Consider the following 143,109-nt stretch of genomic DNA (forward strand, 5'->3'; position numbering starts at 1 on the left):
CCCAAGCACGGCCCGTGGGCATCAGCCAGCCCTCCGCTGTTGGCCGTTCTGCCTCCGCATAGAATCCCTGCTCGGTGAGCTTGCAATATTCCCCAAGGAAGTTGTTTTTTAAATGCACTTGCTGAGCTCCACGTAGCCTTCCCCGCCCCCCGCAAGGGTATTTCAGCCAATCCATCGGGCACGTCCCGATGGTGATTTCCCTTCTGGCGCCCGAAGCCGCAGATCCTCCTCTCCCACGAGGCTCCCGCTCTACTACACAAGCGCAGAAATGCAGCGGCCTCGTCCGGGCTCCAACCGTTGGGACCCAGCCTCGTCCCTCGAGGGTGGGCGACCGCTGCCTGGAACGCTCCCCCTCCCAGCTGCCTGACACCCTTCCACGGGGCTCCATCCCTCACAAGCCGCTCCCACGCACGGAGCCCGCGCGCCCCTCCTCCGCCCCGCGCGCCCCGCGCGCCCCGCCCTAGCAACCGCGCGCCCCGCCCTAGCAACCGCGAGTTGCGGCACCAGCGACAGAGAGCGCCCAGCCCACTCTACCGCAACCTGCCTCCCGCTTTACGGCATGTCGTAACCCCCGCCCCTGTGCCCGCTTCTCCCACTAGCTACGGACGCTCGCGGAGCCAGGAGACAGAGAGCCGTAAAGCGGAGGCGCCACCCGCGCCCGGGAAGCGGCGGCATTAGCAGCGCTGCCCGAGCGGGGGGAGGAGGCGGGGTCAGCGTGGCAGCCACGCCCCTCTCGCTGGGGGGAGAATTGACTGGGGGGGTGAATTGGTTCCTGAGGCCCCCCATCGGGGTTTCGGGGTGCTTCCTTTGGCCCAATTGGGAGTGGCTTTTCTTGTCTTTTGGGGAGGGGGTTATACGGCTCATTCCCCCCCTTTTAAGCACCCCTCTTTGTTCCCCTCCTCAGCGCGGCCCCTCCTGAGAAAGGGGTGCCCACGTCGACGCGGGTTACCATTGCCCGGGTGGGGGTGGCCCCTTTGTGTGATTTTGGGTGCACGGGGGTCCTTGCAGCCTTACTTGCGCCAGGAGGACTCTCCCATCCTGCCCCGCCCCACCGTATGCGTGTTCCGTATCTCGAGGTCCGTTTTCCAGGCTGGCTCTGGGGGTCATGGCACAGGTGGGGCACAGGGTAGATTACCTGGCAGGCTTCTGCTGCCCGGTGGGGGGGCTGGCAGCTGGGAAGCCCCGGGTGCTGTGCCACGAGAACCGGATCTACCTCTCCAATGGCACCGAGTATGTCTACATCTACGACCAAGAAGGGCGGCTGATGAAGGTAAGTGGTATGGGGCTGTTCCTTTGATCCTGCTGGCCCAGGCTGGTCCATCTTGTTTAAGGGGGTGGGTGGAGAGGGGAAGAGATGAGGAAGCCCTGGAAACCAGGTCAGACACTATGAGCCTGCTCTTGGGGAGCTTCACACTGGTATCCAGGGAAGAGGAGTCTGTCTGAAAGCCCTCTTAGTCTGATGCAGACTGTAACAGCAGGTACACAAGTTCGCACACTTGCAGACTGTGTTAATTGATCTTGAATTCCGTTTTCCCTCTCTTAAATTGCTAACCTAGTTTAAATTCACCCATCAGTTTGCAGAAAAAGCCACCATCGAAGCACCCAAATTGTGAGTGCAGTCGAATGCTTCTAAAGTATTAGGTTAAGGGATGACTCATTTACACGTGGAAAAGCTTACTGATTGTGAGGATGTGCCATTACTCTCCTGGTAGTTCAATTTCCCAGGAGTATCTGTATGGTAGGTTTTGTCCATCACCAGTGTGAAGGTTAGAACAGCTATTAGATGCTTTTATATATGTGTGTAGGAGCAAGCTGTGTGGATTCTATTTCTGCACTGATCCACCCATATTGTTAGAGTAATCCCAAATACTGTGTTTTATGTTATATCAACTAGAAAGAAAATGCAGACATGCACAAATTATTCTGTTTTTTTTTTTTAGTGGAATGTCAATCTTTCCCCCCCAAATGTGTTCAGGGGAAAGAAGAGGTGGGATGCCTTTGGTATGAAGGAGCAACAGGCTTTTATTGGAAAACTGGTAAAGATAAAGGCCAAGAGTCAAAACCCTGCAGTGCAGTGACTTTACTGTATAAAGGGTAATGGTCCTTAGATGTAGAGAATGCTTCTGCTCATAGAAGATAATGGGGCGTCTCTTGGGAGTGCAGTCTCTGTATACCCATTCAGCCACTAGATTGTAACCAGCAGTGTTACTTAGACACTGGATTGACCATCAAGGTTTCAAACCACATAGATGTGGTTCGCATGACCACCACAGCCCACTGTGGCTTATTGAAGCCATGGTGGATTGTGGCACATGCTGGATGGCTTTTGAATATTCAAGCTGTGACCACAGATTGTTGGGTCGTCAAACTTGACAGGGGTGGGTTATGCGAGGGTTAAACAACCCTTGCATATTTCTAAAATAAGTCATGGGTTATGTGAGGGTTGTGTGACCTTCACACAACCCACCCCCGCCGGGTTTGGATGACACAACAAGCTGCGGTTGCAGCTTGAATCTTCGAAATGCTGCCCGCATACACCGCACCCCACCATGACTTAAGCCATGATGGGCTGTTTGATCATGTGAACTAGCCCAGTGAGGTTATGCATAGGATTTGCATAGATCAGTCTTGTGTTTAGCCAATTCCATGCATGTTAGTTTGGGGCATTCCCACTAAGTGGGTGAGCAGGCTGGCCAAAGAGGAACAGAGCAATCTTGCCCTCCTTCACCAGTTCGCTCAGCTTCCATGCTGGTTGTGGAGGAAGGGAAGCCCCTTCATCCATGGCCAGCACAGAAAGGCAGTGGACTGGCGGAGGAGAAAGAGGGCTCTCCAGTCCTTCTTTGTCAGCCTGCTGCACTTCTAGCCTGCATTTTTTTTTACTATCCTGCTTTTTACTTATAAGAGTGGCCCCTCTTACAAATAACAGGCAGGCGAGTAAAAATGTTGCAAACTAATAACTTTGGGGGGCTTAGGATCAAGGCTGGTATACATGTTCAGAGCAAGAAGTAGAGTGAAATGGTTTCTGTGTGGTTACACACCTTGGTTTGGTGCTTTGTCATCTGCTTTCCCAGTTACAGGTACCATGATTGTAGCATGAGGCCATTATAATTCTTTCCCCTCTCCATCTTTTATTTCAGTGACAATCTTGCATAAATAATTTTGGGCTTGGTTCTGCAGAGGTGCTTGGAAGCCTCAGCTCAGCATAAAAACCTGTGACTTTCTGGTGTTTGTCTCACATACAATTACAGGCAGGGCTACGTGGTGTGGGGCCCTGAGTTTAGCCATCTCAGTCAGGTGTTCTGCTGACTTTTCAATTCATTCTCCCACCGTAGCAGCCTTTTGCAGCAGGTTGGTTGTCGGTGCTTCATAATCAGCTTATATGTAGCATCCAATTCTTGGCATCTGCCTGTAGTGGTTTGGAGGGTGTTTTTTTTAACATTTCACTTAGTTATAAATCTTCCTCTGCACTCTAGGGTAGTCCTCTTAAACTGGCTTTGGAATGGTAAAATCAGGGTGTCTTATGGATTGCATCGTTTTCCCTGTTTGCTGGATTCATGACAAATTGTAGCATTATGTTAAATGTATCCCTTTAATTTCTTCCCTTGATTTGTTTCCAAGGAACCTATTATGGTAATATCTGGCTCAGCCTCCTACACTTTTCTCTCACACAGAGGAAAGTAGGTCACAAACAGGTTAACCCTTTAAAAATTGTATTGCTTGTTCCCCAGATCACACATGGTGCTAAGGGTGGTTGCTCAGTTCTTAACCCTCTTCTGAATTGCTGATGCAGCTTTTACTGCAGACAGACATGTGGGCTATGCCTGTTCTCTCGCTCCTGAAATGCAGCCCCATCTTGGATAAAATATGTCACTTGTTCATCAGCACAGTGTGGCAGCAATGGCAACCGTTAGAGGCTTAAAATGAAGAATCACATGTAGGCTGTTAGGTAACATAAACTCCACTCATTGCAATGTGTGCTCTTCAGAGAGAATAGCAGAATCTGTACATCGTGAGCTAGAGAGAGGAAAAATAAGATCCACTGATTTATGAGAGGGAAGCTTGTTTTAAATCAAAGTGTGTGTAGACATAATGGCTTCTGACTACATGCCACTGGGTATACTAAATGATCCCCAGAGGATATTGTGTCTGGCCAGACGCAAGATGGGCAGGAGGTAACACATTTATTTTGTATTTATTTCTTTATTCAATTTATGACTCACCCTATAGCCAAAGTTCTCAGGATGACACACACACAATGAAAACAAATACAACAAAACCAATGGTAAACCAACATATTTTTAAAAAAGTTTTAAAAGTGACAACAATAATTTTAAATAATAATTTTAAATAATACTTTAAAAGTTTTAAATGCTCATTCAGAACTTGCTTCTTTTCTGACATGTGGCTACAGCATTTGAAAGAGAGAGAGAGATTCTCAGGATACTTCTTGCGGTAGTGTTTTATTTTTAATTTTTTTCCAATGGACTACATGACAGCTGTCTAAGCAGGGTTGCCAGCTTTTTACTGGCTTTGCCCCCTGTCTTTGACAGCAGCAGAACATGGATACATTAAGCTGAAATGTCTCCTATTTTACCTGCATGCCAGGAAAAGCTTCACCTGTTAAATTCCTCTGTGCCAGGCTGCTGTTAATAGCACAGAAGTAGGGCGAGTAAAAATGTGGTGATCGTATTGTGTAGGGGTCTAGCAAGGCGGTAGATGATCTGCCCTTTTCGCTTCTTTGGAGTGGGGACGCTTTGTTAGGAAAGATCCTTCCTTGTTCACTACAGGGTGTTGATGACCAGCTCTGGCAGGGTGTTCATCTGCTTGGCCTTCCTATGGATTTTGAAATGTGCTGGTTTAAACAAGGGGATGGGTTGTGAAGCTGACTCCCAGTGTCTTCCACGTGGAGATACTGAAGACCTTCTGATATCTCGCCCTTCGTGTTTCCTGTTTCTTCCTAGGCGGTTTACAGATTTCCTGATCAAGTGTGGCATGTGGAGCTCCTGCCCTTCCACAAGCAGTTATACATCCTGTGTGCTGGAGTTGGTATTTACTGTGTGTCCTTAGACCACCAGAGCAGGTGAGAGATGGGGCATTACATGGCACAGTAGGTATTTGAAACTCTGTTTCTGCCGGGCAAAGGTCCTGTCATGGGGTTGGATTAATACAGGGGTGTTGAACCTCAGGCCTGTGGTCCAAATCTGGCCCGCATGGGGTCCTAGTCTGGCCCTCTGGGCTTCCATAGAAGACCACACCCTTTCCCTCCAACCACTGAGAGTTTGGTGGTTTCCTGGCATTTACACAGTTTTTTCCCTGTTCTAAAAATTTGAACTGCCTCTCCCAAGAGTTAGTTACTAGCAGGAAGAGCTTTAAGCTAAAATACATGGGTTTTTGGCCCCACCCCTCTTGCCTTTGCCCCGCCCACCACTGGAAAGTGGCCCCTGAGAGCTTCTCGGAAATTAAATTTGACCCTTGTTCACCAACCCTGGATCAGTAGTTTGGGCTGGAAGGCCAAATGAGACCGTTGGCCCATCTAGTTCATGACTGTCTGCACTGTGACTGGCAGTGGCTCCCCAGAGTTGCAGATGGGGGTCTTTCCCAGGCCTACCCGCTGATGAACCTGGGACCTGGTGCATGCCAAGCATGTGTTTCCCCACTTTGTCAGTATGAGAGCCAGTGTGGCGTAGGACAGGGGAGACCCTGGCTTGGGTCCCCCACCCCACTGTTAACGCTTTCCGGATGACCTTGCCCAGTCACACTCTCAGCCTACCTCATAGGGCTGTCGTGAGGATAAAATCTGGGAGAGATGGAGAATCACATGTGCAGCCTTGAGCTCCTCAGAAGAAAGGTGGGATGCAAATGTAATAATAAAATAAATATGAAAGACTAATGCAGGCATATGTGGGTGGGCTGGCTAGTATTTTTTGTAGGCAATTAACTTTTATTTATTTTTATATTGACCCATCAGTGTTCAGGGTGCTTTTCCAAGGACAACCTCCTGCCCCAAGGAGCTTACAATTTAAAAGCCAGCACCAGGGAAACAACAGTGGAAGGGGGAGGAAATGGAGCCAGGGGAAAACAGGGAAACAATATGTGATTCTTTCAGTTGCGTATGCTTAGGGTTACGTACAGTGGTAGGACATGAGAGGGGTGTGTGCATGTGGGCGTGCATACAAAGGCTTAATGGGAAAAGTGAGTTTTTGAGGAGGGAATTAAGAGAGGTGGCCTCATACATGTATTCCGGAAAACAGTTCCAAGCATATGGGGCAGCAGGGGAGAAAAGGTGGAATCTTTTGAAGGCAGAAGATGGTAGAGCTGCAGTATTGAAGATCACAGGCAAGGCTGTGCTGGGATATCGGAGCGGAAGGTTTTTGAGGGCCTATTTGCAAAGGCTGAGCATTTGGCACTGATGTCTTCTTCTCCTGAAAGTCAGCAGGCTTTGTTCTCCAGGCAAATCTAGACAATTTCAGGGGCGGGCAACTTGTGGCCCTCCAGATGTTTTGGCCTACAGCTGCCATCAGCCCTACCCAGCATAGCCAACGGTGAGGTATCGTGGGAATTGCAGGCTGAAACATCTGGAGGGCCACAAGTTGCCCAGCCGTGCAGTACATGGAACATCTCTGAATAAGGAAGTCTGTGTTTTTTAAGTGTTAAGAGCAGCTGGACAGGGAGGTAGACCTGATTGGATCTCAGCACTGGGAATGGAGGGTTTATCCTTCCCTGATCTCATCATGCCATTTTCCTAATTAAAGTTGCCTACCCACCATGTGGCATAATACTTTACCCCATGGTGCAAATAGCAACTGTGTGTGTGATTTTAATCAGGAAAACTGTGCAGGGGGGGAAATGTTAAAGCCCCTCTCCCAGTACCACATTATGTCTAGGGGTGCTTCCAGATGAGGCCTTTATTGCATTATCTATGGGTGCTTTCAGATGAGACTGTTATTGTGCCATCGCCTGGCGTCATTTATAAATTTTTACGGGGGGTCCAGACATCGTCTTCCATTTGTAACCCTCCCATGTTTCCCCAGTGCTCCCAAGGAGAAAAAAATGGAATTGCTACACTAGGCCTCCGGCTTGGCAGCGATAGGGGCCCTCTGTCTGGAAGCACCCTAGGCTTGCCTTTAGCTGGTCTGGTTTCTCCGCCATTGCTATCCAGTTCCCGTGCTCTTTAAAATGAGGCTTGTCAATCTTTAGACCAGCAAAAGGGTTAAGTTGCTGGAACCTCCCTCCAGAGTGGTAGCTTTCCTTGGCTTGATCCAGCTTGCTGTTTCCTGAATTCAGGTCTGTGAAGTGGACACTAAACCTTCTGATTTTTCACCTTCATTTCTGAGCTTTACCCTGTGGCTACACTGTGAGCTTTTCCCTGGTTGCTTTGAAGGATAGCGAAGCGGACAGATAGTGAGGAAAATGACTGCTTCTCCAGCGTCCTCCCCATGGGCTCCGATGCCTGCACCTTCCCCGATGCCACGCTTTGCACCTTCACGCTACTCAACGACGTCCTTGTCACCCTCTCCCAAGTTCAGGGGAAGTGGTGCATGAATCTCCATGAGCTCCCAGGCCCTGAGGACCGGGAGAACTTGCCGCGCCAGCCAATCAGCCATGTGGACATCACCACCAGCACCAGCAACGATGGGGACTTGTCCCTGGCACACTTCCTCCCTGTCCTGTGCTGCGCATCTTCTCCTGGCACCAGTGACCACAAGGAGGGTCTTCGCCACTCCGGGGGGTTTGTGCTGGAGGAACCCCTCTTCAGCCTCCTCTTTGGCATAGATGCCGCCATGCTGGACTCTCCCATGATTCTCTGTGGTTTCCCAGATGGGCAGCTGTGCTCTGTGCCCCTGAAGGCCCTGAGTTCTCCCGACAGTCGCAGCTGTGACGATTCGCCCATCAAGATCCTTCATCATTTGGAGGAGCCGGTGGTCTTTGTTGGAGCCTTGCGGACAGAGCGGGGGTCCCCAGGTGCAGAGGAACTGCCAGTGTACGGTGGCGTGGGCTGTGACTGTGTAGTGGCTTTGGGTCACTATGGTAAAATGGTGGCCATCAAGGCAGCTCAGGGGGAGGAGGTCAAGGTCCCAGAGCTCCGAGAGTATTACCTGCAGGGACCTGTCCTGTGTGCCGCATGCAGTGGGGGCAGCTGCATGTACTACAGCACTCATTCTGACATCTATGCAGTTGACTTGGACAGCAGCACCCTGGAGGCTGAGAAGGTGGAGGATGCACCAGGGACCCTTCCTTCTGCTTTGTCTCCTGCCAGCTTGAGCATCTGCAGTGTGGTGGCACTTTCTTTGTCTTCCCGGGAGTCGGAAGGTACTAGAGTGGGTCAGGAAATTGCTCTGTGCGCTGAAATGGTAGAGATAACCTTGATGTGGGGTTGTGGCATGCATGTGGCCCATGAAAATAAGACTTTTGAGGAAAAATGGATGAGCTGTGAGGGAGGAGTGCTACTGCCTGGGTATAGCTTAGCTAGGGGTCATGAGTGCTGGTTCTAGTCTCATCCACTTCTTTTTTCAAGCCCAGACTGCTCTGTGACATCATTACACAGAGCCAGTGCAGACAGTGTTTGCTTCCAAAAGCAGGCTATTTTGAAACCATCATTTTGCTATAGATTGGGGGTGGGGAAGCCCAGGCCTGGGGGCCAAATCCAGCCTTCCTAGGGTCCCAGTCTGACGTTCCATGGTTCCCCAGATGATCCTGGCCCTGGCCCTGCTCCTCAGCAACCACCAATAGTTTGGTGGTTTCTCAGCTTTTGCATAGTTTCTCTCTCCCTCTCCTAAGGCTCAGCCACTGGCAGTAAGAACTTTAAAACAGGCTGGCATTTTGGCCCCCCTCCCGTTGCCTTTGACACCATCCCTTTTTGCCTTAAGCCCTGCCCGCCCCCAGAAGTTGGCCCCCGAGAACTTCTCTGACATTGAACGTAAGCCTCAAGCTGAAAGAGGTTCAACACCCCTGCTGTAGACTCTGCTCTTGCGCCAGATCTGGCCCAGAGAGAGAGGTTATCCATTTCCTCAGATGCCAGTTGAGGGGTAGAAAAGGGGCAGGGCTTGTCAGCAGGCTGCTTGGAGCAGGGAGTTTAGGGTCTTGGCCAGCCACCCTCCCCACTGCTTTCTCAAAGTGGCCCTCCAGCAATGTTAGCTGCTGATCAGGGCTGTAGATTTCTCCCCACCCCAGTTTTTGGCAGCACGTTCTACACCGGATGGGACGTGCTTCTGTGTCCTGGGATGGTGTGGGTGGGCCTACATTCAATACAGTCGCAAGTAATCCCTGGGAAGCAGGCTTCAGCCTGGGGAGGGGCTGCCTCTGATTGAGTCGCCTGTGATATTTGTGCGTGAGCTCAGGGCAATATTTTCAGGGTCTGGCCAAAGGTTCCCCTTTCCTACCATCCCCTGTTTCTCTTTTTAAGACCCACCCTTTCATTTTCTACAGTTCCTGGGAGTCATGTGTGTCAAGCCTGCCAAATAGGGCATATGAATGGGGTGGGATGTCGTTGTGGAGGGAGTTGTGCTCCACTTCATGTGGAGTGAAGGGGAGCAGCCACATGCCGCAGTCCGCAGGCTCCCTGCTTGTGTGTCCCTGGCCTCACCCCAGGCCCTGCTTTCCTTAGGAAGAGATGCTTGCTTTTGGCAGAGGCTGTGCCCATGGTGTGCTAGCTTTTGAGTGCCATGGCTCTGTCCTGATTCAGAATCCTGCACAGTGGGGAGTTTGGGGCCAGCTTGGATCAACCCCAGGCGCTGAAGAAAGGTGCGGGGCGGAGGGGAGAGAGAAAGAGTATTCTCTCCTCAGTTCAGGAGCTCTGCCCCTTTCCAGTGAAATGGCTCTGTAATGCTGAGATCTGGGTAGGGAGTAGCAGTTCAGCATCTCTTCTTTTCTTGTGCCGAGCAGCTGCATTGTGTTTGCTCACCATGCAAGAGGCATTAATATCCTGAGTACAGGAAGCAGCCTTCCTCCCCAGCAAGGATCTATGTAGGCTCAGCAACTCCCATTTCTCTCTGCCTTTAGAGCAGAGGAGGAGTGGGCTGCTCAAATTGCCAGGAGGGGATTAAGAAGCATGTGGTTCTTTGCATCCCCTCTTCCCATCAGCAGGACAGAGTTGCCTTGTTTGACAGATAAGGAGGGAGGGACTTGCCCAGGGTCACTCCTTCCAAAAGAACTACACTTGCAGTAACAGTGTACTTCAGCATCAGTATTTGGGTTTCTGCCAAACTGGAAATATCTTAGCATTGGCTAATGAAGGAATCAGCAGGGAAGGGTGCTGTGCTTGGGCAGGTGAACAGTAGTGCTAGTAGGGCAAGGACTTAAGCAGTGGGGAAGAGACCTAGAGCTCTGCAGGATGCAGAAGCCCTGCTCCCTGGGCCATTGTAAACTTTACCTATAGCGCTCCTTGGCTTCTGAGCCTTTAGCAGACACTTCTTCCTTTCAACCCTCTTTGTGCATTCATGAGAACTGGGAGCTTGATATATTTTTTTTTAATTGGATCCTGAGAATCTCAGGAAGCCAAATTCTATTTATTTATTTATTTATTTCATTTCTATACTGCCCAATAGCCGAAGCTCTCTATTCTCAATCACAAAAATGGTTCACAAAAATTAAAACCAAAAAGCACACAATGAAACAATATAAAATATATAGAACATTAAAACCACAATATAACAATACAACCACAATAAAACCTAGCAGCAGTGCAGGAGTTTAAAATACAGATTTAAAACAGCAAAGCTAAAAATTTAGAAAGCTAAAATGCTAAAATGCCTGGGAAAATAAAAAGGTCTTCACCTGGCGCCGAAAGGAATACAATGTAGGTGCCAGGCGAACCTCACTAGGGAGCTCATTCCATTTTCATTCAGCCCATACACCACCCTGCCTATGGGTTCTTCAGTTTCTGGATCCAGTGTCTGAATCGCAAGGACTTGCAGTCTGGGGTGAAATTGATCTCATTGAGGGAACAAAACAGAGGAATACAGCAAAGGACAAGAGAGCTGCTTGCAGGAAAAATGAAACTGTCCAGTAGAAGTGCCCAGCTAAGATAGGGTTCCACAGGGAGTACGTATGTCTTTGTTTGTATGTATTCTTCTGAGTGCTGCAGTACTCATCTTAAAAGTGGTTTCTCTGTTCCCAATTCACAGCCCACCCACTTTGGCTGCCCTTCACTTCATTTCAGCATCACTCCCAACTGCAATCTTCTATAAGGGAGAAGCAATATCCACTTTCCAGGCATTTGCCCCAGAAAGAGAATAGAGTGCGCCTGGCAACACATTGCTGGGAGCTCAGTTTGTAGTGAGGTGGTTGGTGTAGCAGCAGGCAGCCACCTTTTCTTTTGCTTCTTCTCTGTGGTCCCCAGGACCAACTTCTGTGCATCTGTGCATGCAGTCTCCTGGTTCAATTGATTTTATATGCACCACTGTATGATCTATGGGAAGAGTGGGCAGAAAGTAGATCTGGATCTACCGGTAGCTCTCTGAGTGATTTGCAGTAGATCAGCAAGGATTTCTGACTCCCTGAATTGCTGCAAGAGAGGTGTAGGCCCATAAGGCAGGGAAGGGCTTGTGGCCCTCCAGATCTTTTGGCCTACAACTCCCATCATGGCCAAAACATCTGGAGGCAGGGCCACAAGTTGCCCACACCTGTTCTAATGCCTCAGCTGGGAGTGGGGAGGGGGCACCCCAGATCCTCTTATAGACTATTTCTAGTCCCTCTCTCTGTCTCACGGGTGTATGTTGCTCTCTTCAGGTGAGTCTGAGCTTCTGGCTTTATCTGCTAAAGGCCGTCTCATGACCTGTGGCTTATGCAGCCCAGATGACACACAGCCTGTCAGGATGAACCCAGACAAAGCTGGACAGAGGATCAAAGAACTGTTGTCTGGAATAGGCCATGTCTCTGAAAGGTAAGACCTGTCCTCTTCCTTTGCCACGGGCACACCTGTGTGCGTGAGCCTGTGCACATGGGTGTTATCCATTTTCATACCTATATCTTGTGAAGCTTGGTTTTACCTAAAGCTGCCTGAGCAACTGGCATGAGAAGTGGGCTTTGGAAACCTGACTGCAGTGTTCGATGCCAGAGATCTGCCCATTAGCATCTTGGACCTGGTGGCAGTTCTGAAAAAAGGACACGCTTTAGGTCTGTGGATACGTCCACAGTGTTTTCTTTTTGTGTGTATCATTTTGTATCTTTCACATGTTTGGAATTAGCAGCAGCTAGAACTGTTTGGGAGCTACTCTTGAGAAAATACGCAGGTCATTTCTGGCTAGATTAGGGCACGTTGATTTGGACAGATCAGCTTGGACACTAGCGAAGTGCTCTAACCAAAAATGACTGCATATTTCTTCAAAAGTCGCTCCCAAATGGTTCCAGCTGCTGCTAATTCCTCAGCAACAATATTATTATTATTATTATTATTTATAATAATAATATTAATTATTTATATCCCACCTTTTTCCCAATACTGGGACTCAAGGCGGCTTTACAACATTAAAACTTGTACAATTAAAACCTATAAATAGAAATAGAAATACAAGTGTACAAAAATTAAAAATATAATTAAATCATCAATATTAAAATTGTAAAAATATCAAAACATTAAAAGACAACAAGAAAAATAGTATCCATCCGTCATATTTTCACAGGTCCAGACTAGTTCTCCCCAAAGGCCTGCTGGAACAAAAAGTTTTTACATGCCTACGAAAGCATATCAAGGAGGGTGCCACTCTCGCCTCCCCAGGAAGGGAGTTCCAGAGCCTTGGGGCAGTCACCAAGAAGGCCCTCTCCCGCGTTCCCACCAGTGGTGCCTGTGATGGTGCTGAGACAGTGAGAAGGGCCTCCCCTGAAGATCTCAGGGCACGAGTAGGCTCATAGGGGAGAGTATAGTCTTTCAGATAACCTGGACCTGAGCCGTATAGGGCTTTATAGGACATGACCAGCACTTTGAATTGTGCCCGGAAACAGATTGGGTGCCCGTGAAGCTGTTTTAACAGGGGAGTTGTATGCTCCCTGTAGCCAGCCTCAGTCAGCAATATTCCTTGATGTCCACATTTGAGGAAGGCTAGAGGTGGGGGATTGTGCAGGTGTTCTGGCATAGAAATTCTAAGGCTTATATGCCTTTGGCAGATGCATTACCCAGGCCATCTGTAATTTCTCTTCTCTTTGTGTATCTGTTCATGCCAGCCTTTGGCCTTTTTTAGCCGTAATTATTCATTAGGGCCTGCAGGCTTGAATAGCTCCAGAGTTGTTTTCCCTCCTGGTCCCTGCAGAGTGTCCTCCCTAAAAAAGGCTGTGGACCAGAAGAACCAAGCGTTGACATGCCTGAACCAGGTGATGAACGTGAGTGCGGCTTTGCTGTCGAGCCAGAATGGCCAAAAGCCCGTCACTTGCACCATCGCTGCCCACTGGAGCCACATCCTGGTTCAGGACACCTTGACGGTCTCCTGCGTCTTGGAGAATTCCAGCGAGTGCAGCTTGGAGCGAGGGTGGACCTTCTGTGTCCAGCTCTTTGCCAGCTCCTGCGACTGTGAAGAGGACTCCGCCGACTCGGCCATCACCACCTACACTTTCCCGATCGATCAGCTCCTTCCTGGGAACAAGACAGAGGTGACCCTCCCGCTGGGCTCTGCCGAAGGCTCTAAGCCGGAGCTGCCTTTCACAGTCTCCTGTTCCCTCTACTACAGCCTGCATGAGATCCTGGGCACTGTCTCGGAGTCCACAGAACTGCTGGATGACCTGTTCTCTGATGATTCCCCAGGCCTTTCCCCAGACAGAGAAGGCATCTGCCTGCCCTTGAGGGAAGTCACAATTGACCTCCTGCAGTGCCTTCGCTTGGATGGTGGTGGCAATGGCATGCCTGCAGCTGCCCCAGCTCTCCCTGGGGACCCACTTGAGACCTTCCTGAAATTGTCCCAGATGCAGTCTGACCTCGAGAGCATCGAAGGGAGCGATGAGCTTGTTCCGAGAGCACTGAGCGCTCTGGGGGAGAGTTACCTGGCTCCGTCGGTGGCTTCAATCAAGGTGTCCTCTGATCTGCTGAGAACGGCCCTGAAGGACTTCGGTGCAGGTGTGTGATGATAATGAGTGTAGGTACCCTGCTTGCCTTCTCTCCTTCCCCTCCCCAGTGAGAATTCAGTGTCTGTCAGCCTCCAGCAGCATTGGCTGTTCCCGGATGCAATTTGTACACACTGGGAAAGGCAGTTTTCTTTGTTTGCAAAGGATGTTGTTGCAGCATGTGGAGCCAGGTGGGGTGGAGCTCATTTGGCAATGGGCTCATCTGTCACATTCCTGGGCAGCCTTAATCCAAGCAGTATGGCCACCTGCCATTTTATTTTATTTCGTTTAATCACCGTTACGCCCCGCTCTTCCTCCAGAGAGCTCGGAGCAGCTTACATATGCTTCCCCAGGGTGTGCATGTCCCCACCCCAATCGAGGCAGCTTCGCAGACCAGACCTGCTGAACCTCTATATTAAAACAATGTTATGTGCCTTTAAGCTGTTCTCTTTGCCAATTCACCCCTCTTGTCGCAGATGAAAAGGCAAGCTGCCCAAGTCAGTTTTTGCACCTACGTTGTCTCCAGCCCACGATCCAAATGCAAGCAGCTTCAAAATGGCTTTACTACACTCATGATCACCCCCCCCCCCACCTTCATCTCATGGATGTTGCCACAAGACCCTGCTGGATCCAGGCAGCAATGGGTGATAGGTGGCCTGTGGCCACAGTTTTGCCTTTGTATGAATGTTTTGTTACTTTGAATTCCAGAGAAGTCAGTGGCATGGCATACTGTCTTATGCCAAGATGTTTGGAAATCTGTTTCCTTTGGTAAGCCCAGAACTAATATTGGAATTGGAGTCTTCTTCTGCTTGTGAGCTATTTGTCCTGCAAGAGTCAGAACTGCTGTTCTCAGCATCCTTTTCCTGCCTAAGTAGGAAGACAGCTAATGGATGGACCCAGGGTGTTCTGCAGCATTTTTAATGCTGGTGGCAAAATCCCTTCAGGGTCCATAGTATGTCAGACCAGGGGGCCTGGAGGCCAGCATCACCTGGGTCTTCCTAGCTTCACTGCTTTAATGTTGTTCGCCCTCATCTGAAAGTCTGGAAATGATTTCCAAATGCTATGGCAAGACCAGGGAAACTCTGCAGCCAAACCAATAACAGCACCTGGACAATCTGCCCATTAGCAATGAAAAGGAAAGCAAGTCATGCGCCATTCACACAGGCTGCTAAATAATAGGATGGGCCTCATCCTGATTTCCAATCTGCAAATCCTGAGCAACAAGCAAAGCTCTTCCCCTAGGAGCCTCAGATTCTGCATGTACACAATGAAGCTGAATATAAATGTGCATAATTGTCCTCACTGAGGTAAGGGTGATTTGGGGGGTAAGATTCAGAATATTTTGCTGGGAAGTGTGACAGTGATGGAGAGATTAGGACTTATGGGGACTCTCTTGGTGAATCTTGCTGGAACCATTGATCCAGCTCTTACCAACTCGGTAGGCTTTTGAATCAGTGCAGCTTTCAGCGCGGCCCTCCCTGTCGGAGTCTGCCCAAGGTCTCACTTCTGGCTGATAGAGCAGCCAATGACGAATATGGATCCCTTTGTGTGCACTGTTGATTCTTCTGGTGTTCATTGGGATTCTTCTATTTAAATCTTCTATTAAACCTTCATCTTAGATAGACTGTATGCTGTATGTAGCCACTCCTTGCACCCAGTCAGGTTGTCAAACTGGATCAAATGAGCCACTGTGGTCATTTTTGTGCAGCATCTTCCTACACATCAAGCATGCTTCATGCACTCTTAAGCAAGTTTGGAAGTCAGTGGCAGGGACTATCAAGCAGCCGAAATTCATGCACCCCACATAATGTTGTCTGCCCTTCTTCCGTTGTCATCTTTCAGACACATCCCTGTGCTGTGCTGTGCTGCGATGGTTGCTTGCAGAGAATGCCGAGGTGGAAGCCCTCCGGAGCCAAGATACAGCAGCACTGCAGGGGTTGGCCCCAGACGGAGGCCAAGTGCAGCTGGACATCCGAGAGGCAAGGCATGAGTAGCAGACCGGGGGGGAGAATCTTCTGATGGGCATCAAGCCCAATCTGGAGTGGTTTTGATTCCTTGTGAAAAGATCCACATGGTATATCCCACCCTGTCCTTGAAGGTAGCCTTGGGTTAAGGCTCTTAACTTGGATTGCTGGCGTGACCTCACATGCTCTCTGCCGCTTGGATTCCGCTGTCGTGTACCCAAAGTACAATTGCTACTGGTCTCATAAGATCTGTGGTCTGACCAAGTCCTTATCTTATAAAGAGTCTGCATGTTACAACAGGGATGAAGAGAAGAGATCCTAGAATATCTGTGTAGGGGGATTAGCGTAGGAATGTCAGAGAAATCCACAATGGAATCAAATGAGTTTGGGTTTCTATGGATCTGACCTGTGGATTCCGCGGCAGACTAGCTTTTCTCAAGTTGCATGGATTCTGTGGCCTCGCAGACATTTTTTTTTTTTTACTTTCCGGAATTTTATGTGAATTTAGTTGTAGAAAAATATGTAAAACAAAAAAGCACGAGCTGAAAATGTGCATTTCCCCATAGGCTAAAGCATGAAAACGCACATTTGGGAGGATTTGTGCATTTTTGCTAGTGCATGGAATTTTTTGTGCATTTGCACAAATTTGGGAAATTGGGGGAAAACCCAATTCCACCAGTGAGTGGAACGAAAGACACCTGACAGTCTGCAAGATGCAGACGGAACGGATTTTACAAAATCCGTACATCCCTAGGTTAGAGTTTCATGTCTTGGCCACTCTGCAACTGAATTAAAGCTTTTCCTTCTTCCAGGGCTTGTGTGCCCATTGCGCGTGGAGTGGGAGCGGATACCAATCCATAGCTCTGCTTAACCTCCAGGGCATAGACAGAGCTCTGCGGGCACAGTGCGTACCCCATTCTCTTTCTTCTCTTAGTTGGGAAATTGCTGTTGCATCAGCAAAGTATTCCCTGGCTTGTAGAAGAGAAGAGGGCACCTGAGTGTGCAGTGGGATCTCTGCCCACTCACTGGTGTAACTAGATCACAGCAACTAGGTTCAGCTGCAAGCCAACCTCCCTAAGTACTATAGCGTTAGAGGTAAGTGAGAGTTCCCTGGCCAGCAGTGTGTGCTAAGGGCAACCTCTTGAACAAGGGCAGCAAGGCTGCTGGGGCAAACGCCTCAGTTTCTAGCTCCAGCCTTCATTCTTTGCTGCAGTTCTTTCTTGGGTGCTTCACTCACAGACGTGCGAGTTTAACCAAAGAAACCTTTATTTCCCTGGAAGACAGATCAGTTTCTCCAGTACAGGGCTGTTGCATCTTAGGGCTGTGAGCCCAATCCAGCCCCCTGGGGTCCCCCAAACAGCCATGTTCCCTTTCCCCCAGCCTCTGATGTTCGGTGGTTTCCCAGCTTTTGCATGGCTTTTTCCCATTCCAGAAGGTCGGAATGCCTTTCCTAAGGCTTAGTTCCTGGCAGTAAGAGCTTTAAGCTAAAACATGCTGGTATTTTTTGTATTCTGGCCCTGCCCCCTTTTGCTGCCCACCACTGGAATGTGGCCCCCAAGAGCTTTTCTGAAATTGAATTCACCCTTGGGAGTGCCAGAGGTTCACCACCTCTGCTCTAGTAGATCTATAGGCAACCTTCTCCAATTTGGTGCCCGGCAGAAGTGTTCGACTGCAACTCCCATCATTCCTAGCCAGCATGCCACAAAATGCCACAGAACCATTTAGCTGCTCCCCCCCCCCCCCCGGCCACTTATGGTTGGTCTCCCTTGCCCACAGTTATGGAGGTAAGCCCAATGTCACCCCTTGGCTACAGGAGCCAGGCTGGAAGCATCAAATGACGGGTTTCTTCTGCTCTTCAGCTTTGCCGCATTTCTGTTCATTCTTCCATGCAAGGGGGAGCTGTTAAGCTGTCTCCCCCCTTCCAATCCTCTTGGAGCAGAATACAGCTGATTTTAATTGCTAGCTGCCTCTCCTGCCATAGCCTGTTAACCCTCCAGAGAGGGGGGCAGCTTGAGCACCAGCAGCGACTGAGTTCCTCCAGCTTTGCACATGAGAGCATTAATAACGTCAGAGTGATTAGAGGCTGTGCTAATTCTGCTTCAGCTAAACCTCCTAGATTAAACTCGTTGGGGCTGTATTTCATTGGGGTGCAGAGAATAAGCCATTTCGTTTCAGCAGAGAGCGAGGGTTGCTGGCCTTGCATTTAAGCTGACCACCTGTGGGATGCCAATTCAGGTTCTAAGCAGAATGTGTTTGGGGGATCTTGCATAATCCTAGTAAATTCAGGAGGGGTAGAAGCAGAGAATCTATGGATGTATGAACGAAAGATGATCTAGCATCCCCTTGGGGTCTGGGAAGTTACTGGGGTGGAAGGGGCATCAGAGATTGCCACAGTTGCAGGGGAGATGCTGTTGAGTAGAATAGGGCCAAGAACATGAGAAGAGCCCTGGGAAATCAACTCCCAGCTCTGCCATAGATGTGGAAGGTGCCCCTGCCCACCTTGCTAACTTCAGCCTCACTTCTTCCATCTGTAAAATGGAAATGAGTAAACTAAATGGCAACCTTTTAAAAAGAAAAAGATGATTGAGTCTCTTTGTTACCATGCTTTTGAATTTGAACCACTCAGCAGGATTTGTTGCACTGATGTCCATGTTGTCTCCCCTTAACCACCCCCCACCCCCCAGGTGGCTGTCAGTGACCTGAACCCAGCAGGCCCCATCCAAGCAGTGGAGATTGTGATCCAGAGCTCCCCGCTGGCAAACTTGTGCCAGCTGCACCATGCCGTGGTTAGGCGTATTCAGGTATAAGAGATTCCAGAGAGGAGGGTGAGAGAAAGCCGCTTGTCTGTCCAGTGCCTGTCTTGCATGGAAAGAGTCATAAACATCTGTGTGTCTGGGGTGCAATGCAGCTACGGTTGAGGCTGCATAGTATCTCTCTGTTGCCCCTTTCACAGTACATTTAGGATGATAAAAATTGAACAGAGTCCTAGCCACATTGGCCCATCTTTTGGCAGCAGGGGGGCCTCCTGTCCTTCCCTTGAGAATGGGGATGATCATTCTTCTTTTCTTATGCCAGAAAGCAATCATGCTCTCAGAGGCTTCAGCTCCCAAAAGAGTGGGCTTTTTCACTTTTGTTATTAGTGGATTCCTTAATTTTGGTATATATCATTGTGAGATCTTTAGCCTAATTGTATGATTATTTAAATTTTGTCATGATTTGTAATTGTGAGTTATCTGGAAATGTTGTTGTATTTTATGTATTTTTCTTGCTGTAAGCCGCTTTGAGCATGGTTTTACTGTGGAAAAGCGGCATACAACTAAGATGATGACCATGGGCTGCAACAGGAACAGAAGTAGGCTCCCGAAAGTAAAGGGTGGATGGCTTTTTATTTCTCTTTGTGTATGCATGTGCTGCAACAGGGTGGCTTCCCCTCCTCAATTCAGTGATTCAGTTCACATGTAACTATGGCAAATTGTGGGTTAATTAACCAACGGTCTGTGGGGATTGTGTGCTGCCGCCATTCTGAATATGCAACCTCCAATCAGCCTGATCGGACATTGCTCTGTGGCATGCAAACCTGGACACTATGGGTTAAATGTGGGTTAAACAACCCAAAGTTAACCTACTGTTAATTGTTAGGTGAACTTTGGGTTGTTTAACCCATGATTAACCCATAGTGTCATGGAGCAACCTTTGGGCCATTTGGAGGTGCACATTCAAAATGGCAGTGGCACGCATCACAGCAAATTGTGGGTTAATTAACCCATGATTTGCCACCGTTATGTGTGAACGTGCCCATTATGAATGTAGAAGCCCCCTTTCTCCCCAATAAGAGTAGAGCAGAATGTACGTTTTGGCTTGTTACCTAAAGCAGGGGTGGGCAGGAGGTAGATCGGGATCTACTGGTAGGTTTCTGAGTGATTTGCAGTAAACCACTAAGGGTTTCTGACTCCCAAACAACAAGTCTCTGCCCTCTAAATTAGACGCTTGAAGTGGAAGAAAGCTTGCGGTGGGGGGGTGGGGTGGGGGAACCGGAAGTGGGGTTTTGCATGGCAGGACTGCGAGTCAGTTCCAGTTCTGAAAACAAATTCCTGGGCTGAGCATGTGCTCAGAGGCAGCCTTGTTCTGTGATGTTGGGAATACGTTCATCCAGACATATACTATTTTGCACATGGCTCCAGTAGGTTGGCCTTGGAGTTACAGTAAAAACTCAGAGTAGATACTGCAAGCCTGAAGCTTGCCTATCCCTGAGGGAGAGCATTCCCTGTTGAGCAAGGAAATCCCTTGACAGTAAAAAGAAAAAAGTAGATAGTCAAAAGGGTGAGAGAAGCAGGGGATTTCGGAGGCGCGCTCTGCCATTTTAGTCTTCTTTGGAGAGGGCAGGTGTTTTGTTGAGGAGACAAGGAGCTGGATTTCTCAGTTAGCTAATCTTGCCCCGGCTTTCATGTGTTCTTTGTTTGTTTGGTTGTTCAATGCAGGCTTTGGTTTTGGAGCAAGCGGCCCAGGATTCGTCTCCCCCGGAGATCCGTGTGCAATACCTCCGCCAGATCCAAGCCAACCATGAGGTGAGCGGCATCCCTGCCCTGCAGCTACTCAGACTCAGTATGTTGCAGGAACAGAAACGTGTCCCAGATTTGTGCCTGGATTGTTTCAGGCAGGCCGTGGGGGTGTGAGGGTAGGGGAAGCGGGGAAACAAAATGCATGTAATCCCAGCCTCTTGCACGTGGGCTGTTCCCTGGAATTACATCTCCATAGAACAGTGACTTGGCCTGCCCCGCCTGCCTTTAGATGCTCAGTTGTATCAGGCTACGCTACACCATCGTAGTACGGGAATCTGGGATGACAGAGTAAATGACAGGGAATGGATTTATGGCTTGTTCTGTAATTGCTGGGCTAAGACAGGCAGTTGGTCTGACCCAATCAGGCAGCGGCTGTGTTCATTCTATTTACGCTTTCCATAACTTGATTAGTAACCCCATTCTCTCCCCCCCCCCAAACTCCCTGTCCCCCCTGGCCATCTCCTTCCCTCAGCCTAGGGCTTAAAGCAGACATTCATATAATGCATTCCATATGATTTCAGGAACAGAGAATGTAGCCCTTATCGGCACTAAGGTTGTTGCTTAGGGCTGAGGTTTGTCACACACACTCACACACACACACACACACACACGTTCTGCAGCAAAGAACACTACATTCCAAGCTCAGAATAAATATATGCAAATGCTTCAGCGCCTGCATGATTTGGGGGTCGGGGGGAGCAGGGCTGGGTAGTCGAGGGCAAGGATGGAAGAGATGCTTGGTCCATAGTACTGGGGAGAGGCGGGATCATGGTGGGATGAGGACCATAAACCATGAGGGAGGAACAAGGAGCACCGCACTCCATGGAAGAGACTCCTGTCCCGCTTGGGCACTGGCCAACGTGATTGAGCCAGGCCTCCTGTACGGCCTCTGACACAGCCCCTCCTCTCCTTCAGATGCTGCTTAAGGAGGCACAGTCCTTGCGTGACAGCCTGTGCTTGGGGAATGATTCAGATGCGACTGTGGAAAAGCTTCTGCACGTTTATCGGGAGCTGCGCAACCCCAGCCTCATAGTCCTGTGAGCACCGAGCTGCGGTTCTCCGTTTGACGCACCTCGGATCACTTCGCTGTCCTCTCTGTCTGGTGCCGGTGGGATGAAGGGAGCAGCTGGCTGTACAGCTTGTGAACTGACTGAGGGGCCAAAGCAGAGGCATGGCAGGGAGGAGGCGCGGGATTCCAGCTGGGTGAGCCCTGGTCCTGATTGGGCTCACTCTGGAGGCCAGAAGCCCAGGGGCTCAGCCTTTTAATTTCTGTCCCCACCCCACCCTGGCTGCCACCCCTTTCCCCCTTTTAATGTGATTGTTTCTTTTTCCCAGGGTTCTGAATTCCTGCCTATTCCTAGCAGATCTGATCGGTGCATCGTGGCAGTTTCACGCGCAGGCAGTGTCCGGCTAGAGTGTGTGTGTGCGCGCATCATGCGTGTGTATGTACGTGTGTGTAACTTGGATGGCCGACAAGGTGCCGTGGTGGGTGTGGGTGGCGTGTTGTGGATCGCACTCGACGTTGCTAGTTTAGCTTCTTTCGCTTTCAGTGATGGCTGCTTTGCTGTAGCAGGCAGGAGTCTGGTGAGTCGTCTGTGGGGAGGGAGGGGGCAGGTTTTGCTGGTGATTTTAATCGGGGTTTTGTCCACTCCAAACAACAACACAAAGGGCTACGCCTCTAGCTGTGTCATATTCTTCGGGAACACTGTGGAAAAAAACAGGATGTCACACGCATAAGTAACTCAGGGGTGCTCTTAGTATAGTGCCCCTTTTTCTAACGGGGCGCTTTGCTCCTTTTTCCAGTATTTGTCCTTTCTATAAACAACTTCCTTGTCTATTTCCATGGTGGGGACTCATGCATGGTTGTATGTGCTGGTTTTTCTCTCTCTGTACATTTAACCCTCCCTTCCCACCTTCTCCAAAGGCCACGTGTCTAACGGGGAAGTGCCAGTATTTTGCAAAGCTGCCAACCACCATGAGAGCCTCCCTCTTGGCGGGGCGGTCTGACTGCATCTCCTCTTCCTTTCTCTCTGGCTGGCAGGTCCGTGGCAGCTTGGGGGCCTCGGCTGCCGCCTCCCCACTGAGCTAATGCAGTGTCCACTTTAAAAGCTGCCTCCTCCCAATGAATAATTGAAAAGCCATTCGGTGCGCTTGCTGGCCGGCACTAAATGCCATTAGGAAATGCTCCAACACTCAGGGGTGAGAGAGGCGCTCACTCTGCTGTTGCCTGATCTGGAATAATTGATGTCGTATTTGCCCTCTGACCTCCAGTTGAATCTTCACCTTGAGGGGGGCCCCCCTGCCCACTTTACTGGTCCCCCCTGAAGCTATTAGGTCAGCCTGAAAAGAGAAGTGTGGGATGAAGAGAGAGCAGTCATGACAATAAAAGATTCTCGTTTATGTTTTGCCTCCTGAAGACCTGCATTTCGAATCCTACAGAGAGTAAATGGCCCTGCTTTGCCCTTGTTCTTCTTATGGCCGAGTCGAGGGGTGAGATGTCTTTCCCTACATCTGTCTCCAGGAAAGGGCCCTCAAGCTTTGTCTGTGCTGCCCTACCCCTTTTGCAGAGCCAGCACTTTAACCATTCTGGGTTCTGCCAATGTATCGGGCTTCCCATTTCTGCCTGTTGGCACTGACCTTCTGAAGGGAGGCATGAGTGAGCCTGCGTGCGTGCGTGCATGCGCATGCTCACCATTCAGGGCTTGGTGAGTCTTGAACTAAGGTAGGGGTGCTTTTGCCTCTACAGCTTCCTCCTTTCTTCTTTCTCTGGATAAATATGAACACAGGGGCAAGCTGTCCCTGCAGAAAGGGTCACGCAGTGTCACCGTCTTCCCTCTGCCCCTTATGAACAAATGTTGCCAGTCAGCACTCCAAAGGCAAGTTCTGCAACGCTGTGGGAAGGGGGGTGGGGGGAAGGACCCAGTCAGATCTGTCCCATGCTTGGGAAGAGCGGGGCGCAAAGAAGGAGGTTGGCTGTGGCCTCCCCCTGTGCGCATTTGGAAACGTCGAGGTTTGGGTGGCTGCCGGTGGTCGCGTCAATTGCGATTACCCACTTGAGCACGCCTGCTGCCCGCCTCCCCCCCCCCCCGCCACACACACACGCACCGCCCCTCCTGCTCAGCAAGTCTTGAACGGAGGAACTGACAGATCTGGGTCTCTGGGTCTTCTCAGTCACCCTGCAGGGCTACCCTAATTGGATTCTGGCCGAGCACATACGGAGAGCCGAGCCCTGCTTCCTTCGTGATTGGTGGAAGCTGGCTCCGCCAGGAGCAAGAAGTACTTTTCAGAGGCATGCTCTGCTCAGAGAAGCAGCATGGGCTGCTGTGGAGAGGAGCACTTTCCCAAGCAGGGGAGAAGCATAAGACGAGGCTTAATGAAGCAAGCAGCCCTAGGAATAAGCCCCTTGAGTCTTAATCACCGCTAGCCTGTGTCCAGACTGGAGAGAGTCGCTAACCCGTGCATACCACTTTTGTGTCTAGCTGGGATTGTTCAGGCAAAAGAACTCTGGAATGGAGCCCAGAAAAACCGGCTCTACCCAACCTCACATCGATCCCTCCACTAGAAGTAGGCCCCAAATGTCCCAGTCAGTAAGTATGTCTAGGTCACCATCTCTTTGCTTTCATTAGAATTCTCCGTCAGCTGCTGATAAAAGAGTTGACTGAATGCTCCTCTCTGCCATGGCTACCACTGCCAAATTGAGCGCTGGCCCATTGCTGCTCTGTAGTAAGCCCACCACCCCCCGGCCTATTATGTACCATTGGGCTCGTGAGGGGTTTGTCCAACAAAAGCGCTTGTGCCTCTGCCTTCCCTCCTCCCCTTGAATTTTCCGGGAGTGATCTGGAGCAGGCCTCTGCAATCCACTGCGCTGGGAATTCCATAGCCGCAGTCAGATAGGGAAGTTGGGTGGAGTCCGCTTGGGTGGCTGCACTACCCTGTTACTGTCGGCAGGGGCCAGCATGCCCTGGAATGATTCTCATTTGCACACATGGAATGGTGTCCCTGCAAGGCAGCCCCAATGCTGAGCTGCTGCCTGTGTAATTCCAGTTCAGCTGTACGCTCAGCAGTGGGCCATAGCAGCTTCACTGAGAGCCACAGCATGCCCTGCGTGCAGCTAGCATGTACGTGTCTCACGCCTGTCATGCCTGGGGTTGACAGCCTCACCACCAGGTTTCCTCCCAGCTGAAAGCTGAAGCTGTTTCCACTGTTCTCTACTAGTCGCCTGTTTTTCCTGACTCATGCTGCAGATAGCAGCACCTTCATGTACACACATGCTTCTCAGCTATGCTCTACCCCTGGCTGACTACAGTATCAGGAGAGGACCTCTCTTCCCATCATCACACAGGTGACAAAGATGCTGGAACCTGTTGAGTTTTAAAACTTCAATTGCTGCTGCTCTTTCAAGCTCACAGAACTATTTTTTAATATACCTTCTACCCACTTCTATCCAAGTCCTAGGCTCTTAATTGATATTCTTGTGTCCCTGGGAAAACTATATGGTAAGAGCTCTTCTTGCCTACTGAACACACAGTCCTCTCTTTTCCTCTCTTTTTCTGTATGGTCTCTGCTCAAGCAAGGTGTGCATATTTTTGTAGCACTTCAAAAATCTATTTCCACAGAGACCGCAGGGGCACAAAAACCCAGATGTGTGTTCAGCGGGTAATGATTGCTCTGTCATACTTTTCCACATTTGCTCATGCACAGCCTGAGTCTCCTGCTGCTTCCCGCACACTCCTGAGCATGCTTACTCTTGGTAAGGCCCAATAAATTCAGTTGGACTTACTTGGGAGCATATCTGCCTTGTGTTGCTTGCAGCCTTAGCTTTGCAGAAACTTGGTTGAGGCATAATGGCACTGTTGCTTGTCCTACCCTAGTTCAATTTTAGCATCGTGCTTGGGTCCCTTGCTTTTACAGTTCTTCATAGCACATTCAGTTGTACTTTGGGGTAAGCTGAAACAAGCCACTCCGTGCAGCAGTTGTGTCCGTTTTGGTGTCACTGCTGACCCTTGGCTAGTGCCCCCTGCCAGTGAAGATGCTGCACGTACAGAAATATTTTAACTCTTAAATTACATGTCAGGGTTCTTAAAAAATAAGTGAAAGTGTGGCCGAAGAACCTCTGCAGACCTGCATATACTTCATGTATTTTTGAGAGTTGTGGGGGCCTGTCCAGCTACCCATGTTGGATCAGGGCTAGTGCCACTGCCCTGTTTCGGAAAAGCAGAGAAATAATACTGTGTAAATAGCCTCGGCCCTGATTTTTCTCCCTTGCTCCATTGACCCACATGTGAGGCTCAATATGGCGTTTAATGTGAAACCTGCACTGGGTGTAGTGCCCAGTTCCCATTCTGTCATTTAGGAACCAGATCTTGCTGCAGGATGAAAGACATGGAGGTATTGATGGTAGACCCTATTAAATAGCTGGATCTCGCCCACAGTCTGATCTCAGGAGACCGCCATCGGGGAAATGGTATGGCTACCAAACCCGGGGATCCCCTCGAGGATGCTCACCGCTGCTGATGAAGGGGAGTGTGGGGGGGGGGGGGGGCTCCCGAGCCGCTGGGAGCGCCCGGCTGCGCTGCTGCCCCTAGGGGGAGTCGCCGCTTCTCTCTGCAGCAGCTCTGGTGAGGTTGGTTAACCCGTGAATCGCTGTTGCGCGTGCCCCCCCCCCCCATCCGCTTCAGCCCCAAGCGTCGACGTTTTGGCTAACGGGGGACACCTACAGAGGGGGAGATCCGTGTTTTGCGTCCGGGACAGTCCTGCATACAGAGGCAGCAGGGCTGAGGGGAAGAAGGGCCTTTTTAGGGGGCAGGGCTGCAAGACGGATTGCCAACGAGCTTTCCGGCCCACCCTACTCCACCCTTTATGCGCCAGAATCCTACTTTGATTCTTCTGGCCACGGAAGACGCCGGCATTTTGGCTCCACCCCTGCCCCTGTAAGCGTACGAAACACACGCGCGCGCGCCCCGGTCAGCGACGTGCAGCCCGATCCCAGCCATGTTTACTCGGAAGGAAGTGCTGCTGAGTTCAGTGGCGCTTCCAGATAAATGCAACCGTCTTCGGCGAGAGTCTGTTTTAGGTCTGCACATTTCAGGGTAAGGTTGTCCTTGCCGTTGTTACGATTCTTCTGGACAGGAAAAAAGCAGTGGTTGCTTGATCAGATTTGCCGCTCACGGTGACGAACGCGCTGTTGGTGCTCTCACTATTTTCTCCTTATATGGCCCTGTCCGAGCTTGTTCCATTTCCCTTCCTTGCAGAGTCCTCCCTGAAGTGTCCTTGATATGGGCTGTGGCCAGCTGGGCCAGTAAGAGGGAGAGCCCAACCGCCAGCCCTCTTTCTGCGGCGCGCAAGGATTTCCTCTTCCAAGTTCGGGATCCTGTCACATTTGCAGTGTAAATGGAGCTGCCTCGAGAACAGCCTTCCCCAGCCTGATGCCCTCCCGGTATTTTGGAGTCTTAGCATTCCTAGCCATTCGCCATGTTGGCCCGGGCTTGAAGGTGAAGACCAAAACATCTGGAGGGCACCAGGTTGGGAAAGGCTGCTCGAGGGCGTGGTGTGGCCTGTTCATTAAGTACTGCTCCTGCATGCTACATAGTTTACCTACACACACACACACTTGTGTGAAAATAATGTATATGCTATATGTCATTCTTATGCAGGTGCCCCCAATCCCACCTTGGTAGATCCGTGTGATGGTAGTGGCAACACTGACTGCTGGATGGCTGGTAGTGGCCATTGTAATTTCTCTCAGTGTAGCATTGCTGGGGGTATTGTGGGAAATCTGAATTGCAGAGCTGGAAAAAGTGCAGAAAAGGATGACTGAAATGATCAAGGGGCTGGAGCAACTCCCCTACGAGGAACTCCCCTATGAGGGAAGGTTACAACAGCTGGGATGATTTCACTTGGAGAAAAGGCAAGTAAGGGGAGACATGATAGAGGTGTACAAAATTATGCATGGTGTCTAGAATGTGGGTAGGGAGACATACTTCTTCATTGTAATAGAACCTGGGGTCATCCTATGAAGCTGATTGGTAGGAGATTCAGGAAAGCTGAAAGGAAGCGCTTCTTCACACAGCGCATAGTTAAAACTATGGAATTTGCTGCCACAAGATGTAGTGATGGCCACCAATTTGGATGGCTTTAAAAGGGGATCAGGCAAATTCCTGGAGGAGAAGGCTATCAGTGGCTACTAGTCCTGTGGCTATATACTACCTCTGGTATCAGAGGCAGTAAGCCTATGTACAAGCGGAATGGGGCGGGGGTTGCTACTGCACTCATGTCGTACTTCTGATTCGTTGGCCATTGTGTGAACAGAGTGCTAAACTAGATGGACCTTGGTCTGATCCGGCATGGCGTTTCTTATGTTTTTAAATGGCAGCCGCCACTGGGGCACAGCTGCCTGAAGATGCTGGATGTTGACTTCGGGTCTATTACTAAAACAACTGCCAATTAAAAATAACTAAGGGTATAATCCTATGCATGTTTAGACAGAAAAAAAGTCCCACAGCTCCCAGCATGCTCTAGCCAGTCTTGCTGGCTGGGGAATGCTGGGAGTTGTAGGACATTTTTCTGCCTAAACATGCATAGGATCGCAGCCTAACAGGCTCCAATTGCCTTAAAGATAACCAACAGAGCAACCCTGTACTTGAGTTGTGCCATGTGAGGGGCTATAGGATTTGGTGGAAGCCTTGCTATGCCAGTGGAATGCAAGAGATGCCACCACCATGACAGATACACTGGTGGAATACGCCGCCAGTGAAGATATTTCAGCAGGACAGCCAAAATGGGACTGCATTGTGAATAGCACAGGGGAGGAGCTCATGTAGGCCGTGCCATGTCCTCTTCCAGACCCTCAACTGTGGTGTAACTGCACACCAGCCCCAGACCTGGCAAAAGGAATTTCCCCCTACTGACTTCTATCGGAGGGTGAGGAAATTAAAAATAGCCATCCCTGTGTCAACAACCGCCCCATCTACATTTTCCGTACCCAGGAGAAACTGCATATCCTCAGCACTGGTCTTGCTTAAGGCCTTACAGTCTGGCAGTGGATGATGAAATCACTGCCTCACACCAATAATGCCAAACTGTCCAGGCCCAGTAAGATCTAGCTGTTGCTGGTGCCTATGAGAAGGGTTTTACCATCAAACACTGTGTAGGCAGGTGAATTGGCTATTCACAAAAGTCTTCAAGGGCCTGCACTCTACTAATACAGGCAGTGAACCTCTACCTAGTTATTTTATTTATTTATTTTAAAACTTCAGAGACTGCCCCTTCGTCCCCAAAAAACAAAAACACAATTTCAGGGAGGTATACACAAAAATCAAATATTTAGTACAATAAAAACCTATGCGTGATTCAGTTATTCTGGGCACTGTAACAACTACAGTACTTATGTGTACAATGCAGCTGTGATCCAGGTACGTGGATATTTGTACAGAATACCTCCATGGGGTTTTGTTAATCTCTATTTTTGAAAAACTCTGTAGAAGAAGAAGCGAATTGGGCTGTTTGCATGATTGAACAGCCCACTGTAGCTTATTTAAGCCACAATGGGTTGCAGCATGGGCAGGCTGCCATTTTGAATATTCAAGCCATAGCTGTGGCTTGTCATGTCATCCAAACCCAGGGACGGTGGGTTATGCAAATGTTAAACAAGGGTTGTTTAACCCTTGCATAATGCACATTTCCAGGTTTGGACGACATGATAAGCTGCAGCTTGAATATTCAGGATGGTGCCCACAGGCATTGCACCTCAATATGACTTAAAGAAATCACAACAAGCCGGAATGATCATGCAAACCCAGTCATAACCGCTCTGGTACCACTTCAGTGCCAGAATGCTCATGAAACCCTTTGAAAAAATGCAAAGACCTGCAAGACTAGTATCCATTCAACCAGCATCAGCACCTCATCAGTTGTATTTGGAAGCTATGCATTGTCCCTCTTTAGCACAGAAGTATATTCATCCATTTTCTTAAAAAAATAAATAATATTAATAATTTAAATTGAATTAAAAAGTGGTGGAAAGGATACCCCCCCCCCCCAGGAAGTTTCCTGTCTCCCATGCATTGTATGGGAATGGTATATTGTACCTTTGGTACTAGATCAGGACTAGGACCATTTTACTACTAAGCATACAATCCAGAAGGGAGGTGGCTTCTGCAAATGGGCTGAATGCTGTGTGAGAATTTTTTAAAACAAGCAAACCAAAAACTTTCCAGCAACATTTCACAGGCCTTTACATGCTCAACCCCATTGTCCTGGAGCAAGGCCTTCTCGCCTTCCAGTATCGTGAGAGCAGATGCATCAGGTGGCAATAAGGGAAGTGGGGTCTGTAGAAGGGGGCTCCTAGTCACCTGCCTTCCATAGACAGCTGTTTGGAACAGGAAGCTCCATTGAGGCAGTTTCCTTCCTTTCTGGGTTATTTGTGGAAGGACTATAGAGTGTGGAGTGGAAAGAGGCTTCAGAGCAACAGTAGAATAGAAGCAGTTTTGAAGGCCAGACAGGCGTAGGCCTTGCGAGCGTGACTTGGAGGGCTGCAGAGTCCTGGGGAGTCCTGACTTTCAGGCCTCTCCAGTCCCAGCAAGGGTTCTCCAATCCTTCCCCAGTCTTCCTGTGAAGCCCTTGGCTAATCTAGCTCCAATTTCCCTTCCTCCAATGTTTTTTTGCTTATATCCTTCCAGCCCAATCCAAAGCTCAATCCTCCCACCTCCCCACTGCCCCAGTATTTTACCCTAAATAGCTCATTGTGGCTGAACCACCCCAAGGAAGATGTTCTCTTCCTGCCAACTCCCTCCTGACTGCATTGGTTGCTCAACTGCATCCAGCTTCCATCTCCACATGTGGCCTCCATTTGTCAGCAGCAGGAGTAGGAGAAGCAGCAGCAGCTGGGCCTCACACATCCACAAAACCCCCTCAGCCTACCATTTCCATGCCAGAACGTTGGGTGAGGAAAGCAGTAGAACTACAGCTCTTGGTAAAGAGGGCGACAGATACAAAACAAGCCCAGGCTGAAGGATACTGGCAGAGCAGAGAAAGTGCTGTGGGTTATGCTCTCCAGGATTAAAGGGGGGAGATTTGGGTTCCCAAACTCCCATGCAGCGCTCATAACTTCAGTAAGGTAGGAACTGGGCCCTATAAGCATCCCTAATCCTTACCTTTTGCACCTTTAGACAGGTTGTGAACCTCTAGGCTACAGTGTCTAGAGGGAACAAGTTGAATTCCCACATTTACAACACCTCCTGGAACCTGTAAGCGCCCTGCTCCCTCTGTCTTCCTTGACTGAGGTGCAGAGTAGATGGCACCTCTGTTACAGCACATTGTCTGGAGCTTTGACAGTATTATGGGTAGAAGCCAGAGGTCTTTCAACACGTGATAGTTCTGGAGGGAGTGAGCAGAGATGGTCATCGGCATATTGTGCTGGTTCTGAAATGGGGCCTCGATCACTTTAATCCTGACTGATACATCATAGTATCTCCCTCCTGGGAGGTTTAGTAGGGTGCTGCTTCTAAGCTTAGATTGATAAGACTACAGGGGATAGCAGAAGAGGTTCCCCCACCCATCCCAGCCAGGTTTTTTCCCATGGAAGGTGTGGGAGTATTGTAATGCCACTGGAGTCCAGGTAGGAGCACTATGCTTCTCCTCATACCCCACCTCTGTGTCCACCCTGAGCTGGCTTGGCCACCATGGTGGGCCCTAGAGCATCTAAGGTGTGTCAGTACTCCCAGAGAGTGGCGCGGTGCAGGATGTCGGCATCAGCACGCAGGGTTCCTGCTTGATCGCCTCTAAGGTATTTGCCATTTTTTCCTTTAATGGCCACGCGGCTGCGCTCGCAGAACTCGAAAAAGAAGTCCTCGGACATCTCGCCATCACTGCAGACGGTGCCATTGCTGGCCACGTACCAGAACTTGCCCCCAAGGCCTAGGAGCACAAAAGATGCAGGAGTCACTGGGATGCATATAAACTAGCACAGTAGAAACATTCTGCAAACCTTGCCACAGGGAACTGTCTCCACATGACGGTATGTGGATTAGGCCTTGGAGCAAGCAAAGTTCATGCACAGAGGCTCAAACCAGATGTGATGGCTGCAGGCCTGCTTGCTTAAATAAAGCATATGGTGTGAGGATGTCAAGTACAAAAGGGATGAGAGGAGTTGAACTCGCCCCACTTCTGTGGCTTGCTTCCCACCATCTGCTGTTCCTGGTACTTCAAGTATCAGAGCCCGACTGAGGGAAAAATGAAGTTGGGGACAGACTGTAGGGAGGAGGATTCGGCTCCCCTCAGGCATGTGCCTCTCTAAAATCAGACATCCCCCCCCCCCACACACACACACCCTTCTGCTTTATATGTGATTAGGACAGGCTTGGGCTTAAATAAGTGAGTGTGCCACCACAACATTTAGGTTGACCCAGAATTGGCAGAGGGTCGAGAACAGTCTTCCCCAACCTGGCACCCTCCAGATGTGTCGAACTTCAACCCCCAGGATCCCCAGCCAGCATAGCTGGTCCAAAAGAAGCAGAATCAGACTATGGGGAACAGGGAGCTTCAATACATTGGGTGTGAAAGAGAAGTGGGCCGTTGTGTGGAAATTGCCAGGAACTTGCAATGGGGTGGAGAGAGAGTGAGTATTCTGATGGTTTTGGGTGTCTATGGCTGTGCTTAACTACAGGATGGAACATCTGGGCCCCAGGGAAGCTTGGAAGGATGGTATGCCTGTGTTCGCATCTGGAAAGCGAATGTGCATGTAGCATCCCTTCAACATATCATCCAAAATTATTTCACTATGAAGAACATTCGCGATCTCACTCCACCCCCACCCCCCCATCTCCCTGTGTGTCGCCAACTACCTTTGATCTGGTAAGCACCATTGTTGAAGACGATATGGAAGACATCATAAACGGAACGGTTGGCATCCAACAAGTTGGAGTTGCGATGGTAGCACACGAAGCCATGCGTCCCGCGAAGAACCAGGATGGGTCGGTTGATCAGCTTGAGAACAAACTCCTCATCCTCCCCTGTAGTCAGATAACTGCAGGTCAGTGAGTTCTGAGGCTAATGTGACTGCTGTGTCTGTGAAGAGCTAGGAATCCAAAATGTGCATGGGTGAATACATTTGAGCCAGACCTTCGCCTCATTGAGTACAGGACTGCTGTGCCAGCCACATATGGATTCCCGGAGCCTGCACTTGCATGTGTTTGCTTTGTGGTGGGAGATTTATAAGTAGGGTCAGTCTGTCTTCAATTCCTCCTTCCAGTCAGGTCTCTGAGGTCAGGGCTGGCCTCAGTCCCGGTTCCTGAGGGCCCTCGAGCAAGACACCCTCAATGGGCCCCTTCCTTCAGTGAGTCTGCCTTCTCACCACCACTGACACCACCCGCTCTTGCTCCTCCTTCTCTTCCTCATCATTGCTGCCGCCTGCTTGCTTGACAGGCAAAGAGCTACTGAGCAAGCAGGCAGGGGCATCTCACCACCACCACCACCGTTGTCTGGGCCAGAGCAAGAGGCAGGTGAACAAGCAAGTTGCAATGGTGAAGAGGAGGAGCAAGTCCAGGGGGCTCTTGTCAGTGGGCCCCTGCTTGGGTGTGGGCCCTTGGCAGGTGCTCAACCATGCCTACTCTTGATGCCAATCCTGGCTGGCTGCTTCTGCACCTTTCTGATCCTGAATCCCAAGGGTTGCAAATGCTGAAGAATCCTGTCTCTTCCCATCCCTGGGTGACCTATGTCAATTATTACTCCTTATTTTGCAATGGAAGTGATTTCAGCTTAGCGCTCACCCATTATCTCTCATACTGCTTTGGTATACCAAATTGGTAGCTACAGCTAAAACCAGAGCCTGATCAGAGGGGCGTTTCTGCTGTTGGACTCATCTCAGGTGCACATGCAAGCTGTAGGCTGTACTGGGCAGGTGTGTCATCATCTTTCTCTGCGCCGGTTCCAAAGTGGCCTATGTTTCGGGGAGCTGGCCATGGCCATCTGTTCTCCTGACCTCCAGAGTGTGTTGGAGGAACTTATAACCATGTCCCAGAGGGCCATCGTCTTTTGCTTGTCATTGCTCCTTTCCACTTCCAGTTGAGGAACTGTGGTTTCACTATTGACTATCCTCTGCAATTTTGTCTCTAGCAAAATAGTGACTTCCTCCCAACTGCCCTGCAAATGCCACACTTCATCATTCTCCATATAGCCTCCACTCCACCCACCCAATGGCTTCTTTGGACCTATTCCATTTTTACACAGCCATTTCTCTTGTCTCAACTTCTGACACCCCATCTGTGCAACTACAGCTGCACTTGTCAAATATTTCTAGGCCCAGGCAGCTTGCTTTTGCTTCACAATCTTCCAAATTCCCTAAAGCACACTACTATCTAGGTCAGGGGTGTAGAACCTCAGGCCCAGGGGCCAAATCTGGCCCTCCTGGGGTCCCAATCCAGCCCCCAGGGTTCCCCAGATGGCCACACCCCCTTTTCCTGGCCACGTTGTCTTTACCCTGACCACCAATCATTTTGTGCCTTTTGTGCAGTTTTTCCCCATTCTAAAAGGTTGAACTGCCTCTCCTAGGGCTCAGTTACTGGCAGGAAGCATTTGAAGCTAAAATATGATTATATTTTTGGCTCCACCCCATTTGCCTTTGGCCCACCCACCACTGGAACATGGCCCCCGAGAGCTTCTTCTCAGTAGAATTTGGCCCTTGGGCTGAAAGAGGTTCAACCCCCTTCATCTAGGCACTCTCTTGATGCCTAGCAAGCGTGGCTTAGGCTTTCCCAACCCTCGCAGCCACCATTTTCAATGAGGCCGCAGGAACTGGTGGGCACTCTAACTCCCATCAGCCCTACCAGCATGGCCAGTGGGCAGGGATGAAGGGATCCGTAGACCAACAATACCTGGAGAGCCACAGCTTCCTTGCCCCTTGCTTTATGACAACACACAGGCCATGCTTCTTGGTCTGTCTGGCCTGAGCCTCTGGAACTGAGGCAACAAGAAAACTCATCCCCAGGTAAGACTCACCCACTGTGTCACTGACAGCTGCCAGTTGTCCATTCTTCTTGGTGCAGATATATTTGCCGTTGCCGGCTTTGAGGGCTACACGGCGACCACGCCACTCAATATCAAACATGGTGCTGGCAGATCTAGGGGACCAAGGCAGGGCAGCGGGGGGGGGGGGGGGAGAGAGAGAGAGAGCACTGGTCAATGGGAGAACCAGCAAGGGGAAAGTGTTCATTTTCTCCCAAAGATTTTGCTCTTTCCTTCCTGTTAGATATGTCCTACATTGGCTGCAGCCCTACACCCACAAAAACAAGGGAGTAAATCTTGTCGAAATCAGTGGGATTTACTTCTGCATAAACTTGCACAGGATTGCACTCTGGGTGTGGCGGTATCTGCAAACCTTCATCATGTTCTGCTGCAACCTATTCCAGATTTCTGTTACACCAGATTCATTCGTATTAAGGCCAGGGGATAGCACTAAGTTTCATCTCAATGAGACTCGGCACAGCGCGATCAGACCCCTTCCTTCTTGGCAACAGATTAGGTGTGCTGAAGTGCATTTGGATAAAACAGCTTTTCAGTGGCAGCTACAGAGAAGATCCAAGGGTTAACGAGACTCTCTGTTAGATAAATTCCCGTTGCTTTATTCTAATCTGCATTTGTCCAGCTTTAACCTTCAGCCTTTGGTTCATGTTTTTTCTGGATTAGAGAGTCCTTAAGTGCTCCCAGACTTCCTGTAAAAAAACCCCACCAAGCCTTGCCGCATATGAAAGGCAAAATGAGGGCACAATTAGAGGAGATGGCAGGAGATCCGTGATTGGATCGCCCATTTTAAAAAAGCAAACAGACCCCTAACTATGTGGCTGGGGGTGAGGGACTGAATCAGATTGGAGTCATGACGGTGGGGTAGGGAGGCTTAACGGTTTCCCCCCATGTTGTCTTCCATGATCTAAATTGTCTCATTGAAGGTGCTACTTGCCCCGCAGGGGAAAACATTCTAGTACCAACATGGATTCCTGCACGTTTTCCTCCACAAGATAAACAGCGCCTTCCGGGGGGGGGGGGGTCTTCCTTGCCCTGCAGCCCCAATCTAATTCATCCCTGTCCCACAGTTGCTTTCAACTTCTAAAAATCCTGCAAGAGACCTAATCACAGCTCTTCCACTGTCTCAAGTAGTTTGGCCCTACGATGCCTTTGACCTGTTCTTCCAACCGCATGGGTACTGTGGGTCTATGAGCAGTTCCCATGCAGCTGAAAGAACATTTAACATGGAAGGGGGCGAATTGCATAAGTCTGTTCCATAGAATTAGATTCTGTGGGAAAGATTCAGATGATTGGTCCTGCCCCACACATTTGGATCATTGTAACATTCTACCAACTGCCAAGGTGTCCCTCACATAGAATCAGATGAATGTTTTCCATAAGGACACATGTTAAATAACACACACATACCATCTGGAGGTCCAGTCACAGATCTCCCACGTCACGTCCATTTCAGCTTCGAGTGTATGACTTCAAGGGCATTAAATAATTTGTGTAGGTCATCCTTAAACCTTCCCCACTTATGTGTGTATCTCAATATTCTTGGTTTGGGGAAGGAGTGGAAAGAAAGCTGCTAGACAAACGGAGAGGCCAGGAAACCCTTTCTCTTGCATGCTGCTGCTGTTGCTGGAAGTGTCATGGCTGCTGCTGCAGGAAGGCATGTAGCAAATCACCTTTAATTGGGGCAATAACAGCAGTCGAGCTGAGAAAACCTGCTTGGTCTCTTGCCATGTAGTACATTGGTCTCCAGCTGGTGGATCAGGACCCTTCCTGAGCCGCAGCCTAATTTAAGGTGGGTTGCAACGGCAGCACCATCACCATACAAATGCATGGTTAAAGGGATTAAGAAATGGGCTCCAAAATGCATGTCTGCGCTAAAGGTGGGTTCCAGGTCTGAAAAGGTCCAAGACTACTGATCTAGCACTCTGTCTCGTACACACACTTTCACTTGAAACTCTCCAGTCATAGTTAGGAACTGCTCCTGTGCTGCCTTCCTCAAAAGAGGTGGTGCCAAAATTAGCACCGCACCGAGCATATCTGCATTATTGTACCTTGTTCAGATGGCTTTGCCTCTTGTGCAGAGGTCCCAGATTCTTGTACTTATGTGAAAGTTCTTGTATGTCTGGCAACACTGCGCTCAAAGCACACTCTTCTTTTGAGGACAGACAAAAGGAATCACTTTGTCACAGCGTGCATGGCTGAACTATGGAATTCACTGCCACAAGATGTGGCCAACTAGCTGCCTGCAGAAAACCCACAAGCCACCAGGTTAGATGCTGTTAAAGGGGATTAGATCAATTCATGGAGGATATCGATGGCCACTAGTCCTGGTGGCTATAAACTTCCTCCAGTATTAGGGGCAGTATGCCTATGTGCACCAGTTGGTGGGAGGGTGCTGTTGCACTCGTGTCCTGCTTGTGGGTTCCCAGTCAGCAGCTGGTTGGCCACTATGTGAACAGAATGTTGGACTGGATGGACCCTTGGTCTGATCCAGCAAGGCTCCTCTTATGTTTTTATGCCTCTCGATACTAGTCACTTGGGAACAATATGGGACAGGGCTACTGCCCTCATGTCCTCCTTGTGGGCTTCCCATAGGCACCCATGCAAAGTCTTGTGGCTGTTTCTTCCATACCCCGGTTCTCCTTTCCCCCTGATCCCTAACAAAAACTGTAGTCTGACTTCTGAAGTCCTGAATACTTTAGTGAAATGAGGACACAGTCCAACTCACACTTCAGTGGCCATGGCTTGAATCCCCCCATGTGATACCAGGGTCCAGTAGTTGCCTGTGTTGGAATGGAAGATGCACTTCTTGGTCTCTTTGACAATCTGCATCTGGAAGGTCTCATGGTGTGTCTCTTCATCCTGATTGGCTGAGACGTTGACACCTAGAAGGAAGGACATCCTGTTCATATCATTTAGATTCACCACAGTCCCTGCTTGACCACTGTTAAGCCTCTGATGTCAACACCTGCAAGAAGGGTTCAAGTAGAGATACTTCAGATTCGGTGGAAGAGGCGGACAGTGTATACATAACTAGTGGGGAAAAACACTAAGCATGTTTTATTAATAACCACCCAAAACCTATAACGTGGTCAGCTATAATTAATGGTAAATCCTGAGACTATAAACAACAACAGAAACGTCTCCCATATGTTCCTTCTCTTTCTCACCTGAAGGGCCAAACTAAAATGCGACACCATTCACACAACTAGCAACTGCATGAATTATTTTTGTGAAGCGTAAATAGCAGGTTCAAGGCCTCTGGTCTGCATCAGAACCACAGTGGGGGCAAGGGTTAGAGACCCTCTCCCTTCCAATTTGGATTGGGGCCCTGTGCTTGGTATTTACTCTTTTAAAAAACATTGAAGTAATTGCTAATTGTGTGAATGGTTTCACGTTTAGTTCGGCCCTCAGTCACCAGACTTGCCTCACTGGCTCTCCATCCCCCTGCCTTGGAATGCTCCTGTCCATCACGTCAGGCTCCTCGCCAGCCTTCCAAGAGGTCTAAGGCATTGCACAGGTAATCCGGCCTTATCGCATTCGCCCTCCCAGAATCCCTGTAATGTACGTCACTTTCATTCCCAGGTGATGGATGGGGAACTGCTGCTTAGAGAGAGTGATTTGCTCTAAGCCACCCAGTAGAGTAGTCCATGACAGAAGCTAGTCTTTGACTCAGGTCCAACAACCGATATACCAGAGTCCCCCAACCTGGCATCCTCCAGCTGTTTTTGACAGCAGTTCCTAGCATCCCTGACCACTGGCCATGCTGGCTGGGGCTGATGGGAGTTGAAGTCCAAAACATCTAGAGGGGACCAGGTTGGGGAAGGCTGCGATATACTCATAGCAACCTTGTTCTCCAAGTGCTGTTCCTTATGAAGCCAAAATGGCACCAGGGTGAGGTAACAGCAGGCTTGGGGAAAACCTGAGGTTTACAGAAGTACAAAACACATGTATGAAAAAAGCCCCGCCCCCATCTTAATGAGGCCTGTGTGCTTACTGGTCACGGATTGTCAAGTGTCTGTTGGGGGGGGGATGAAAATTTGGCAGGAGGGGTTGTCCTGGAAAAGGGCCTAGCTGGCTGGCTGAAATCCTGAACAGGAACGCTCCAAACAGTGACATTTTGAGGGGGGGGGGTTACACAAGGGCATTAATCCACTCTGTCTACTTCCTTTCACTGCAGAATTGAGATCCAAGCTCTACACAAAGAGCTTTTCCTTTCCTGCTACATAACTTCTAGGTGGCACTGTGCTATAGTGGAATAATGCAATTGCACAATTAGTAAAAATGTTTTCTTTCACTTTCAGAAATAATACTTCATTTTCCCCACTCTAACCCCCCCCCCCCCCGAGAAAACGCTCACAGAAAACAGAAGTGAAACTGGAGGGTCATGACATCATCTAAGGAACCCCCAAACAACTGTGAGTTAGGAATGATGAGTTCACTTTAAATGCCTCATGTAGAAAAGCTCTTTGTTGCACATCCCACTTGTTCAATTGATTGGGCAACACCAAATGAGAAACAGGAACAAACGTTTCAAATGCCCCTCATTTATTTGATTCTCATTTATTTAAGCCAGCCTTCCCCAACTTGGTGCCCTTTGGCCGTGCTGGATGTGGATAATGGGAGATGCAGTCCAAAATGTCAGGAGGGCACCAGGTTGGGGAAGACTGATTTAAGCTGTCCTTCATTACCTTTGTCTCTCATTTACACCACATGGTCCTGATCTTATGTACTAGTGTACAATTGAGACTTACACCTGCTAGAGATCCTTGTGGTGCCTGCCACCCTAAACCTGAAATTTTTAGGTACCATGAGCTGCCTTGAAAGGCAACCATGCAATTAACCCCAGCTGGAAAATATGCTATAGTTTAACTGCCTTGTCTGAGCTAGAGACAACTGCCTTCCCATACTTGATGTGGTTTCTTCTCACCTGTATACTGCACTCCCCAGTGAGCTGATGCTCAGGTGGGAAGGAGTCATATTATTTGCCTCCTCACATGTTTCATGTATCCAACCTTACTGGAGTGGTGTGGAACAAAGCCCAGAGGGAGAATTTTCCACAGTGTTGTGGTCAAATATGAATTTAACTCTAAAGGAGCATTTGAACAAATGCTTCACATATTCACTGAATACATGAAGAGGTAGCTGGAACTCTCCCATTGGCCACACCCCTCCCACATCCATCAGCATACTGGCTGACCATAGCCCTAGCAGCCACCCATTTCTGTTAGAAAGGGGACCTACACATACAGGACTTCATCCGAAGAGGAAGCTTGGCCAATCAGGTGAAGGAGCACTATATGCCTATATGAGTAGGGCCCCGCTCTTGCTAACTCCAAACATGCAGTCGTTGGGGGAGCTTGGCCAGTGGTACATCAGGGAGGAGCGTGGGTACTAGGCGTGCTTCTGCTACCCATGTTTATTGAATTGGGGGAGGGTTGGTTGTTTGACCAGTTCTGTACTTCCATGTAAAAGTGGTTATGATCAGATTCATTCACCAGCTGGGGGCTGTTCACACATCACACCTCTACATGTATACCATGTGCATGGAGGGGAGGGGCAGTGGCCGCTGATGATTCCAGTTCCGGAGGGGCAATGATTCCATCCTTGGTTTTAGTTACTACTAGCCAAAGCTCTAAAGGTGCTATTCAAGGTGCCGAACCCATTTTGGGGATACGATCCAGCACCTTGGAGAGCACCTTTAGAGTTTTGGCTGGTGGTAACTAAAACTCAGAATGGAATCACTGCCACTCCAGAACTGGAGTCATCAGCCATCTACTATCTCTAGCACCACCCACAATGTCCACATGTTCTCAGGCCCTGCCCTAAGCATCCACACACATAGTGGATCATTGGAAAGGAGAACTTATGGGCATGCAGCAGTTTGCACATAGGTTCTCCTTTTTGATTGTTTGCTGAATATGCAGACTTTGGGGCAGGGCTGGAGAGCACCCAGACATTGGGGGCTGGGCCAAGAGGAGCAGCACCTCTCCCTCCTCCCCTCCATGCATATAGCATTCACATGGCTGTGTGTAACATATGAAGAGTCTCTTGGTCTACCTGGCTGACCTAAAACACACACACCTTGATTGCAGCCCTTCTTTCTCTGTTTTTGCAGGATATTCAGATTGGCTTCTAGCCCAGTCTCTCAACTGGCTGAAAGCCAATTGGCCAGGTTAATCCCCAGGCCTGAGCATTCTATTGGCAGCCATTGGCAGCCAAGAATACCTGCTGCTCTCTGCTTGACTCCTGCTTCAGCTCTGAGCCCTTCTACATTTGTTCAAACCTAGCCACTCTGATTGCCTCTTTCGATTTTGAGTCCACTATTCTTGTGCGACCCACAGAACTTCCTTAATTCCCCTACTTGGATTTAGTGAATTCCACTTCTGCCACTGGGTATTCAGGCCACCAGAGTGACTGGTGGCTATGGATTAAATCTGATTTCCCTCCTTCCCTCCCTCCATCTCAGACTACAACTGATCTCTCACCATTTTTGCTTTGACTTTAATGCAGCTGTCAGGGGGACTCCCATTTTTAATGCAACAGCAGTAAAGGGATGTGTTCATTTAGGCCTTTCCCCCTTGCTGTTTTCCTGATCTAATTGTCTCCCAAAGCTGCTGTTCTATGGGGAGGGTGGGGGATATAAGTACCACACAAACACAGGGTTACACCCCCCTTCTGCTGCTGAGATCAAAACCATAGCTCCCATGTCTGCTTCAAAGTAAAAGCAGAAGCAAAAATGTTAGGAGACCTGATCATGGATTATCCACATCATGTGTCATTTCAGCCTCACACGCACACACATCTGCAGGGACCCATTCTTGATGTGATGGGAATGGGTAGCCACATCTGCACAACACCTTGTTCACCAGGCTGTAGCACTACAGTAAGGCTGGCTGGAATGTAGAGGCTTAGTCCTCACCCTGCCCAGGAGGCAATTTCAGTTGCCTGAGATCAGAGACTCTGCAGCTCTTCTTCACAAACAAATGGAGTAATCAGTCTGTTTCCCGCCTCCCAGCTGAGCAGAGCAGAGCAAGCTGCTCCAGCTGGTCCAGGGACTACAGAAGCAGGCAAGCTCCCAGAGAGCGAGCGAACAGAGCGAGCGGACAGGGGGAGCAAACAGGAGTTGGCCAGGGGAGTTGCAGTGGTAGAAGGGACAAAGGAGACAGAGGCTAAGAGGTAAGTGGGCTGCAGGAAGCCCAGGGGGCTGCCTTTTATCCTTCTGAGTGGCTGTGAGCTCACCAGGTACGTCTGAGAGCTCCAACTGAATTGGGGGGGTGGCCTGAGTACTCCCAGCAGCTGAGTGGGCGGGAAGCTTCAGTCTGTTTCCCGCCTCCCAGCTGAGCAGAGCAGAGCCGAGCAGAGCAGAGCAAGCTGCTCCAGCTGGTCCAGGGATTACAGAAGCAAGCAAGCTCCCAGAGAGCGAGCGACCAGAGTGAGCGGACAGGGGGAGCAAACAGGAGTTGGCCAGGGGAGTTCAGCAGCGGAGGTCAAGGGGGAGGCCCCTAACATTTTTTATTATTATTATTTTTTATTTTTAACTAACTTTTTTCCCCCATTTATTTGTCTTGTAACACACACTTCCACACCAGTGGGACTCTGCTTTTAAGCTCTACTGAGTAGAGGAGCAGGCACAGGCTAGTTTAGAACAATCACAAAGCTAGACACAAAAAGGGAAAAGAGTCAATGGAAGGACAAGACTCGCCAGTGGTGGTGACCTGCAAGGTGTGTGCAGTGTTTGTTTTCTTGCCTGAGAACAGCATGGCCTACACCTGCAACAAGTGCAAGTTGATCACGCTGCTGGAAGAAAAGGTAAGTGGACTGGAGCGGTGACTGTCGACCCTCTGGGGAATAAGAGAACACGAAGAGTTCTTGGACAGAATGGGGCAAAGGGAAGACCAGAAGCTTGAAGAGCAACAGCAAGATGAGGCAGTGGGAAATGCTGAGGTGAAGAAAAACCAAGTAGAGGATACCCCTTGGAAAAGGGTGACAGTTGGGAGAAGAAGAACTAGACGCCACTCTGCACCAGTGGAAGCAGTGGAGCTGTGGAACCGATTCCAGGTACTTGCGGATGAGACTGGAGGACAGCCTGCAGAGGAAGAATCACAGGGGAACCTGCATGAGAGTGAGCAAGAGGCTGAAGGTCAGTCAAACAGAGACGATGAAACCCAGGCCTACAACAAGAAGAAGAGAAGAGTGGTAGTAGTGGGAGACCCCTTGCTGCGTGGGATCGACACCCAAGTATGACGCAAAGACCCATGGACTTGCCAGGTATGTTGTCTCCCGGGAGGACAGATTAGAGACATGAATGAAAGGTTGCCTGCACTCATAAAGCCCACTGACAGGTATCCCTTTCTTCTCATCCATGTGGGAACAAATGATACTGCCAAGTGGAGCTATGAAGAAATCACGTCAGACTTTGAAGCTTTGGGAAGGAAACTCAAGAACTTTGGGGCCCAGGGAGTTTTCTCATCCATCCTTCCAGTAGTTAGAAGAGGGATAGAAAGGGAACGAAAAATACTCCGGGTGAATGACCGGCTATGAAGGTGGTGCTGACGAGAGAGATTTGAATTCTGGGACCACAGGCTATACTTCCTGGAAGATGGGCTGTTGGCAAGGGACGGGTTGCACCTCACAAAGGATGGGAAGAATGTGTTTGGCCACAGCATGAAGAACTTCATCAGGAGGGCTTTAAACTGAATCCTACGGGGAAGGGAGATGTAATGTTGGGGGTAACAATGGATGTAGGCGCATGCACTGCAATGGAGAGAACAGCTCTGATAGCACCCAATAATAGTCTTCAGACACTTGTAGGAAGACAGCCAGACTATGAGGCACATGGTCTTCGATGTTTATATACTAATGCCCAGAGTATGGGAAACAAACAGAATGAACTTGAACTCTCAATACAGGAGGGAAATTATGACTTGATAGGTGTAACTGAGACTTGGTGGGATGACTCCCATGACTGGAATACAGCAATTGAAGGATATAACTTGTTCAAAAAGAACAGGAGGGAGGTGGGGTTGCACTGTATGTGAAAAATACATATCTCTGCACAGAAATACAGGAGGATGAGCTTGGTAGCCCCATCGAGAGCATCTGGATCAAAATAAATGGAGCAAAGAATAAAAGGAACCTGGTGGTCGGAGTCTACTACCAGCCACCCAATCAAGGAGAAGACGAGGATGAAACTTTTGAAAAGCAAATAGCCAATGTTTTAAGGAAGCATGGTGTAGTAGTAATGGGGGACTTCAATTTCCCCAATATTTGTTGGGAGACAAATTCTGCAAAACATGGCCCCTCCAGGAAATTCCTGACTTGTGTGGTGGATAACTTCCTCCTACAGAAAGTAGTGGAAGGAACTAGAGGATCGGCTATCCTTGACTTGATCCTAACCAACAGAGATGACTTTGTGGATAAAGTAGCAGTTACAGGAACGCTGGGGGAAAGCGACCATGTTGTACTTGAGTTCTTGGTTCTAAGGGAAGCAAAAGCCAAGTGTAGTCCAATGAGTACCCTGGATTTTAGGAAAGCTGATTTTAATGAACTCAGAACAATGATCAGTAAGGTCCCATGGCAAGTGACGCTAACGAGAAAAGGAGTCCAAGATGGGTGGAAGCTTTTAAAAAAGGAAATTCTCAAGGCACAATTACAAACAATTCCAACAAGAAGAAAAGGTGGAAGACAACAGAAGAAGCCCATGTGGCTTCACAAAAAGCTTAGGGATGACCTGAAAACAAAAAAGGACACATATAGGAAGTGGAAAGAAGGCCAAGTAACAAAGGAAGAGTACAGGCAGGTAGCACAGAATTGCAAGAGTGGTGTCAGGAAGGCTAAAGCTGAGAACAAGCTGAGGTTAGAGAGGGATGCTAAAAATAACAAAAAGGCTTTCTTCAGCTACGTGCATAGTAAAAGGCAGAGGAAAGAAATGGTGGTTCAGCTATTAAATAAGGATGGCAAAATGATAACAGATGACAAAGAAAAGGCAGAGGTGCTCAATTCCTACTTTGGCTCAGTCTTCTCCCAAAAGAGGGTCTATGACCCCCCTGGCAAAGGCGAAGTACAGACTGAAGGGGCAGGATTGCCGCTTGACATTGATAGGCATATGGTCAAGGAACACCTAACTACTTTGTATGGGTTCATATCTCCAGGGCCAGGTGAACTGCATCCTAGAGTAATAAAGGAACTGGCAGAAGAACTCTCAGAACCGCTATCTATTCTCTTTGAGAAATCATGGAGGACGGGGGAAGTGCCAGATGACTGGAGGAGGGCTAATGTGGTCGCTATCTTCAAAAAGGGTAAAAAGGAGGAACCTGGGAACTACAGACCAGTCAGTCTGACATCAGTCCCTGGGAAAATTCTGGAGCAGATGATAAAGCAATCCATCTGGAAGCACCTTGAAACAATGCCATGATTCCTCGAAGCCAACATGGATTTGTCAAGAACAAATCCTGCCAGACGAATCTGATCTCATTTTTTGATCAAGTAACCTCCCTTGTGGACCGTGGGAATGCTATAGATATCATATACCTCGACTTCAGCAAAGCTTTCAACAAAGTGCCCCATGATATCCTGATGAGAAACTAGCTCAAAGTGGGCTAGATGAAACAACTATCAGGTGGATCCACAGCCGGCTACAGAATCGGACTCAAAGAGTGCTTATCAATGGGACCTTCTCAAACTGGGGAGAGGTAACGAGTGGGGTGCTGCAGGGCTCAGTCCTGGGCCCAGTGCTCTTCAACATTTTTATTAATGACTTGGAGGAGGAGGTGCAGAGAATGCTGATCAAATTTGTAGATGACACAACATTGGGCGGGATAGCTAATACTCTGGAAGACAGAAACAAAATTCAAAGTGATAATGATAGACTGGAGTGCTGGGCAGAAAACAACAGAATGAAATATAATAGAGATAAATGCCAAGTTCTGCACCTAGGAAAAAGAAACCAAATGCACAGTTACAAGATGGACGATACTTGGCTCAACAATACTACAAGCGAGAAGGATCTTGGAATTGTTGTCGATCACAAGCTGAATATGAGCCAACAATGTGATGTGGCTGCAAAAAAGGCAACTGCTATTTTGGGATGCATTAATAGAAGTATAGGATTTTCAAATCCTGTGAAGTACTAGTTCCCCTCTACTCAGCACTGGTTAGGCCTCATCTGGAGTCCTGTGTCCAGTTCTGGGCACCACACTTTAAGAAGGATGCAGGGAAACTGGAGAGTGTCCAGAGGAGGGCAACAAAGATGATCAGGGGACTGGAAACAAAGCCCTATGAAGAGAGACTGAAAGAACTGGGCATGTTTAGGCTTGAGAGAGAAGACTGAGGGGAGATATGATAGCGCTCTTCAAGTACTTGAAAGGTTATCACAGAGAGGAAGGTCAGGATCTCTTCTTGATCATCCCAGAGTGCAGGACACGGAATAACGGGCTCAAGTTACAGGAAGCCAGATTCCAGCTGAACATCAGGAAAAACGTCTTGACTGTAAGAGCAATACGACAATGGAACCAATTACCTGGGGAGGTGGTGGGCTCTCCCACACTGGAGGCGTTCAAGATGACACTGGACAGCCATCTGTCAGGGATGCTCTGACTTGGATTCCTGCATTGAGCAGGGGGTTGGACTCGTTGGCCTTGTAGGCCCCTTCCAACCCTACTATTCTATGATTCTATGAGTCCTATTAGTGAGGAATACAGTTTGCTGCCAGCTTGCCTAGGACTGTTTTTGTCCTCAGATTTGAGGTCAATTTAAACATGATTCCAGGCAGGCAAGAAGAACATACCTATTTAGCATTGCACATGCCCAACATTTCATTTACAACAGGTCCTCAGCTGCAAGGCTTGCAATGTTAGCAGGGTAGCCTTTTCCATGGCTGTGCCTCAGCTTTTGAACTCCCATCTAAGGGACACCTCTTTCGCCTCCTCTTTAATGGGCTTGTGTACGCTGGAAAAACCCTTCCTTTTTAGGAAGTTAAACCACTGTTTTATAGAATTGGTTTTAATTGTCTCTGAATTTTCAAAAAATATTTTTCTTGCTATTGTATTCTGTTTCTCCTGCTGCTGTTTTAGTGTTAGATTGTAAGGCATGTTGTAAATTGTTAATGTTTAGTTTTATCACCATTAGCCACCCTGAGCTCTTCGGAGGAAAGGTAGGATAGAAATGGGATAGATAGATCTGTGCCCACCAGGGTTATGAATACCCCCCTAGCTGCTAAAAGTGCACACACAGTCAGGGCCAACCCAGTTTAAATGAGGAAAAGTCCTCTAGCTTCAGGGCTAAATTTCCCAACACAGAACGTCCACGCGACTCAGACTTGCCATGGGTGGCTCCTCCTTCAGGGGAGCTCACACAGCTAGGCAGACATTTGCACATTCTTCTTATTGCCTTGGGAATGTTACCTTGGGGAAGGAGAGGCACTATTAATCTTAATTGTCTCCTTGACTTTGAATGTGAACACACTGGCATGAATTGGGAATCAAGGGTTTCAGTACACAAGGGGTGGGCAACTTGTGGCCCTCCAGATGTTTTGGCCTACAACTCCTGTTATCCCTCACTATTGGCTATGCTAGCTAGGGCTGATGGGAACTGTAGGCCAAAATGTCTGGAGGGCCACAAGTTGCGCACCCCTGCTCTACACAGTGGACTCCACAATAGCCAGTGGTGTTTAGCTTTGTTTACAAAAATAATGTCACATGGAATCTGCTGCCTGAAGCAACTGCTTCACACACACTTTTTCAAGGTAAGGCTAGCCATATTTGTCTGAAGGGTTAATTTTCCAGTAGATTCCACAGCCAATGTTTAGCAGGCAAGTTAAATGTTTTCATCATGCCTGAGGCCACTGTCTAGTGAACACCTTCACATAACTAGTTTGATTGGATTCCCAATACGTGTCGTGTCGCCAGAAAAGACCACACACATTGTGCGGGTAGGGGAGTCATGTGAATCCACATAGCTGTCACTGAACAGTTAACCATTTACAAGGGAGCTGGATAGTCCTCCAAACTGAACGGGCTGTAACCTTGCCTGTTATCCACCTGAAAGTATGCCCACATCACAACACTCAGTACCCAGTCTTGCTCCTGTAGCACTGATCTGTGGGCATCCCCTTCTCTTACTGCTGTGTTACAAGCAGATCCTCAAACAATCATTTTAATTGTCCTCATTAATCTGATTGCTGTTGTTTCCATCTGGCTGGCAGACAAGCTCCCTATTAATAACTTGCCAGCCAGCGTCACCAGCTCTTAAGTGGCTTGGAACAGGCAAGGGAGCGCTGTGAGCTTCTGCACTGGCCATTGCTCGTTGCCAACAAAGCAAGGCTCCTGCCGATGTACAGGTATCTCTGGCATCCTGCAATCCCAATTGGTATGACCCAGGCCTAGCCAAAATGTAGAGAAAGGTTGTGGCTAGCAGCATTAATGTATGTTAGGCCAGGAAGTCCAAAATGGTGTTCGTTCACAATGGCCCTAGCAGAAGAGACTGGCTTCCTAGCCTGTCAACAACATTCAAGCTCTTTCCTCTTGACCACAGAGATAAGCACTCCTAGGTTTCATCGCATACAATAGGCTATGACTGAACTTAAAAGTGGGATAACCAGACTGAAAGAGATGAAGTGGCTGCTGGAGTGATATTGGTACAGCTGGCAGAGCAAGGAGAAGGATGGTGCAATAGGCTCAAATTAAAGGCATACAGAGGGAATCATTTAGGAACTGAGAAGTCAACCCACTGTTTCCTTTAGGTCATTTCCAATAATCCAAGTTCCAGTGCAGACAAAATTGCAGCTGATTAACCTCATAAGTAGCTGCTCTTGTAAATGATCTACTCACATGAGCAGTATAGCTTCTAAAGTGGGGACACATGGAAGGCTGCAGCAGCTAACAACCATCATCACATTTTTATCCCAATGTAATCTGTGATAGCTAGCCACTATGAAGGGATGAGAATGTTGCTGTTTGCAACTTTTTTCTTTTTCAGCAAGGGCTAGATCTACACTAGTGCTTTTTGTCAGTACCGAAGTGCACTGATAACTGTTGGGCCACATTATGCATTCCATATACCACTTTTCTAGTGTTATTTCCTGCTTTTTATTCCGTATTATCCAAAATACTTCAACAGATGTCATTGTGTGTGCTCTGGGGTATAAATGCGCAAGAGAGATATACTGTCACCATGTTGGGATCATACTGATATGACACGAGGTGTCGATCTGGGGTCTCCTGTACTGGCTTTGCTAATTAAAACAAGTGTTTTAATTTTAAAATCAAGCATTTTTAAGCAATGGTTCCTGAAATGGTGGGCCACTGGTGGTGATATGGAAAAATATGTTTCAGTAAAGAGACATATACACAAACCAGTAGCACTGCTTAGTGCTACAGTGGCACACCAGGGGAACACACAGCCACCAATGTCCTTAAAATTCACAAAATGGCGATGCACAAGTTGTGTCACTCATCACTAATGATGTCACCAACCCCTGTCAACAGTTGCCTGTCAGAAGATCCCTCCTGCATGTAGTTCTGTTTCCAACTGCAGCCAGTCAGATGGTTCAAGGAAGTCCACAAGCCCATCATGAAGGAAACAATGTATCCCATCACCCCCCCCCCACACACACACACACCTTTATTTCCCCACACACCAGCAGTTGGTACTCAGAGACATAGCAACTCTAAACATGAAACTGCCATTTAGGTAGCATCATTCCCTTCATTTTCGATGTTCAGGCTGTGAGTGCTGTTGCTTACGAGGGCAAAACAGCAACACTCACACTCAGGAGGGAGGTATCCGCAGGCTTGGAGGGACCTCAAGGTTTGCAGAAGTATAAAAAGTCCTTAGAAAAATATCCTAAGTGATGGAACCACCAAAAGACTCAGCGAGGTGGCCAAAGAATGCTGACTGAGTCTCACTGGGAAAAAACAAAACAAGGTGGGAGAAGAAATGGAATGGAGTATCTTGGAGGAGGGCACTGAAGAACACTCCACACTGCAACATTTTGTTGCAGGACCCACTCGTCATGGCTAATAGCTACTTTTAGGCCAATCTTTGGTGAATTTGTCTAATCTCTTTTTCAAGACTAACACAAAGTGCTAAAGAGTACACAACTGAGATAGTTCAGTCACTAGACTCTAATGTTTACGGACAATATACACACCTTATTACCGTCATGTGTAACTTACAGGGAATAAAATCCAAATATGTATATAGTATATATGACATAAATGTATGCACTTATGAGCATAAACATTAGAGTCTAGTGGTTTAACTAGATCTGCTGTATGCTCTTTAGCATTTTTGGGTTGCCTTTAGTTGCAACTGTGCATTCGTTTTGTTTTAATCCCTTTTTAAAGCCATCATCATATCTTGTGGCAGTAAATGTGGCCTTGGATGCTGATACAAATGCCTACCAATACATTACGCACAGCATTCAAGATTAGCAAGGCACGTGCACTGCTACCTAAGAAAAGTCTCCCTTTCCCAGAGGCAAAAGACTGATGCCAGGGAGACCTATTATCCCCACAGCAGCTAGCTTGAGGGAAGATGTCAAGATCCCATGCAACAAATGAGTAACCAGGGTATTTACTTTAGCTATAAATGGATTGTTTGGGAAGGCCCACTGATACAATACTATATACAAATATAATTTCTTTCCTTATTTATTTTAGAATATTTATACACTGCTTCCCATTTTAAACATCCCAAAGCGGTTCACAATAAATGATAAACAATACATACTTATAAAAGCACAAGAATGTTTAGACAAGTTAATGGCTGGAAAAAGCCAGGGTAAACAAGTAAGGTTTTAATAGTCGTCAGAAATGCGCACATAGAATATATACAATATATAATATGCACATAAACCTTTGTAAGAGGAACACAGACAGTCAGGTACCGCTGTATTCACACATTTATTTAGCTAGTGAGGTCTTACTGAGGTGAGATTTGAGTGGATGACTTCTTTTCTAACAGCTTGCATCCACGCCTCTGTCATCACCACTCCGGCTGCCCCCACCCGCTGCCAGCCAGTAATGGTAGCAAAGAGCTTTAGTCATTTCTAGTGATGGATAAACGCATGAAGCCTATTTTGCAGTTTGATCTGGCACCTCCTTGGGTCACAAAAGAAAAGATTCCTCCCTTGCCCTCAAAAGTCTTAAATTTCCCCCCTCTTCCCTTGGCGCATCAGGGTTGGACTTGTGCCTGGCTGTTGGTTGGAAAGGACTTGCGTCAAGAAAAAAGTCTTTTGAAGCTGCTTTGGTTGATGGAGTTTTCTCTTCATGCACAACAATCAGCCTTCCCAAGCCAGGGAGCTGTGTGTTGGAGTACAGCCCCCATAATCCCCAGCCAACAGGATCAATGGCCCTGCTGACTGGGGACGATAGGGGCTGTAGTCCAACCCATCTGGAAGACACCAGGCTGGGGAAGGCTGCTCAGCATGGACAAATCCCAAGATTAGCACTGGCAATGACAGATTTCCCCTCAGGACAGATTTACTAGTAATCCCTATGGCTTTCTTGTCTTCCACGCAGCACTTCACAGACCTGCTCTCAATAATCCTTATGACAACCTACAAAACAGGCTAGTAGTGTAGTTATCATCCCCAGATGAGGGAGGGAGGGAGGGAGGGCTGAGGCTGAGAGGAAAGTGACTTGCCTGAGGCCGTCCAGTGAGTTTATGGAAGATGAGCTGAAAATTTAACTGGGAATTTCCCAGCTCATGGTCTTGAGCACTGCACTACATCAGCTTCCTTACATTATGCAGGTACCACTGGTGTGAGCAGCACCTTGCCTCAGTTCCCTTTGGCAGCACGGCACGTCCTGTTGCCACCTGTCTACAGCGGCCACTTATGCATTGTCAAAAAAGAGGAACCACAGTTCCCCTCTCTGCTGGTTTCATGCCAGGATCTGGATGATGCAAATTAATCCCAAGGGGCAATTTTCAGAACCTGCCTTTGGATAAGGGGCCAAATTATATGATGATGTTCAGGATTTTTTGTGCCTTGCCCTTCTCTCCCCAGAAATTGGGATGGGATGGGTTAGTCTCGTGATGGAGCAGGCCAGTGTGGCATCTTACGCCCCTTGGCTTCCTTACATTATGCAGGTACCTCTGGTGAGAGAAGCACCTTGTGTCAGTTCCCTTTGGCAGCACGGCACAGCCTGTTGCCACCTGCCCACAGCGGCCACTTATGCATTGTCAAAAAAGAGGAACTGCATGACTGAAAAAGAGGACACCACCAATTTGCATTACATTTGCACAGGCACATTTACATGTATAGGTGCAGATTTAGAAATACTAACTGTAATTTAAATAGACAAACAAGGGCCCTCACCATACTAGCCAGGTGACCTGTGTGGCTGCTCTGCCTGCTGTCCTGGGGCTAATGGTTGATGTGCAACTTCAAGGCCCCTGCGCTCCCTCCTGATGGCTCTTTGACATTAAACTGGACTTGAACTGATCAGCCCATCAAAAAGAGGATACCTTCAAATAGAGGACTGTCCTCTGACAGCTCTCCAAAATGGAGGACTGTATTCTGTAAAGTAGGGCACCTAGCCACCTACACCAGTCACTTCCTCAGCTCCCATCTGGTTGGCTCCACTAGATGTTTTGGGCCACAACTCCCATAATCCCTGACCACTGACCATGTTAGCTGGGGCTGATGGGAGCTATAGTCCAAGATGCCTGGCTGGAAGGCACCAACTTGGGGAAGCCTGTATTAGCGAATCACAAGGAAAGTCTTGTGTGAGGGTGGGGGCAGTTTTGGACAGCGGTTTGCTCAGTCACAACTCCTACTCCTCCTGAGCGAGCTTTCCCACTGCTGAGAGGTCTGCCCTCTTGGGTAGAGGAATCTCCCATTGCATCATCTGATTTGCATATCGCAATTTATTCAAATGCACGCATATTTCAACATGGTTCATAGGCTGCTGTGAAGGCTGAAGCTCTTTCTTTCTTTTTTTGTCTACGCTCTCCATGAAGGCAATTTGTGCGGAGCTGATGACTGCTGAAAAGTTGGCGTCTTCGTCTGCTCATCTGATTCTCAAAACCTCATTGCAATGGGCAGACAGATTGGCATGCCAGCAAAACGAATACAACCCTATTCATCACTGAGCTTAAGGCTGTGGAGCGGGGCACACATAAGACACTTTAGGGTGCAATCCTATGCATGTTTAGACAGAAAAAAGCCCTGAAACGCCATTCCTCAGCCAGCATGCTGGGAGTTGTAAGACTTTTTTCTGTCTAAGCATGCATAGGATTGTGCCCTTAATCACTGGCAATAGGGAACACAGTCAAGACTTAAGAGAGCTAAATGCCCCTCCTCCACCTCAGAGACCAAGCAGCCTACTATCTTCTCACCTCCACTAGGCCCAAAGCTAGAAAAAGGGAAATTATGTGCTTCAGTAACAGCCACCTTTGAGCTACATAGCCAAGAAATCTACAGGGCTGTAGGAATCTCACCACACAATGCAGAATCTAGATTTCAAATATAGTTTCCTTTTCAGAAATGAATGTGTAGCTATTTGTTTTTGTTTGTTTTTAAAAGTAAGATTCTAGACCTCATGACCCTCATGGTTTCATAAAACATAGGTGCAGAGTCTGCCATCATTGTAGGGAGCGGAGTAGAGCTTGGTGAGATTCTGGCAGCGTAACAGTAGGATGCACACTTGGTGTGTGCTTGTAGCCCTTATTCCTTGTGTTTCTACATTGTCACACATATTAGACCTCCTAGAACTCCTCTGATCTGTCCCATTAGCATTTCAAATTCAGAGAAGGCAATCAGAATAGAGTGTTCAGAGATATATATTTATATTCATTCTAATAATCAAAATGCACTTCTTTGACGTAGTTGTCCAGTGAACAATGACTTTAAAAAGAAGCATTAAAAAGAGTAATGGTCCACATTCAAGTTCATTTTTCTCTGGGCGAAGGAGTGAGGTGTGAATCAGTGTCATTATTTTTTTTGTTTGGTTGGGGATTTTATATTTTAAATTTTTTAACTTACTTTTTTTAGGTTTGTTCTCAATGCTGGCTAAACTGATATGTGCATATATTTAAATAAATTAACATATACAAATAGCAATTGTCCTCTCCCTGCCCCTCTTTCTATCCTATGAATTGGTAACCCTATGGGGAAGCTAAGAAAATAATCACTGTGAGAGAAAAGGCATGAAATATATTACAGTAGTAAAGGCCAGATAAGCATCTACAGTCAGAAATACAGCAAATTAGCCATGCATTTCAGCCACGATTTAGGGTTAAACTAAATAATGACCAAAGGTTGTGTCCCCCACACCCTGCCCATCTTTTAATGCATATCTATGAGTGGGATTGTAATTCTAAACTATGTTGGTGGTTCAGATAAGGTTGCCACCTTTTTCACCTGCTCCTGCTGCTATGCCTTTAAGACAACAGCCTGACATCAGAAATGAAGCAGATAGGGTGCTCTTACCGGTACCAATCAAAAGGCATTGTGCACTATTCCATCTTTTGCTCCTTAACAGATTTTTTCTGGTGACAGAAAAGGCCAAAGGGAAGTGGTGGGAAAACACAGGAGGGTTATAAAGGGAAGATGATGTTGCTTGCACCCCTCCTAAAATCCCACGTTTGAGGCAGTGTGATTGCAGGATAAAAACCTTGATTAGACGCACCCATAGATGTCCTCATCTGTTAATCTCCATGTCACAAAATCTTTCACGTGCTCAATTTTTCCTGCTTTAAAGGCACAGGCTGCTTTAAAGGCACAGGATCATGGTCAGTTTTTCTTTTTAAAAACATGGCAACCCTAGGATCGGAGTGCAGAAGCTGAAGAGGGTAATTATGCCAGATTGATTTACTTGGGGTTGGATTTGCCACTTTTTTTTTTTTTTTAAAGGCCCTGCCAGGACTGGCCCAAGGCATCTTTCTGCCTGAAGCAAAGACCAAGATGGCATTCCCCGCCCCCACCCCCTTCTCCCGATTCAAGAAGCCCACCAGAGTGGCAACTGAATCTTACGTCAACACTGATGACAGGATGGCATCTCCCACTGTACCTGAGGGGAGCAGGCTGGCTTAGGAGGCACAGAGGCAGTCTGTGAATGGCACACACAGTTCAGTCCTCAAACACACTGCCATCTCCCCCCCACCCTCTAGCATCTGCCGTCTGAGCTGGCTGTCTCACTTTGTCTCATGATAGGGCTGGCCCTTGACCCTGCTCCTGTGTATTTAACTGCAGCCTGACACACAAAGCAGGCAAAAGTTTCGCTGTCATGGAGATAAAGTGATGGAGAAAACTTTGCTTGCTGACATGTCTGTGCCAGAATTCTGTTAAAGGCACAGGGAGCAGAGTGAGCTTAAAAGATGGCAACCCAACCTGAAATAGAGTCAGTACAGTTTTGTATATCGTTCATAAACAGTCCATGCTGCTGTTAGGAAAATGGGTTGAGGGTATGATTCTTTAGTGACTGTAAGTGTGCTACTGAGTTATGTTTTCTGAGGCTGCAATTCTATTCCCACTTACCTAGGAGTAAGCCCCACTGATCTAAGTAGACATGTATAGGATTGAACTGCTGAAGGCTGAAGCCTCTGAACTCTACGTTCACCAAAAGGTGCCCCGTTCTACCACAGGACAGGGAAATGGGGGTGCAGCTAGTTTTCACTTAGAGAAGTGGAAACAAGCGGAGAGAGAGAGATGACCTTCTCCTTCTGGAAATCATTTCAAAAGGAACATACCCTTGCAAAAGAGCTGTGAAGCTCAAAATGCATTAAACCATTTTCTCAAAATAAAATCATTGTTCTACTCTATAGCACCTTTGAATATGTTTCATGTTTTTTGTCATGAATTGGTGCTGCTTTTCTGTTTGTGGGATGACTGAAACATGTGCCAGTTGAGTAAGTAATATAAGGCTCAGTTCTGGAGCCATATAAGAAAGCTGTATGATGGGAGTTTGTTGGCCTTCTCTTATCCGTAAAGGCCTTTCTGACATCCATGGGACCTGAAGGGAGGGGGTGTCTCCTACAACAGGGGTCCCCAACCCCCGGGCCACTGATGGGACCAGTCCATGGCCTGTTAGGAACCAGGCCGTACAGGAGGAGGTGAGCGTAGGGGTGTGCGAAACCCCCTTACCTTGGGTCCGTGGGGGTCCGCGGGGGGGGGAGGCAATCCGTCCCTCCCCCCCGGAATCCTCACTGGCCCTGGCCAGCTCCGCTCTGCGGTGAGTCCACAGAGCTGCTGGCTGGCTCCGACCGCTGGCAGACTTCTGGCTACTGAGATGCAAATGGCGTCCACATAGCGGACACCATTTGCATCCCTGTTCTTTGTACTAATAGGCTATGTAAATCTTTACATAGCCTATTACTGCAAAGAACACGGACGCAAATGGACCCCCCAAGTCCATGGAAAAATTGTTTTCCACGAAACCGGTCCCTGGTGCCAAAAAGGTTGGGGACTGCTGTCCTACAACACTTAATGATTGGGGGGCAGAGCCAAAGGAACAGGCAACTAAAGCTGGCAGCTCCAGCAATGAATGTGAAGGGTGGCCAGATGTCCTCTTTTACAGAGGACTGTCCTCTATTTTGAAGGCATTCTCTGTTGGAAGGGCTGTCCAGACCAAGTCTGGTATAAAGATAAAGAAGCATCAGAAAGAGGAACTGGGCCTTGACTTTGCCCACCAACAGCAGCTGCACAGCAGACTGAGTAGGCACACAGAGTAGGCACTGTGACCTACACTGAGTAGGTCACAGTCTTCCCCACAATGGTGAGCTGTACTGTATTTCTATTTAAATTCTAATTATTATTTCTAAATGTGCAACTATACATATCAATCAGCATATACAGATTCTGTGCAAAGTGGTATGCTGTTTTGGGGGGTGACGCATGGCCTTCTTTTTGGTGATTCAGAAGTGGCCACCCTAATACAGCCCCTTCAGGGATGCTGGGCCGATTGCATTTAAAGAGGAGGCTGGTCAGGTATCCTAGTGACAGGTGGATACAAAAGTAGCGACGGCCACTTCCCAAAATGTTGCCCACGTGCTCACTGCCTTCTTCTTAACGAATTTGCAAAGGAAGGCAGGGAAAATGGGTTTGATTAGGCATGGAGCATTACATTGGCACCAACTGTTGCTTTGCAGTGGGGCAACGGGGGAACAAAAGCTGCTCCTTTTCACGGATACCTCTAGAAGCACACTGTAGGCAACCTGGAAAAGCGAAAGACATGAGACTGCGCTGGCTGGTAAGAGGAGGATTATCATTTGATTGTATTTTTTTTAACATTCTGAAGACAGCAATGGATTGGATGGTATGATCCAAGTGCCTAATGACACAGAAGGAAGTTAAATGTGATGCGCGAATCATCTGTCCACGTGCCATTTAAATTAATTGGAGTTGCTGGAGCGTGCCCATACAGACACCATTAATTTCAGCAAGAACTTTACCGCAGACGGGTGGCATCCAACAGTTTGGTCATTTGCTTTCCAGCCATGGACCATTCTCTTGTGTATGCAGCAAAGGAACAGAAGCCAGTAAATGAGTGACTTTCTCTTGTCAAAGAGCTACCAGATCCACTGGCATATCCATGCAGCCATTGTGCATGTCTTAGTGAAATCACAGGAGAGTGGGTGCTATATCCTTCTCTGTGCCTCATCCTTGGAATATAAGAGAGCCAGCTGCTGTCCCTGTTCTTTAATTTGTGGGGATGCCTAGCGATGCTGTGGTGTTCCCAGGCTCAAAACTGATTGTCATGGGGGCTGGAGGCACCTCCACTTTGACACATAGCCATAGAGGCCACAGCAAAACTATGAACCTCTCACCCCATTACAAACACAGAGCAAACAGGTTCCCTTCTTGCCTACCACTGCACCTGTCCTCGGCTCCCAGGCCCTGCATCTATCTCTTACCCGCATAATCTCCTGTTCTCAGAACACCACCCATAAAACTGGGGCAACAGTCCCTGCCCTCTACTAGAAATGATGATCTGCTCAGATACTGAGTTGGTGGGAACTAATGAGAAAGTATATTCAGCGCCCACCTGGTGCCCCTCCACATTTTGGACTACAACTCCCATCAGCTTTAGCCAGCATAACCAATGGCTAGGGATGATGGGAGCAGTAGTTCAAAACACTGGGAGGGCACCAGGTTGGGGAAGACTGTTCTATATCTTATGAAATAAGTTCTGTCTGTCCCTTGCTAACCACTTCTGTAGATGCACATGAAGATCTGGAAGACAACTGCAGAGAGGGTCTCAAAAATAGAAGGCAAAGAAACATCAGGAAACTCATGATGACAACTAAACACCTATATTCTAACTTTCAAGACAGGAGAGGAGTATTCCCTGGCTATGTGTAATTCCACAGAACAGAAAGGTAGTGGATTTACCTTGCCGGATTGAGACGTATCTGCCATTGGAGGCCATGAAAACTACTTGTGGGTGGCTCTCTTCCAGATCAAAGAGTTCATCTTTACCCGGCTTGGAGCTCCTGCCAGATTTTAGAGTGCCGGTAGGTCCCATGGGTGCCAGGTACTTCCCATCACAGTCCTTGAAGGCCAGCTTGCCTGCCTTGAATTCCAGGGTGTAGCTTGCACGGCTGTCAGGCTCCTTGACCAGAGTACCATCATTGCGCAGGTAGCGGTCGTCACAGGTTCGCAGGCAATACTTCTTGTTCTGGAAGGTGAGCGTGATGAGCGAATCCACACCCCAGGGGATGTTACTGTCGGTGGAGATCTCATCCTCTTGGGCACTGAGGTGTGCATATCTTCTCCTGCTAACACTCAAGAGGTTCGCTTGGGGGTGGATGGCCAAGTGTACAGCCCAGAGCTCGGCTTCACTGATGGTTTGGGCAAAGCAAGATAACCTGTCTTCAGAACCACCAAAGAAACGCTTGTATGGTTCTGACTGGAGTGCCCAGCGCCCATCCGACTGAGTGACAACGATGAAACACCCATCACTTCCCGGCTTCTCAGCTTCACATGAGACCTTGCCATCCTTGTCAGCAGATAAGTACCTACCTAGGTGGCTCTTCAAGAAGACCACAGAGCTGTCTCCATCCTGCTCCAGGGTCCATATTTGCTTCCTTTTCAGGCTGGGTGCTGAGGCGTTGACCTTGTAGCCAAAGCTCTCTGCCGTGAGATATCGGTTATTGGAGTTGATTAAGCCAAACTGAATCTTCAAGACTTGGTGGATCCCATTTGTTGGCATCTTCTGTCTGGAGAGCAAAGAGCCCGAAAGACTGGGGCAAAAGTCTAGGTTTTTCCCGTCCTTCCTAGGGTACAAAATTGTGTGCGTACATATGCACAGCCTCACAATTGAGCAATCTGGATTAGCACAAATGAACCTTACACCTCAGCCAAAGCCACCGTGACGTGCAACTGCCCCAGTTCCTGGTCTCTCTCCACACCACCAGCAGTTCCTTCATTTAATCTGCAGCCCATAAAGCCAGTCTTGTTTGGCTGCCTCTTCCCCCCTGCTGGCAGCACTGCTGCCTCCTGCACGGCACACAGTGGCCCCCTCCTTCTCCTCATCTTATCCAGGATGGGGGGGGGAGAATGCTCAGAAAATGTGCCTGCTTAGGCGCCGCAGTCCTGCTTAATTAGCACAGCTAGGATTACAAAGCTTTCAATGAGCTGCCAGCCTCCTGTAACCAATAGTGGGGCTTCTGCATAAGCCACAGCGAAAGGGGGCTTGACAGGCGACACAATGGCCTTTTGATGTGGCCTGCTCTCCAGTGTTAGCCCTGCTCTCCATCTTAGTGGCGCTCCACACTGTAACTATCTCTCTCTGGCCTTTGCGGTCCTCCTCCTGCTGCCGTGCTTCATGGATCCCCAGCTCCTTCTTCAGGTCTCACTGCTAAGGCAGAAAACTTGCTTGGCAACCCGATCTGCCACCTCCCATGGCCCATTCCCCTGGTGGAGGATTTATTCCTCTTTGCACCTGGGTAAAGTTACAGGGCTCTCTGATTCCGTGCAGTAGGTCACCTCTGAGCTGAAAGCCTCATTGGCCGAGCCTGTAATCTCCTTAACCATTAGCTGGACATTTCTATTAGTGTAAACCGGCGATCTTCCATCAGCTCCTTTGCCTCCATCTGCCCTGTAGCTCTATTAAAAGGGATAATTGCAGGGTCCCTCAAAGCCAATGAAATGGCTGAGCCGAGAATTGAACCAGGGCAGGCAGACAGGGAAATGGAGCCAGCCAGGGATAAATGCATTGGATAAATGCATCTTGAAGGAATGGAGATTCTGGGCCTGTTCAGGCGTCACGTTAACCCATGGTGGGCTGTGTTCACAATGGGTTAGTATGTCATGGGGGAAGTGTGTGAAATCCCCCGCCACAATTGGTAACTTTCCCACTCATGTTGTTACCCACCCTCTGCAGGTGGATTACCAGGTCATCCATCAGGAGCGGCGACGCTACATCTGGCCGCTCCGTGGAAAAACCGCAGCGACCATGGACACGGCTGCCTAGAGCGTCCGAAACTTCTGGCAATGCTCTAGGCAGTGCAGCCAGACTCCATGGTCGCCATCGCATAGTGATGGATGGAGCGGCTGCTGCAGCCTGATTCTTGTGGCAGTGGCACTGGGATAAGGGAATTGACCTACAGAGCAGGGATGGGTAAGTAAACCACAGCACTCGGCATGGTTCCTGGTTGTGTGAGCGGCGCATGAGCGTCATGGTTTTCCTATCCCTCCACGCAGCGTGGTTCCGCTACCCACCCTCCACCCATGATTGTGTGAACAGGCCCTTATTTAAACACAGGAACTTGCAACCTGATAAAGTGGAGGCCACACCAAACAATGTCTCTCTCTCTCGCTTGCTCGCTCTCGCTCTCAGCAGAAGCAGAAGCACTCTCCCTCTCCTGCCATGAGTTCACAGCAGATATTTTTAAGATCCATCTCTGGGCACCATTTAGCCAGAGAGAGGCTAACATATGGGAGGGTTGGGTTGATGATACCACTTTTGACAGTCAGCAAAAATAGGGCTGGGGAAAACATGCTAGCAGATGATGAAGGCCTGCTGGTTATGAAACAGGCAGGAGAGATATCCAAATGAACCTGACCCAGGATGTTCCAGGCACATTATAATTATCTATTTCCATGATTAAGGAGTGTAAGATAACTGTTCTGTGCATGGGTGGGGCAATTTACAGTGGCTTGGATCCTAACTACCCTTCCGTGGATGGCTTTCCTGCCTCCCCCTTCCTTCCCTCTACAGCCCACTGCACCGCCTGAAAATATGCTCCTGGGAGTTAGCAGCTCTTGGAAATGTCATGGGATATGGTGCGGGCGGTGGGATGGGGGGCCGCTAGAGGGAGGAGTTGGTGGAAATCACCTCGTGTATGGAGGAGCAACTTGGGATCCGGTTAATTAGAAGCGTAAGGGAAGCCACCCTTACATACAGGCAGATGAAGGGAAACTCAAGGGAAACTATCATGTTCCTTGTTTGGGCATTGAATGAGATAACATTCCAAGGACTACATAGCAGGGAGTCATAGTAGCCTCGGGGGACTCCCACAAGCTGCATGAGTCTGCAGTGAACAGCTCATGTTGTACAAGGACATCCTGCCCAACATATTTCCAGCCCACCCAGGAAGAAGATACTCTTTTTGAATGAAAAGCAGGCTATATCTGTTTAGATGTGGAGCAGTATAGAAATGCTAAAAATAAATAAATATCACCTAAAGAAATAAATGAATACAATCCTCCTGGAGAGCTTTTGTAGTTGTTTTAGTCCCCAGTGCGGTGCCTGCGAGCACCATATTGCCTCTGGGCGACCTCCAACGGTGTCCCGGAAGTTCTCCGCTCCTTGTCACCTTCAAAATGTTATGTTTAATAGAAAATTTGAAAAACTTTGGGGCACCAACTTTTGTTCAGTGGGCAGGAACAGAAAGAAATAATTGCTTCTTGGCCCCACCCAATCTTCTTCCGTCCACATAGACCTTTTCCACTTGCTCTCTCTGTCTCCGCTCCCAGCCTCTGGCCTTGTTCTTTCTCTCCACCCAACCCCTTCGCCTTGCTATTTCTCTCCCTTCCCCATTCCTAGCCTTCTTCTTTCTTTCCCTTTGTATCCTCTAGCCTTGCTCTTTCTCCTCTACCCCTCTGCTGTGCTATTTCCCACTCCCTCCCAGCCTCTAGCCTCACTATTTTCCCCACAGACACCTCTTTTGACTAGCCAGGCCCCTACAGCATTCATTATGTGACTAGCCACATCCTCCATGGGAGCCATTTTGTAGTGGTGCCCACAGCAATTTCTCAAATTCACAGTTGGGCCTATGGGTCTAAAAAGATTGGGGACCCCTGTCCTGAGATGTCCCTTACAATGCATCTTTTAGTAAGTGCCCTTCCCCACACACATACACAGATGTCATCACCCCAGAATGCCTTGCAGTTTGCTTAACACAGGAGGTCTCCATTTCCCCCAATCTTCAGCTAAGCAACTTCCAGAGTTTGTTCTCCTTCTGTGACTGCCCATTAAGCATTTTGCAAGACACTGCTGAAAGACAGAGGAGCAGTGCATCTAATGGTAATCGAACCTTTCCAAAAAAATTATAATTAATCTTTGTTAATAGTGGCATGTTCTGGGACCTGTGACAAAATGTTGCAGTGTGGAGTGATCCTGTTCAGGATCCCAGCCAGCCAGCCAGCCATGTTCTCTTCCAGGATACCCCATTCCATCTCACCTTTCCTTCTCCCACCCCTGCCCTGCAGTCCACATTCCGTGCCGATTGAACACATTCCATCCCCATTGGGCTGATTTGGGGTTTTCTCCTCCCTTTTCACTCTCCCCCAGAGGTATTTTGTACTTATGCAATGGAAGTACAGGGTTCCCCTGAGCCTACTGATACCTCATCTGTCAATCAAGTTTTTCTGCATTAAATCCCTCCACAAAACCCACTTCTTCCACAAGGCATTTTTTAGACTCAGGAACAGCTAGGACATTTTGCCATCCCAAAGTGGCTGCACTGTATGTCATTGGATCCTCTCTGGTATTGCAAGAGACCCTGGGATATGCCTCTTGGATTGCTCACTACTTCATTGGCACCCCTAAAAATATTGCCAAAGCAATTTGTTGGGTGGTTTGGAAAGGCCCTGCCTGGACTTTCTGCATATCTAGCAGTTCTGCATTATCTACTATTAGAATCATAGAATACTACAAAACTAGGGTTCGAAGGGGCCTACAAGACCATCGTATCCAACCCCCTGCTCAATAAAAGGAATCCAAGGCAAAGCATTCCTGACAAGTGGCTGTCCAGCCTCATCTTGAATGCCTCCAGTGTGGGAGAACCCACTCCCTCCCTAGGCAATTGGTTCCATTTTCATCTCGCTTTAACAGTCAGGACGTTTTTCCTGATGTTCAGCCAGAATCTGGCTTCCTATAAGTTGTGCCCATTATTGTGTGTCTTGCATTCTGGGATGATCGAGAAGAGATCCTGGCCTTCCTCTCTGTGGCAACCTTTCAAGTACTTGAAGAGCGCTATCATATCTCCCCTCAGTCTTCTCTCTCAAGGCTAAACATGCCCAGTTCTTTCAGTCTCTCCTCAGAGGCTTTGTTTCCAGTGCCCTGATCATCTTTGTTGCCCTCTTCTGAACCCCCTCCAGCTTGTCTACATCCGTCTTAAAGTGTGGTGCCCAGAACTGGTCACAGTACTCCAGATGAGGCCTAACCAGTGCTGAGTAGAGGGGAACTAGTACTTCACAGGATTTGAAAATCCTATACTTCTATTAATGCATCCCAAAATAGCAGTTGCCTTTTTTGCAGCCACATCACATTGTTGGCTCATATTCAGCTTGCGATCTACAACAATTCCAAGATCCTTCTCGCTTGTAGTATTGTTGAGCCAAGTATCGTCCATCTTGTAACTGTGCATTTGGTTTCTTTTTCCTAGGTGCAGAACTTGGCATTTATCTCTATTACATTTCATTCTGTTGTTTTCTGCCCAGCACTCCAGTCTATCAATATCACTTTGAATTTTGTTTCTGTCTTCCAGTGTATTAGCTATCCCGCCCAATGTTGTGTCATCTGCAAATTTGATCAGCATTCTCTGCACCTCCTCCTCCAAGTCATTAATAAAAATGTTGAAGAGCACTGGGCCCAGGACTGAGCCCTGCAGCACCCCACTTGTTACCTCTCCCCAGTTTGAGAAGATCCCATTGATAAGCACTCTTTGAGTCCGATTCTGTAGCCGGCTGTGGATCCACCTGATAGTTGTTTCATCTAGCCCACTTTGAGCTAGTTTCTCATCAGGATATCATGGGGCACTTTGTCGAAAGCTTTGCTGAAGTCGAGATATATTATGTCCATAGCATTCCCACAGTCCACAAGGAAGGTTACCTGATAAAAAAATAAGATCAGATTTGTCTGGCAGGATTTGTTCTTGACAAATCCATGTTGGCTTCAAGTAATCACTGCATTGTTTTCAAGGTGCTTACAGATGGATTGCTTTATCATCTGCTCCAGAATTTTCCCAGGGATTGATGTCAAACTGATTGGTCTGTAGTTCCCAGGTTCCTCCTTTTTGCCCTTTGTGAAGATAGGGACAACATTAGCCTTCCTCCAGTCATCTAGCACTTCACCCATCCTCCATGATTTCTCAAAGAGAATAGATAGCGGTTCTGAGAGTTCTTCTGCCAGTTCCTTTATTACTCTAGGATGCAGTTCATCTGGCCCTGGAGATTTGAACTCATTCAAAGTAATTAGGTATTCCATGACCATATCTCTATCGATCTCAAGCTGCAATCCTGTCCCTTCAGCCTGTACTTTGCCTTTGCCAGGGGGGTCATAGACCCTCTCTTGGGAGAAGACTGAGCCGAAGTAGGAATTGAGCATCTCTGCCTTTTCTTTGTCATCTATTATAATTTTGCCATCCTTATTTAATAGCTGAACCACCATTTCTTTCCTCTGTCTTTTACTTTGCACGTATCTGAAGAAAGCCTTTTTGTTGCTTTTAGCACTCCTCGCTAACCTCAGCTCGTTCTCAGCTTTAGCCTTCTGGATGCCATCCCTGCAATTCTGTGCTACCTGCCTGTACTCTTCCTTTGTAGCTTGGCCTTCCTTCCACTTCCTGTATGTGTCCTTTTTTGTTTTCAGGTCATCCCTAAGCTTTTTGTGAAGCCACATTGGCTTCTTCCATTGTCTTCCACCTTTTCTTCTTGTTGGAATTGTTTGTAATTGTGCCTTTAGAATTTCCTTTTTTTAAAACTCCCACCCATCTTGAAATCCTTAGAGTTGCTTGCCATGGGACCTTACTTATCATTGTTCTGAATTTATTAAAATTGGCTTTCCTAAAATCCAGGGTACGCGTTTCGCTACACTTGGCTTTTGCTTCCTTTAGAACCAAGAACTCAAGTATAATATGGTCACTTTCCCCCAGAGTTCCCGTAACTGCTACTTTATCCACTAAGTCATCTCTGCTGGTTAGGTTCAAGTCAAAGATAGCTGATCCTCTAGTTCCTTCCTCTACTTTCTGTAGGGGGAAGTTATCAGCAGCATAAGTCAGGAATTTCTTGGAGGGGGCATGTTTTGCAGAATTTGACTCCCAACAAATATCGGGAAAATTAAAGTCCCCCATTACTACTACATCATGCTTCCTTGAAACATTGGCTATTTGCTTTTCAAAAGTGTCAGCCTCGTCTTCTCCTTGATTGGGTGGCTGGTAGTAGACTCCTACCACCATGTTCTTTTTATTCTTTGCTCCATTTATTTTAACCCAGATGTTCTCAATGGGGCTACCAAGTTCATCCTCCTGTATTTCTGTGCAGATATATGTATTTTTCACATATAGTGCAACTCCACCTCCCTTTCTGTTCCTCCTTTTTGAACAAGTTATATCCTTCAATTGCTGTATTCCAGTCATGGGAGTCATCCCACCAAGTCTCAGTTACACCTATCAAGTCATAATTTCCCTCCTGTATTAAGAATTCAAGTTCATTCTGTTTGTTTCCCATACTCTGGGCATTAGTATATAGACATCGAAGACCATGTGCTTTATAGTCTGGCTTCCTTCCTACATGTGTCTGAAGACTATTATTGGGCACTATTAGAGCTGTTCTCTCTGTTGCAGTGCATGAGCCTTCGTCCATTGTTACCCCCAACTTTACGTCTCCCTCCCCTGTACAATTCAGTTTAAAGCCGTCCTGATGAAGTTCTTCATGCTGTGGCCAAACACATTCCTCCCAGCCTTTGTGAAGTGCAACCCGTCCCTTGCCAACAGCCCATCTTCCAGGAAGTATAGCCTGTGGTCCCAGAATCCAAATCTGTCACGCTGGCACCACCTTTGTAGCCAGTCATTCACCCGGAGTATTTTTCGTTCCCTTTCTATCCCTCTTCTAACTACTGGAAGGATGGATGAGAAAACTCCCTGGGCCCCAAAGTTCTTGGGTTTCCTTCCCATAACTTCAAAGTCCGACATGATTTCTTCATAGCTCCGCTTGGCGGTATCATTTATTCCCACATGGATGAGAAGAAAGGGATACCTGTCAGTGGGCTTTATGAGTGTAGGCAACCCTTCGGTCACATCTCTAATCCGTCCTCCCGGGAGACAGCATTCCTGGCGAGTCCACGGGCCTTCGTGACATACTTAGGTTTCAATCCCATACAGCAAGGAGTCTCCCACTACTACTACTCTTCTTGCTGTAGGCCTTGGTTTCATTGCCTCTGCTTGACTGACCTTCAGCCTCTTGCTCACTCTCATGCAGGTTCCCCTGTAATTCTTCCTCTGCAGGCTGTCCTCCAGTCTCATCCTCAGGTACCTGGAAACGGTTCCATAGCTCCACTGCTTCCACTGGTGTAGGGTGGCTTCTAGTTGTTCTGCTCCTAACTGTCACCCTTTTCCAAGAAGTATCCTCTACTTCATTTTTCCTCACCTCAACATTTTCCTCTTCAGCCTCAGCTTGCTGTTGCTCTTCTAGCTTCTTTTCTTCACTTTGCTGCTGCAGTTCCACCGTTCTGTCCAAGAACGCTTTGTGTTCTCTTATTCCCTAGAGGGTTGACACTCACTGCTCCAGTCTTCTTACTTTTTCTTCCAGCAGTGTGATCAACTTGCACTTGTTGCACAAGTAGGCCTTGTTTTTCTCAGGCAAGAAAACAAACATTGCACAGACTTTGCGGGTCACCACCACTGGCGAGTCTTTTCCTTCCATAGTCTCTATTCCCTTTATGTTTCTAGCTTCCAGCCTTCCCAAACCTGCCGCCCTCCAGATGAGTTGGGCTACAATTTCCATAGTCCCCAAGCAGCATGGTCAATGACCATGCTATCTAGGGATGATGGCAGTTGTAGTCCAATAATATATGGGGGGTGCCGGGCTGGGGAAACCAGGTTTAACACATTTCTGTCCTTTCCAGAGGAGTGGCTGCATTGGTCTTTTGCAGCAAAAAAACAAGAAAGGCTCTTATCACACCTTAAAGACTAATAAATGTATTCTGGTATGAGGCAAGTTTTTATGGACTAGAGACCAGTTCATCATCTGCATCTGATTAAATGGGCTCTGGTTCATAAAAGCTTATACCATAATACATTTGTTAGTCTTTACAGTGCCACAAGACTATTTCTTGTTCATTCTGTCTGTGGCACTGTTTTTAAAACCCTCTCCCCTGCCATCTCCTTCATTCCACCCATATTATTTAGATAGAAAACTGACTGAATGAGGTGCCCCTGTCACTGCTGTGTTCTGAATAGTGCCCATCACATTGCTAGAGTAACAACATGTATTGATATAAGATGTGTAGGCTGGGTTACAGCAATTATGCATTTAAGCAATGAGGCCAAGCCCTGTGCTCCAAAGGCTCACAATAAGGGTGTCTCTACACCTCCAGTTTATTGCACATTCATGACTGGCCACCCACTGAATTGTGCGGGTCTATTACATGACGTCATCATTGTCCAGTCATTATCCCACCATTTCCGCCCATCTGTCCTGTGTTTTCTTCAAATGGAAAAAATGTGGTATTTTTCCAAATATGCACAACTGGAGCTACTTGACCTCCCTGTGTATTTCTCCCCTAACGCCAATGAACCGCTGTTTATTGGTGGCTGTGGGCAGTTGTTTTGGGTTGTTGGGGTGTGGTCATGATGGTGAAGGTGGTGATGATGGGCTGTAGGGCATGTCACTTTCCCACGCCTGCACCATTCTGGGTCCTTGCCATTTTTGGCCTGTAGTGTTCTTAACAAGATGGCAGAGCAGCAATTCAGCAGAGAGGCAGGTCAGCAGCGCAGCAGCCAGCCTTCCGACCTGCCAGGACGCCCCCGCTGCTGTGCATCCCCAGTGAGTAAACAGCTGAGTAAATGGCAGACATTGTCAAAAACACTGAATGGGGAGGCAGGTGTCAGGAGCGCCTTAGCTGCGTCTTACAGTCCCCTCCAATGGCCAACTCAAGACACCAGATGACGAGGATTCTTTCCAAGGCTTTATTCCTTTATTACTTAATGACTCTAATAGGTACTAATCACTAGCGACTAAGCAAGGAACTGCACTGGGGTAGATAGCAGAGTAGCCTAAGCTCCAGATAAGACAGTTGGTCCCCATTTGAAGGAGAAGCGCGGGAAGACTCTGAACTTATGGGCTATGGAGAGATCCTCCCTTGTTCCCTTGGGTCCTCGGGACACAACCGTTGTTTTAGTGCCAAACGAGCAGAGCGCTTCCTTTCGGCACCCTCCATCTGTCGCCGCTCCCTGCGTCTGCGCCGAGCGTCCAGCAAGCCCCCCTCCAGCACTCTCTCACTGCCAGGGTCACTATCTCTCTCAGGAATGCTGGCAGGAAGAATCTCTACCAGCTGCTGTGCTTGTGAGAGATGAGCGCGCTCCTCTCCCACGGATTGCTGTTCTTCCTCAGAATCAGAACCGCTCTGCGGCTCTATGGGCTCAGTTTCCACCCTGACATCAGGGGGCCTGGGGAGATTGGGGGGGGGGCTGCCTGCATGTCAGCCCCCATTCATCAGTAATGTGCAGGGGGAGGGAAAGGGGCAGGAACCAGGGACGAATTATCGTTACACCCCAAGTGTGTGTAATGCTTCTTTGCGGAAAGGTGGTGATGGCTCTGAGCAGCATCACCACCCCATGAGAAGGAAAGAAATGGAAAATAATGCGACGGGGACCGCCATCTCAAGGGAATGACCCAGTCCTGCAGTGATACCGGGTGGGGAAAGAACCAGCATTGATGTGGAATTCTCCGCTCATGTGATGGAGCCCTAAGATATAAACATCAGATAGAGTTGCTAGCCCCAGCCCTCGAGAATATATCTACATTACAAACTCAAAGGAACAGGGAATTATTAAACGAGTTTAAGTTTGTATTACAGATATGCCTGTAGTGTAGAGGTATGAGCTTCAAGGGACTGGGAAATATCAACAGCAGTGGCAGCAACGCAGCATGTCCTGGGTGCTTCCAAGTAGAGGGCTCCAAGTGTTCCCCATCAGAAGGCACTGTGCAGCTATTCTGTCTTTTTTTTCTTACAGACTGTCTGTGGTCATTCAGGCGAAACAGGAAAACAAGAAAGGGTTATGAATGGAAGACGTCATTGTCTGGACCCACTGTAACATTCTGTGAACAAGACAGTGCAGCGGTGCTATAAAAGGCTCGTCTGGAAGCACCCCCATTCCAGTGCTCAAACAGAGCTTTTGCCCCACAATGGGGTCAAATTAGACTCAAGACCTGGCAACTACAACAGGAAGTGGAGAAGGGTGTGGACATTTTAAGCACTATAGTGGGAAGTCATGTTGCAAGCTGTCTTGCTGGCTGCCCCAGAACTCTTAGGGCATCTCTACACCTGCAATTTATCTCACATTCATGAATGGCCACTCACGGAAGTTTGTGGGTTCATTACATGACATTGCAACCCTCCAGTGATCTTCCCGCCATTTCCCCCTGCCTGTCCCGTGTCATCCCCAAATGGAAAAAATGCAGTATTTTTTCAGCCTGCACAACAGGAGCGCCATGGCCTGCCCATGTACTTCTCCCGTAGTGCAGAAACCCACTTTGTTGGGGTTGTTGGAGGCACGGTCATGGACAGCAGTGACATCGGGGGGGTGGGCATGTCGGTATACTGACCTGCTGGCTTGCTGCCATGCTGCCATGCCGTGACTAGATGGAATGCACTGACTTTTGCTCCTGACTGCAGCTGTTTACTCCACAACACAGAATGCCCAGCATGCTAGCAGTTCGCCGGGAAACCGGTGCCTGCGGGGGCGGAATTCGGGTAGTTCGGTGGAGGTTACCGTCCACCCGCATTGCGTATCAGTCACAACCAAACCACCAGTAATCTGCAAGGGGAGGGAAAGAGGCAGGAACCAGGGTGGACATTTTGCAATGCCCCCAGTGCGCATAATGGCTTTTCATGGAAAAGTAGCCACCCCGTGAAAAGGTAAGGAACGGAATATAACAAGATACAAACAACTGTGTAAAGGACCCTAGTCTAATCCCACAATGAAACTGGATGGAGAAAGCCCCAGTACTGATGCAGATTTCTGCCCCCGTGTGATGAACCCCCTAAGGTGACAGGCAGAAGGACTCCTCGTATGTTGTCTGCATGTAGAGGAGGGGATGGGATCATGCCTGCTGGCTCTGCCACAGCCTTCTATGTGTGCTCATCATCATAACCTTGAAAGAGCATGCGTAGAACAGTAGAGGTCAGTTTGGCCAATGCTCTGTGTCATGATGCTGTCCTGCAGGGTGAGAGAAGCTGCACCTTTCAAACCATCCTCTTCCAGGCAACGAGCCAGCCTTGCAAGGTTGTTAGCTCACCTGCTCATACACACATATAACGGACACAGCTGAAGTGACACATGAGATCCACGACTTAAAAAAATAAGGGGGGACAATTCGATTGTGGAAACAGTTGGGTTTGGCAGCAGCACGAGGAGGGATATGTTTGATCTTTCTTCCCACTTTACAGTTTTCCTAATCAGAATCCCCCGTCCCTACAAACATCCTATTAGCCCCACTGGTGAACCTCCACCCCTGCTTTTAGGGTATTAAAAAAAAGCCAAAAGATCTAGTACAGTCAGATCTCTCACACCATGCCTATTTTGGTCTTAAGTGGGTTATTTTGGTATCCTGGAATACATTCTTACCCACCATAGGTAACCAGGGGAGTGCAAGTATTAAAATGATAGGAGCTGTATCATTCGCTGCATCTGGTGGTCATCCTACAAACTTGCAACTTATGCCCTGTATCCTCCTGAATATAATCAATGTTCCCCTCTCTGTTTACTGAGGATCTGGAGCTGTTTTGAACTCCATCCTCTGCCCATTCTACCCTGCCATTAGGGCCAAGTCGTATTTGCAGAGTTGATTGTCCCCAGCAAAAGGTAGGGGTTGTGAAGTTTTCTTCGGGAGAGAATTACGGCAGGGGGTGGGGGGAGCCTCTGCTTAAATGCCTCCAGCAAAGGTGAACCCACCACCTCCCAAGGCAATCTGTGTCATGAAAAGGCAGCAAATTGTTAGTTAATTATGATGATGATTGTATTGTATTTTTACTGCCAGGGAGGGGGAGAGGTGCTTGTGGGATGTTGTGCCTCGGTGCCATTATACCACAGTTGGCCTTGAGTACACCATGCACCTTGACTTGGAGGTGGAGCGGGAAGGCAATACTTGTTGCTGTGCTTCAGGCAGCAAACTGCCTCGGGCCAGCCCTGTCCTTAAAGTGCCACAGCAGCCATTGTTTTGCCAAGAGATGGGGAGGACTGAACTGTTGCTCATAGTGCTGCACATGAAGTGAATGTTTTTGCCATTGGTCAAGTCCCTGAAATATTGCCCAAACAAGGGAGATGCCTTTTTCCAGGGGGCAAACAATTTTGTCAAAAGGGGGGCTCCGTTTTCTAGGGTGGCCAGGTGTCCTCTTTTACAAAGGACAGTCATCTATTTGAAGGGCTGCTAGAGAACTGTCCTGTAGTTTGGCAGGCGATTCTGTCAAAGCCCTGGTTGATCTCTGGAATAGAGAAATGGCCAGGGCAGTTGAGATGATCGCTCCTGAGCGTCCTCTCCCTCAGAGTGGAGCCCAATGAGCCCACTGGTTTTCCAGGGCATTGCGGGTGATGAAACGAGTGGGACTAGAGTGATGCTGGCGGAAAACTCGGAACAAGGCCAATTGAACCAGGGCTAGAGCTCATTTGAAAGCCTGTTCTGAGGCAATGAAAGCAGCAAAGAAATCGCACTTCTCTGCCACTGTTGCGTCTGCCCAGAAACTCAGTTAAGCTTTTTCAGGTGATCAGAGACCTATTACGCTCTGGTCCATAAGAAGAGGAGGTGGGCCACCTGATAGCCCGCTATGACCACTATGTGTGACACTTTGTGGATAAAATTGATTTTATCTATTTGGACTTGGATGCCATTGTTATACAGATCCAGTGGATGTAATTTTGCCCCCTGCTTGTCCAGTTACAATGGATACTTTTCAGTTTGTACAGCCTGAGGATGTGGATGGGATCTTTGGAGACATGAGGCCTTCCACTGGTGTGCTGGACCCTTACCCTTCCTGGTTCATAAAAACAGCTAGAGGGGGACTGGCTGAGTGTGTAAGGGCAGCGGTGAACGCCTCTTTATGGCAAAGTATGGTTCTGTCTTGCCTAAAAGAGGTGGTGGTAAGACCTTTGTGTTAAAAAAACCCTCCCTGAACCCCACTCTATTGGAAAATTTCTGGCCGGTCTCTAATATTCCATTCTTGGACAAGATTCTCAGCTCCAGGGATTCCTGGGTGATGCAGATTATCTAGATCTATTTAATTCTGGCTTCAGGCCTAGGATATAGACTGCTTTGGTTGCCTTGATGGGCTATCTACGTCGGGAACTGGATAGGAGGACTTGGTTCTGCTGTTCCTTTCGGCAGCTTTCAGTACCATCAACCATGGTATCCTTCTGAGACATTTGTCTGAGATGAGACTGGCAAGCACTGTTATACAGTGGCTCCGGTCCTTGAAGGGGCGATCTCAGAAGGTGGTGCTGGGGGATTCCTGTTTGACACTGTGGCCACTGACCTGCAGTGTCCCTCAGGGCTCCATCTTATCCCCCATGCTGTTTAACATATACATGAAGCCACCGGGAGAGATTTCTGGAGTTGTGGGGTTCAGTGCCACCAATATGCTGATGACACCCAACTAGGGATGTACAGATTTTGTAAAATCCTTTCCCTCTGCATTTTGCGAATTGTCAGGTGCCATATATTCTGTCACCTGCTCATTGACAGAATCGGATTTTTTTCCAATTTCCCAAAGGTGCACAAATCCCCCTGAAATGAGCAAATGGCCCCCAAATGTGCATTTTCATGCTTTAGCCTATGGTGGAAATGTGCATTTCTGGCCAGTGTTTTTTAAATTTTCTGTATTTTTCTACAACTACATTTGCATAAAATTCTGGAAAGTAAAAAAAAAAAAAAATGGTCCAGAAGTCCGCAAAATCTGTGCAACTCAGGAAAAGTTGGTCCTGTGTGGAATCCATGGGTCAGATTCATAGAAATCTGAATTCATTTGATTCCATTGCAGATTTCTCTGACATCCTTACACCCAACTCTATTTTTCCTTTCCATCCAAATCCAAGCAAGCTGTTCTGGTTCTAAATCAGTGCCTGATGTCAGTAATGGACTGGATAAGGGCAAACAAATTGAAGCTTAATCCAGACAAGACAGAAGTGCTTTTGGTCAGTCAAAAGACAGATCAAGGAATAGGGATTCAACCTGTGCTGGATTTATTTTATTTATTTAGTACAATTCTAATCCGCCCAATAACTAATGTTCTTCAGGGGGTTACACTGTCCCTGAAGACTCAGGCTCACAGTTTGGTTGTACTTCTGGACTTGGCTTTGAACCTTGACACCCACGTTTTGGCGGTGGCCAGGAGTGTGTTTGCGTGCCACCTGCGCCGTTCCTAGAGATGTCTCATCTGGCCACGGTCACACATACCTTAGTGACATCCTGATTGGACTGCTGTAATGCGCTCTATGTGAGGATGCCTTTGGAAGCTGTTCAGAAATTTCAGCTGCTCCAGAATGCTGTGCCCAGAATGCTAGTTACAGAGAGCATGTGACCCAGTTGTTACAACAGCTCCATATGCACATTTTATGCAAATTGGTGTCCTCTTTGTCCTTTTTTTTGGTGATTCATAAGTGGCCACTCTACTCAGCCCTACCCACTGGGTCCATTAGTATGTAAAATTAATCCACGATTTGCCATGGCGCATATTGGGCATATTTCACAGCCTTTTTGAATATACAACCTCCAATCGTGGGTTGCTACATTATGTCCGAACCTGGACAGTATAGGTTAATTGTGGGTAAACAACCCATAGTTAACCTGGCTACTAATTGTAGGTTAACTGTGGATTGTTTAATTCATGATTAACCTATAGTGTCTGGGTTTGTATGTCATGTAGCAACCCCCGATCAGCTCGATTGGAGGTTGAATAATCAAAATGGCTGTGGAACATGTCCGGCACGTGCTGTGGCAAATCATGGGTAAATTAACCCACAATTTGCTGCTGTTACATGTGAACCAGGTCAGTATGTCAGTACTGCAGATAGAGATTTATCCGTTCCTGTAAGGGCTACCACCTTCCAACCAATTTGCTAATGTCCTCCTTGGATGTTACACTTGCCTTATTCCTCCCCTAGCTTTGAATGATCATAAAATCTGAATCTTCATTCCACCTCATGATTACAGGATGGAGAAGCCAATTCTTGCCCTGCCAGACACATCCAACATTTCCTCAGCTATCTAAGAAGAGAGCCGCTCGGGTATATATTTAGCCCTTTCTTGCTGTAACAAACAGGAAGCCCGCCCTGCATGTGTGAACCTAATGTTTGCAGAATCAGCCTCACAGCTGTAGCTGGGAAGCCCTTTGTTCTGATGTGTGCGGGTCCCTTAGCTGCTGCTTGAAGGAAGCCACAGATATTTCCGCTAGCAGAGCTTGCTTCCGTCCCTTAATAGGATATCTTTCTCTCCCATCCAGCAAAGTCAGAATAAGGAAAGGCTGCCACATAATTTGATTATGTCTGCTTTTTTAAATGGGTCAAAAATCCACAAAAACTGAGAAGGATTTCCCCCACCCGCCAACAGCCTTTGGGACGTGGATGGGAAGTCAATGGGACCTGAATGTGCTTTAAGACAGGAAAGAGCATCTTCTCTGTTTTGAACAGCGTATTTATCACTGGTATTAAATAAGGCATTATTTTTTCCTGGCCTCAGTCCTTCTGCCTGCTCCAGCCCAGCTTGAGGACTGGTTCCCCCTGAGACTTGCTGGTTCTGTATTCATTTAGGCCAGGGGTGGGTAACTTGTGGCCCTCCAGATGTTGCTCGACTGCAACTCTCAGCATCCCTCACCATTGGCTATGCTGGCTAAGGCTGATGGGGGTTGCAGTCCAACCACATCTGGAGGGCCACAAGTCGCCCACCTGGAGCCACTTTGCCTTGTTCTTGAGCGCTGGCGATGCTCAGTGCTTGTGCCTTGTGCCTGGGTCTAGTCCCCGCCACTGCATGCAGTGCTCAAATTACCTTTTGTGATGGCGCCTATAAACAGCTTTGAGAAGGTGGACAGGGGTACAATTAGGCCACAGTTGAGGGAAGCTGGGGCTTGGGGCTTGTCAACTTCATCCATGGCCCCCTAATTTCCCCCCATAATTCATACACTGACTCAAGGCCCTCCTGCTCCCCCTCCAGCCCATCTTCCTGTCTGCTCGCATCCTGCCCCTCCGGATTGACTGTTCAGCTATCGATCTTGTTTTTCTTGGCTTCGTTCCTGGGTCTGTGTTCTGAAAGGGCTCCAGGGCGGCAGCTGCTGCTGCCCTTGGCTCCTCTTTTCCCTCACTCTTGCCTTTGGAATGGGGCTCTTGGCTGCTGATCTGCAGTCTTCTCAGACCAGACATCACCTCCCATTCCCAGACCTTCAGCCCTGACCTTGCAACCAAGCAGGAGCAGCCATGGGCAATGGGCAGCCGTGCCTCAAGCAGAGTTGTAGGTCGTAATGCCAGTCTGTTTATATATGAGGCTTGTAAACAGCCACGTGCTTCGTTGTGGAGAGTAATAATAAGCCCTACAGGCTGTCAGTGTGCCACAAATGACTAATGTAAGTATGTGTGAGCTAGCACCTTTATTCGGAAGGCTGATGCGATGTGTGGAGAGGGAGAGTCTGACGTGCACATGCACCTGGGTGTATGTGTTGGTTTTCTGCAGTTCTTTTTATCTGGGAGTTTCAGAAACAAGTGCCCTTTAAATTAGAGCTGGGCGATGTCCCCATAACATGTGCAACTAGCCAAATGTATTCTGTTGCACCCGTCCTGCGAAAAACGTGACAAAAACCAAGCCGTTCAGGTTGACCCCAGCGTTGCTGCTTGTGCTTACTTTTTGTATTGCACCGATTTCAGAGCCAAATTGCTGATTCAAAAAACCAGCAGGGCAGACCTTGAGTGTTAAGCTTTCTGCTCCCCCGGAGGCCAGTAAAGATGACAAGGTGGGGTTGTGGCTCAGTGCATCCTGTGTAGGCTCATCTCCCAAGGTGGGCATTCAGATAGGTCTGGGCTCTGATTTCTCTCCGAAGGGGCAGTTTAAGTTTCATTGGTACCAAGTGGCAGGCATTGTTGCTGAAAATAGGCCTGGAGGATAGGTTGCCTAATAATTTTTTCATGCTTGAGAGAGTTCTCTTTCTCCCCAGGCTCCACTTACAGTTGCCTGAGACTGGCTGATCTCCTCCCTCAAGGCAGGTGTAGGTTACCTGGCAGCACAGCTATGGTTTAGTGTAACAGCCTCTTGTAACACTTAATGCAGCTAAGTGAGCACTGTAATGGATACACAGCCCATGGATTGTTTTTCCAGGCATGGAGCATGGAGGAACTGGCTTGGGTGTCACATTTGGACCACCATGGCAGTGTCCGGAAGGTTAAAGTGCTGGGGAAAAAGAGGGACTTGGCTCCTGTTCCTCTGCCACTGAGTTGTTGTCTTGCCTTGGGTATGTCTCTTTCTCCAAATAGCTGCATTTTCAAGTGTTCATGGGCCACAAGAAGGGATAATAACAATCCCAGTAGGGAGCAAGTCAGCATACTGTTTCCCTTTCTGCTTTCTTTGTCCTCAAAGCCTTCATTTTATTTTAACAGTGCATAACTGTACAGCGCAATCCATTACGAAAGATAGTGTTGGCTGAACTGGGGTATTTGTTCAGGGAGCCAGTGCAACCCTGGAAGACCCCCCCCCCACACACACACACACGCCCCGCTAAATGTTATGAGTATTGCAGAATGCCAATCATGTATCTTCGGGATCCTCCCTCTATGGCAGCTAAAATATTTTCATTGGCTCCTCTTTTCTATCCACCAGACTCTTCTCCCAGGCCCATGGCTGAACTGAGATGCCTCTGCAAGCTTCAACATATCACTGGAAGAAAGGATGACACTGCATGTCTGAGTTCAAATCCATTCATAGACTGGGCTATTCTTGCATCCCCTTTAAAATGATATTAATACATAGCTTTAAACAGCCAATTTCAAATGTTCCAAGCACTGCACATATATGATCTCAGTCATATTTATAACAGCCCTGTATTATCCTTTTTTGTTTACAGTGGAATCCTATGCATGTCAGAGTTCAGTGGGGCCTACTCCCAGGTAAGTGTGTATAGGATTTAAACTTTAGAGACTGCAACAGAAAAAAGGCCTACAATGCTCAGCTGGCTGGGGCATGCTGGGACTTGTAGGCCTTTTTCTCTGTCTAAACATGCATAGGACTGCGCCTGTAATCTATTATTTATATCCTGCCTGCCTTTACTGACCTCCTCATATTTATCTCCACATATTGCACATGGAGAAGATGGAGATAATAGGGGCTTGCCTAGTAGGTTTCTGGCTGAGAGGCGAGGTTTGGACTTCCCCTGTTCACATGTCTGCCCACATTACCAGCTCTCGCTTGAAGTGCCCTTCTAGCAATATTAACTCCTAGGCTAGATCTGCACTAGTGCTTTTATCCATATTGAAGTGCACTGATAACTGTGGGGCACATTACGCATTCCATATACCACTTCTCTACCTATTATCCAAAATACTGCAACAGAAGTCACTGCATGTGCTACAAGGTATAAATGCGCAAGAGGGATATAGCGTCACTGTGATGGGATCGTATCGACATGGCGTGAGGCGTAGATCTGCCCTATTTTAAGCTGCCTTGTGCTGTTACTGGTTGGGTGCTGCGTTCTCATCCAGAAGTGGCCGCACTTCAGTAGCATATGAAACCGAACCCAAGAGAGACAGCCCTACATGTTCACGTGCCTGTACATTTACAATCCAATCCTATGCACATCTCCTCAGAAGAAAGCCCCACTGAGTTGAATGGGGCTTACTCCCAGGAAAGTAGGTATAGGGTTGCAGCCTAAACACACTTACCTGGGAGCAAGCTCCATTCAACTCAGTAGGGCTTACTTCTGAATAGACGTGTATAGGATCGCACTACTTTCATTTTTCCTTTCCCAGTTTCAAGAACACTCTTTGCAAGAAGATGGATGGTTCCTTGGCATCAGACTATTCACTGTCTACATTGCTTCTGCTTTTCTGTCCCGTTTTGTTTGCTTCTGTCTTCATAGTACTGGTCCAGAGTCATTTAAGTTCCCTTCGCTGAGACAGAATGCAAACCTGCGTTTTCTCTCCCTTCTTAGAAATGTGCTAAGGTCATAGTAGGCTATGTGACACACATGCTTGAGTGGAGATGGAGAAGGATTCCACCAGAGAGAGGGGGAGAGAGGCTGGATTTTGAGCTGCATCAGCCCATGGACCCACCTGGTGGATTGGAGAAGAAATTGCAGCGCCTGACCTACCAAGCCAGGAGGCGGTTGTTGCCGAACCCCCACAGAGGCTCAGAAATTAGTGCAGAGAGAATTTTCTGAGAAAAGGTTGCAGGATGATGATGAGCTAATAACGTATGTTGCACATTTCAGTGCAACAAGTTTTGTGGCCCTTTTTTTGCTTCACAGCATCTATGTGAGGGAGGTAATTATTATTCCCAGTACGTACTTGAAGCCGAGGGTGTGTGATTTGCCGCTTGCCAGCCAGTGAGCCGGGATGTGAACCCAGGTCTTCCAAACCCAAACTCTAACTGCTAGTATGAGTGTGAGCCTCTTAAACCTTGTATTTGTCCACGTGGGATTCCCTTATGCTCGTATGGAGAGGCAAAGCACATTGCTATCAATGAAATGTAGTGCAGGCCTGAGAAATAAGGATTCCAAGTCAAGTTCTTTATGTTCACTTCTCTGTACAGCGGGGCTGCAAAACCTCAGGCCTGGGGGCCAAATCCTGCTCTTCGGGATTCCTCAGATGGCCACTTTCTCCGGCCCCACCCCTTCCTCCCAACCACCAATCGTTTGGTGGTTTCCTGGCTTTTGTGCAGTTGTTTCCCCATCCTGAAGGGTTGAAATGCCTCTCCTAAGGCTCAGTTACTGGCAGTGAGAGGTTTAAGCTAAAACATGCTGGCATTTTGGTCCCACTCCCCTTGCCTTTGATGCCATCCCTTTTTGCCTCCCCCCAGAACACGACCCCCAAGAGCTTTTTTGAAATTGAATTTGGCCCTTGGGTTGAAAGAGGTCTAACTTCCCTGCTATACAGCTGCAGGGGGGGGAAAGTTAGTCTAGTTAGAAGAATCACAGCCTTAGCCCAATCAATTAATGATGGTATTCTGTAAGTAATGTTGCTCCCATGAGTTTTGTTTTCTAAAGAGCCATCTCATTTTTAAAAACAGCATAATTTAATCGGGTGCTCTAATCTTTTTTTCCTTTTACTATTTTATCTTGTGTTCACCGCTCCGAAATCTGTTCTAGATATGGAGCGGTATGCAAATATTGTAAATAAATAAATAAATAAATAAATCTCAGGGGGTGGGATGGGGCATATCTGAAGTAAGCTCCAGTGAAATCAGGAAGATTTACATTAAGAGGCTTAGGTTTGGGGTAAAAATGTTCAGGAACAACGTTGCAGGACAAAGAGCCACGTTTTATGTGTAGTCTAACCTTTTCCAATTCTCTCACCATTGAATTGTTCCTTAGTAGTTGTGTGAGCAGCTGCTTGAATGGTCTGCATGAAGAACAGCATGGGATCTGGAGGGGGGTCATTTTAATATTTTGCATGGAGCAACTTTTCCCAGCCTGGTGCTTTCCAGATGCTTTGGACTACACATCTCAGGATTCCTGACCACTGGCCATGCTGGCTGGGCTAGATGGGAATTGAAGACCAAAAGATCTAGAGGGCACCAGGTTGGGGAAGGTTTGCATAGGGTAATAAATGGACTAGGACTGAGAAGCATTGCCGGATCTGACCCTGGGGTGGTGGTGGAGGAGGAGGAGGAAGCTGCGTTGAAGTTCATTGCAAGAGCTCTGTGGGTGGCAGGACATATCTGTGCTAGGACTCCAGCCAGGGCAATGAATTTGTTAACAGAAATCCACTAATAAGCAGGGCCTTTATCATGTCAGTAACTGCATCTATGTTCTCAGAAGCAGTGTTGTTTACAGTGTTCCTGGAAGCTTTGCTCACAAGAAGAGAATCAGCATTAAGTCTATGACTCTTAGATGCACAGCTCAGTGTGTGTGGCTGAGAGATTGACAGGATAAAAACAGACTGTTAAAATGTGTTCCGTCTTCCAGGAAAGGGACAGAGACAACCAAGAGGCGGCAGTCTGACGGCAAGCTAGGCGGGATCTGGCCCATGCTGAGTATGAAATCAGCAAGAGCATACCCTCCAGATGTTTTGGACTACAACACCATAATCTTTAACCACTAGCCATGCTGGCTGGTGCTGATGGGAGTTGTAGTCCTAAACATCTGGAGGGCAGTAGGTTGCCCGCCCATTTTATCCTATCCAGTGATTTCTAAGAGAATCATTTGGGCTTTCTGGATTTATTTGGAGAGAATATGGAAACATATAAAATTCGTAATTCAAAACTGAGATTGACACAGTAATTTAGTTTAAACCTAAGGTAACACAGAAGGTCAAGAAAAATCTTCTAGCAGCTAAAGGCACATGTATGAAATTTTGTGGAGGTGGAGTTTGCTTGTGGAGGAGTGATGTGGAGTGGGGAAATGGCAGGCAGGCAGAGAAAGGCCTAAGTGTCCCCCTCTCCCTTCTCCATTCCCAATAGCTCACTCCTAAAGCTTGGTTGCTTGCTTTTCTTTCTTTCTTTCTTTCTTTCTTTCTTTCTTTCTTTCTTTCTTTCTTTTTTTCTTTCTTTCTCTCTCTCTCTCTCTTTTTTTAAAGCATCCATTGATCTAATGTGCATTTACAAATAATGCATAGTATACCCCCTGACAGCACTACTCTTCTGGAATTTGCCACGTAGGTATTACAGGTATTCTTTATTATTGTACCATCCTCTTTACTTCCCAGAGAACAAAACATTTCAAAGCAAATTATTATTTCTTTACAAAGATATGATTCTATAAGGAACCTAGGAATACAAGTAAAATTGATTACTGGCCAAGGTGGTGGCGGGGGGGGGGGAGCAGAACTCAGCTTGATAATTAAACTGGCACTGGGCAGATAGGAAGTTTTTTCTTCTTCACTGATTATGTGTAAACTTTGAAAGAAGTAGATGTAGAGAGTTATAACTCTGCCTGACCCAGAGAGTAAGTTTATCACTACCGGTAATCACAGACACTGGTTATGGACATTCTCCTTTACAATAATGAAGAGAAGAGATCATGTAACTCTAGTGCTATTTGCCTATGTGAGAAGTACTTTTCCTTAACCCTGGGCACTATATGACTCCTGCTAATAACTACTGTGGCCCTTGGCTCTGTATAAACTTCCTGAGTTTGGGTCTACTCAAGAGTGCCCCCCCACCCCCCCAAAGGAGAACATGATGGGGGTGGGGAGACAGAGAAGGGGCAAAGTGCATTGGTGGTGGGAAGCTTTGTCCCACCACAAGTTAGATTTCTTGCACAACTGAAATAAATACATCTATAAAACATGCCTCACTCTGTCGCTCTCCACGAATGCTTCCACCACGCTTTCCCCTAAGTCCTCCATCTCCTGCAGACGTCTCCTCAAGCAGACTGGGTGGGGAGTGGTTGCAAGAGGAGTATAGGCCCATAAGGCAGGGGTGGGCAACTTGTGGCCCTCCAGATGTTTTGACCTACAACTCCCATCAGCCCGAGCCAGCATAGCCAATGGTGAGGGATCATGGGAGTTCTGGAAGGCCACAAGTTGCCCACCCCTGCCATGAGGGAAGCAAAGGCTCCTCTTCCCTCAAAAAGGGAGTGGGAGGATTTGAGGGCCAGAGGGCTGGTGAGGAGGGGTTGCCTCAGATCCTCCCCCACAAAAGGAGAAGGAAGGAAGGATGAGAGGGAGTGGATTGGCAGTGGCTTAAGGGAGCCTTCTCCACTGCTTTCCATTGCCAATGTTCTCTTCCATGCCCGGGTTGCCTGTGGAGACATAACTGAGCCCATGGGAAGCTCTTCTTTATATATACATATTGATCAATAATAATGAAGAAAAATGTTCCAAGTATGTGAAAAGGGCCATTCCGTCAGATCACCACAAGGGTCCAGCAGTGGTAGGGGGTGAGCTACTTGTTGGAGAGTGGTGGGAGATGCCACTGCCTATAGATCTACTACTGGAAGGTCAGATGGGACCAAGAGTAAGGGAGCAGAGTCAAGCCACATCTGAGTCATGAGGCATGTCTGACTGCAGCTACCTCAAACTGGCTCTGTCAGGCCTGACTCTACCATGAAATGATGTGCAGTGGCTTTGGGTGGCTGACTTCCAAGGGGGTGTCATTCTTCTGCCTCCAACCTCAGTCTCTGTGCGTCATTAAAAACACAAGGGAGGGGGGCTGTCCTTTGCTTTTTCAGTGCGCCTCTCCTTTGGGAGGAGTGGGAAGGGCTTGCTTGTCTGTCACCCTCCTAGAGTCACTGTCCTTATTTGTAAAATCTTTGTGTCATGATGCAAGACCAGAACAACACAAAATGCACCTTGTGCAAAAGGCAAAAAAAATTCTAAAAGCACACAACAGTGGGACAGTTAGACAAAGGGGGGCCGAAAGACACGATCAGCAACACCCCCAGGTCACAGCCACGAGGTATGACATGCACAAGTTCCACTCACAAACCTCCTTGTCGCAGCACAATAAACCGAAGTGGGGATGTTCTCTTATCTTTAAACAGATACAGAAGGAAGGCTGTTGCTAATACAGTGATTGTGTGCATCTACACCCGGGGGAGGCCAGTGAAAAGCTGGGTGAAATTGTCAAGGTGATGAGGCTTGTAAAGCACATTCTCCTCATGACAGCAGCCAAAATAGATCAGGGTGGGGCAGGGCCTTTTTTTACTGGTACAGATTTACCAGTAGAAGAATCACCTTCTTGGTTTTGAAAACAGCAGCAGGCTGGATGACAGGCTAAATGGACACAGCTGCATATACAGGGAAGAGCCTTCATGCTTGTGTTTTCTTGTCCTGGTTGTAGAGCAGACCTGCAGAACTTGTGACCCACTAAGGCCTTAGCTAGTATGGCCAGTAGTCAAGAATGCTGGGAGTTGTAGCCCAAAACATCTGGAGGGCACCAGGTTGGGGAAGGCTAAGTTGCTGCTGCCATGCAAGGCATTGAATGGTTACAATGGCCGCCAGATGCTATTTATGCTGAAGGAAGCATCCCTTAATTCAGAACAGCTCCATAGAACATAATGGACATTCCTGATTTCAGAACCATGCAACTCCATATAAGGGTGCATAGAGATGTGCCAAAAAAGCTGTAGCATATTTTCCCCCAGCAACGGAGCTTCCTGCCATGTTTGGAATGCAAAAAAAGACATGACTGCTAATTGCTGAATTGAGTGTTGATTTAGTCCATTGTTCCTCCCCCCATGCTTCAGGCAGCCTGTCTGCTTTTTTTTAAAAAAATGATCCTTGTACACTAAACTTTTTAAAAAGCACAATCAATTTTAAAATAGCTGAAAAAGTGCTTCAGGGAGGAGCAGGTGATTTTGTGATGTCACTGGTTCCAGCTAGGGATGTTGGAAAAATCTGCAGTGGATTCAAATGAGTTCAGATTCCTATGAATCTGACCTGTGGATTCTGCAGCGAACTGCCTTTTACCGAGTCTTGCAGACGAGTTTTAACTTTTGGGGGACAATAGCGCTCATTCGCATTTGAACTGATGCGCATTAGCACAACTGTGAATTGGCACTACTGCGCATTAGCACAGAGTGGAACAAAATTCTTGTGCATCCCTAAAAAAAATCTGATTCTGTCAATGAATGGACAACTGAACAAAAGACTCCTGACAAGCCCCGAAACACAGAATGGATTTTTAAAAATCTGTACATCCCTAGTTCCAGCTAATCAGAGCAGCGTATACCTGGCTTCTGCTATAAATATGCCAAACCTGTTTCCCCTGAGTTCAGTCTGGAAGAGATGGGACAGTGGAGCAAAACACAGTGCATGTAATTTCACAGGAGGCTTGCGACTCAAATGAGGTCTGTCTGTATAACACTGTCAGTCACTGTAGTGTTCTATGTGTCTCTTTTTTTTAGAGCTTACCTTCTCCCCTGCGCTCTTCAAACAGAAATCGTCTACTTTAGTACTCCCACTGAGTTAAGGTGACCAGATACAAAAAACGCAGGGGGGGGGGGGAGGGTTCTTGCACCTTTAATTATTGTGTAGATGAGGACATTTCATCAGGTGTTGCTTGCATGACAAGCGGCACCTACTGAAATTCCCTCTTGCACCAGGAGTGGGCAAAAGGTGGATGGGGATCTGCTAGTAGATCTCTGGGTGATTTGCAGTAAGTTGGCAAGGATTTCTGATTCCCAGTAGTTCAACAACAACTACAAAATGGCTTCTCCCACCCTAGATTATACTGCTGAAATGAAGAAAGCTTGGGGGTAATCAGGAGCTGCATTGAATGTGGAAGGAATGTGAGCTCCATTCACTACTCAAAACAAATTCTTGGGCTCAAAATTCTTTAATTCGAAGCATGTATTTTTTGCACCAGGACTCCCATTGATGGATCGTGGGGTTCTAGTTACAAAGCAACAAAGAAAGTTGATCCTGTAAGCCTGAAGTCTGCCCATCCCATCCTACACAACTATTAAAGGTCAGGAGCCCTTCTGTCTTTTGATCTGGCCACCCTAGTAAGAATATTCATAGGTACTCTTATGAAGTCAAGATGGTAGGCAGCTTCCAGAAGAAAATCTAGCATTTCTGCACTGTCTGCTGTTAGTTAACCCATAATTGCCCTTTCTGTCATTTCCAGAGGGGCAGCCATGTTAGTCCTGTTGCAGCAAAATGAAGACTAACAGATTTAAGCTTTTGTAGACTAGAGTGTCCGCTTCATCTGATGGATGTCACAGTGGGTGATGTTTCAAGTGAGGAAAGAAGAATTACGTATGTGTTATCTCTGAAGCAAGCAGTACAAGCCTGTCAGATCTTTTGAGCCATAAGCATGGCGGGGGGATCCTGTATGGTATGATAGAACTTACCTTTCATCTGGGGTGACCCTAAGTCACAGGGGGCAAGGAATGGCAGGTAGCCATGTTGGTCCATTATGGGGAAAAAATCAAAAGTAATAGTAGGGTAATACCTTTATAAGGCTTAATTAAAAAGTCACAAAGAAGTAAGCAAGCTTTTGAGTCCATCAACAGTCTTTCTCTGGCTAGATGTCAAACATTAAAACAGAATAAAAAAATGAGGTGGAAAAGAATGGTATAGAGCGATATGGAAAACACACACGTGTCAGCAGATTGCATAGTTCTAAAATGGAAGAGGTGTTATGTAGACAATTAGGTTAGGCCCTGCTTGGTGCAAAAGGATCTCAGGTTATACTCAAGGCTACACACCAGAGAAACATGTTTGCTCTCTGTCAGAAAGTGTAAACAGCCATCAGTTAGTTATCCAATTAAGAACATAAGGACCAAGGGTCCTTCCAGTCCAGCATTCTCTTCACGCAGTGGCCAACCAGCTGCCCACGGGAAACCACAAGCATGACATGAATGCGACAGCACCCTCCTGCCCATGTTCCCCAGCAACTGGTGTATATAGGCATCCTGCCTCTGATACTGGAGGCAGCATATAGCCATTAGGACTAGTAGCCATCAATAGCTTGATTTTTCTTGTATTTGTCCACTTCCCTTTTAAAGCCATCCAAACTGGCGGCCCTCGCTACATCTTGTGGAAGTTCTGCCTCTGGGAGGTCTGCCTCTGGGCCTGTGAACACACAGGCTTCTTGGGAGACAAAGAGCAGGGTGGGTGGGAGACATGGTAACCCATAAATTAGCAAAACTGGAAATGAATTGTAGGTCGTATACTGGGCACAAAGTCAGCAGGAGTCAAATTGGATAGTGTTGCCTAATCATTGGAGGACATTTTGATTCCTCCATAGCTAAAGTCCCAACGTTAGGTCATAAAGAATGACCCTGCAGGTCTAAGATCCCCCTCTTGAATGACTAAATTTGACATTTGCCAAAGTAGACAAAAACTGCAGGTAGCCTGTACATTTCATAATTGTATAAGAGAATGCATCTCAGCTGGCGCAGCTTGTCACAGCACATGCTGCAGCAGTTAAAAAAAACAAACCTGCACCTGATAAAATTAAATCATCTCCAGCACATTTAAAGATACAAAGGTTCTGCCCTCTATCACATTTGACCACTTTTTAATCCCACTACTGTTAAAACTATGTGCCTCATTTCTAGCTGGTCTTTGTCTAGCTGAACTCCCATTGTTGCTTCTCCTTTTGCTTTCTTGTTGATGTGATTCCTAAATTACTCTGGGGTACTTTTTGCAGACTAGTGCTGTAAAACTACTCAGAAACAAATGCCAGCTAGCCCATGGTGCAAGTGACTTTTCAATGCCCCTGTGACTTTTCAATGCCCCTGTGCCAAAGCACCTTTAAGTTGCTGCACAGACCTTGCTGAACAATGTATGTGTTTATTATTATGAACACAGGCAAATTGCTCCATGTTGACTGAGAGGGACATGCAGAAATCTCTTTGGTTCCTCTTTTAGCCTACTGTTTACCTCACCAGGGAAAAGAAAATTGAAGCTGCCACTTTAATCTCTTGCCAGATGATCCTTTGCATTGGCACTGCCCAAGATGAGGATCTCTAATGATCTAGGAAGGAGCCTCTGCCTCATCGTGAATACAGGTGAAAGAGGAAGCGTGGCTGTACAAAAAGCAAGTTTCCCGCACTGAGGGGGAGCAGAGGGGCACATTTACCCATCCTTGCCCTGCATGATTTCCCCATGCCTCAGGGGAGGGACCATAGTTCAGCAGTACTGCACCTGCTTTGCATGCAAAAGGGTCTAGGTGCAAAACTGACATCGCCAGTTAAAAGGATCAAGTACCAGGTGATGTGGAAGGAAGACCCCTATCGGAGACCCTGGACAGCCACTGCCTGTTCAGACAATACTGAGTTAAATGGATAAATCAGCTTTCCCCAGCCTGGTACCCTCCAGTAGATGTGTTGGACTACAACACCCATCACCCCCAGCCAGCATGGTCAATGAATAGCCTGACTTGCTATAAAGCAGGTTCCTGTGCCAATTTGCTGTCTTGCTGTGAACAACGCAGCAGCAGCAACACTTCAGGTGCTTCCAAATCAGCCACTGGCCCAGCTATATTCACCTGCCCAGCTATGTCCCAGAGAATCCTCCCTCTTTCAGATGAAGCAAATCGGGGAAGTGAACTGAACTGCGATCCCTAATTGTGGCAAGAAGCTGCAGGAAGCAGACTGGGGTGGGAGAAGCTGCAGCGGGCAAGAAGTGCTTCAGACAGCGCGCTTTCTCCTCTTAAGAAGGGATATGCAATCTGTCCAGGGAGCTGATCCCTGAACCAAAATGCAGGGAGGGCGTCTGGCCCTACCCAAGGGAATGTGTTTATGATGAGGCTTGGTTCGATTTTCTTACAGCTGGAGATATTCATACTCAGCCATCCGTTCTCCCAGCCCCCACAATCTGCAAGCTGCTGCTTTCTGAGAAAAGTCATTTCCTGGTGCTTTTAAACGGCACATATGAAATGTGCTATTCAGGAGAGGCAGTGATGATGCTATCTAAGCAGAGAAGAACTGGATGTTGCCCTTGCAGAGAACAGGAAGCCTGTGACTCAAAGAGGCCTGTGTGAATGTCTCCGTCATTATGCCTGTGCGATATTATTGGTGATGTTAATTCCATAGGTTTTGAATGGCAGAGGCCCTAAATGCACTGCTGTTTGAGTGCAGCAAGAAACAGTGCCAAGTGTGCTGCATTGCGATTGCATGCCCTCATGCACACACACCAACTTACGACACTGTAATCGTTCTGAATCAGCACATTTTACATGGACCACTATGTGAAGGAGCAACTACCTTGCAACCCACATACAAAATGGTTACTGCCACTCACTATCTTATATGGAAGTACTCTTTCTGATGAAGGTCAGAGTCCTGCCCCTCAGCTCACAGCTAGGCTAGGATCAGGACAGACTGGGTGTGGTATAAACTGAGCTCCATTCAGGCTGATGAGGAGTCTAACCTAACCTGTCTGGCAAAGCATGCTGCTTACTTGACATCCATGAACGTTCACTATAAATATACCTTGATTAATGTCTTCAGAGGCAGCTAGCAATTATAGTTCATTTTTACTAAAAAATAGTTCAATATACTGGAATGTAAAAACAAAAACTTTAAAAAGCTGCATAGTAACGCAGTTGGGGTTTGGATTGTCTGCATCATACAGGCAGCTGGTTGGCCACAACCAGAATGCTGGACTAGATGGACCTTGGCCTGATTCGCCATGGCTCTTCTTATGTTCTTTTGTTTGGGGTAGGGGAGCTGAACACTTGACAAATATCTTAAAATATAATTTGTCTAGGTTATGCCCAGGCTTGAGAAATAAGGTTCATGCCCATCCGCTCTACTTTGCAATATATATGATGACAACATCCCACCAAGCCATCTGCAGCTAATTGGGTCGAGGAGGCATACAAAGTAGTCCAGACTCCAGATTTCCTCTTGTTTCTGGACTGGCTGAGGTATTATTGCTATTTTTGAAATGCTTGGCTTTTCATGTTGGCTTCACTGCCTCCCCCATCCTGACCCAAAGTGGCTTCTCTGACTCCTCAGTGTGTTTGAATGATTTCCTCTCAACAAGCCCTTCCCTCTCTAATAAATTCCTGTGATTTCCTACTTTGGGTGACAAGGCACAGAGACAGTTATGTGATAGTTAGAAGTTGCATCAGAAGGGAGTGGGTGTCAGGAGATATCCCCAGATAAAAATGTTGGGAACAATGGCGGTGTCGTCAAGAGAACTGGCACAGCTGGCAGAGCAAGAGCTAAACCACACAGACTTCTCTGGTTTTTGTGCTTCCACATGCAAGAACGGGAATGGTTATGCAACCAAGTGACCTCTGCCTGACTAATGGAGCTGGGTGGGGGCTGGGGATGCATTCAGGCTAGGATGCAAATACCAGCATGAGAAAATATGAGAATTACAGAACCACAAGTCAGTGGGTAGTGGGAATCTACCTTGTTCCTAAATTTAAAGCCCTTTTTTTGAACAGAAAAAAAGCAGTGGTTGGGCTTCCTGCCAGGAAAGCTGTCACTAAGTATTTAGGAGAAACAAACATATCTCTACATCTTTGTTGCTTGGTTTATAACACGGATCCATGTCCTTGTTTGGGAAATGTTATAGCTTTGAAAGGGGAACCCTACAGCTGGAAATCACCTTTAAACCAATGGCAAAAGCCAAAAATTGACAAGGAAAGTGTTAGGGTTAGATCTGCAAGCTTCCATCAGTTTAAATCAGTCAATCAATTGACAGAAGCTTTTGTCGAATAGTCAGGAGGGGCCAATTTTAATTGGCAAGGGTAAATTTTAATGAGGGGGGTTCAGAATTAAGGACATCTTTGTATTTTTTTTGAGTTGATTGTGGTTCCAGTGTGTTATTGTCATAGGCAATGAAAAAAATCAAAATGCCCTTTTCTTATAACATTGGGTGGATCCAAACAAATTTAGTTGCACTTGCAGTGGGCTTGGGTAAGAGCAAAGTGGTGGATTGTCCGCCACTTCCTAAGCCCTGGCGGCTTGTGCTGGCCATGATAGGAGGTGTGGGGCTGCAGACTTACTAGTTTTGGTCTTTTAAAAAAAAAATTCCCCTGGTTCCAGTCGGGTGTGTGGCGGGTGTTACACCAGCTCCAGGCTGATATAGGGGGATGCATCCTGAGCTGCCTCCATCCCACCCCTACCTCACTCCCATTTTGGGACTTACTGCTTACTGGAACGCTGGTGGTACACTTATGCCTGTGTGTAACTGGGGTCCCGAGGGCGGACCCCCCCCCCCCCACAGCAGACCTCAGTGCTGCTGGGGGTGAGGCATCTCCATCCCATCCAAACCCCGCTCGGATGGCTGTCTGAGGGGGGTTTGGATTGCTCTGCCCATTTCCAATGTCATCAATGGGATTTAAGTCATGACTAACTTGTTCCATTGATTTCAATGGGACCTAAGTTTAACTGACTAAGGGCACATTCCTACGGCCGCTAGACAGAGTCTAGACGGCCATAGGATTTTTCAGTTCCTGGGAACCAAGCTTGGAGCCAGCACTCTGAGGTCAGTTCCAAGAAACCTGACTCCCCCCCGCCACCCACGCCACCTCATAGGAGGCGTGGTTCGTCCCCAACTCCGCACTTGGAAGAGCAGCATGGAGTGGCCAAAAAGGGGGTGTTCCTGAGGGCGGGGCGGGGCCCGTGGAAGAGCCGTTATGATGCTTCCTATGCACCAGCCAGCCTCCACGCCTCTGCCCCTGCTCTTAGGACCCTGGTTAGACAGCCAAAATTGGCTGTCTAGCTGCAAATGCAGAGTGGCCAGAACATGGAGGAGAGGTTCCCCTCCGCACTCCACCCGGCCTGCATTGGATAGTTGGCCGCCCCGGAGTTTGGAGGCGGCTCACTATCCCATAGGATTGCACCCTCCCAGTGTGATCCTATGCATGTGTAGACAGAGAAAAGGCTACAACTCCCAGCATTCCCCAGCCAGCTATGCTGGGAGTTGTAGGCCTCTTTTCTATCTAAACATGCATAGGATTGAATTCCTAGTCTATATCCAAGCCAGGGAGTGCTAGCCTTTGTTTATTAAATTGTACTTGCACTTCCTTCAGAAGGGTTCCTATACTGGGGTTTCAGAAATGTCTGAGTTAATTGATTCATGACTCCATGATAAGACATGATGGGTTAAAAATCCTTTAACCAGCTCACTGCTCTAGTTCGGATAACTCCCTAAGCCAGCCTTCCCTGTGTTTTAAAATCATACTGTTCCATGTTTCAGCTGCTTTGATATTTATCTCTCTTTTAAAAACTGTTTTAAATTAGTGTTGCTGCTTTTAAATACTTCTAATGTGTTTTATCATTGATTTTACTGTATGTATTTTTATGATGTATGTCAACCTGAGAGCTTCGGCTATAGGGCGACTCATAAATTAAATGAATGAATGAATTGGCCTGAATCTGCCAGGAAGAGGACAGTGGAGTGCTCTGGGGCATATTCTGCGAAGGCAAGTGCGGGGAGAACTACACCCAAGGAAAAGCTTTTTGTACCTCCATCTGCCTCCCTTTCCTGCCAGTTTGCCTGTGCCACCTTTAGCATACAGAATATTAAACAACACCATGCTTAACCTTGGAAAGATAAGGGGAGTCGAGCAGAGAAATATTCTCCTCCCACCACCACCACCAACTTCACCTTTAGCCTGTGGGTGTGTTATATTATGCATCATGAAACCAGTCCCGGGTTTACCCTATATGGAGGTATCCAAGGACCAACGATCGGAAGTGTACAATCAGCATAAATAGGATAAGATGGTGATTTGGCGGAGGGTGTGAGCCCAGCGTTTGCTCAGGATTTATTCAGTGTGTTGCTCACTGGGTACACTGCAGACAGACAGCCAACAGAGTTTGCTACATGTGTTCTTCCCTTTGGACTAACTTCTGTTTGCACTATCTGAAGCCACTGAAAATGGCAAACCTTTTAAAGGTTCAGTTAAACCCTGAAATGTTTCCCTCACCAGCTCCTTCAGAACTTGCTGTCCCACAGATCTTCCTCTTGGCACAACTTCTAGGCTCAAAAGTCCCTACGGATTACATTGTTTGTTTGTTCTTAAATAAAATGCACAGTAATTGTGGTTGTTAAATGATGCACAGCATCCAGATGACATCCCCCGCTATCTAGTGTATCAGTTGTGAGAAAACTGCATGATACCATCTATCAAACCTCAAGATTGAGTTTCTAGTAAGTTGTGATTCACCCCCACACGACATCACAAGCATGGCTATTTTACTTGTGCCTGCTATTTGGATTGCAGTTGTGAGAGCATCCCAGTTTCCAGTTCATTCTCTTTGCACTACTATTTTTATTTAAATTAGGTATTATGTGCTCCCCTCCTGTAACCCTTAGTTAGTGGAATGGTCATGTAACCCTTTTAACATTGAAAGCAAATTGGGGAATTTTGGAGCGATTATTTCTCCCCTCTCCAAACAATGACCATACTACTTAACAAACCTTTCCTGTTCCCCACCTTAATTTCCTTTAGTTTTTATGCAGGCTGTAAACCCACTGGGTAGTATCTAATGCTATTCCTAGATAGAATAGACCCATTGAAATGAATGGAACTTGTTAGGGACAACTAACTTAAGTCCTATTCATTTCAATGTATCTACTTTACGTAGGACTAACGTTGGATACTTCCCATTCTTTTCAGTGCAATATTGAGGATCTCAGGACAGCTACTGAAAGTGTTTCGACATACCCACACACAAAGCTACCCCATAGGAGAAGTCTAAACACTCATGCAGGAAGTCACCTGTCTGTTACAGGGGAACATGATATTATTTATTTGATCAATGTATACACCGTGCAACTGTATCTAAAAAGACATCACAAAGTGGTTTGCAACATAAATATTTAAATTACAAAACATCCATAGTTAACATGTTTAAAAACAGAAAATACAAAACATCTCGTTAAAAACATTTAAAATAAAAAAATACACATCTTCAATTAAAACACTGAAGATCAGAGAACTAACAGTCAACAAAGCGGGCAGCACAATCAGTCAGGGAAGGCCTGAGTAAAAAAGTAGGTCTTTAACTGGTGCCTCAAACATGCCACAGTTGCTGCCTTCTGCATATCGAGGGGAAGGGCATTCCACAAAGTGGGTGCTGCCACGGAGAAGGACCAATTGCTGCCGGATGGCAAATTGCGGGTTGTGGTACAACCAGCAAGGCCTCTGATAACCTATGCATGTTTAGACAGAAAAAAGTCCTACAACTCCCAGCATGGCTGGCTGGGCATGCTGGGAGTTGTAGGACTGTCTTCTGTCCAAACATGCATAGGATTGTGCCCTTAGTGATTGAACAGGTCTATATCAGGGAAGACGACCCACCAGGTAGCCTGGTCCCAAGTTGTTCAGAGCGTTCTATGCCAGGAACAAAACCTTGAACTTGGTTCAGTAGCTAAGAGGCAGCCAGGACAGTGGCTTCAACACCAGCGGAATTATTGGGGGGGGGCAGGCATCTCAGTCAGCATCCTGGCCACCACATTCTGCACCAGCTGCAGCTTCTAGACCAAGCACAAGGGTAGCCCCACATAAAGTGCATTACAGTGGACTATAGTATGGCACTATGAGTGGCAGATGAGGGCTAGTGTGACATTGGCACTAAGAATAAGGGGAGGGGGGTTCTCCCCAAGACTCAGTACCATTCTTCTGTTAATTGTATGTATCTTTGTTTCTGCAAGGTCTCTAAATATTGTTCGCTGTATCTTCCCTTTGCTTGATCTCAGTGGGCTCAGTAAAAGTGAACAGGTTTGGATCATCATAGTCTATGAGGGTGCAACCAAAGAAGGGCCACACTCCCCGCAAAACCGATGTGAAGAACATATCACGTCATATGCCCAATTCTCATGCCTCGCTGGTACTCCCACCCCCTGAAAATCATGTCAGAATCACAGTTACCTGGGCTGATGCCAAGGAGCTCAGCAAATTACTGATGGTTCAAGGTCCTTGGCCCTATGATGGGAGAAGATCCTTCGAGGCACCTTCAAAATGCCGACGAGGTACGTTAGGTGTACACTTCGTGAAAAACATGCGATCGCCGCATGGGATGATCTACACACAGATTACCTAATTCCTAGGCAGAAATGGGAAAGTTAACGTTTGAAAAGACTCTCAGATTGATTATTATTACTAATGCAGCACAATACTATGGAAGTTTACTCAGAAGTAATGCCCTGAATATTATCGGTTCAATATAGCTTACTTCCGTTCAAGTGTGCACAGGATTGCAGCCTTAAAATCTTTATTATACATTCTGTGTCACCTACTACACATCAGTGTTAACATTTGATCATCTCTGCTTGCTTCCACCCTGAGGGTGCAATTCTGTGCACGTGTTGCTGAGAGGAAGCCCCACTAAGCACAGCGATGTTGCTTCTAAGTCAAGGCTGGGGATGCTGCGGCCTTCTAGACGCTTTTGAACGACAACTCCCACCACCCCATGCTGGACGGGGCTGATGGGGTTTGGAGTCCAACACCTCCCCCAACTCTGTCCTAAGCAAGCATGCACAGGATTGCGTCGTTCGGCCGCATTGCTGCGACGGTCGTGACTAGGACTACGAAGATGGTGGAGGACGTGGGGCGGAGAAGGCCACGCTACTTCGGGGCCCGGAAATCTCCGGCGCCCGGGTGACTCTTGCCCGAAGAATGCAATGGCCCCCCGCATCGACTCTCCTCCACCCTTTCCCCCATCTCTTTGATCAGTGACAAGGCAAGGAAAGTCCAGAGTCCACCAGCGAGAACGATCTCACGCTCCCTGACGCATTTGCTGGGAGGCTGCTAGGTGTCAGAGCCTTCCAGCACCGCGGGGCGGATCTCCGAGCCAGTGGCCAGCGATCTCCAAATATAGGCATGCGAAGGGCCTTGGTTTGCGTCCCCTCCCCGTCCTCCGTGTCACCTGCGCCACTGAGCACCACCTCGGGCCAAGGTGCGCCCACGTGGTCTCGGTTCGCGGCCTTCCCCGTCCCGCCACGCTGTGCCTGAAATGAATGCCGCGGGGGTTTCCGGAGGGGCGGGTGGCCGCCTGAGGTGACGGGGGAATTCGTATCCAGGGGTAGCGGCACTTCCGTTCTTTTCCCGGCGGGGCCGAGTGCCGAAGGGACGCGGTATCTCCATTCCAACTGCAGGAAGCGAAAGGAAGGCCGAGGCTCCCCAGGGCTTCATTGGAGCCAGACCTTCTTTCCGATGCCAGAGCTCGGCGGCAGTAGAAATGTCAAGACAAAGAGTGCCCTTGAGCATGTGCAGAGGGTTTCCCGCTCCCCGCTCCGCAACCAGCCTAACAGGTGGGGGAGGAGGCTTCCAGAGGAGAGGCCCGGCAAAGCCCGCGCTTTGGGGAGATGCTACTAGGACCAAACTGTGCAAAAAGGGCGGGGGCGACGGGTGAACGACACGGAAGAACTGCGGCGCAGTCAAACACAACAAGGGTGGGAGGGGCCCGGTAGGTTTCGAGGGAGCGACGCCGCGGCGGCGTGTCCCGGAACGCAGGCACGGCCTTTGAAAGAAAGAACTCCCTTTCAAGGAACATGAGCGTGAGCCGCGCTTGGCCCTTTGCGTCATGCGCAAAAGCCGGGAGAGTTGCCCCACCATCGCCAGCGTGCCTGATCGCCGTTTGGGAGACGCTGCTGTGCCCTGGGTCGCTTCATCCAACCCAACCCTCTGCACCGAGCACCGTCCCGGAAGCTCCCCGCCCGCGTCCCCGCTGCTGCGGATTTCAAGGACGTGACACAGGGACACGCTCACACGTGCGCGCCGGTGACTGAGGGCGGCCGGCCTCCGCGCTGTACTGGGCCACAGAGCCCGCCCCCTTTGCTCCCCCGCCCGCGCGCCCCGCTGCGGGCCTAGCAGCCGGCTTCCACGCATCGGCGAGCAGCGTTCCGTAAGCAGCGTTGCCTGGCGAGCAGCGGGCGTGTCGAGCGAGCGGCAGGTAGTGCAGTGTGACGCCGGAGCGTATGCTCCATACAGATTCAGGGGCAGGGCCCCCGTCCGCATTTCCACGCTCACACGCGGCCATTGTCTGTAGACCCCGGGCTGCACAGAGATGGTGGGAAGGAGGGCGGGCCGAGGACCAGCCGCCAAAAGAGCCGCCTGCGGATCGGGCTGCGGCCGATGAGGTGAAATGTCCCGCTACCCCCACCCCCGGGCTGGGTGGGGCATCCCTGCACTGGCGCGCCAGCGCTGAACGAGAACAGGGTCTCGCCGCTGTGTGCAGCTGCGATTAGTCCATTTCGGGAGACCCGGCGTTGGCTGCGGCAGCAGGCTGTCTCATGAGCGCAGTCTTGGCTTCTCCAAAGGAAACACACCCTCCCCTTCAGCACAAAAGAATCTGGGAGGAATGCAAATGACTGGAAGGAAAGAGCCCCGTGCGGTCCTGAGGCCTGCGGCAGGAAACCACTGGGCCTTCCGATCTCCTGCTTCCAGCCCCTCCCTCATCCCCTTCCTGTAATGTGCCTTGCTTATTAATTGGAAGAGCTTTGAGGGCAGAGACTCTGGGTTTTGAAGCACCCCTGGGATTTTTCCTGCAGCATACAGACCAGAAAAAATTAAAGTATGCCCTTCCCAAGCAAAATATTGTGTCTGTTCACCTCTCCTGTGTGTGTTGATTCACTACTCGCCATGGCATCAGTTGTAAATGGAGGAGGAGGAGAGAACAAGCAAGGAACTTTGAAAATAAAAATGATTTTTTGAGGATGGTGAGAACTTGGTAAAAAGGAGGTATGAAAAAAGACATTCCAAACCCAGCTTGAACCTGGCCAGTTGAGCTGGAGAGTGTCCTTATTCGGTCCTCGAATAGTCATCTGAGCTTAGGTAGCTGCAAACAGATAGGTTAAAAATAAACAAACCACATGTCAGCTGACTGAGCCCGAGTTACTGCTCCATTCTGTGTTGCTGTTTCCAGGCTAAATTGTTGCCTTGGTTGACCTACAATAAGTTCATCTTTTTCCATTTGGAATATAGCTAAATTCCTGGCCACTGAAGGTATTTTTATATTCTTGGAAAATAAGTTTGATGGGAAATGGACAGCAAAAATTTAGGGAACCGCATCTAAAAGGGATAATAGGAACTGGGATTCAGAGATTCGTAAAACTTGTAGCACCTTTCCCCTTCTTCAAAGCCTCTAACCCAACCCTCCCAAAGCTCCAGATGTGTTAGACTACGACTCCCATCATTGGGAGCCAACACACCTGGTGAACACCTGGTCAAGGAAAGCTGCTCTTAAACAATCAATTTCTTCACACAGTCTGGACTTAAATGATTCAAGTAGGAAGGACAGCAAGTAGCAATAAATAGGGATGAATGATTAAACCAGGATAGAAAGGGGACCCCTTTCAATTCTTAATATTCTCCCATCTCCAGGACTATTGGAGGAATATTCATATGGTTATCGGTAATTTCTGGATTGTAAATGACCCGATTCAAGGAGAGCAGTCCCATATCTAGCAGGGGGGAGGCAACCTGCCTTACCATGGATTAGCAATAATGTGGATTCCCCCCCTCTTTTTTTCAGTGTGTACTTATGTATGGAATTGTGATTTTAATTTCATCAGCACCTATGATTGTGAGTACAGAAGTAGATCATTTCCCAAAATAATACAATTTTGCAATCTTGTGAATGTGCCTTGAGAATGGATCAACAGATACCAAACAAATGGTTATTCCCTCCTTATGGTTTTATGATGTGTCTGATTTCCATAGATTCACTGGCTGTTACTCATATATTGCAGTCTTCTGGTATTGGTAACTTAGCTATCAGTTGAGTTGGCAGACAGCTTCCCAATTTAGGAAGAGAAGTAGGTTATGCTTATGTGGGAAGGAAAGGCTTAGTCACCTGTTTATAGGCGAGGTCTTGTTATTTTTCTAGGTGTGTGCACAGCACAGGGATGGGCTGAGACCAGCTGTTTTACCTGTGTTTAGTGGCAGAGGGTTAGGTTACCTTTGCAAGCAATACAGCAGTTTTGTGTGGGCCGGGAAAGACATCCATAAGAATGGTCTCCCTTTTCTCTCCAGTCTCTCTTACAGCTGATTTCTGTCAGCAGCTAAGCAATATGGTTAGAAAATATGAATAATGGTTGTGTTTTCTCTAACTACATGGTGAGTCCAACCCACCCCCAACCCCCAGGCACAGCAGATAAGCAATGGAGGTGAAGTATGTTTCATTTCTAATTCTCTGGAAAGGGCTCTTTCTATTGTTAGGCAGAACTCAGCAGGGTAGTCATTCATACAGTGTGGTTTGCTGATACCCTGCAGAACTTAAAAGAGACTTTACAGCGAAGGGCACAGCTACGTTTTTCATATATTTTGCAGATTGTCAGCTAGGCTCCCTCAGTTTCCATATTTATCACTTTTTAAAATACCCTGGGGTTTTATGGACCAGAAGAGTCTCTTTGTTTAAGAAGCAGCTCATTTCTCTTGTGTCTTCTGAGCCCACCTTGAATCTCCTCTTGCCTCATGTATTAGAATAATCTCTCATACCACATTCAAAATAAAAGAAAAAGGAAGTCAGTTGAGGTGTGTTAGGTCCCAAATTTCAATAGTAAATTAGCTGTCACCTCTACAGCCTGGATGTTACCTACAATCAGATATGCAAATCCTAAGCGTGTACTTTGGGATGTAAATCCTTCACATCTTTCCTGCAGATGTGCTGTACCCCAACATTTACTGAGAACCAAGTCATCCATAATACACTTTAAAAGAACTAGCCTCCTGCTTTGCATACAACCTGAATGGAAACCCTGGTATCCTTGGGTAAAACATTCCTTCCCTCCAACCTACAGAGCCAGGCTTCTCTCCAGAGCTGGACATGTTCCACAAATATGGTTTGTATGCTGTAAGACCTTTGCTCATTTTATTTTCCACCACCTCGTTAGAAAAACACCCTATTTCACATATTTTGCTTTTTCATCACATTATGATCTATCCAGTGCCTTACAAACTATTTTTTGTTCTTGACGAGGGAATATGGAATTCTTTGGGAGTTGCTTGCTCCTAGAATAGCAAAGTCCCAAGAATTATTGTGGCTCCCCACCTAGGTCTTCTCAAGGGCCACTAAAACATTCTTAAATATCAGTGTGCCAATAGGGTTTGTGTCTTTCAATATAGCAAATGCTATTCTATTGTGACTAGGAATGTAATAATCCTGTAGCCCTTGTTTAAACAATGCTAAGGTGTGGCATTCACTACTATGCGTTTGGTGACACTGATAAAACATGGTAGCATAGTTAAAACTTAGCAGTGTTGTGGCTAAAAGGGGGCATTAAAGCCTTATTGAAGCAGTGGTGGTTTTAACATGGAGAGTAGAACATGATGTTGCCAGGACAAGATGGCATAATTTCTGGAATGGGACAAAGGTCCTGGGCCTGTTGGTGGAATAGAATAGAGGTGGACACCTTTGGCAGCTAGCCCTGGGGATGCCATTTTAATGCAGTGACTCTGCCATTGATTAGAAAAGACAGCTGCACAGGTCCATAAGAAAGACATCCAAAATCCACCTTTAGGTAATACCTTTATTTGGACCAAACAAAATGCCCCAACTTGTGTGAGATTTTGAGTTCTCCAGAATTCTTGATCAGGTTAGGTGGCCTATCCTCTGCTTTTTCTAGCACCTAGCCTGATGAAGAATTCTGGAGAACTCAGTCTGCACACTCCTTTTGGTTGGCCTTAATAAAGGTATTGCCTAGCTATGGATTCTGCCCCCCAGCCCCGATGGTTCTGTGCCTATGTTGAGTATCATACTGTGGCTGCTTCTGGGCACAGGCAGCAGCAGATGGGCCCAATAGCAGGGCTATTGTATCCAGTGAACATAAGCCATACAGCAGCCTTGCCCAAGCTCTGGACTACAACCCCTATCATCCCCAACCAGCATGGGCAATGGCTTGGGGGAAGCCTTCAGCTTAGAGAAGGCTGTCATAAAGCAACACCACATCACATGGGCAGTGCTGCACTACTGTGGCAAAGTGCCACGAGAACTCCCCGCGTAGTGGCCTAGTAATCGTGCCATGCCAAGAAGGCCACGATGGCAATTCAGGTAGCTCAGTGGCCTTTCGGCGGCACGATGCCCCGTAGCTGGGTTGGACACCACAGCCCCAGTGGATGGGAAGGCCCAGCCCGCTCTCTCTGTAAGACCCCCCATTGCTATGTGGCCAAGTCAGCAGGGCAGCAGCCGGGAGCCCGGACGCTTCAAGGCGGCGACTGCAGTACTCCAGCCGTGGGGTAGGCAGGGGGCTGCCTCGACGCGCGTGTATCCTGCTGCACCTTTTGGTATGGTGGCAACCCCCATCAGCAGCAAGTGTAGCTACGGGGTGTGTGTGTGGGGGGGGGGAACAGCCCAAAGTAAAGAGTTGGCAGCACCTTCTCTTTACTAATGGAGCCCAAGGTGGAGCTGGGACGAAAGGGGGTCTCGTGCAAAAACGGCGGACCATTCGCCCACCCCATCCCCCTCACGGCCTCGTTTCTCATGCAGATTCCGGGGTGGTGAGGAGGCGGTGCCAAGCCTCCCTCGTCCGCCCCACGTGGCCCGGTCCCCGCCAGCCAATGGGAGCCCGTGTTTCTGAAAGATCTCCATATATGGCGATGTTCTCGGCCGGCGAGGCGGGGGCCGGCGCCCCCTGGGTATAAAACGGGCGGGGCTGGCGTTCGGACGGTCTCACTCAGCCGGCGGCAGCGGATCTAGCAGTATCAGCTCCTTCTTCATTCCCGCGTCTGAAAGCTCCCGCCTCCTTACAGGTAGGTCCAGCATCCAGCCGCTCACTCCTGACGGGACCCACCTTGTAGCCCCTGCCGCCTTCGTGCTTAAGTGGGAGAACGCGAGATGTGTTCTGGTATCTAATTTCTCTGGGGGTCGGCGCCGTTTACACCCTTCCGTTGAGGGCCGTTAAAGAGCTTCCTGCCCCCACCAGCTTTTCCCTCAGCTGTGTGTTCTCAGCCGAGTTCCTCGGAACCGGCTTGGCTCGCGCGACTTCTTCGCGCCCATAACGGCTCTTTGAATGGGGTGAGCGGCCGGAGGTGGGGCTCTATGCCTAATAAGGGCAGCTGGGACGTGGTTGGCTGGCCTCGGTCGCTGACGTCATGGGGCGGGAAACGAGGATCTTCTCCGTTCCCTCATGAGAAGAAGGTGCGCGGGGGAAGGAGTTCGAAGTGGGGAGGGGGAGGTGGGAGCGGTTGGCAACGGCTCCTCGTTTGGCCGCCGCTTGCGGCAGGAAGGAGGGGTGAGGCACCGCGAGAGAGGCGGGGGGCGTGTTCACCCTGGCTGGACGGGGGAGGTGAGCTGATGGGAGCGAGGGCTTGTGGAGGGCGGGGCGAGGGCTGCGTAGGACTCGGGGTGGGGTGGGGTGGGGTGCGTCGTGTCTGGCGCGGCTTGCCTTGCAGCGCATAGTGGGCTCTAGGACTTGGTGTGTGTCCCCCCTCCCCCAGTAAGCGCCACTGAACACTGTAGGGTTGATTCTGAATAGCTGAGCAAAGGCTTTGGACGCGCGTGAGATTTTGTGGCCTGGCTTGGCTTGGCTTGCCCCGCCCCGCCCCATCAGGGGATCAGTGAGCATCATAGAACGGTTGGTGGGAATGTAGTCATACATGTGCTTCTTGAAGATGGGGTGTGCCAGTGGGGTATCTCTTAAGGGTGGTGGGCTAGTGTGCCTGTTGTAGTAAAACTCTGCAGCTTTGAGTTTCTGGAGCTGAATTGTTAGGAACAGTTGGTGAGGGCCTGGGGCATAGGAGGGGAAGAATTCTGGAGCACTGTCACCCAGGAAACACTGCTACATTTTCAAGTGTCAGCAGGGTAGACCTTTTTTTTAGGTATTTGGCAGTGGAGGTGGGTGGGCTATTGTGACATCTATGTTGTTCCTTAGGCTGCAGTTGTATTAAATGGGGAATGAGTCTCATTGAACTTTATAGGACTTCTGAGTAAGTGACTATAGGACTGTGGAGTTATCCTTGGTGACAACCTAGGGGTGAGGGTTGGGTGCTATTTGGTGGTCTACAGAGCAAGCCAAATAATGAAGTTGGACAAGTTCTGTGGTGGAAATATAGCTGAGGGTGGGGTCCTTGGACTGGATGGCAGACTGCCAGAGTAGCCTCTAGTGGCCAAAGGCATAGCTGACATCAGAGAGGATTTATTGATGGTGCCAAAATACTGCTGGAGCAGTAATAAATATTTTATATGTTGTTTAATGGAGACCTTTTCTCCCAAAAGCAGATCTGCAAAATGGAAGAAGAAATTGCAGCGCTCGTCATTGACAATGGATCCGGTATGTGCAAAGCAGGCTTCGCTGGAGATGATGCTCCTCGTGCTGTGTTCCCCTCAATTGTTGGGCGCCCACGCCACCAGGTTAGTTGCCAAGCAGCAGTGCTACTCTGTTTTTGCATGTATGTATTTCATATGAGACTGTATTATTCCTGTAATGTGTTAATAGCTTTCTCTCTCCATTAGGGTGTCATGGTTGGCATGGGCCAGAAAGATAGCTATGTAGGTGATGAGGCGCAAAGCAAGAGAGGTATCTTAACCCTGAAGTACCCTATTGAACACGGTATTGTCACCAACTGGGATGACATGGAGAAAATCTGGCATCACACTTTCTACAATGAGCTTCGTGTTGCCCCTGAGGAACATCCTGTACTACTAACGGAAGCTCCTTTGAATCCCAAGGCCAACAGAGAGAAGATGACACAGGTATGGCATTGGTGCAGCTGTTATGTCTTCCACTTTCACCCATTTCACAACCATTTTTCTTTCAAGTTACAACTTTTTCTCTCTCATTATTTTCAGGGTTCTGTACTCTCCTGGCATTTCCTTCCTTGAAGTCTCTCAGGTTTCTGTTGTATTTCTGCCTGCTTTCTTTTGGTTTTTCCCCCTACATCAAGTACCTTGCATGTCAGCATGTGTGTGCTAGTGTAACAAAGCGTTCACCGATTTAAAACAATTTGCTTCTCTCTTTAGATAATGTTTGAGACATTCAACACTCCAGCCATGTATGTGGCCATCCAGGCTGTGTTGTCCCTGTATGCCTCTGGTCGTACCACTGGTATTGTAATGGACTCTGGAGATGGTGTCACACATACTGTGCCCATCTATGAGGGATATGCCCTTCCTCATGCCATCCTGCGACTTGATCTGGCTGGCCGTGACCTCACAGACTACCTCATGAAGATCCTGACAGAAAGAGGCTACAGTTTCACCACCACAGCTGAAAGGGAAATTGTGCGTGACATAAAGGAGAAATTATGCTATGTTGCCTTGGACTTCGAGCAGGAGATGGCCACAGCTGCTTCTTCCTCCTCACTGGAGAAGAGCTATGAATTGCCTGATGGTCAGGTGATCACCATTGGAAATGAGAGGTTTAGATGCCCAGAAGCTCTCTTCCAACCATCTTTCCTAGGTAAGCATTGGATGGCAACGATAAAAAGTCAACAGCATGCTCCATGTGTTTAATACAAGGAAGTATGCATATGTGCACACATAGTGGCTTGTGTATTAAACAGCTAATCAGTTTGCTTAAAATAAGGTGTTTGAATGCATTATAATTATGGAAATCATTGTCACTTAGGTATGGAATCCTGTGGCATTCATGAGACCACTTTCAACTCTATTATGAAGTGTGATGTAGATATCAGAAAGGACCTGTATGCCAACACAGTATTGTCTGGTGGTACCACAATGTATCCTGGAATTGCAGACAGAATGCAGAAGGAGATCACAGCACTGGCTCCCAGCACAATGAAGATCAAGGTGAGGGCAATTGCATTGCAAGTTTAGTGCTACGAAGCACTTGACTCACAGGGGGATATTATGCTATAAATTCTGTCTTCTGGGGGGGGGGACTAGGGCAGCTTTCACAAGATAGCAGACTAAATACATATATAGATGGACCTTTTCTAATTCTTTGTTCTCTTTCAGATCATTGCTCCTCCTGAGCGCAAATACTCAGTCTGGATCGGTGGATCCATCCTTGCATCTCTCTCTACCTTCCAGCAGATGTGGATCAGCAAGCAGGAATATGATGAGTCTGGCCCATCCATTGTCCACCGTAAATGCTTCTAAATGGACTATTGGCAGATGCGCAGCATTTGCTGCATGAGTTTTTTTTCACCAGTATAAATTTGCCTGGGCAAATGTATACACCTCATGCTAGCCTCATGAAACTGGAATAAGCCTTCTCTTCAAAACATTGTCATTGGGAAGTCTGTCTCCAATAAACCTGTGAGGATGTCTACCTGTTGCTGATATGACCTGTACTCAAGTTAACTGTTCCCTTTGTACATAGCAGTATAACTGTACCCTATACACATCTGGCCTAGGACCTAGTACAGATGGCATTCATACAATACAAAGGTTTAACTTGTGTCTGTAACTACCTGGGACAGTGGTCTCAGTGTAACCAACGGTGTAACAATGGAGTCTGAGGCTAGATCTGTACAGGGTAACAAAAGATCAGACTTCCACTACACAAAGCGCTAAGAATTCCAGATCACTATTGTTGAGGCTGGCAAGAGTTTGTGAAAAGGATGGCCATTTTTGTCTTGCCACTGTTCCTAGCAGGGTTGGAAACATATCTCATCCAAGCCTTATGAACCTGTTTTTCTTTCCTTGCCCATCTGTATCCCAGCAAGACATCATAGGGCAAAAGGTTGCTCAACTTGAGTTGCTCCAATGTTTGCATTGACACCTGTAAATTTAATCATCAGGTTTAATTTATGTAAGATTTTTGTACGTTGCCTTAATGTTGTCATATGACAGTAGAAAACCAAAATTTGTAAGTCATCCTAAAGTTGAGAATTGTAATGCCCAACACGTCATTGTGAAAGGAAAATAAAGCGCTGCAGTAAACGAAATGGGCCTAATGTTGTCTAGTGGGGAAACTTTAGATGGCTTCTCTTTAATTTAACTGTGTCAGACATATGCTTATGTTAGGCACCCATCCACATATGCTGCCAATCTTTACTAACACTGAACATGACCTAGTCTTTGTAGCTTTGTTTTATCCATCCTGCACTTAGGCAAGTGTGTTATTTCTGTTTCCAATTTAACAACCCATAACTAGGGGTTGAGCTCTTGTTCATGCATGGCTTGTAATTTACTGCTTCCCCTTGATATAACAATATTGCCTCTTTTACAACAGGTATAGCATGATCTAACTTGGATACAGAAAAAATTGAATTGCCACTTATAACGAATTATCTTATTATAAGATAATGAACTACTGCGCTGCTATTTCTGATTTAGGGTTGTAATCTACTGTCTCAACAAGAGTAGTTGTGATTAGAGCAGTCTGGATGCCATTTTTATGATTATCTGCCTGAGTGTATATAAGCTTCCTACAGAAGCAAGAGGATAAATCCCTTGCTATTGAGCATCTTGCTTATGTGGAAAGGCTCATCCTAAACTTCGGAACCTGCACCATCTTTGAGAGAGCTAGCACCTTATATGACTGCTAATACATCTATATGGGCCGCAGAGTAGCACTCCTAAACATTAGTAGAGCCCAAGTTGCAGGTGGTTTTTGTGAAATATAGAACATAACTTCTGTAGTTGTATATCTTACCATCAAATCTGAAGGTTTGTAGTTAAAAGATCACAGTGCTGCACGAACTTAATCATGAGGGTTCATCTTCCCTTCCACTGCCTTTTTGATTACCAGAAATCAAATGTGTCTTGTGAACAAGAAAAGTCCAGATTTTGTTCAGTCACTTTATGCTTTTAAGTTCACCCTTGCAATAGAGAAAATAGCTTCCTTTTTTTAAATGAAAGGAGAGATCTTTAGCTGAATTTGATGTGATTTGTGTTCCAGTAGATCCGTCCTAAGATACTAAATCATGGGCAGAGGGGTGTGTTCAGGCAACCAAGCAAAAAAGCTTAAGGGGTAGTTTCTGCTAAATGCTACACAAAAGAAGGGCCTGCCACTGTGCTTAAAGAAGTGTTAACAAACTGACAAATCCAGTTACTATTGTTTGACTTGGAACAACATCACCACAAAGGCCAGAAATTGCATATCCTGTGCAGAGGGCACGCTTCTAGCATGCTGCTCAGGTGGATTATTCTAAAACTGGAATACATTCCTTAATCCATACACAGGTAATGCAATAGACAACATATTGTACGTTGAACTGCTATAAAAGGGTCCAGCTGTCAAAATGCCCCCAAAACGTGGGGTGGGGAGTACGAGGTTTGGGAGCATTGGTGAGTATCATTGGGTGTCTGTAGGACATGGCCCTGTGACAAGAGCAAGCATGACATTTATCTAGCCCTTAAAGCAGAGGTGTGGCCTTACCATTAGTTAAATTGCCCACTCCTCTGTAAAAAGTGGGAAAGGAAAAAGCAACAAACGTTTGTGCATGTTGCAGTTTTTTTAGCCTTAATGCCATTTGAAAGCTGGGAGTAAATGCAAGGGTTGCCCTATAAGTGACCTGTTGTCTGATGTTGCACTGAATTTGGGCCATTGGTTTGTGCTAGGACGAAAGCCTGTATTGTGTTCTTGCATGAATACTCAAATCTTCCTGTTTCAGCTTCTTCCACTGGAACAACATTTTTGAGTGGTGTTCTGGGAACGCCCTCACTTCCGTATTGAATCTAGTTCTTAATCTGCCCTGTTCCCAAGATTTGGAGGGGAGGAGCTTAACTTGAGCGTCCTTATAAACTAACTTGCTGTACAGGCAGTGTTTTTCTCCTGCCAAGCAGGGATATTTATTCCACTGCAGTGGAGAAACAATTCACTCTTTCAAGCTTGTTTTTGGGATGCCTAACAGATGTCAAGCTAAATAAGGATCTCTTGGTTGGCAAAACATAAGTTGACAGCTGCTTGCTTGTGTGAATATCCACAAAGGTCTTAGTGCTAAATCCCACTTCAAGTGTTCCTATATTACAGGATATGATGTAATATTCCCAGCCCTCTATGTGAAATCTTTCACATGAATCACTGCAAGAAAAAATGCACTGCTCAAGGGAAAGTTGCAAATCATCTGGCTATTTAAGGCTATGCTTGTATCTTCCAGATACCTTTGCTTTTTGGTTTGGAAGAGAAAGAGAACATGCTGTTTGGATACCTAGTGGGAGTGGGACTCAAAGCATCATTCAGTAAAAAAAATGCTTGGGGGGTGGCGGTGAAGCAAACTAGGAAATGTAATGAGAGAGTTGTACAAGAAAACTGCATTGAGGAAGTCCACATTCTTTTCAGGAAGATTGCCTGTAGATCTGTAGCTACCTCTGGGTACAGGAAACAGGATGTAGTTGTCCTGGGGGGAGGACTCTGTTTGCCCTATGATACTTATTAGGAGAGCATTCTTTTACAGGCTCTATCATCCTCAGCCTTTTATCTAGACCCCTGGCCCTTTACCATTTTCTTTTGTAATTTTTTGTTCAGGCTGCTTTCAAGGATGGAAAGCAAGGAACAAAGGGAGGCATGAGGTATTGGTTCAGATAGAGAGGCCTAAGGGAGAAGGTAAGAGATTGCTGAGGGAAGCCAACCACTTTTCCTGTATGTTTTATGGAGGTTTCTGCTGTTCATGGACCCAGCTCACCACAGCATTATAGATTATGGATCAACGGTGAAGTGGCAGAGGGTTTAGGAGCCAGGCAGTGAAACACACACTTTGCAAAGCTAAGAAATAGCTTTACAAGTAGCTGAGGAAAGAAGGGAAGCAAAAAGCAAGGGAGAAAGGGGAAGATATATCCAACTGAATGCAGAGTTCCAGAGAATAGCAAGGAGAGACAAGAAGGCCTTCTTAAATGAACAATGCAAAGAAAACAATGGAATGGGAAAGACTAGAGATCTCTTCAAGAAACTCTGAGATCTCAAGGGAACGTTTTGTGCAAAGATGGGCATGATAAAGGACAAAGAAGGCAGGGACCTAACGGACGCAGATGAGGTTAAGAAGAGGTGGAAAGAATACACAGAAGAACTATACAGGAAAGAATGTCCCTGATAGCCATGATAGTGTGGTCACTGAACTTGAGCCAGACATCCTAGAGAGTGAAGGCAAGCGGGCCTTAAGAAGCATTGCTAACAACAAAGCTAGCGGAGATGACAGTATCCCAGCTGAGCTATTTAAGATCCCAAAAGATGATGCTGTTAAAGTGCTGCACTCAATATGCCAACAAATTTGGAACATGCAACAATGGCCACAAGACTGGAAAAGGTCAGTTTACATTCCAATTCCAAAGAAGGGCAATGCCAAAGAGTGTTCAAACTACTGTACAATTGTGCTCATTTCACATGCCAGCAAGGTGATGCTCAAAATCCTACAAGCTAGGCTTCAGCAGTATGCGAACCGAGAACTACCGGAAGTACAAGCTGGGTTTCGAAGAGGCAGAGGAACTAGAGATCAAATCGCCAACATTCGCTGGATCATGGAGAAAGCAAGAGAATTCCAGAAAAACGTCTATTTCTGCTTCATTGACTACGCTAAAGCCTTTGATAGTGTGGATCAGAACAAACTGTGGCAAATTCTTAAAGAGATGGGAGTACCAGACCACCTTACCTGTCTCCTGAGAAACCTGTATGAGGGTCAAGAAGCAACAGTAAGAACCAGACATGGAACAACTGATTGGATCCAAATTGGGAAAGGAGTACGACAAGGCTGCATATTGTCGCCCTGCTTATTTAACTTATATGCAGAGTACATCATGAGAAACTCCGGGTTGGATGAATCACAGGTCGGAATTAAGAATGCCGGGAGAACTAACAACCTCAGATACGCAGATGATACCACCCTAATGGCAGAAAGTGAAGAGGATCTAAAGAGCCTCTTGTTGAGAGTGAAAGTGGAGAGTGCAAAAGCTGGTTTGAAACTCAACATTAACAAAACTAAGATGATGGCATCTGGCCCCATCACTTCCTGGCATATAGAAGGAGAAGAAATGGAAGCAATGACAGATTTTATTTTCTTGGGCTCCAAGATCACCGCAGACGGTGACTGTAGCCATGAAATTAAAAGACGCTTGCTCCTTGGGAGGAAAGCTATGGCAAACTTAGACAGCATAGTAAGAAGCAGAGACATCACCTTGCCGACAAAGGTCCGTCTAATCAAAGCTATGGTTTTCCTAGTAGTAATGTATGGCTGTGAGAGCTGGACTATAAGGAAGGCCGAGTGCCGAAGAATTGATGCTTTCGAACTGTGGTGCTGGAGAAGACTCTTACGAGTTCCCTGGACTGCAAAGAGGTCAAATCAGTCCATCCTAAAGGAAAGCAACCCTGACTGCTCACTGGAAGGACAGATACTGAAGATGAAGCTCAAATATTTTGGCCACCTAATGCGAAGAGAAAACTCCCTGGAAAAGACCCTGATGCTGGGAAAGATTGAAGGCAAAAGGAGAAGGGGACGGCAGAGGTTGAGATGGCTAGGTAGCATCACCAATGCAGTGAATATGAACTTGAGCACGCTCCGGGAGAGAGTGGAGGACAGGAAGGCCTGGTGTGCTATGGTCCATGGGGCACGAAGAGTCGGACATGACTTAATGACTGAACAACAAAAATGGATCATAACCTCTGTTGGGACCCCCCTTTGGGCTTCTGAATCTTTATCAAAGGTTTCCTGAGCATTTTCAATGTCCCCCCTGAAATGAGGTTTAAACATATGCTTTTTAAACAATACGCAATACGGTACTACCCACCATAACCGATGGGTGAGGTGACACAATGTAAAACATTTTGCTAGTGAACCAGGACTGTACAGAGAACAATTAGCACTTGAACTGAGGATGTGCTGTCTTTCCAACCCAGTCAACCCAGTCCATCTAGTTTAGTATTAGCAGCAGCTCTCCAGGGTTTTAGATTGATCTTTCCTAGCTGTACCTGGAGATGCCTTGAACCTGGAACCTTTTGCATGCAAAGTGCATAGCTCTACCATTGAGCTACGACCCTCCCCCTTTACTTTGCATTGCTGCAGTCATCCTTACAACAACCCTGCAGGTTGCTTATTGAATATGGAGGGCTAAAACTGAGAGAGAGTGGCTTGTCTTGAGGTCACCTAGCGAGTTCATGGCTGAAGTGGGATTTGACCTGAGGACACCCTGACTCACATTAAAGATGAAATCCTAAATACATTACCAATGTTGTAGACTCCACTTAACACAGTAAAATTTACTTGCAAGGACTATTAGGCTGCAATTCATTGTGTCCTTACTAAGCCTCACTGAAACCAGGACTCTTGAGGATGGATGCATAGGATGATGCTGTTAACCCCTATACTCCACACATGAATCTAGTGGAGAATTCAGATTCCTAAGAGTAAAACAGAGCCAAAAAGTAAGGAGGAAGGGCCCACAACACTCGATGTTCTGTAAGGATGTGTGAATGCCCCCTGCACACTCAGCATAGCATCTGATGCAGAATAGTTTGATAAGGTTTGGTAGAGGTCAACTAGTGAATAGCTGCACGCTTTGCTCTTGACCTCCAGATGTGTTGGACTGCAACTTCCATAATTTGTGGCCATGCTGGCTGGAGATGATGGGTGTTGCAGTTGAACACATCTGGAGGGCACCAGGTTGGGCAAGACTAATGTAGAAAGTCTGAATCACGGACTGGGAGCATGAAAGGTTGCAACCAAGGTTGCAGATCACAAAGACCTTCCTCTTGAGACTTGCATCTTGGAGTCTTCAGCAAATTCTACCCAATTGTTTTTACACTTTTCTCCCTAGTTATGAGGATTGCAAACATTTTGCCATGAAAGCTTCAGGAAATATATTTCCACACCACATTCATTAAAACTCCAGACAGTACAGTCAGGATTGTGCAAGACCCATTTGTGCCAATCTTTTTCACATATTACTTTGTTTCTTTGGGCAAGATTTGGTGGTGGGGGAGAGAATTCATAAAGAGGGATAGAGCATGGAAGATAGCCTATCCAATTTCCTCATATTTGAACCAGTCTGCCCAAAGTTTATGCATCTACCCCATGAACTGAAATTATTCAGCTTTTAATGTATGCTGGATGGTGCTTGTTTTGACTCTGCTGGACATACTACTTTAATCCCATAATAGTTCAAACTTTCTTCTGAACCTCCTCTGGGTGCTTCTGCCCTCCCAGGGTGAGGCACATGGCAATGAGAGAAAGGAGGCTTCTGGGTGTTGGAGTCTTGCTTATGGAATACACTCAGCACAGAAGCTTGCCTGGCATCTACTTTTCATGTTCCTAGGTTGTTTAATTCTTGATTGTCATTGCATTATTTTATGCTGCTCTTTTCTACTGTTTGCCTGATTTTGATTTTTGTTTGTATCTACTGTATGATTTTAACTTGTAAGCTTCTCTGGAAATCTTTATATTGAAGGGTTGTCTGTACATTCTTTAAAAAGAATGAAGATATATATATATATATTTTAAAATAATTGGCCGTACCTTCAGTTTGATGCTCCTAAGGACCATCTAAGTAGAGCTCCCTACAACTCATAATTTAGGGAGGTTTTTTCCTGCTACCCCTCCAAAATTTGCTTCAAGTTAAGTATAACCCCTCTTGCCCTCCTCTCAAATGCTGCACCAGGAGCAGGCCGCGTTAGACCACAATTCTTATCAGCCTCAGCTAGCGTAGCCAATGGTCGAGGATTATGAGAGCAGTAGTCCAAAGCATCTGGACAGCATTGGGTTGCCTACACCACGTCCTCTCTCTTTTTAAAGCTTAATAAGCTCTTTTCCTTCCCCTTCCCCAGTTTTTCTTCACAAGTCACCAATTCTAGGTCCTTAATTGCTTCTGTTGCCCTCTGCCCTTCTACTCTGTTTGCACCTCAGCATGAGGCACCGCTGTTCTCTCTGCTGATCCTTCCTTTTGGAAAGTAAAAATACAGGGCGCTTTTGCTGTGATCTTTAGCATTCCATCTCACTTTTGAGTTTTATCTCTTTGGTAACGCATCTGCTCTCCAGTTATTCATTAAAATGTTCCAGAAAAACTACTGGGACCAGATGAGATGCTTCCAGATGTTTAGCTTGTTGTGCTAGGATCAGCATTGCAGCTTTATCAGCCTTGGAGCTGTTTACGGTGTTTGCACAAAGTAACCATTATGCGATGAACTCTGTATTGCTCTGCACGTCAGGCTGAAGCTGAAAGCCCCAGGCCCTCTTCAATAGGGAGAAGGAAAGGAAATGATGATCTGCTCGAGTTGCCAAATTCAACATTTGTATTTTCGTCACCGCTTGCTCATAAGGATAACATAAAATAAATGAGCCACACCCAGAGGGCTTGTGCAACTGACACTGATTCTATTCAGAAAAAAACCCAAAGAAAAGTTGACCAATACAACACCCTGTAATCGGCTGCGAGGTCTTGTCTTGAATCCCATCCCACTTCACTCTTCAAAATGGATAAGTCTACATCTGACAACACCCTCTTGGCATGTTCCAATCTATCCCTTGCACTTGATTAGCCAATGCAAAAAAAAAAAGGGGGGGGGGAGACAAGGGCCTTGCATTAGTGGTTGGGAACAGAGGTCACAATGGGGGAAGCCAATATGCTAAACCGTGCATAAGCTGCTGAGTAATGTGATTAACAGAGGGTGCATTGCTGCCAACACTGGGGCCTAGGCCTCCCGCTGTTCTCTTGATTCAAGGCTCTTTCTTCACCCTCTCCCTGCTTTCCACACCCTTGGACTCCTTTGTCTGGGGATGAAGCGACCCTCCCTCGTCCTAGGGGATTTGGCCAGATGTCACGTACTAAGCATCAGAGGAGCCAGGCTAATAAATTCCACTCTCCCCGTGGCTATTGATACGTTGATTTGTCCCCAGTTCAGCTCCAGCACTCCTGAAGCCCAGCAAAATATTGTCCTGCCCTATCTTTCATGAAGAACTGCTGTGCTCTGAAGATAATGCAGGTTTCTTCGTGACACATCTCTGATGCTTGCAGCTGTGGGCACAGGCTAGAATTTGCATCCTTCCCACCTGCTCCAGCTACCTTATCCAAAACTGGAATTGTGCCTTGTTGTCAGAACTTTGAGGAGATGGGGGTGCTGCCCCTGCCCAGTCTTCCATCCCAGAGCTCCCATTATACAAATCCATCACAGCTCTTTCCTACTCCTTGATGGGAAATTGTGGTAGGCGTGGTCTCAGCTGGCCGTAGCATGGAGATAGGCGCTGGCCATCTTCCTAGAATTTGAGATCACCATGAATCTCCTTTTCTGCACTGTTGTCAGCACTCAGATGTGTATCTACGGTAGAAAGGGAGCTAACCGTGGTTTAAAAAAAATGTTTAGAGCTAAAAGGAGTGAATGCAAAATACCCTTTTTGAAAGTCACATGTTAAATGTTTACATTTCCCTGAAATCTAATATGATGAAGCTGTAGGTGTGCCCCCCCCATGTAATGCAAACTAAAAAATAGTTCAAAATGTCAAAGGTTGCGTTTTCACCAAGTTGCAGAGGACACTGCACTATGTGAAGGCCAGTCCTCTCTCTGAAGGGGTTCCCTGTTTGAAGGGCTGTCCAGTCCAGGTCCAGTTTAAATATAACAAAATGTGAGGACGAAGAGCAGGAGCTTGAAGTTGCCCATCAAAGGAGCTTGAAGTTGCCCATCAACAGTTAGGAGCACCTGAACAGCAGACTGAGCAAGCAGGGCATGGGTGACCTGGTCACAGTCTTCCCCACGATGTTGCACTGTATTTCTATTTAAGTTCTAGTGATTTTGCTACATTTGCATCTAAATTAGCATGTGCACAGTTCGCAGAGATCTGTGTCCCCATTTGCCCTGTTCTTTGGTGATGCATCTTCTCTTTTTTGGCAATATGAAACCTTGCCAAACCCTAACTCTTGCATAAGAACCTAAGAGTCTTGCTGGATCAGATCAAGGCCTACCTAATCCAGTGTTTTTGGCAACAGTCCTAACAAACATTAAAAACTGGCTAGTAATCAGCATTCTATGACTTCCTGTTTAGCCACCCTTGGTCAAAATATACAAGGAAATAGAAGAAAGATTTTTTCCCCCGCATTGGCCTGGTTCACACAGACATGGCCATCACTACAGCACTGTGACTTGTTTATTTAGATTGCAAGCTTTCAAGCAGGGTTTTAATGTTTTTTCCCATTTTAAAAAAAAGTCTGTATTTTTGAAATTATGCAGCACTTAATGAATCAATATATTTTTATTTTTTTAGAGAATTAAAATTACTTCCACGTATGAATGGAGTCATCAACGCTCAAACAATAGAGACAGAACTTTCATAGCAGTTCAGCCCACCTCCAGCACAAGGCTTTTCAGCAGGATGAGTTCACACTTCCAGTTCTTGAGTCATCAAGTGCTGAGTCATCAAGTAACCGGAAAGCAAGTCATGCACATGCATGTGTGAATTGGCCAGTTGCCCTAGTCAGCGAGTAGTTTTGCTAGAGGGCAACTTGGAGAATGGGGTGTGCCAGGATGGTGGGCCAAGGTGCCTTCCCACCCACTTTCAAATCCTGTTGTTGCAACCACTGCTCCCTCCATAGCCCAACTGAGCCTGGGGCACTGGATTTGCCGCAGGGACCTCCAGGTGCCGATCCTTTGGCTATTGTTCACAGGTTCTACAAGGTTTCTCACTCATCACGAGGAGACTCTCTGCCTCGTTTAGAAAAGAGATGGTACAACTAGTGCTATGTATCCACTACCTGCCACATCATCAGAAATGGACAAAAATACAAGACAAAGGCCTTGAGACACCCCCATCCCCAACCCCTGATCTGAGTACCACCTGTGTGTCAGGAGTGGGGAGCCTCTTTCAGACTGAAAGGGTGTAATGCCAGGGGAAGGGGGCACAGTCATCTGGAGAATCCTGAAGGACCAAATTGGGAACTCAGGAGGGCCAGATTTGGCTCCCAGGCCTGAGGCATCCTACCCCTGACCTGTGGAGAGATAGCTGGTGCTGTCCCTTTAAAATTATTCCATCCTATATTCCTTGGCAATATCTTCAAACTGAGGTGTAATCTGCAATTTCCTTTTTGTTCCATCCCATAGTCTCTCTGTTTTCCTCCTTCCCCCAGAGAGAGAGTGTTGCTGACACTTCTCAACTCCAATCCATAGCACTTTTTTTTTTTCTTTATCAGGCCTGGAGAGATCCTCTCAGTGCTAGGCCTTCTGTGTATTCCTTCTCATTCACTTGGTCTCAGCCTTTTCCCATTGCTTGATGCTTGCCTGCATCTGAAGCTTTATCTCTATACATTTCATAACAAGTTAACTCCATCCTACCTTGGCTGGCACAGAAATGAGATGTGAGGCTAAGAATCTGACTCATATTTCTACCCATTTGTTTCCAACCCTACCAGTTCTTGGAGCTAGATTCCTGATTATGAGAACTGTCGGGGGTAGGGGGGAATCACCCCATGATTCACAACAGTGAGATGGGCACAAAAAGTAGCACAGCAAATTCTAAGGGCAACTTCACATTTTCCAGAATTCCTGCATGAATGGTGAATTGGTTGGGAATGTCGTAGATAATAACACTCGCACATACATGCAGTGGGAGGAAGCTGTGATTTACAGTGGCGTCTCAGCATGTATACACATCATGGGGAAAAACGGCATCTCTAAGATCACCAAATGATTTACATGGAGCAGGTAATCGTGTCAGTTTCTTTTCTGCTGGCACGGGCCAACAGGATTAAAAGCACATTGGGAGAGATGATCATTATTACACCTTCCATTAACATAGATCTGCAACGCTTCAGGACTGTAAGCTATCATCAGTATCTGTGCAACTAGTTCCATGCGTTCTGGACTTGTGTTTCTTGAGCTCACAGCAAACTTCAGAAAACTTTCAAAAGGGTTGTGATATGGCAAGAAATCCCACTGGGCATACTGAAGTCCTTGGGGGAGAGCCTAAAGTAGCTCCTTGGATCCTAGCTAAAGGGCATGACTTACACAAACAACGAGGTGCCATTTCTGGCAGCTTTTGTTAACTCTGATATACTCACTCCTGGTTACTGTACACTTTAGAGGTTTAGTCTAGATCCCCACTCATTAGTTCTAGGTTAATGAATTAAAACATTTGAATCCCACCTTTTCACTTTCCACCTTAAAGTGGCTTACAATCTAAAATAAAATAATAGGGTGCAATCCTATGGCTGCTAGACAGCAGCTAGATGTCCATAGGACTGGTCGGTTTCCGGGAACCAACCTTGGAGCCTGCGCTCTGAGGTCGGTTCCCAGAGAACCGCCTCACCGACCCTTCCCCCACTGCCTCGTAGGCAGTGCAGATCGTCCCCAGGCTCCGGGCTCATAAGAGCAGCATGGAGCGGGGCAAAATGGGGCATTCCCAGGGGCCGGGAGTGTGGAAGTGCCAGTACAACTATGCAGCCTCCCCCCCCCCCACGCTTTGATGTCCCTTGCCTAGACAGCCAAAATCAGCCGTCTAGCTGCAAATGCAGGGCAGCTGGATCATGGAGGAGAGGATTCCCTCTGCGCTCCTCCCGCCATGCATTGGATAGGTGGTTGCCCCTGAGTTCGGAGGCGGCTGCCTATCTCAATAGGCAACAACGTGCGCATGTTTCTAGAAAAAAGCCCTACAACTCCCAGCATGACTGGCTGGGGAATGCTGGGATTTGTAGGACTTCTTTGCTGTCTAAACATGCATAGGATTATGCCCTAATAGATCAATATAAAAAACACAGTCTAGCAACAGTCTAAAAATATGCAATGCAAATTAAACCACAAAGAGAAGCAGCAATAGTAAAAGGCCCATAACTCAGTGTGGAAGAGCACCTGATTTGTGTGCAAAAGGTTCCTGGTTCAATCCGTGATGTCTCCGGGTAAGTCTGGGAAAGAGACCTGTCTCAAACCCCCAAGGCCCAGTGCCATTCAGTGGAGACAATACTGAGCTAGATAGACCAGTGGTTTGACTCAGTATACGGTAGTATCCTATGTTCTTACAATGGATTGTGATACTACTCAGAAGCCTCAGGTAAACAAAATAGTTTTTGCTTGGTGCCTAAAAGGTGGAGTGAGCACTAAAAGATGGAGTGAGCATTTTGGGAGGAAGGTGTTCCACTGAGGCCCCACCACAGAGAAGCTCCTGTCGCTGGTCACCACCCACCTAGCCCTGGGTGAGGACTCCTGGAGCACAGCCTCGGATGAGGATATCACTGAACTGGCAAGTTCATATGGGAGAAGGTTAGAATGCTGACTTACTGTAGAACCTTCTTGATCTAGCTACTCTTACCCGTCTCTGCATCCTCCACATGCCAAATAGGTTCCTTCTAACTCCAAAGGTGAGCTATCAGTTGGAAGTCTTTCCTACAACTAATGCTCATATCATAATTTTGGTTGTAAAGACTCGAGCATTTTGAACGAGAAAAGTGGCACATTTTCAGAGTTGTGGACATTTTAAGACATTGGGAGGTTCACCACCACCACAATCTTTCTACTGCTGTCAACAAGAACATTCCCTTAAAGTGGTGAAATTGATCTCCCAGGAGCACTTGGAAACAGTGCCCCCTTGTGGTGTTCAGTACTATTATCCTCCTGCGGGGAAAATAGAGCTCGACAGGATGCAATGAAGGTCTATGAGACCAATCCTAAAACTCTGTGGAGCGCTTTTTAACAGTGACTGCATCGCTTTCCTCAAAAGTGGGCCTAGCAGTTGCCACTCAGGGTTTGGGTGGGAGAGCATGATGCTGAACCAGACCATTTCTGGAAAGTTGTTAATTCGGAGCTTTTCTATTCTAGAGTGTGCATAGGTGTGTTTGGGCAACTGTGTAACCAAGGACTACAGGATATGATGTCACAGGACGTGATGTCACCTCCATGAGGATAATTCTTTCACTATTTTTTGGATTGGTTTTTGCCTCTAAGGCTGGAAAAGTGACCTTCTCTTGATTACAGGGGGCAGGAGAATCATCTTGCGGGGCGGGGGGGGGGGGGTCGGTGGGGTTGGGGTAGGGTTAATACAGATTTCCCCAGTCATGGCTGGGTGTGATGAGAAGGCCCCAACAGATTTGAGGGCACCAGGTTGGGGAAGTCTGGGTTATCACGTTGACTCTCCCTCCTCCTCCATTTTTCACTTTAAGGCTGCAATTCTAAACACACTTACATGGGAGAAAACTCAATTTAACTTAGCTGGACTTCCAAGTAAAACCTGCATCATGCTGTATGTGTCTGGTGACATTTCCCCTATCTGTGTTTCCAAGGAGAGTCAAATCCAAACATTGAAAGGGTTTTGACACTGCCAAGCCGCCCCATGATAACAACTGCTTAAACATTACATGTCATGTTAAGGGCGTAGACTTGTGTGAAACATCCTCCCAGCCACTGAATAGAAACCGCCCAGACTTGACAATGTTCCTTTGTCTGGCATGTTGATTTGTGGCCCAAGTTCCAAATTTCTCTCCGCAACCAGGAGAGCAAAACGTTCGACTTGTGAAAAGATCTGAGATCCTCACCACTTCAGGAGGACATCACAAAGCCTGGTAACTATGATCCCAGCCTGCTTCCCGCAAAGTTTAAATATTTGCTCAAAGGGAAGTAAGAAACAGATAAGGCACCAACAGGCTACAAATACAAAGGAGGAAAGAGCTCCTGCTTCTTTAACAGTTACACGGCAGAAGGGATTTTGGCATGTGCAGCAGACGCACAAAATGTCAAATAATTAGTGCATAAAGAAAGATTTAATCAAAGTTACAATTCTGAGCAAATTATCTTATTTGAGTATATTAGATGTGAGTTCTATCATTCTTCAGTGTGTGGTTGGCCTCAAGTCTCTGTCACTGTACTGTAACTACTGGAATGCACTCTATGTGGGGCTGCCTTTGAAGGCTATTCAGAACTTTCAATTAGTCTAGAATTTGCCAGACTGATTATTAGCGGGACTGAACCGATGGGAGCATATGTGCTGTTGCTGAAAGATCTCCTCTGGCACACAGTCTGTTTCCAGGCAGAGTTGAAAGGGCTGGTTTTAGCCTTGAAAGCCCCAAGTGGACTGGATCCAGTTTTCCTCAGTGAACGCCATCTCCCATATGAACCTCCCCCAACACTAAGGGCATCAGAGGAGGCCTTCCTCAGAATCGCATCTTTATCCAGTCAGACTGTTGGGGGCAAGTAGCAGGGCCTTCTCAGTAGTGGTGGCCACGTGCTGGAACTCCCTCACTAGGGAAGTCCAGTTCTGGTTTTCTTGGGTGAGGGTGGGGAAGGTTACTCCCATGCAGTGGAGGGCTGGCAGCTCTGATGTCGGGTGCTCCGCACCTTGGATAGAATTCTGACTTGTTCTGACCAGTAGAGGCTGGTGGCTCCAGTTTTGGAGGGGCGGTGTTTTCATTCAGGGTTTTAGTAAGAACCAACCAGAGCTCTAAAGGTGCTATCCAAGGTACTGCACCCTATCCCCAAAATGGGTTCAGCATGTTGGATAGCACCTTTAGTGCTCTGGCTGGTTCTAACTAAAACCCTGAATGGAATTACTGTCCCAGCCTCCACTGGTTCTGACTGAAACCTGGAGTGGATTCACCACCCCACTGACATTGGAGCCACCAGCCTCCACTGCTCCCATGTGGCCCCCACCAATTTATGGCTTGCTTAACCCTTTAATTGGTGCTATGTCCAACCCAGATCAACATCTGTCATGTCTTTCAGTTTCTCCTCCCTTTTGATCTGTCCCTCCACCCTTATACACACACTTCCTTGGTCCTCTCACAAACAGTAAGGTGCTCACTTCTTAGAATATTATTCTGGTGCCATGGTCCCTTCAGGCAACTACTGTAGCGGCCATGGGCTTTAGGGTGGCCATGTATCCATTTTAGAGGGCCATCCTCTATTTGAAGGGCTGTCCAGCCGAAGTCTGTTTAAGGAAAGCTAAAGGCTGGATCCAGTGCTGGTGAACCTCTAGTGGAAAGGAAACCAGTAGCAAAATGGGTTTTCCCTCCCCCCTGGAGTCCCTCCCGCACGTGCACCCCAGAACTTTCCAGAGGGTTGGGAGACCTTCCAGAGCAGACTTGGGGCACATGCAGGGGCCTGCAAAGGGAGGGGGAGAGGAGAAGCTGGGGAAGTCCCGTTGCACAAACAGACCACTGCCCGTGCAGTGACTGGATCCAATAAGAAGGAAGATCAGGGCCCTGAAGTTGCCCATCAGCACTTAGCACCTGGGCAGCAAACTGAGCAAAGCACACAGGTCACCTGGTCACAGTCTTCTCCACTCTGGTGAGATGGACTGTATTCCTATTTAAATTATATTAAGTATTTCTAAGAGTGCTTGCAGACGGAGGGCACCTAGCATTAACACTCAAAAGGCATTGTGCAGCTATTCCGTCTTTTCTTCTTTAACGGGTTTTTTTCTGATAAGAAAAAAACATGGACGAAGTGGGAGGAAAACATAAGAAGGCTACAAATTCACAACAATGTCATCTGGACCCTATTCCCCTGTAAAATTCCATGAATGAGGTAGTGCAACTGTGCAATACAAGCCTCATTTGGAAGCATGCGATATGTGCATCTATACAGGTAAATTAGCATATTTGTTTTAAAAATGCAATTCTCTATCCTCTGTTGTCCTCCCTCCCTCCCTCCCTCCCTCCCTCTTTCTTTCTTTCTTTCTTTCTTTCTTTCTGGTAATGCATTTCCTCCTTTTTTGGCATTGTGTAAGTGGCCACCCTAAAGGCCTGACCTTTCCTTGGTCCAATTGGCTTTGTATGCTTTGAATGGGCCAAGAGGCAGAGCTGCTACCACTCCCTTTTCAGTTGTGCAACACAGGTTGCCAAATGAACTCATGCTGTCAGGGGCTGGTTTGAGCTTCACTTGCCCGAAAGGGCCTTTTATCTGCCTGGGTGGAGGCAGGGCACGTGGGTGGGTGGATGGGGGCAGAAAGAAGTGGACCTCCATGTCCTTTAGAGCAGGGTGGGTAGAAGGTAGATCTCCAGATATGTTAGACTTTGACTCCCAGAAGCCCCTGCCAGCATGGCCAATGATCAGGAATGCTGAGAATTGAAGTCCAGAACATCTGGAGATCTACTTTAGGGAACACCAGAGCTCAGCCTCTGCCACTGCCAGGCCAGGTCTGAGATGGTGTGTGCTGCCTCCAGCCTGTGCCAAGAGAGAGCCAGGATGGCGGCACTGGCTCTCAGGTAGGGGAGCTCTGAATGGGTTTGGGCATCAACTGCCTGACTTTGCCAAACTCTGCCGTCACCCGTGCAATATATGGGCTGCCATATTACAATTGGGGACCATCGGGGATAACGTGAAAAACTGCAGCATGGCTTCCTTCATTTCATCTGCCTGTTTCCTGGAACCAGAGTGGGTGACTTTAGCTGTGTCTCTTTTGTTTTCATTTTAACTGTTGGACTAGAACAGGGCTCCTTTCTCCCCCTCCTTGCCTAAGGAGACTCACTGAGATAAAAACTTTGCTAGCTCCCAATCTAGAAAGATGACTGAATGATGGATTGATAGGAGGAAGAGACTGCAAGCAGTCATAGATGTCTGACACATTATGTTGTGGGGCAAAGACCTGAAGGGGATGATGTGCCAGCTGTGTGTGGCTAGTCCAAGAGGGGCTTGTGCAGGCATGTTCCAAACAGACAGCAATCCCCACCTGTGTGACGTGCTGTCTGTGATGGATTGGTTGCCTGTCTCAGGCTCAGCCTCTTCTGGGCATAAACATCTGTTCAGCAGCTGCAGACTCCTGCCAAATCTAGAGAAGCTGCCAAACCGGCCTGATACTTAATTTTATTTTATTTAACATGGAATAATAAATGACTTTTCTGGGTGGCAGATCTTGAGCTGGAGAGGAGCTGAGAACGATGTCAAGCCAGGTACCTTACTCACCCAGACCTGGAAGAATCACTTCATCCCTGCAGTCTTTCACTCTGGCTTCATTGATCCAGGGGTTACCACAGCCCCTGGCTGTCTGTTGTTGTTTTAATTACAATCAGTTTATCATGGATTATTAGCACCCTGCTCCACCCAGAAGTATCTATTGGGTGAATATCCACATGAGTGAATATGACAGGGTGAATAGTATATGTTGACTGTTTACTAATATATGTTGACCTGAATTGAGTATACACTTTGCAAAGGAACTGGAGTGTCATTCTGCCCATTTTCTCGGAGCCTTGAGGCCTTCTAGAACTCTTATTATTTGTTCTAGATCTCCTCAAAGTGCAAGATTCAGTCCAGCTCAACTGAGCTGGATTAGGTCAAATTTAAGTATCTTCTCAGAACCATGTTGCATAGTGGGTTGGAAGCATGGTCAATCTGATGGATTTGAGAGGAACGATTTCGGTCCAGATTATCCCTTTGCACAGTTACTGTGTATAGTTTTGTTTGTAAAAATCTGAGCTTGAATTATATCTATCTTATCTCCTTTGCATTTTTCCAAAGATGGAAAAGAGCTCCTTGATCATTTGGTTTGATGCAGGTTGTGGACAGTCACTCCACTGTTCCTGTGCCAAGAAGACCCAAATTTGTGTGATTATGTACAAGCTGATCACGGACTACATTCAACTGCTGGCATTCAACTGTCATCCAAGTCATGCTTGTGATATTAAAGAGGAACACTAGAGGGCAATATGGCACTGCTGCAGTGTAGATCTGAGAGTTGCAGGATGTGTGTGTGTGTGTGTGTGTGTGTGTGTGTGTGTGTGTTTGCATGCGAGCCATTGATCCCTAGATTCTGCTGCTCATTTTAACTCATCCAGTTAGGAGGGGCAGCAGACCCACACAAAGGGTGAGCATCATTCGAAACCTCTTCCAACCTCTGGCCCATCTCCATGCTCATTAGCTTCCATGGGCAGCCTCCCTGTATCATTACGGGAGAGATTGAGGACTCCCAGCTGAAGGGGACCCGGCAAAGTCATAAGCAGCAAGTTGGAAATAAAAAAGGAAGCTCCTTTTCACACCAAAGGCCTCTTTGACATGGGAAGTTGTGGAGGATTCTTAACATAGCTGAATTTTGATTTGTTTTAGTTTGAAAAAAAGAGAGAAACAGACAAGATTACTTGACCACAGAAACACCCACCATGCGCTAAACAGTTTAGACAGTGCTCTCCCCAGATGTGCTGGACAGCAACCCCCAGGATCCTCTAGCCAGCATGGCTGGTTGGGCAATGCTGGGAGCTGTAGTCCAACACATCTGGATGGTGCCAAGTTGGGCAAAGCTGGTTTAAGGGCTGTAACATCTTGGGCAGGCTTTGCCTACCCTCATTGCTAATAATCCTTTATCATCCAAGTTTTGCACACAATGATCATGCCATGGTTACCTGCTCACGGCATGCAGTCCAGATGGCTTTCTGCAAGGTTGTGCTTCTATTCTGTGCACGTCACATTTTCAGTTCACTATACTAAATGTACCCAATTTTACCCCTGGGAAAATGTGGTTCTTCCTCCAGCACAAGAGCTGGGAAACCACCAAGTGATGGGTGGCAGGAAGAAAGGGGTGGGGCCAGGGGAAAGGGATTGGCTACCTGGGAAACCACAGAGGGCTGCATTTGGTCCCCAGGCCAGAGGTTGCCCACCCCTGTCTTAGGTAGGAGAAGAATTTGCAGTTGGCTGCTTTCAGGATAATTGCTAAAGATTCCTCAGTGCTGATGAGCTACACCATGGTATTCTTTCACCATCATGTTGTAGTCATAATCGAGATGGGCAAAGGAGGGATCCCCCCACCCTTAAGAGAGGAATGCCGGTGGGTGTACTGAGGACTCCACTCTAGAATAGCAGTGTAGGATGCAGGACTTGGTGGTCGTTATCCTAGGCAGGCCAAATTGGAGTATAAAGATGCTCTTTCGGTGTGTATCTTTAGTGACAGAGGTGGAACTTCGAGCTCTGAAGTCTTAAAGTCTGCAGTCTATGGGGCACTCTGGAAGAGTAACAGCAGAGATGTGAGGGTGGAGAAATGATAGAGCAGCCAAAGGCTGCCAACATAGAGGGGCTGCAGGTTAGAAGAAGGGGAAAGGGCTCATGACTCAAGCCTAGGGACATGTTTTCATGTGGAAAGAAATGGCTTTCATAGTTAACCCAAACTTCCACAAGCAAGGAGATCAACGGCAAAGCCAAGAAATGCATAGATTATTCATTCCTTATTATTATTGTTTGTCATGAAAGAGCAATACAAAGCTGCTGTCCCTTTAAAGAATGAAAAGCCCTGAGTCCAAGATCTCCTTGGCACAGAGGTGCCCTGGGTGAAAGAAGTGAGATGACAGGCCTTATTAATAATGGGTAAACATACACTGGCTGTGGAGTGAAGTGATTAACGCACAAAGCTGGAGCAGAAAGAGGGGCAGCAGCTGCTACTGGCTGGGCTGAGATATAGAGTGCACTGATGTAGGAAGCAGAGTTGCCTAAGGGGGCTCAAAGTCACCACCAACAATCTGGGTCACTCCTGAGCCCCCCTCCCCTCACCAGATCACACTGGGAGACAGCATGCAGCAGTGAGATATGCAAAGCTAAGTCAGGCTCTCACCTAACACAGATGTGAATTAGAAGCGGAGAACTTGGAGGCTTGAATGATGGAATCAGGAATTGTAAAGCCTGGAGAAACAAGGAACTTTAAACACATGTGCCAAGAACTACGGGGGTGAATTATCCAGGGACAGTACAATCATTGATGAAAACCTGACTGAAACTGTGCTGATCAGCAGCAAAATGGATGCTACCTACCAGGATTGAAATTGGGATCATTACCCAATGCACTGGAGCTGCTTAGCCTATAACCCTCATTCATAGTAAAGTCAAAGAGTATATAATCTAGTAAGGTATATAGTTGGAGACTTGCAACCTCACAGTCCAATTGCAAGACTTGCAAGAGTACATAATCTAATAAGGCATATAATTGGAGACTTGCAACCTCACAGTCCAATCCTGTGAATGCATGCTCTTAAAAAAGTCCCACTGGATTGCAGTCTTGGGTATGCTGTCACAAACAACCTAACAATATGCCCCCTCTGGGATCACCATCTATTGGGAAGAGAGAGCGTAGTGAGTGGAACTGTATAGCAATTTCTTGATAAAAGCCCCATCACTGCCCGTGCCTTATTTGTCTGCTGTTGGGCATGCCACTGGGCAAGACATAGGATGGTTTATATGCAGTTTGACGCCTTTTCTCTATCTGTCAGCAACATGGTAACCTTTGAAACATTCCACACTTTCTGATACATTCCATACTTTTCACAAACTCCCTTCCTGCCGGGCACTTGCCTCTAGATTTGGATGAAAATCAAGAGGAAAAAATGGTCACATTAAATGAATGAATGGGGAAGGGGCATAGCTCAGTGGTAGAGTGCATGCAAAAGATCCCAGGTTCAATCCCCAGCATCTTCAGATACAACTGAAATAAAATTATAAGAACATAAGAACAGCCCTGCTGGATCAGACCAAAGGTCTATCTAGTCCAGCATTCTGTTTGCACAATGCCAACCAGCTTCCTGTAGGAAAACCACAGGCAGGACATGAGTACAACAGAACCCTCCTCCCCATATTCCCCAGCAACTAGTGTACCTAGGTACACTGCCTCAGATACTGGAGGTAGCATAGAGCCATCAGGACTAGTAGCCATTCATAGCCTTCTCCTCTAGGAATTTGTCCAATCCCCCTTTAAAGCCATCATTACATCTTGGGGTATTGAATTCCATAGTTTAACTATGCACTGTGTGGAATTTATTTATGTTATTACATTTTTTAATCCACCCAATAGCTAATGTTCTCTGAAGGAGTACTTCTTTTTATCTGTCCTGAGTCTCCCACCAGTCATCTTCATGGGATGACCCCAGGTTTTTGTATTTGCGAGAGAGAAGAGATGTGCCTCCCTGTCCACTTTCTCCACACCATGCGTAATTGGGCACACCTCCATCACGTCTCCTCTTACTCGCCTTTTTCCTAAGCTAAACAGACAATACTGAGCAAGATGGAACCAATGGTCTGACTTGGTATCAGGCGGCTCCCTCATTAGAAATAGAGGCCCATGACTGGCAGTTGAGGCTTGCGAGTGGCAGGTGACCTGGGGATGGGGGGCGGGGGGGATGATGGCAGGCTCACATATAGGTGCCTTGCTTTCAAGAGGCAATTTTCTTTGGTTTTGGATTAGCCTCCAATTACTCACATATCACAAGATGAGCTAGGGAACCAAGGAAGTATGATGTGGCACACCCCAACTGGGCATCATGTCTGCATAGATTGGCAGAGAAAAAGCTGTTCCAACAAGGTGTCACTGCAGCAACTCAGCACCCGTAGAAGAACATGCCCTGCGGTAGATTCCCCCAAATGCCGTGAGGCTCAAAAGCAGGGGTAGGCAGCCTAGTGCCCTCTATATGTTTTGGACTACAGATCCCATCATCTCACCATTGACCATGCTGACTGGGGCTGATGGGAACTGTAGTCCAAACCCTTGGGAGGGCGCCCAGATTGCTTATCCCTGCTCAGAAGCAAGCAGCCAACGGAGGCCCCGCAAAGGGGGAAGGCATGGCCAGTGGTGGCGGGTGGGAGAGCTTTCCAGCCAGGTACCCATCCCTTCCCCTTGCTGCATGCACTGTCTTGAAATGCACAGAAACTTCCCCAAACTGGCAGGAATGTAAACTGATCAGTGTGCGCAACCTGTGTGGATGAATTGGGAGACAATGCATCCAGGGCCGGCATGATCAGCCACAGCCCAGCAGGGCCCCGCCGACAAGAGTCCCCGCACTCACGACTGCTCTTCAGCACTGCAACCTGCTTGTTGACCTGCCTCTCACTGAGAGTGGCGAGGAGGAGGAGCAGGAGGCGCCCCTGCCCGCTGGCTCTGTGCCTGCCAAGCAAGCAGGCAGCAGCAATGAGGAGGAAGAGAATGAGGAACCAGAGCAGCCAGGGACAGTGAGGGTGAGAAGGCAGGCGCACTGAGGGGGGGCCCCACTGGCTGTGCCTTGCCCAGGGGCCCTCGAAGACTTGGGGCTGGCTCTGAGTGCGTCTCTCCCCTGTCTTTCTTTCTTGGACAAATTCTGGCGTGTGTTCTGTCTGCCTTAGGGGGAACATTCAGCAAATGAACTAAGGATCTGAGCGTTCAGAAAGCCGTAGTCTCCAGCTTGCTCCAAGTCACAGATGGGGAAGAAGGGGCAGAGACCTCTTGTGTTCCTTTCTACCATGGGATGGCAAATTGAGATGCCACTTAACCATTTTTTCTGTAGGCTTGCTTGTTATTGGGGCTACCACCTGATGGTTATTTTAGTAGCATCGGAATGTTCTGTTTTATGTTTACATTGGGGTTGCCACCTGACTAGTTGTATACTGGCTAGGCCTGACTATTCTTTTCTTCCTGCTCCTTTTCCCGTAGTTTTCCAAAACCTTGGCCCCAGTGCCAGACAATAAGTTTGCATACAGTTTTAGTAGATTAACATATATGGCTGAGTGCTGGTCTCCCCCCCCCCCCCGCCTTATCTTGAGAAGGTGGCAACTACAATATACATAAATGTAATAAATTAGCAGCTGGCTGCCATGGAGATGTGTTATAGATGTAGGAGTCTGCTGTTGGCAAATTGCGCTCTAAGGAGCTCAAAGCCAGGGGGGTCTTTGCTTTAAAAAATGCCAGAAAGCCCAATTACTTCGATTGGCTTTGAGATGCAAACTATACAAATCCGCTTGTTTTGGGTTGCATAATTGCGGGGGCTCCCCCTGATTTTAGAAGAGGGTATGCGTGGTGAGACTAGGAAAGAGGGGTGTGCTCCATGAGACACTGGTGCCAGTAGGGAGCAACAGGGGCAAAGACTTAGGGGCATGAAGTCAGGCCCAATTTGTTTGGAACAGAAGGGGGAAAGCATTCATGACTCAGTCGACTACAATGACTGAATCCTACACTGCTGAATTCTAAACAGAGATGCTCATGTCTGCAACCATGAGGACTAGCAACATTTATTTTTCACACACTAGGATTGTGAAAAGGCCACCACCATCTTCTTCACTAGGAATGGATATCAGAATAAAGGCATTAAGTTGGTCATGAAGATGTTGGGGCTCTGCCAAACGTTGTAGTCCAGGTCGGTATCTCTGGCTTAGAAGAGAGTGACTTTAAGAATCTTGATAATTTGCTGTAGATTACATCCCTTAACTACCATGAATTCAGAAACTACCTCCAACAAAAACAAAACAAAACCTGGCAGCTAGATAGAAGGAAGGATGACAAAGGATCTTCCCCATGTTTGCACACATGCGTACTTTCCTCTCCATGCATTCTTATGTGAATGCAGTGAGTTTCTAAATAGTGTTAGTGAATGTAGGTACAGAACCTGGATGATAGCAAATGTAGGTGATGTATTAATCAGAATAAAAGGTTGTGATATGTCCCCAAGCAGCTCTCTGACTCAGCGTCTCAGTAACAGGCACACAAAATGTGTCTAAGCGGAGAGAAACGATAGTTTTTTCTTGAAGATGTCCTTGTACAGCTGAGTCTAGAAAAGCCATGTTTGTCCACAGCTGCAAGAAGGCAAAGATTGCGGTGGCATCTGAAACTCAGGAGCTGCAATCTTGAGCATCACTTACTAGAAAGTAAGCCCTGCTGAATGCAGGTGAACTTCTGAGCAAATATACTTGATATTGGCCTGTAACTTCATGGTGATGATGGAGATGATGATGTGAGCCTTCCCCAACCTGATGCCCTCCAGATATGCTGGACTACAGCTGGCCAGGGATGATGGGATTGTAAACCAGGGCACCAGGCTGAAGCAGGTTGCTTTATACCAGATGCAGGAGACCTCTGAAAACTCTTGCCACAGAACACACACTCACACAGACTCTGTACAGTGCCACGGCAGGCAGGCTTCCTCCAGACCCCAAACGAGGCGAGTGTTTCAGCTTTGGCAGTCTAGCTATACCTGAAGGTGGGTGGTGTATGAACTTGCACAGGCAACTGTGGTAAACCCTGCAGGGTTCATTGATCTGGAAGGGGGAGAGATCCTGGCTTCAAAAACTTGGAGAAGCTGTGTCAAGGTGAGGGCAGCAGCAGCTATACCAATTCAACCTAGGCTCCCGGGTGTTTTTAGGCTGCAGGCCAATCCCGACTTACCTGGGAGTAAGTTCCGTTGAACTTGGCGGGGTTTAGGTTTGAGCAGATGCGTCTAGGGTTGCACTCTTAGTAGCTCACCGGACTGAATGGCCACCCCAGAAAGTTACTACACCCGAATGCTCTTCTTGGAATACCAGATTGGAGATCAAGTCGAGGAAACGTGCGGGGGTGGGAGGAGGAGAGAAAGCGCTGGTGTACCTTTGCCAACGTGTGCCCCATCTTTACCCAGGTGGTAACAAAAGCTGCCAGTGCCAGCTTTCCCTTTCTTCTTTTTGTACCCTTCTCCATTGGCATCCCTCACAGCGCAGCTCTAGCCAAATTGGCTGCATTTGATTGTTCACTTGTTAACTTGCTTAGTCGGTGACTTCTTAGATCGTGGCGTTGGAAGGAATCCCTGCCAGGCTGCTATACCGCATATTGGGGAGGGAGAGAGGGGGGGAGCGAGGGAGGGATGATCGCTGGACGCCTGGGAGGGAGGCTTAACTATTCCAAAGCTGGTGCGAATTCCAGAATCCGACGGCTGTAGTTGGAGTGGGTGTCTCTCTTACTCGTCTGAGACGACGCTGCCGCCGCATTTGGATGGATGGGGGAAGAATCCGTGGGATGGGAGGAGGGGAGGCTTCGGGAAGGCGAGAAGGTGGGAAAGCTGAAGGCAGGCATTCCGGGGTCTCTCCAATCAATCTGGCCGCCGGCGGCCCCCACCCAAATGGCGTGCCAGGCAGCTTCATCGCGCTGCGCGCAGCCGAGGACTTTGCGGAGTTCCAAGGCAAGCCGCAACTTCCTCCGATGGGGGGCGGGGGTGGGAAGCGACTGCTGGGAGGTTAGCACGCTGAATCCGGAGAAGCCGGGGAAAGGACGGGAAAGAAACCGAGTAATCCCGTGACTTGCTTTTGGGGAACATGGTCTTGTTCGATATACAAAGAGAGAGAGCGCGTGCGCCGTGCCGGTCCACTTAGCCTGACGAAGAGCTCTGGAGAACTCGAAAGCTTGCACATTTGTGTGGAATTTGGGCTGGTCCTAATAATCACGGTATTGCCAAACCGTGGACCTGGTTTGATCTAATAGCTGCTACCCATCCTGAGCACCCTGGCATAGGATGCGCTATAAATATAACCCAGTTTGGCCGTGGGCGTGTACGTCATGCTAGGAAAACAGCAAGAATCCGCCGTGTTGCCGGCTGCAGGGCGGGGATTACGCTTGGGCGTGGCAGCAGGCAGTGACGAGAGGGCGGTGGAAGTGGGGCATCTCTCCTCAGCGCCGGGTCTCAAGTTTCGCCTACCCTCTTGAACACCTAATACCCACCAGCTCACTTGACGTTATCCAGCTTGTATCCACCACCACCCCTTCCTCCGTCTTGGAGCCCAGGACGGGGGGCATTCCTCTCCTGATAACAAATACTCTAGCAATCCTGCCCCCCGCGCTACTAGCGGGGGAACGGCCGCCTTGGTGTTCTGCCACCCAGCGTCGAGAAGCAGAACTGAACCCGTGCTGTTAAAAGAGGGTGAAGGTATTTTATGGCTGTTGCCTTTCACTACCGTAGCTCGTAGCCTCCCTCCCTCTGGGGGTTGTTTTCCCCAAATCTTGCTGCAGCGCTAGAATCCCAGCCCAACACCAAGGGCTCCCGCTGGCCCACACAGCAACATCAAAGGCAAGCATATGGGTCTTTACTCCGAAGCAAGTGCCACTGACACTTACGTGACATACTCCGGAGTAAGTGTGCATCCGATGGCAGTCTCCGTGTGTTAGTGAAAGGGGTGGGTAACTACCGCCCTTGGCCAAAGACCCACGTGCTGATTGGAGACCCAGGCCTTCCTACGCCATCTTCTCCCCCAGCCCCCTGTTCGGGGGGTTGTATTTGGCCTGGTGGACCGGGAGACATTCAGGAGCAGGAGCTTCATCCTGCATTGAGCAGGGGGTTGGACTCGATGGCCTTGTAGGTCCCTTCCAACCCAACTATTCTATGAGTCTAGGCCTGGTAAGGCTATCTGGCAGAAGGGAGCCCTGCGCTTGCCTACTTCGCTGCAGTCTGGATAGGGGGTGAAGTGGTGCCAGGGGTGTGTGGAGCTCCAGCATTATGTCCCGCACTGCTGCTTCTCTCCCTGTCCTAACTTGGTTATAAAGGGGAGGGGGCCGGCTGGTGGGACACACACACCCCGCCGCCTTCAGAAACGGATGGTGAGCACGATTTGACCGTCAATCATATCAGGGGAGGGGAGCCTGCAGCCTTCCAGCTGCTGGAGTACAACTCCCATCATCCCGACCATTGGTCATGCTGACCACGACTGATGGGAATTTGAGTCCACAGGTTCCCCACCCCTGAATGATAGGGACCCACCGCACTTGCTGGTGGTGAATGGGGTTGTTCCGCACAGCCGAGGGTGGCTGCTGCGGGGAAACTGCTTCCCTTTTGGATCTTCCCCCTCGTTACTGGCCCCTCTTTACGCGCCGGGCCTGTTCTAAGGGCAGAGAGGCAAGGCCTCTGCTTTTTTGCCTTGGGGCTTGCCAAGTTCTGCTAATCTCAGAGCGCCGCGGCACTCGTCGCTTGGCAGCTAAAGCTGAAGATCGGGGTTTGGTGTACGTGTGGAACGAACCCCGAGGGACACGCTGCTTCCGGATGGCATCCTGGGGCGGAGACAATGTCTGGATGCAGGTGGGCGAGAGAAGGAAGCCCTGCTGCCCAAACAGCCCTCTCTGCCGGGCTGTTTTCAGGCAGCACTCCCGCCCTGGGAAGCGGCCGGGGCGGCTGCCTGCGCCTCTTTAGCTTTCCAGCCGTCTTCGGAGGAGGAGCGGAAAGAGTTAACGTCGTCGAGGTGGCGAGAACAAAAGGGAACGCCGGTAGCCAACGGGAGCGCGAAGCTTCTTTTTGGCACCCTCCGGTTGGCTGCGAGTCGCCCAATGGCTGGGACGCCTCGGCGGCTTGTCCGGCCCCACGTGGGGGGAATGAGATTAGAGGCTGGTATTTATTGGCTGGCTGGGGGCCCCCTCATTGTTCAAGCCTGTCTCGCTGCCAACCCGGGGCCCTGCGCGCGTCGCCCTTCATCAATCAGCCTGCGTGTGAAAATAGCACATTTCTGACACTCCCTAACTCACTGCTTAACAATGTTAATGGGCCTAAATGTTTGGAGAAGGTGCCTGCTTAGCCGCAGCTCGGGATATTTAAAGGCGCAAAGAGCTGGCGGCGCGGAGGCCCCTGGATGCGGCCAGGTCCGCCGGGGGCTGGGGCGGGAGGGGGCGCTCCGCTCCGCTCCCGGACCCCTCCGGATTCCGTGCCGCCGAAAGCTCTCGTGAGAAGGCGGGTGCTGCCAGAGCTGCGGGCGAGACCAAGGCTTGTCCAGGCGCACGCTCTGGGCTGCACGACACCGGCGAGGATTGTGCCTTAGTGTAATATCATCGGGGTTCAGCCCGTGAGATGGCAGTTGCCAAGAGTTGCGGGAGCCGACTGCACCCCCACCCCACCCCCCGGTGCGATACATGCTATGCCACATCTCGTCTGATACACGCGGTGTGTGAGCAGGCTGTACCAAGCGGCGAAAGGAAGGGGCTCTGTAAAATCACCAGCGTCGCGAAGGTATACTTCGCACAGGTCGCTTCCCCTGGTCTTCAAGTAGCACCCAAACGCAGGGATGGGGGAGGACGGAACAGGTGACGGGGGGGGGGGGCGGAGGCAGCACACTGAAATCAAGCAGGTAGCGTGCCTTCAACAGCTGCGTGGATTGTAGGGGTCCAAAACCGAAAGCTTCACCCATTGCGCTGCATCTCTCCATGCTAGGAAAAAAGCCACACGTATTGAATTTCTGCTTGATGAGTAGCGCAGGAGGTTTTTCAGGAAAGCGGTGGAGACAGACAGCCCACAATCAGCCTGTGGAACTCCCTTCAAGGGATATTATTAGTCCGGAGGCCCTTAACCCAATGCCTTTGTAGCTATGAAACCTTTCAACCCTGCGGTCCACAACGTTTTCTTTTTCTCCTCAGCCACGAAGATTCAGAATCGTCCATTTGGCCCAAAAGCCAAAGGCTGATGGTTTGATTTCCAGATTTGGCTGTGGTGCGTGTACCCAAATATATGAAATGACATTCTAATCATGTCACCTTCACACTGTCCAGTAAACAAGAGAAAGTGAGGGTGGGTTCCGCAAGATGTAGAATCTTCTGGTATGTTTTGCTGGGTGGTTTCTGGTTGTTGTTTTTTGTTTTGTTTTGCTGAGTTATTTCTGGAGCCTCGGGTAAACTGATCCAGTCCCTCCAACAAGACCAGGCAGCTTGGCATCAAGTGAATGTAGGCTTTTTAAAACAAACAAACAAACCCTAATGCACCAAATTTTCACCCATGAAAATTATCAGGGTGAAAGGGGAGTTTGGGGAGTGGGAGTGGAGAGCTTAATGAAAAATCCCTATGCCTTTTTCACGTGCTGTTCACCACCTGTTCTCAGTTACTATTTTCCCTGATCTGCAGCTTTGGCACTGTTTTTAAAATTCTGTCTTTTTCCTGAGACAATCCCAGCAAATCAGGAATTATGCAGCCTGCATGATGACATCACATCACTATGCAGCCAACCAACCTTGGCTACGTTATGATGTCACAAAGCCAAATCAGAGTGAGTGGCTGTGATGTGTTGTCAGAAAGCCTAATTAGGTCTGGCTAGATGATGATGTTATAAAGCCAAATTAGAGTGAGGGCAATGCTTCTTGTCCTCACTCTGAATGTGTGAAATTTTTGTTCTGCAGCACCCAACCACTGCCAAAATGGGGGGGTGCATTTTATGGGGCCTCCCCCTGTTTTGGCTCAGCTTTACCTTTCTGTTCTTTTGTTTTAAAGAATGCTGAACATTGCCAAGCTAACACCTGCCTGAACATGTAACATCTTGTTTTGTATTTTCTTCTTTGTTTTGGAAAGTTATGACTACAGATAGGAGTCAACAAATTTACCTTGCTGTGGTGAGCATGTGTGATGAGTTCCAGCCGTCCTCCTGAGCTTGGAGATGAGGTTGGAGGGATAATTCTTGACTGGTGCTGTGCTTTGGGGATGCTCCAAATGCCTACAGCATGATATCAGGAGGAAGACCCCAGCCTGTCCCATTGGGTGAAGCATGAGACTGGCTCCAATGGCCACACAAAATGTGTTGATCCCTGCATAACAGAAAGCTCTGTAATCCAAAAATCTGCTAGTCTTATTTTGAACATTTGCTGGTCCCATAAGAGTTGTAATCCAAAATATCTGGAGAGACCTGCGTTGGGGAAGGCTACTCTAGATATTCTCTGAATGCTCAAATATTCTCACAATATTTGATATCTGTATTGAATATCTAATGATATTTGACTTCAACATTTGATATTCAACAACCAATATTTTACAGTATTTGATAGCTGTGATAGAATTATACTTAGCATGTAGCAATATCAATAGTGGGTACATGGTAGTATATCACAGTGGGTTGCAAAGTTTTTGTCTTCAAGGAGTGCTTTCTTCTTTGATGCCTGCCACAGTGTAATCCTTGCATTTTGCAGAGTATTCTGGGGCATATTCTAGGTTACATAGTATATACTCATTTTACACAGTACAGAGTTGACTCTTGTCCTGAATTGAAAGTATGCTCTAGATCAGCCTTCCCCAGCCTGGTGAGCTTCAGATTTCTTGGGCTATAATTCCCATCATCTCCAGCCACATACCTTAGGGGGGGCACAAGCCCATTAAGTCCAGGGTCTAAAATTACCCAGCTGTACCAATGATACCTAGATATCCATTGAAGAAAGGATGAGCTGGAGGGGATTGGTTTTATATACACAAAGGTTGGGTTCACACAACACAACAACCCACAACATGACAACCCACACTTGGTGTTTTGTATGGGTTGAGTGTGGGTTGTGTTGTGTGAACTCAGCTGCACTGACAAACCATGGTTTGCTAACCATGAACAATCCACAAAAAGAACCCGCAGTTGTTGGGCTGTTCATGATTAATAAACCATGGTTTGTTAGTGTGGCTGAGTTCACACAAGATGACAGCCCATGGTTCAACGACAATCCACGGTTTAACCCCTATTCAACCTTGAGTATGGGTTCTTGTGTTTTGTGAATCCAGTCAATTATGCAAAGGCTGGAAGCATCTATCAAAGGTAGCGACCCTCTTCTGGCCTTCCAATCCTCTAGTTTCTACCCTTGGTTGTCCACAGACGGGTGGGCGGGGTGGGGGGGGGAGACTATGGATGACTCAGCTTCTGTAGTTAGGCTGGGGTCTTGGAATGCAACTCAGCACTGTCAGCAGAAAGATTCCACTGAAGTTCCAATCCAGCCAAATACACTTGATACAGGGCAACTGACTAGCACAAGAGAGAGGCCAGCTTTGAGCCACTAAGTAAAGCTATAAAATGGGGAAAGAGGAAGTATTCTATATGTAACACTCCCTTGGGTTTGGTTTGATCCAATCCCAGGCCAGACATGAAGGGTTTTGTGTATTCCAAAAACCGTGCTTGGGGAGATTCCCCATAAAGCCATTCCAAAGCAGGTTGGTGGTCATGGCTGTTGGACTGTTTCTTTCATTACTGACTAACGCCTCTTTGAAACCCCTTAATCTTCAGAGTTGCCTTGGCACTGCCTTCAGTGTTGATCCTGTAAGCAAAGGCAGCTTGGGTCTGCACTTCAGACGTGTGAGGTGTGCTGGCCTGGCCTTTCAGATCTCCTCTCAAGATCTGCATTGCTGACTGTCTTAGAGGCCCTCCTCTGATGCCTATAACAGCACAGGCCTGACATCACTTCATTACCGTGCCAGGAAAAGATTCTCCTACTTCATCCCTGCGTGACAGAATCCTCTTATAGGCACAGTGACAGAAGCCAAGCCAGTGAAAATGCTGGTAACTCTAGTGAGGGCTGGGAATCATGAGCAGGCCTGAGGGGGAACAGAAGGATGGATTATAGGCCCAGGACAGGGTTAATTTATGGTATAGGTTAGGGGCACAGCCAAACTGGAACTTCTAACAGGGTGTAATTTATCATTCTGTTTGAAGAGTGTGACTCCCTTCCTTTTTACATTCTTCTTTCCTTCCATCACAGGAGAGCAGAGTTTAGAGAGAGCACATGAGCCAGAGTTAAGCCCTAAAAACTTTTCACTGCCAGGGGTCAGCCCTGGAGCAAGTAAAATAATAACCAGAGAGAGCATCCAACAAGGCCTTTGCATCACAGATGCCACCCTCATGATCATCCTTTTCAATCTACAAAGCTCTTCATAATTTTTCTCTTGTTCATCCTCCTGGCCCTAAGAGAATGCTCAGACCGGCTTGCCCAGAGCCACCTAGTGAGTATCAGTACAGATTTGAACCAACATTTAGCTTTCCGCTAGGGTGGCCGCTTACAGATGGGCAAAGAAGAGGACAGAATTAGGTACAGATTTCCATTAAAAATTGCATGTGCTGGTTTATTTCTATGGATGCAACTTTAGACGATGATATTTAAGTAGAAATACAATACATCTCACCCTAGCAGAGGAGACTGTGTCGAGGTGACCCGCGTGCCTGCACAGCCTGTCCAGGTGCTAAGTGTTGATAGGCAACTTCAAGGCCTTTACTCTGCCATGTGATGCTTCTGTATCTTTAAATTAGGCTTGGACTGGACAGCCTTTCAAACAGAGGGCTGTCCTCTGGCAAGTCGGAAACGTGGACACCCTACTTCCAGTACCTGCACTTCAGGTGCAAGCTACTGCAGTGCATTTGGTTGAGCCAACTTCTGTAGAGAGTGTTGTCTCCTGGTTTTTGAAGGCCTTTGGGCAAGACACCCCAATGGCCCCCCTCCCTCGGTGAGTCTTCCTTCTCACCACCCATTTCAGCAGCTGCTACGGCTACTTATCGTTGCTGCCACTTCTTTGCTTGACAGGCAGAGAGCCAGTGAGAAGGGGCATCTACTGCTCCTCCTTCTCACCGCCACCGTTGTCTGGGCCAGAGTGAGAGGCAGGTGAACAAGCAGGTTGCAGAGGTGAAGAGGAGTCCAGCGGATTCTTGTCAGTGGGCCCCTGCTGGGACGGAGGCCCTCTGCAGGTGCCCCATCATGCCTACCCTTGACGTCGGCCCTGTATGTAGAGCTAGAGAGAGCTTCCTATCTTCTGCAGCCATACATTTCTGCATGGGAAATGTAGGGGAGGGAAGCGGAAGCATAGGGCTACAGAGGGTGGGAGGGGTGCTGGTACTTAGCTCATTGCTGCTTGCTCATTCCAGATTGCTTTATTTCTGTCAGAAAGGCAGTGGGAAATTATTCTGCTCCCAAACCCAGTGCTTCTTTGCTAACTCCCAAACCCACCACTTCTTTGCTAACTCAGTTTTGTGAGAAGAGGAATAAACATGGCTTTTAAAAAGGAAGCTTCCCACCCTCCTGACTTCACAGTACATTTTGGAATGCTTGCAACATGGCTCCGAGAATTAAGAAACCAGAGAGTGCAGACATAGAACCCGAGGTACGCTTGAACTCTTGCCATTGTTCAGCCAACCTCATGATTTTGGGCCCTCCGGGGACAATGGCATTAAGCCCAAGTTTATTAAAGACAGTTTTGTGAGCTGCCTCCTAAGCCCCGCTCCTCAAACTGTCATATTTCCTCTACCATGAATGGCGTAAATACTAGGGCTCTACATTCGGCTCTGGATAAGCGCCAGGCAGAGCCATAAAAGCACGATTTAGCTTCCAGACCTGAAATCTGAATAGCGTGACCACAAATGGCGTTCAGGTACCAGGAGGGATGGTTTTGGATGCAACACTTCTTTCAACTGAAAAACCTCGTATATATGCTGCAGATGCTTGCTAGCAGGAAGTGCTCATGATGGGGGGCCAAGGAAAGACAGCAGAAGTAGCAGGGGAGAGGCTGGGGAAATTCAGGAAGACAGAGAGAGAGAGAGAGAGCGAGCATGAGGCAAGCCCATACTGATGGCTGGCTGAGCTAGGGAGGCAGACAAACCTCAGAATTGGACAAGACAGGTCAAACTCTTTATTATTCTAGTTTGGTCTTGAAGAGAATAGGTAAATTAAGTTAGACAGGGTATTTGGTTATGTACTAACTTGAGTGACTGCTGGGATTTTTTTTTTAAGTGCTGTAACATTTCCAAAGGGTTGCTCTCATGTACGGCCAATTCCCTTCGTTAATCAAGGCGGAGTGCAGAGACCCTCCTTGCTCAGTCCTTTGTGAACAGAGACTTCACCCTAGCCTGGGAACTATTTGGGTACATTAGCTCCTGATTGGGCTGCCTTCCACTTGTGTGACAGCACTCTCCCTTTCGCTAGCCCTCTCCCCCCACCCCAGACTTTGTGAGAGATGCCCCACCAGCACCACCACACACAGAGACTACACTGACATTTCTTCTGAGAGAGGATCTGGGTTAATCTGAACCAAAGCCGAGTCCTCGACCCCATTTTCAGCGTTAGAGCTCGGACCTGAGATATGGGAGTAAAAGGCAATACTTGGAAGCACCTGTTCACATGTGCAGTTTACAGCTTGATTTCTTGCCATTGGATGATTTACAGCTGAGGGCCAAGCCAGAGGTGCAGGGCAACCACATGTATGTTAAACATGCATTTCTTCCCAAAGCACTGTGGGCATGGGGGAGGTCGATTCTTTACACAAAATTGAGCATATGGGGAGAGGAGCCAAGCCGGCCCCCTGGCCCGCCTTATCTCACTGCGCTGTACTGCTCTAAGCATAGTTATCCCTACCTGGTTCATTTCTGGTGCCAGAGCAGAGCCAAGGAAAAACTTCTTCAAAGCTATGGAAAGATGGGGCAGCATCTCCTGTGAGGGCAAGGGAAGGCCCCTGCCTGAAACCCCGGAGAGCTGCTGGCAGTCAGTGTCGACAGTACTGGGCTAGATGGACCAAGCAGCTTCCTATGTTCCTACTGCTACTTTCACAACAACCTGGAAGATTATTTGGAAGCTGATCAACGTGTGGAACATACCTTCATACATCTGCTGCTTTTCAGCTTGAAAGCATTGATAAGTAATGTATCTATTTTTCCTTGGATTTTCACCAAGACATTGGTCTAATGGAAGAGCCCATCTTGTAGAGACAATGCAGCAGGGCTGGCCCTATCACTGTCAGAATGAAGGGACCACCTCAGGTGGCAGATGCTGGGTGGGTGGGCAGCAGCACTGGCTCCTGAGCCCACTGCCCCTCTGGCCATTCCTCTCTGTTGGAGGGCAGAGCTGTGTGTACCAGCTTACAGTGTAAAAATCCAAGAAAGGGGAGAGAACAGAGGAAGGCGAGGGAAATGGAGGCAGAAAATGCATTTATTTCAATTACATGTAGCTAAGCATAGGGACCAAGGGGTTATGCCAAAGCCTTCGTGGAGAAGAACATCCTTCCCACCCATCGGGTCCCAGCAATATACAGATCCTCTCTCTGCATACAGGGTGCCTTTGCCCATCAGGACAACAGTACTTTGCTATTAATAAACAGGCATGGTGCCACTTGCAAATGCATATGCTACCCATACACTATATACACAAGTGCCTGGTATTTGGTGTGTTTGGTGCCATGCACTATGTATGCATTCCTTGTATGCCTGGCTCCATAGATCTGCTGATTGTCAGGCCAGCTGTTCCTTAAAGACAGCTAATAATACCACCCTGAAAACAATTGTTTCGGTCCGCACCCTCTGATCTGAAGCAACATTGGACATTCAGCAAGCATTTGTTTTGACCTCAGTGCTTCATAATCTTCCCTCTCTCTTCCTCCCCCCCCCCAGCACTGCATCCTATTCCCCATGGTAAGTGCAGAGTCCTCTGTCTGGAACCGATCATATCAAACTGGCTGCACCAGCCTCTCCTTGCCTCGCCTGGAACAATAGCTGGCTCCCGAAGCCTACAGGGACATGCCTATGCAATGTGTTTGAAAGAAACTGACAAAGTCCTTTTGTAGCTCTCCAGCTGCAGGTCAGACAGATGCAGTAAGACAGCCACATCATAAAGCTGATCAAAACAGCTGGGTGACCAAGGCAGCGGTGCACATCCTATACAGTGCGCATGAGGGGTGGCCTATCCCCGTCACTGAGACGCATTTGGCATTCTGTCAAGGGCATCTTCCCATGATGCCCTTGACAGAGGGGACCAAATGCTCCCAAATATTGCTGCCCATATGCTTGAGCCGAAATGGATGCCACATTCTTAAATTGTGACTTTCCCATGTGGTGGGTGGACTGTGGCATTGTTATGCTCCAAAAAAGAAGAGTAAGGGTCTGCTCAAAACAGGAGTGATGTAAAAGTAACATCACAGCATATAACAGGAGTGCACAACCTGCTTAACCCTGATGGACACATTAGGTATCAACTGAGGGGCCAGGAATGCCCATGTGCATACATAAGTGCACACACATGCACACACATTCACGTACACACACTCCTCTCTGCCCCAGGGACCGCCAGTAGTAATGGTAAAGCAGCAATTCTAATAGTGTTTGTGGTGGCAATTGGGGATTTGGGGTGGGGGTGGGGGTGGCAGTTGTGCACCCATGGCATATAAGACCTGCTTGGTCTCTCTGCCAACATAGACCCCTATTTTGAGGCCCTCTGATAGGGTCGTGCCCCCATTCTCTTAATGCAACCAATCCAAAGGGTGTGCAAGTTTTGGAGTTCTCCAGAACTCTTCATCAGGCTAGGTGGTACCAAAAGCACACCTTTTCAGCATTTTGGTTGGTCTCAGTAAAAGTATTGCCCGAGCATGATTTTGGATTCCCCCTCCCCATGACTGCGGATGGTGGAAGTTGTAGTTTGACAAATCAGGAGGACACCAGGCTGGGTGTATTATGCCTTTGAATCTCTGGTGGCTCTGTTTTACCCTGGAGACTGTTTTACTTCCTGTTAAGTCCCAGCTGTTCCCCAGGAATGTGGCTGGAAAAATAAAGAAGCCACAGCAGGTCGTCTGCTTACCTCAGACCCTCTGTACAAGTCTCTTTCTTCCTGCCCAACCAAAAACATAGCAAGTCATTCCAGTACAGTAGTGGTTGCTTAGTGGTTTAAGAGGCTGAAATTCTATGCACACTTTCCCAAAAATAAACCCCATGGAACACAATGGGACTTTCTTCTGAGCAGACATGCATAGGATTGCAGTGTTGAGAACATAAGAAGGGCCCTGCTGGGTCAGACCAAGGGTCCATCTAGTCCAGCATTCTGTTCACACAGCCAGCTGTCCATGGGAAACCCACAAGCGAGGGCATGAGTGCAACAGTTACCTCCCGCCTGTGTGTTCCAGCAACTGGTGTACACAGAATTGTCTATAATTATTTTTAAAATCCGGATTTCATGAGCTGGCCTATTCCACAGCTCCTTTGATTTGTTAGAAGTCAGGTTTATTTCTCCACCCCGCCCTACCCCACGGTTCATTACTCTCCACAAAAGCACAACACTTGATTGCCCAGTTTGACTCGGCACGGTCCTGCTGACACTTGCTGCAGTCCGTCCTTCGCATTGAATATCATCCCCTCGTTTTCTACATCACTACATAAGGTCGCAATCCTATGCACGTTTAGACAGAAAATAGTCCTACAAGTCTCAGCATTCCCCAACCAGCCATGCCAGCCACTGTAGGACTCCTTTCTGTCTAAACATGCATAGGATCGTGCCCTTAAGTGTTCACAAAGAATCCACTCCCTAGCACAGCTCCTCGGGGCACCTTGCTGTTTGCCACACACTTCCCAATCCTGCATTTCTTCATCTGCATGTGGTACTTGCCTAGGCTGCTTACCACGGAAAGATGCTTTGCCAGAAAACAGCATCTGTGCTCCTTAAGAGATTTCATCTGTTCTGTTGTTTGAAATATTGGCCAGCCAAGGCGCACATCCAAAATGGAGACTGGGCCCCTTCGTGGGTCTAGCGTCACTGATACCGCTGGCCATGCCAAGGCCTGACCATCTGACATTTTGCAGATGAAAACAGGGATGCATACAAGTGGGACCTGTAACAACGTGTTGCTGTCTGTAGTGCTCCTGCTCCAGCCTCCCTTTGAGATACTCCATTTTATCTCCAGCTCAGGTTTTCCATTTCTCCTGACCAGCCAAGTCAGCATTCTGTGGTCACTGAATATGCTCAGTCTGCATTCAAACTCAGATTAGACCACTGAATTAACGAGCTATTCAGGGATCATTTTGCCCCCTTAACACACACACACTCTTTCATACTTATGCAAAACTCAAGAGTTCCCCAAGCTCGCTGACTCCTCCCTCTTGTTCCTGGGTGGTGTCTGCAATGCTACTTTCACAACAAGCAGGGGTCACTACTCAAGTCTTTCTTCTCTGCCTGCATATCAACATATTCATTTACTCCTTATTATCCTGACCTGAACAGGCATCTGAAGCAGGGTGTGCCATACCCTGACCATAAATGTTCCTTTAAAACTCACACACCCGCATAGCTTAACAATGTTTAATAAAACATTTAATCTCACAGAGGATCTGATCGCACTTATAAAATAGCAGTAACTCAAACGCATTTGGCAACATTTATGATTCGGATAGATGACTGCAGGGAGAATGGAAAGGGAAGAACTGTGCTGGCATTTGGTGTTTGCATGCTTGCGTTTACATATGTGTCTACTAGGGCTCTACATTCATTTATATATTTACAGTTTAGATACCTGGGAGAGAGGCTGAAACCTGAAGATCTCTAGTGAATATGTGGACACTAAGGAAGTTGCGGGAAAGGCATATGCAACACCTCCCTAAGAGGAAAAACAGGGATTATGTTTTGTCAGAGAAGGGTGGTAAATGGAGGCCGCTGGAGTGTAAGTAAGGAGTAACGTAGGCCAAAATAGTATATAGCCCTAGGTGGGGTGCACCTGTTATAAAGGGCTGATTGCAAAAGGTTCTTGAATCCTATTCCTAAATTTGACCTAGTCAGGGCAAGTGATGGAGGATCCTGGAGTGAGGACTCATGTGTCATATAATAATGCAAAATCATATCATTGTTCTTAATATTAAGAACACTAAGCATGAATTCATCCATAGTAACTGTCATCTCCTGGTTCTGTACTCAAATGTAGAGAAAAACTTTTTTTTTAACATTTGAAGTTTGTATGATAAAGCCATTATTGTCAGTGCAATATGTTCATTTTTTTCCCTGCCTGTCCAGTCCATGTCCAGTTTAAAGATAATGAACTGTAAGACAACAGAGCAGGGAGGGGCCTTGAAATTGCCCGTCCACAGGCAGCACCTGGACAGCTGACTGAGCAAAGCTCACAGGTCACCTGGTCACAGTCTTCCCCACTGGGTGAGATGTGATGTTTTCCTATTTAAAGTATAGTGATTAATCTAAATTTGCATTATCCATATAAATTAGCATATTCAGATTTTATGCAAACCTGTCCAATCATTTGCCCTCTTTTTGTGATGCATTTCCTCTTTATTGTTGATGTGTTAGTGCCCAGCCTAGCTGAGGGATTCCCTAACACAGAATTCCAAGTGCCTTCAGGAAACTACAGTCTGCAAAATTTCTGGTGGAAATCCTCAATACTTAAAATTGGTTTAAGTACAGAATGTACATGTGCTTGATTGATCAGGGCATGTGTTCTTATGCCAGGGGAGTCCTGAACATGTAGATTGCCAGACACACCTGAGAAGGAATGACAGGGCATCAATTAATTCCATCAATACTCTGTGCATGTTCTACCCTGTTCAACACATCCTCTAAGCATCCAGAACATTCCACTGATACAGGGCAAGGTGTATTGTTGGTCTTACCCTACCTCCTTATATGA

General features: G+C 47.8%; 3 protein-coding genes across 7 annotated transcripts; 2 read left to right on the forward strand and 1 right to left on the reverse strand.

Annotated features, from left to right (window-relative positions):
* The first annotated feature begins 520 nt into the window (after positions 1 to 520).
* FAAP100 (FA core complex associated protein 100) lies at positions 521 to 34,664 on the forward strand. Of its 4 annotated transcripts, none has more exons than XM_084837594.1 (10): positions 522 to 1,270; positions 4,962 to 5,080; positions 7,382 to 8,310; positions 11,728 to 11,881; positions 13,245 to 14,041; positions 15,871 to 16,007; positions 18,677 to 18,793; positions 20,471 to 20,557; positions 21,467 to 21,588; positions 21,887 to 34,664. In XM_084837594.1, exons 1-10 carry the CDS (start codon positions 1,106 to 1,108, stop codon positions 21,963 to 21,965), a joined length of 2,706 nt encoding a protein of 901 aa, XP_084693720.1. In that variant the 5' UTR covers positions 522 to 1,105; the 3' UTR covers positions 21,966 to 34,664. The 4 variants fall into 4 exon arrangements, 3 of the variants coding, with proteins under 3 accessions (XP_084693722.1, XP_084693720.1, XP_084693721.1); XR_014788210.1 differs by having other exon boundaries at positions 523 to 1,270; positions 21,467 to 21,754; XM_084837595.1 differs by having other exon boundaries at positions 523 to 1,270; positions 21,467 to 34,664.
* FSCN2 (fascin actin-bundling protein 2, retinal) lies at positions 31,260 to 58,722 on the reverse strand. The gene is made up of 5 exons (XM_084837597.1): positions 57,903 to 58,722; positions 37,293 to 37,449; positions 34,544 to 34,665; positions 32,392 to 32,559; positions 31,260 to 31,465 (listed from the first exon to the last, which is right to left on the reverse strand). Exons 1-5 carry the CDS (start codon positions 58,720 to 58,722, stop codon positions 31,260 to 31,262), a joined length of 1,473 nt encoding a protein of 490 aa, XP_084693723.1.
* Positions 58,723 to 100,169: 41,447 nt separating this feature from the next.
* ACTG1 (actin gamma 1) lies at positions 100,170 to 104,351 on the forward strand. Of its 2 annotated transcripts, none has more exons than XM_084837599.1 (6): positions 100,170 to 100,250; positions 101,716 to 101,850; positions 101,953 to 102,192; positions 102,460 to 102,898; positions 103,067 to 103,248; positions 103,417 to 104,351. In XM_084837599.1, the coding sequence occupies exons 2-6, from the start codon at positions 101,728 to 101,730 to the stop codon at positions 103,558 to 103,560; spliced, it is 1,128 nt and encodes a 375-aa protein (XP_084693725.1). In that variant the 5' UTR covers positions 100,170 to 100,250; positions 101,716 to 101,727; the 3' UTR covers positions 103,561 to 104,351. The 2 variants fall into 2 exon arrangements, with proteins under 2 accessions (XP_084693725.1, XP_084693724.1); XM_084837598.1 differs by having other exon boundaries at positions 101,719 to 101,850.
* Positions 104,352 to 143,109: the final 38,758 nt, after the last annotated feature.

Source organism: Heloderma suspectum, chromosome 2, assembly GCF_057233095.1.
Source record: "Heloderma suspectum isolate Gila_16-S chromosome 2, 16-S_ref, whole genome shotgun sequence".
In the NCBI taxonomy this organism is placed as follows: Eukaryota; Metazoa; Chordata; class Lepidosauria; order Squamata; family Helodermatidae; genus Heloderma; species Heloderma suspectum.

Coding starts and splice junctions, on each gene's coding strand:
- FAAP100 (XM_084837594.1), top strand. CDS start 1,106: ATGGCACAGGTGGGGCACAGGGTAGATTACCTGGCAGGCTTCTGCTGC. Junction 8,311..11,727: donor GTCTTCCCGGGAGTCGGAAG/GTACTAGAGTGG, acceptor TGCTCTCTTCAG/GTGAGTCTGAGCTTCTGGCT. Junction 14,042..15,870: donor CCTGAAGGACTTCGGTGCAG/GTGTGTGATGAT, acceptor GTCATCTTTCAG/ACACATCCCTGTGCTGTGCT.
- FSCN2 (XM_084837597.1), bottom strand. CDS start 58,722: ATGCCAACAAATGGGATCCACCAAGTCTTGAAGATTCAGTTTGGCTTA. Junction 37,450..57,902: donor ATACGTCTCAATCCGGCAAG/GTAAATCCACTA, acceptor CCTTCCTTCTAG/GTGTCAACGTCTCAGCCAAT. Junction 34,666..37,292: donor CAAGCCATGGCCACTGAAGT/GTGAGTTGGACT, acceptor TTGGTCCCCTAG/ATCTGCCAGCACCATGTTTG.
- ACTG1 (XM_084837599.1), top strand. CDS start 101,728: ATGGAAGAAGAAATTGCAGCGCTCGTCATTGACAATGGATCCGGTATG. Junction 101,851..101,952: donor TTGGGCGCCCACGCCACCAG/GTTAGTTGCCAA, acceptor TCTCTCCATTAG/GGTGTCATGGTTGGCATGGG. Junction 102,899..103,066: donor CTTCCAACCATCTTTCCTAG/GTAAGCATTGGA, acceptor ATTGTCACTTAG/GTATGGAATCCTGTGGCATT.